The 144179-nt window shown below is 44.6% G+C and overlaps 1 long non-coding RNA gene and 1 pseudogene across 1 annotated transcript; one reads left to right on the top strand and one right to left on the bottom strand.

The window, feature by feature from the left end:
* Positions 58054–114288, bottom strand: LOC110432677 (annotated as a pseudogene).
* On the top strand, positions 81815–83705 carry LOC110433113. The gene is made up of 5 exons (XR_002450512.1): positions 81815–82048; positions 82167–82194; positions 82278–82336; positions 83156–83219; positions 83362–83705. It is a non-coding gene; the product is annotated as an uncharacterized LOC110433113 (long non-coding RNA).

Here is a 144179-nt window from a genome sequence, read left to right as displayed (position 1 = left end):
TAGGATCTGACACGTGAGATTCAGGACGGACACGTGGCCAACTCCAGTGCACCGGACGCAGGGAGTCAAGCGTCCGGTGCTTACTTAGTAGCGTCCGGTTCCCCCGTTTTCAGCCCAGTGAAAACAGCCAACGGCTAGTTTCTTTGAGGGGCTTATACTTTGAGGGTGGCCGGCTTTGGGAGGCTCACTCTTGCACATTTGATTACATGAGACATACTTTGAGCTAGAGAACACTTCACCCACTCATCTCCTTGCTTGATTGCTCATCCTAGTGAGATTGAGTGAGATTCAAGCGCATTGCTTTGAGAGTTGCATTTAGTGGCACTTGATTCTTGAGTTTGCTGCAGACTTCTTGTTACTCTTGGTTGTTTCCCGACGCCCTAGGCGGCTTGGAGCAGCGGTGGTGTTGAGCTCGTGATTGGAGATTGTTTCGAGCCTCACCAAGTGATTTGTGAGGGGTTCTTGAGCCTTCCCCGCGGGAGATCGCAATTGGCTACTCTAGTGGATTGCTCGTGGCTTGGAGGATCCCCATCTTGTGAGTGGATGTGCGGCACCCGCTGAGGGTTTGGCTTTGGATTGCCAATTAGCTCGTGATCCATCAAGTGGGTGTATCGCCACAACGAGGGCTAGCTTGCCGGGAAGCAAGTGAACCTCGGTAAAAAATCTTGTGTCATCTCTTGCCGAGGATTCTCTTGTGATTGTGAGTGATTGATTGGATATATCTCTACTCTACAACGTTGGTATAACAATCGCTCTCCACTCCTTACTTTCTTGTATACCTTGCTAGTTGTTTAGCTTGTTTAGTTTAGTCTTCTTGTTTAGGAGTGTAACTAGCCTTCTCTTGTTGTTGTGCTTTAGTGTTTAGCCTTGTACTAGTTTGTATAGGTGGCTTGCATAGCTTAGTTGAGCTAGTGCTAGATTTGCTTCGCCATTTGTTTTACTAATCAACTTGTCTAGTTGAAGTTTGTAGAAAATTTAAATAGGCTATTCACCCCCCCTCTAGCCATTTGGACCTTTCATCTCCTCAACAACTACTCAGGATCTTCAATGAAGTTTGATGGCAGTTGGAAACTGTTCACACACTGTCTAAATTTTAATGATAACAAGAAACAAGACAAGTGAGGGGTTAGTCCCTAACACTAGTTGATATCTAAGACCATAGTAAACTCTAGATTCTCTCTAATTAAAAACTCCTAGACTGATGCTTTCCCCGGCAACGGCGCCAGAAATGCTTGTTGTCAAATCTTAGCAGCACCGCTAGAATAGCAATGTCACTAGAGATGCCAGGTGTGTGATAATTCTAGACTAGTGGATTATTCCGCAAGCGCACAGAATGTACCAATGTTGCACTTCACCCGGGAGTATTCTAGGGTATCGTAATTTATATTTTCCCAAGGGAAAGCAAGCTAGGATGTGTAATAAGAGAGAGGAGATATCCTCATGTTTACTATGGCCTAGGACAAACTAGTGGACTATGGGGTAAATGATAGATAGAATAAATGATAATCAATGTAAAGCTTAAATCCTAATCTAAGGTAACTAGTAGTGATAGCTAGGTGGGAGGACAACGAGTGAGTATAGGACTCCTATGATGCTAACATAACTCTGGTGGACTTGATCCTAATAATAGGGTGGATAGATAAACTGACCCTTACTACTTGTGTGAGGGGAGGAAATGAAAGAGAAGGTGAGAGAACTCCTGCTCAAGCAAGACCAAACTTATGTACGTCCTGCACTTAGAAACTAGCCTCGACGTGGTGGGAATCCTAATGCTGAGCCTGAACTGTCACTTCAGGCCAGTGCACCCACGGACCTTCTGTAAAGACTAGTGGCTACCAATGATAAGACTAAGTATGAACACCACGTTCACACTTACTCTTACAACTCTCACTAACGATCAAATTAGCTCGAGCTCCAAGATTAACTTAGGACACTAATCTACACACAAGGAGTGGTTACAGGGACCAATTCACTATAACAACTATGCTACTAAGACTTAGCACACTACAAGACTATAAAGAGACTTGGACAAAGTAGTACTGAAAGTAATACTAAGCAAAGTAAAGAAAGACTAATATATTAAAATAAAGTACTAAAGGAAAGATACAAGAACAATACCAGACTCTCCAGAAGGCGACTCTGGAGACCCCGAGCTTGCTCAACTCAACTCTAACTCCCACTACTAGCTAACAACTACTTGATCTCTCAAGCTTATGAGTATGAAGATGCAAGAAGAGATGATTTACAAGTGAGGATCCAGTAGCTATTTATAGAGGGAGGTGGAGTAGGGGCTACTCCAGCACCATGTCAGCGATCCGTGTGATATTGCTTGATAGCCCTTGGATGCAACCGACCTTGGAACCACCTCAAATCCAATGGCTAGCATCTTTTCAGCATGTGTGAAATGTGGGGAAGTCGGTGGGAACAAACTGACCTCGGCTAGCCACCAGGGGGGATTAGCCGATCCCCCTATGATAGGTGGGGCTAGCCTAGGTCAGTTGACTGGTGTCCCCACTTGTCATAGAGTCTGGTTCTCCATCTTGTTGTGCTTTTTCATGCCGGTTCTTCTGACATGTGGACCCATGAATTCGTGTTCTCTTGATTTTAGCTGTTGAGAGAAAGCACACTCTGATCCAAAGGCTAAGAATTGCTTCTAGGGGGTTGCCTTGGATCATGCCTACGTGGCACCTTGAGGAGGTAGCATAGGGGGATCGGTCGATCCCCCATGTGGGCCCATCTTGGTTGCTTTTTGTGCCATTTCATGCTACCTACAAATCACAAGCTAAGAGTACAAGTGGAACTAGTTATTGATAACATGATAACATGTGTTCATGAATGTTTAATCTTCCTTGAAACTGAGGGCCTGTTAATGGTGTTTTGGATGTGCATTTTGATGCTATAATTACCGTCAATAGCCCCCATGTCCAGTATGACGAAATCGGCAGGGACATATTCATCTTGAATCTTGACTAGTATATCCCTTGCCAGTCCCTTAGGGAATTTGATTGTCCATCTGCAAAGGAACAAATGTGGGGTGCAAAGGCCCCCTAGTAAATTTTCATAGGTTACCTAGGCCATGATGTTGACACCCGATTCAAGGTCACAAAAGATGTTGTGGAAGATTTGTGGTCCAGCCTCACAGGTGATGGTTGGGTGGCCTGGATCATCCTTCTTGACATGAATAGTGGATCAAGGAGATAACTGTAGTTGGACCACACCAGAGGCTTACCGAACCTCATGGTTACTAATTTAACACCTTTAATTGAATCCTTAGGTTTCCCTAGGATCTTACCCTACTCGAAGGATGGGACAGCTACTACTAACTGAGCTAATTGTGTTTCTAACATTTTATTGAAGCTCAATTTATTTTTCATAGCAAAAGTAAAGCTATCCATTTTCTCACTTAGATTTTTAAGAATCTTATCATTAGCCATCATTTTCTTGTTAATACTATCATTTATTCTAGATTGACCTAATACAAGATCTCTTAAAGAAGGTTGTTACTAAAAGAATTAATGAAATTATGATTATAACCGTTACCTTGGTCTACTTGGTAAAAGGGGCACGAGTTCCATGCTTGTTGCTATTGTTGGGGCTAGTACCTATTGTTGTTGATGATGATGATGAAGCTCACCTCTTCCTTCATTTTGGGACAATTATTTCCTGAATGATCATCTCCTCCACACACACCCCTTGCACCACAAATTGACTTCAACGGCTCATGTGGTTACGTAAGGTTGAATGGCCTCTTGTTCCTTCTTGGAACCTTCTTCCATCTTTTTCATCAAGAGTTCCATTTCAGCAGAGAGAATGTCCACCTCATTGAGGGAATGGACACCTCTCTTCTTGGGCTAGAGACGTTCCTCATTCTATCCTTGGTTTGTGACCATCTTCTTTATAAGGTCCCTGGCATCCTGGACATTGTGTTGCAAAAATGCTCCTCCAACAATGGCATCAAGGTGACTTCAGACCAAACCAGTCAGACCATGGTAGAAACCTTGAATGAGGAGCCATTCCTCTATCCCATGATCAGGACAGGCGCAAATGTACTCCTGGAGATGTTCCCATGCTTTGGGAATTGTCTCATCAGCTTGCTATTGGAAGCTAAAAATCTTTCCACAAAGGGCGCTAGTTTTGCCCATTGGCAAGAACTTCTTGAGAAATGTATTGGCGCACTCTCCTAGGTGGTGACTTCACTCTTGCTGGCGTAGAACCATTGCTTCTCTTTTCTCAATAGTGAGAATGGGAAAAGGCAAAGACGAATGGCATGTAACACCCCAGTCTTATGGTTCCATCCTTTCAAATGCATGACATGAGCATAATCATCTTCCTAAGCATACCATGATCATCATTTACCTTGGGACATGTCATTTTATGTGTTGATGTTGCTTAACTTGTTTATTTATGCTTTATATGCTTGTGTTTGAGTATGAAATGCCCTTGTATGTGTTCTCGACCTTGGTAAGTGGGTTAACTTTGCTTAACTCAACCTTTGGAACAATGTTCATGTTGATCATATCCTCTCATTATGCTTCTAAGTCATGGTTTCACTTAGGGGGCTCATAAACCTCTTGCTTAGGATTTTAAAAAGTGCTTCATAGAATGTTTGCATGTCAAAACTTTCTAAAGCAAAGTTGTAGCAAATTTTATAAGGAACAAAAGTTGTTTTATGGCCATATCAAGAAAATGACCAAAACTTGCCCAAAAAGGGCTCACAAGGAAGAATTGGGGGCTGTTTTGACACTTAGCAAAATTTTACCAAGTCCTAGCGCCACCAGTTTGTCTGAAGGTTTTTGGAAGCTCTATATCTTTTCATCCAGGCTGATTTGGCTTTTGCTCCAGTTGACAAACATGTAGAACTCAGTTAGTACTCCAAGATTGTCAACTACACCATCTCCTAATTCGCCACGATTTGGGAAATAATCGCCGGCAAAGTAACTCTGCAGTCACTGAATTGAGTTCTAAATAGGAAGCTTCAGTCGCCGATGTGGCCGACCGGCGGCAGCATCTATTCGCCTTTTGGTGCCCGTACGCTGCTCTTGGCCCCGCTCGTCAGTGTTGAGGGCGTGCATGACCTCCATGGTGTCGTCCTCGATCTCCTAGACGCGCTCATTCTCTCCCTTTCTCCTTTCTCTCAGAGAAACGCGACGGCAGCGGAGTCGCCATTGTCGGGCTCACTCCTGCGAGCTCGAGCGCGCACCACACTGCACCGCCATCCACCAAAGTTCACCAGCAGCTCCGCCGTACCCTGCTCTTCAATCTCCACCACCTAGCTCGCCGCGAAACCCTCTGTCGAGGGTATCGATAAGGGGTTCCCTCACCGATGCACGTAACGAGACTATCCATACGCAGGACGAGGCCCTCAACTCGACGCTCTGGCCGTATATATACGCAGCCATCGACGTCCGCAACCTCGAAGACGGAAATAGCGTCGAGCGAATCGATCGGGGGTCGAGCGCTAGCTACCGTCGAACACGGAGACGAGCTCGAGCGAATCGGGAAGCGTCGAGCGCAAGTACACTGTCCGCCGCCTGACGCGCGCACGAGAGCCAGGGCATTTAATGCACCTGCTGTTTTCCCACCTAACACACTGACCACGGGAAGCGTGATAGGAAACAGGCACCCGTCCCATCGTTCTTTTTGCAGCCTTCCCCACCAAACAATCCAGGTCGTGTCAGGACGCAGGAAACGAGGATGGGACATCTAATCGGGACCCCCTCGAGACATCCAAGGTCAGCGCTCCGAATATCGGCACATTACACGGCGTCTGACCCTCGACCGAACAGGGTCCTATCCTGGGGACGAGTTGGGCGTCGACTGACAACACCACGACCACCCCACCGGATCTGCCGCCATATCGTACAAGCGTGCGACCGTTGAACCAACGCAAGACGGCGCGCAGAGCAGAATGCAGGGGCACGCGTAATCATCACCAGGCTATCAAGACGGGACAGCTCGAGGCCATGCCGGTACGGAAGCCTCGTGTAGGTCAGCACTCCATGCTGCTATCGACCCCTACTCTGACACTTACACATGTACCCTAGCTCTCTCCTTGGAGCTATAAAAGGAGGGACTCAGGAATAGAACGGCAGGAGACCCATACGCAGTAGAACTCCCATACTTCATACCACGCTTGTATTCACCCCTGTACAAGCACTTAGGTGCGAGATAATACAGACTCCCCTCCCCCGCTGGACATAGGGCCTTCTCTTGCCCGAACCAGGATAAATCTTTGTGTCTTCTTGCATCACCATCTGGGAAAGGGAGCACGCATACAAATTTACTCGTTGGTGTTACCCCCCGTGGGGAAAACACCGATAGTTGGCGCGCCAGGTAGGGGTGCTGCGTGTTTTTTCATCGATTTCCCACTCCTTTCCAGATGGCAGCACTTGCCTCGCCGATTCCGCGCTCCACGGTGATTTGGTTTGGGAGTCTCGAGTTCATGTCTACGGGCTCCGGCTACGACATGATCTTGCTCTCAGTCAAAGGACCGGGAGGAGCCCGCATTGCGCCAGCACGGTTGAGGGCCCCGAGACGCCCTCGCCACCACGCCTCCCCGCCCAAGAAGAGGCGCGGACAGCACCACCGCCGCCCCTCTGCCTCATCACGACCGGCGGCTCGTACGAGGCAGGAGGTGAGCCGCGAGCCGGCAACACCATGTGCCGGAACCGCAGGCACGACGGCTCAACACCACACGATGACGGGAGGGGACATGTCTCGCGCGCCCTCCCCCACCGCTGCTAAGCTACTTCCACGCGGGATGTCTACTCCAAGAAGGGCACTGCCATTCAGATTAGACAACGCCGCGGCATCGCTCGCCAGAGCAATATGCCCAAATGCCCAGACGTATGTGGAGAGACCAACGGTCCTCCCACGTGACTCTGGAGCACTACGGCCGACGTCCGAGCTGCCGGATTTCTCCCAGGTACGAGGCCTCCGCCGCCTAGGCCCCGGGCGATACACGATCACCTCACTCAAGCAGCGGCTGCTGGAGGAGGGACGAGGATGTTTCTACGCCGCCGAGTTGGACTCCGACTCCGAGACTGATAGCTACGACCCTACAAGGGAATGCTATCACGTCGACGGAAGCGGTAGAAACTACCGACGAGACGCAGGATGCTGCTGCGGGCGGTCGAGCCCCTGCAGCACGGGAAGATCCCAGGACGCCTGGGAACCACGGACAGGTTAACCCCCCTCCACAGGAAGACAGGGCTGCGCAGCTTGCACAGCTGCGGGAGCTCAAGATGAAGCTCGACGAAGACCGTGAACGCCTCGTCCTGCTCAAGCAAATCCTTGAGCAAGACCTGCCCTACCCGCCGGGCGGAAGTGTCCGCAGACGCGCTCGAGAGGTACATCGACAAATCGTCGGAGACGCAGAGCCAGAGCAGCCTGTCAGCCGTTTCCCTCGAGCGGGCCATAATGTAGTAGCGGCGACAATGCTACTGCGCAACATGCCCGAACCATCGAACTCCCAGGCTCGACGCATTCGAGACGAGGTACAGACTCTGCTCCAGGTGGCGGCAGTTCAACAAGCCGAAAGCTCAGCTTCTCGGCGACGAGGAGCAGCCACTGAAAAGCGCGACGAGCCGCCTCAAAACGAAAAGGAAGTGTCGGTCCATCAACAGCCGCCCCCTCGAGGAAGAAAGACCACCCTCGTCCTCCCCGTCGACAATCAGCGTCGACACGACGCAAGGCATGACATCAAAGAAAATCGACATCGCCGGCACGGAGACGCGGAAGAGCGCGGTTATAGCGCACATCGCGGTGGGAGGTACGATAGCGATGAGGACCGAGTGGCCCTCGAGCCGCCAGGCCCACGGGTGTTCAGCAGGGCAATCCACAGCACGCCCCTGCCCAGTCCTTTCCGACCCCCGACCAGCATCGCGAAATACAATGGTGAGACTAAACCGGAGTTGTGGCTGGCCGATTTTAGGCTGGCCTGTCAGCTAGGAGGCGCTCGAGGTGATGATCGAGCCATCATCAGACAGCTGCCGCTCTTCCTCTCCGACACCGCCCGTCGGTGCCTCGAGGAACTTCCGGCTAATCAGATCCACGACTGGGTCGATTTAGTCAGAGTCTTCGAGGGTAACTTCAAAGGGACCTACATAAGGCCTGGGAACTCGTGGGACCTCAGCAAGTGCAAACAGAAGTCAGGAGAAACTCTTCGAGAGTATGCTCGACGCTTCTCGAAGCAGCGCGCCGAGCTGCCACACATCCCCGACCACGACGTCATCCTGGCCTTTGTCTCTGGTACCACCAGTCGAGACTTGGTGCGGGAATTGGGTCGGAATCGACCTCAGACCGTCGATGAGCTCATGGACGTAGTGGAAAACTACGCGGCAGGGGAAGAAGCGGTCGGTGCCTTCTTCAGTGGAGAAGGAGGTAAAGGCAAGCAGCCTACTGATGAAGAAGGGACCCCCAGTCGAGGGCTCAAGAAGAACAAGAAAAAGCAGAAAGTGCGGCAGTACAAGCAGGAGAACTTCGACGACGATCTCGTCGCTGCCACGGAGTGGAAGAAGCCTCGAGGCCCCCCAGATGGAGGTATTTTCGATAAGATGCTCGAAGAGCCATGCCCTTACCATAAGGGAGGCGCCAACCACAAGCTCAAGGACTGTCGTATGCTGAAAAGGCATTTCGACGGTCTAGGGTTCAAAAGGGATGAGCGTGACGACTCAAAGAAGGAGAAGGGCGGCGACAAAGAGGACAACAAGGACGACGACGGCTTCCCCGCCGTCCACGACTGCTACATGATCTATGGTGGGCCTTCGACACAGTTGACCGCGAGGCAGCGCAAAAAGGAACGCTGTAAGGTCTTCGCGGCAAGAATGGCGGTGCCCCGGTACCTCAGCTGGTCGAGCACCCCCATCACCTTCGACCGAGAGGACCACCCCGACAAGGTAGTCACCCCAGGTGTCTACCCGCTCGTCGTCGACCCTATCATCATCAACACCCGGCTCTCCAAGGTGCTAATGGACGGAGGCAGCAGCCTCAACATCATCTACCTCGAGACCCTCGACCTCCTTGGCATCGATAGGGGAAGGCTCCAGCCAAGTGCCGGCGGTTTCCATGGCGTCGTGCCAGGAAGAAAGGCGCTGCCCGTAGGTCGAATCGACCTACCAGTCTGCTTTGGCACGGCGGCCAACTTCAGGAAGGAGACCCTCACCTTTGAGGTGGTCGGGTTTCGTGGCACGTACCACGCCATCATCGGGCGCCCGGGCTACGCCAAGTTCATGGCTATACCCAACTACACCTACCTGAAGCTGAAGATGCCCGGTCCCAAAGGCGTCATCACCGTTAGCTCCTCCTTTGAGCACGCTTACGAGTGCGACGTCGAGTGTGTCGAGTATGGGGAGGCGGTCGAGAACTCCACCGAGCTCGTCACGAAACTCGAAGCCCTGGCCGCTGAGGCTCCAGAGCCCAAGTGCCACGCGGGCAACTTCGAGCCAGCAGAGGGAACCAAGAAGATCCCGCTCGACCCCAACAGCTCCGACGGCAAGGTGCTGACGATCAGCGCCGACCTCGACCCCAAATAGGAAGCTGTGCTCGTCGACTTTCTCCGTGCGAACGCCGACATGTTTGCATGGAGTCCCTCGGACATGCCAGGCATACCGAGGGAAGTCGCCGAGCACTCCTTGGAGATTCGAGCCGGTTCCAAGCCAGTGAAGCAGCGGTTGCGCCGATTCGATGAGGAGAAGCGCAAGATCATTGGCGAGGAAATCCACAAGCTTTTGACGGCCGGATTCATCAAGGAGGTTCATCATCCCGACTGGTTAGCAAACCCTGTACTAGTTAAGAAAAAGAATGGGAAAATGAGGATGTGTGTCGATTATACAAGTCTAAATAAAGCATGTCCGAAAGTTCCTTTTCCATTACCACGTATTGACTAGATTGTCGAATCTACTGCGGGATGTGAAACCCTTTCTTTCCTTGATGCATATTCTGGTTACCATCAAATAAAAATGAAGTTGTCCGACCAGCTCGCGACCTCTTTCATCACACCTTTTGGAATGTATTGCTATATAACTATGCCGTTTGGGCTTCGAAACGCGGGAGCCACGTACCAACGCTGCATGCTCCACGTATTTGGCGAACACATAGGGACGACGGTCGAGGCCTACGTCGACGACATTGTTGTCAAATCAAAGCGGCGAGGGGACCTGATCCAGGATCTCGAGATCGCTTTTAGCTGCTTACGCACCAACCAGATCAAGCTCAATCTTGAGAAATGCGTCTTCGGCGTGCCTCGAGGCATGCTCTTGGGTTACATTGTTTCCCAGCGCGGCATTGAGGCCAACCCCGAGAAAGTCTCGGCCATCACGAGAATGGGGCCAATCCGAGACGTCAAGGGTGTACAAAGAGTCACGGGATGCCTGGCGGCTCTGAGCCATTTCATCTCGAGACTAGGAGAAAAGGCGCTACCGTTGTACCGACTTTTGAAGAAGGTCGAGCGTTTTTCCTGGACCCCCGAGGCCGAGGAAGCTCTCGAAAGGCTGAAGAATACACTGACCTCAGCACCAGTCCTGGTCCCACCTCAACATACAGAACCACTGCTCCTTTACGTTGCGTCGACGACCCAGGTCGTCAGTGCAGCGGTGGTGGTCGAGAGGCAGGAGGAGGGGAATGCGCTACCAGTCGAGAGGCCAGTCTATTTCGTCAGCGAGGTGCTTTCGGAGACCAAGGTACGTTACCCCCAAATCCAGAAGCTGATCTACGCCGTAATCCTCGCCCGCCGCAAGCTGCAGCACTACTTTCTCGGCCACCCCATCACGGTGGTCTCGTCTTTCCCCTTGGGCGAGATAATCCAGAACAAGGAAGCCACGGGAAGAATAGCTAAATGGTCGGTCGAGCTCATGAGTGAGACTCTCACTTACGTGCCTCGCAAGGCCATCAAATCGCAAGCTCTGGTGGACTTTATCGCGGAATGGACAGACTCCCAGCTTCCCCCAACTCAGGTCCAGTCGGAGCTGTGGACGATGTATTTCGATGGGTCACTCATGAAGACGGGGGCCGGGGCCGGCCTGCTGTTCATCTCGCCCTTGGGCGTCCATATGAGGTACGTCATCAGGATTCACTTTGCCGCATCCAACAATGTCACAGAATACGAGGCCCTCGTCAACGGTCTCAAGATCGCCATCAAGCTAGGAGTCCGACGCCTCGACGTCCGAGGTGACTCCCAACTCGTCATCGACCAAGTGATGAAGACTTCGAGCTGCCACGACCTGAAAATGGAGGCGTACTGCAAAGAAGTTCGTCGACTCGAGGACAAGTTCCATGGCCTCGAGCTCGTCCACGTCACCTGACGCTACAACGAGGCAGCCGACGAACTCGCCAAGATCGCGTCGACTAGAGGCACGGTGCCACCTGACGCATTCTCAAGAGATCTACACGAACCATCCGTCGACTTGAGCTCGGGGGCTGGTGTCGATGCCACTCCCGCCCAGCCAATCGACACCGTCGACGCACTGCTGATGGCAGCAGAGGTGATGGAGACAGTTGGTGCTGGTCGACCGTTCGACTGGCGCACACCGTTCCTCGACTGCCTAATCCGCTGCGAGCTACCAGAAGATCGATCAGAGGCCCGCCGTGTCGCTCGAGGGGCCAAGTCATACGTGATTTATGGCGAATGGCTTAGTGAGTACAATGTTAGCCATTTATTTTGGAGTGAAGCCATCAACACGGCTTGCTATTGTAGCAACCGTCTCTATTGCCATGGGAAGCTTGGGAAGACACCATATGAGCTATTGAATGGAAGAAAGCCCAACATTGCATACTTTAGAGTGTTTGGTTGTAAATGCTACATTCTCAAGAAAGGCACTAGATTGAGCAAGTTTGAGAAGAAATGTGATGAAGGGTTCTTACTTGGTTATTCCACCATAAGCAAGGCATATAGAGTTTGGAACTTAGCAAGTGGCACATTGGAAGAAGTCCATGATGTTGAGTTTGATGAAACCGAGGGATCTCAAAATGAAGCTCAAAATCTTGATGATGTGAGGGGAGATCAATTGGCAAATGCAATGAAGAACATGGATGTAGGTGACATAAGGCCAAGGCAAGTTGATGAGGATAATGACATTCACATGATCAATCAAGAAGTGCAAATTGATACAAATCAAGCAAGTACTAGTGGCTCTCATGATGATGATCAAAATCAAAATCAAGCTAGTGGAAGCAATCAACTCCCAATACTCCAACCTACAAGCATAGCAAGAGATCATCCATTGGATCAAGTCATTGGTGGTATTCAAAGTGGTGTTCAAACAAGATCAAGACTAGCATCCTTTTGTGAGCACTACTCATTTGTCTCATTTGAAGAACCAAAGAAAATAGAAGATGCATTGAAGGATTCCGATTGGGTAAATGCCATGCATGAAGAATTGAACAACTTCACAAGAAATCAAGTGTGGGAACTTGTTGAGAGGCCAAAGAACTGCAATGTGATTGGTACCAAGTGGGTCTTTAGAAACAAGCAAGATCAAGATGGTGTAGTTGTGAGAAACAAAGCAAGACTAGTAGCATAAGGCTACACTCAAGTTGAAGGTCTTGACTTTGGAGAAACATATGCACCGGTTGCAAGATTGGAGGCAATTAGAATATTATTAGCCTATGCTTGTGCCCACAACATCAAGCTCTATCAAATGGATGTGAAGAGTGCATTCCTCAATGGATACATAAATGAGTTGATTTATGTTGAACAACCTCTCGGTTTTGAAGATGACAAGAAACCTAACCATGTTTACAAGCTCAAGAAGGCATTGTATGGTTTGAAGCAAGCACCTAGAGCATGGTATGAGAGATTGAGAGATTTCCTTCTCTCTAAAGGGTTCAAGATGGGGAAGGTTGACACTACCCTCTTCACCAAGAAGCTAGGCAATGACTTGTTTGTGTTGCAAATCTATGTTGATGATATCATCTTTGGATCAACCAATCAAGACTTTTATGAAGAGTTTGGAAAAATGATGGCAATGAATTTGAGATGTCCATGATTGGAGAGCTTAGTTACTTCCTTGGTATTCAAATCAAGCAAATGAAGAATGGCACTTTGTGAGTCAAGGAAAGTACATCAAGGACATGATCAAGAAGTTTGGGTTGCAAGAAGCTAAACTAATGAGCACACCTATGGGCACAAATGATCAATTAGGTAGTGATGCAAGTGGCAACATGGTAGATCAAAAGCTATACCGGTCCATGATTGGAAGTTTGCTCTATGTCACCGCATCAAGGCCGGATGTAATGTTTAGTGTGTACAAATGTGCAAGATACCAAGCTTCACCTAGAGAGAGTCACTTGAAGGCAACCAAGAGGATATTGAGGTATCTTAAGGGCACTCATGATATTGGATTATGGTATCCCAAGGGGTCTAACTTTGAATTGATTGGATATTCGGACTCCGACTATGGTGGATGCAAGATTGATAGAATGAGCACAAGTGGCACTTGTCAATTGCTGGGAAGGTCTCTAGTTTCATGGTCATCAAAGAAACAAAATAGTGTTGCACTATCAACCGCCGAGGCCGAATACATTAGTGCCGGTAGTTGTTGTGCACAATTGCTTTGGATGAAAGCTACCTTGAATGACTTTGGAATCAAATTCAAGAATGTGCCTTTGCTATGTGACAATGAGAGTGCAATCAAGATGACACAAAATCTGGTTCAACATTCAAGAACCAAGCACATTGATATAAGGCACCATTTCATAAGAGACCATCAACAAAAGGGTGATATTAGCATTGAAAGCATTGGCACCGAAGATCAACTAGCCGACATCTTCACAAAGCCACTTGATGAGAAGAGATTTTGCAAGTTGAGGAATGAATTGAACATACTTGACTTCTCCAACTTGAGATGAGTGCACCCCCACATTTATATATGACATGCCTCTCCTCCAACAAAACAAGGTAAAGTTGGTTGACATAGCATTCATACTTTGCTAAGGACATGTTTAGAACATATAGACATGCTTGCATGACAATAGGCTCATTCATGAAAATCAAAAGGGTTTGATGTATGTATGGTACCACTATTGCGTCTATGTTTGATTGATCTAGTGGTAGCATATGACATGTTTGTGAGCTTGCAAGCCTAGTGTTGAATCTAGAATATGAGCTTATGATGTGTAATTCGACATGGTCATGATAACCCTTATACTTTATGAGGAGTGAAAAAGCTTGTCCTTGGATCAAACCGAATTACATGTTTCAGGCAAGTGATCTAGATTGAACCATAATTTGACCCTCACATTGATTGACTTAATTCTCACTAAAATTTGAACCTTTGTGGTCATTGATGACAAAGGGGGAGAGAAACAAAGATAAAGTCATAAAGGGGGACAAAAGTGCTTAAGGGGGAGAGATAACTTCTAAAAATTGAAATGGATAAATTAAAACATGAGCACACAAATAGGGGGAGCAAGCTCATGAACCATTTGTTGCATTTGTATGTGCACTAACATAATGAGGTGTTGCATTACAAGTTTAAATTCACTACTCTTGTTTGATTGATGTTAGCTAGAAATAAAACTTGAATGATGCTTTGAATTCTAGTATAGAGTTTTTATTTTCTTGTGGTTTCTAGACATATAATGTGATCTCACGAGGTATCTTGAGTTTTTGATGTATGTCTAGATACATTGGTGCTAAGGATGGTATATTGGCAACTCCGATTGGTATCACGCTTCAAAGGTCCATTCTATACACCTTAGCATCATTTTGGTAGTAATAAATCTCCCAAAATTCAAATTCATGCATATGTGCAAACTTGAACCAAACTCATGGAACCACATATGTAGGGGGAGCTAGTACTACCAAAACTGAAATTGAAATGTTTGTCCAACCTTGTCTCATGATTAAAATGCTTTGGACAAGCAATTCAAGTTCATTATGATTTCATTTCATATCTTTGTGATGGTTGTCATCAATTACCAAAAAGGGGGAGATTGAAAGCCCAAGTTTGGTTTTGGTAATTAATGACACCAAGTTGCTAATGCCTTATGTTTAAGTGATTTGAGTTAGGCATAGCAACACATGTGATGAAGGGGCATGGTGGCATGGAAAGGTGGCCACATAATCACAAAGGGATGAATCATGAAGTGAAGATCATGGTGATAGACGAGGAGCAAAGTTATCAAGGCAAAGGTATAAACATAGGGTTTTACTTTTGCCGGTCTAAGATGAGTAGAGAAGTGATTGACCGGGTTTAGGATAGATAGCCGACTATCAAGAGGGGAAATCACGGTCATCTCTCGAATCAAGTGCTACTAGGTCTACATCTTGAGCATATGCATTAGGATCTAGTAAAGTGCTAACTTAACTCCTTTGGTGAAAATGTTTGTGAAAAGCTAACACACTTGCACTTTGGTGGTGGACACTTGTTGGTGTTAGCACATTTCCAAAGGAGGTGGAGTTCCTAGGGTTGAGAGGGGTGTGGGTTCCTCTCTCCCTTGTTAGTGTTAGCATATTTCCAAAGGTGGTGCACACTTGTCGGCGCTTTTGAGAAAATTAAGTGTATATTTTCTATTGTGCCGGTGGGAAATTTGGAGAAGTCGTGGGAGTGTTTCTCAGTTGGAAACACTCACCAGACGCTCAGTGCGGAGGCACCGGACGCTGGCCCGAGCGTCCGGTGTACTGTCAGAGCTTGACTCTGCTAGGGTTGAGCACCGGACGCACTCTGGTAGCGTCCGGTGGTTAGCGTCCGGTGTGAGGGTTTTTGCAACCCTCTGTGCGCACGAGTCCGCTGAGCAATGGATCGTCCGGTGCCCAGCGTCCGGTGAGGTCGCGAGTTTGACAAACTCTCTGCGCATGAGTCCGGTGTGCACCGGACGTGTCTGGTGTGGACTTGCAGAGCGTCCGGTGTGTTGCAGGTAGCCGTTAGAAACTGACGCGCGAGATTCAAAGAGGACACGTGGCCTATCCCTGAGCACCGGACGCTGGGGGTCGAGCGTCCGGCGATCACTTAGTAGCGTCCGGTGCCTCCGATTTTAGCCCAGTGAAAGTGGCCAACGGCTAGTTTCTTTGAGGGTGGCCGGCTTTGGGAGGTTCTCTCTGGCACTTTTGAATACTTGAGGCATACTTTGAGCTAGAGAACACTCCCTCCACTCATCTCCTTGCTTGTTTGCTAATTCTAGTGAGATTGAGTGAGATTCAATTGCATTGCTTTGAGAGTTGCATTTAGTGGCACTTGATTCTTGAGTTTGCTGCGGATCTCTTGTTACTCTTGGGTGTTTCCCGACGCCCTAGACGGCTTGGAGCAGCGGTGGTGTTGAGCTCGTGATTGGAGATTGTTTCGAGCCTCACCAAGTGACTTGTGAGGGGTTCTTGAGCCTTCCCCGCGGGAGATCGCAATTGGCTACTCTAGTGGATTGCTCGTGGCTTGGAGGACCCCCATCTTGTGAGTGGATGTGCGGCACCCGCTGAGGGTTTGGCTTTGGATTGCCAATTAGCTCGTGATCCATCAAGTGGGTGTATCGCCACAACGAGGAGTAGCTTGCCGGGAAGCAAGTGAACCTCGGTAAAAAATCTTGTGTCATCTCTTGCCGAGGATTCTCTTGTGATTGTGAGTGATTGGTTGGTTATATCTCTACTCTACAACGTTGGTATAACAATCACTCTCCACTCCTTTACTTACTTGTTTACCTTGCTAGTTGTTTAGCTTGTTTAGTTTAGTCTTCTTGTTTAGGAGTGTAACTAGCCTTTCTCTTGTTGTTGTGCTTTAGTGTTTAGCCTTGTACTAGTTTGTATAGGTGGCTTGCATAGCTTAGTTGAGCTAGTGCTAGATTTGCTTCGCCATTTGTTGTACTAACTCGCTTGCTTAGTGAAGTTTGTCGAAATTTTAATTAGGCTATTCACACCCCCTCTAGCCATTTGGACCTTTCAGAAGGTATGCAAATGAGTTTGTGAGCACCGAAGCCAAGATTGTTAGCTTCAAGAGGGGTCTTGGCCCCAAACTGTTGAAGACTATGGGACACACTAAGTGTGTCACCTTCAATGAGTTTGTTAGTGATGCTCTTACTCAAGAGAATTACAATACTGTGTACACTGCGACTAAAACTCGCAAGCGAGCTTTTGAGGCCGGGGCATCTCAATCCAAGGCTCTAGTGGCAGCTAAGCCCCAGTATCGTACTCCAACTCCTAATATGCGATACCGTCCTCTACCAAAGAAGAATCAGGCGAAGACAGGATTTTGCAAGGGGTACTCTATTACTCTTCCTAGGGGGAACACTAGGCCCAGCTATGCCAAGACTCCACATGCTAATCGCCCGTGCTGGAACTGCAATCAGACAGGGCATTAGCAAAGCAACTACCCTTACCCACTGAAGAAGGCCAACCAAGGGAGCGTCTGTCAGGGTCGTGTTCACTATACTATAGTGGAAGCCTTCCCTGCTGGTGAGGTAGTCACGACTGGTAAGTTCCTGGTTAACTAATGTGATGCACTTGTGCTTTTTGATTTGGGAGCATTACATTCCTTTGTGAGTTCAGATTTTGTGTCTAAGCATAATCTCATGGCAGTTACACTTGATAAAGGCAGTTATTGTGGCAGAACCCCCTAAGTTTTTGGGCCCACCGACACCTGTCATTGTCCTAAGGACCTCTGACGGCGATGCCGGGGATCCTCCCACTTTAGGAGTCCGATGAGCATCGCTGGACGCTCATTCCACTGCTACCTGTGGCGTGCCAAGCCGGCTCGTCCTGACCACTAGTAATGGTCAATTAACGAGAACTTCTTCTTCTCGCCCTTACAGGATAGCAAGTGGCCACCTTAACACCAGGATCATTCGTTGCGAAGACAATGCAGTACCACAAACGACATACGACCAAAATAATATTTCAGAGTGAAACAGCGGAAGTATTACATAGCTTATTTTACAAAAGGAGTTCTTCCAAATAGCAGAGTGTTATTACAAACCAGGTCCAGTGGAGCAACTTAAGCTTTAGTACAGAGATTACAAATTTACAGACCCTGCCCATGGGTCACGCTCATTCCTCCTCGTCATCAACCTCGACGACGGTCACACAACAGGGTCCGAAACAAGTCGGCTCCTGAGCTTCACCTGCAACAGGGGGTTGGAAAACCCTGAGTACGGGAGTACTCAACAAGACTTACCCGATGGAAAAATAGGAGAAGGTAGGAATGCAGGCTTAGGGTAGACAAGGAGTGGCTGAGCAAGGAGCCAAAGTGTTTTGCTAAAAAGCTTACTAATAGTGCATCCTTATTTCAAGTTTTACCCGCGAATTCCTCCCCCGCAGAGGCCGAGGAGTTCGAGGACAGTCTATCTAGTTATCTCTCACAGACAAGTCTGCAAGTTCCTAGTCCTTAATCAAAGTACTTTCTCTCCGACGACCATAGCTTCATGTCGCTTTGAGTCCGGGAATTGGGATCCGAACTCCATGAGACATTTCCCCCTTCTCATTTTATCACTTAGTTGCATATTTAACTACGATGAGGGGCAGTGGATTGAGTCTCCCAATCGGGGAGCAACGACGATTCGAACCGCTTAGCAATCCAGCTGGAGTTCCTAACCACCCAACATATGTAGAACCAAAACCTGCATATGTCAACCCAAATCAAGCTCTCCCCAAATTTGACCAGGTTCGCGGCACCCGAGAGCACAGTACTCCACCATCCTACAGCCGATCTAGATGTTTTCCGGTCATCTCAGATCCGTAAGGTGGGTACATACTACTCTCGCCATCTTTCCACTCCCAGTGCGCGAGTAGCTGTTCGCGTCGAGGGATCACAAGACCGAGCTTACCAAGGGCAAGTGGCTAGTACTATAAATTCTCAACCCAGCGGGCCATCAACGGACCGGTCCTTAACCGACACAGTTGGAGACACTACTTTAAGACTCCATTCTTAAAGGAAGTCCACCGACCGGTCTCAGATTAAACATCATTGATCATAAATGTATTCCACAACAACCCTTCAAACTTTCTTATTTGAAAACCTATCTAGTAGCAGGGCTAAGCATCACTACGCAGTTTTGAAAATAAACAGGTGTCAAGGACAGGATAACAGATATCAAGGTAGTAAATGCTGCAAGTAGGTTAACCCAATTCTCAACTACCTAATGCAGCATTTTCAATTTATAAGTGATAAAAGATTTAAAACATTCAAGGAGGGGTTAATGCATCCGGGGCTTGCCTTGGTTGCAGGGCAGAGAGGGACCCTCGGAGACTTCCCAAGTCTCGGATCCGACTTCCTCGAACGGAGCACCGACCTCAGGGTTTGGTTCAACGGGCGCCCCTTCGGTCACGGATACTATACGCAAAATGATGAATGCTCATGATATGCGTATGACAAATATACAAGAAGGATCAAGTCGAGTACAATTTGCCTTCTCGGTGCAACACAGAATAAACAATAATTAAAGTTGTTTACCATTTTAGTGTTTTTACCCAAGAGGTTGCATCTGTAAATTAAGACTCTTCTTAATTCATAATTATCTTAAATTAACTAATTATTAATCCTATTTACCTTAATTAACTCTTAAGTAATCACTAATGACAGTAATTAAGCATTAAGGCTAAACAATAATTAAATGCCAAAGGTCATTAGGGTTAATGACCTCAGGTCATCACAGAATCCCAAAATCACTCAACCCTAATTATGAGGATTTAACTAATCACTATCTAATTATTTTGGAATTATTATTTAATTACTAAATAAGAGTTTATTAATATTTTATTCAAACATTATCCAAATGCCACCAAATTTTGTGTGGAGCCAGGGAATAATATTCAGAGGCATCCCACAATGTTTGGTGATTTTTGGACATACTAATAAATTATTAAAATTCTTGTAAGTTCCATTTATTAACTAAAAGGCAGAATTTGTATATATGTTTATATTATCAGAAAACGAAATTTAGTATTTTTCCTATGTTCTTCTTAATTTATGGAACATTTACAAAAATTTTCACAATTTTTGAATCAACACAGAATTTACTATTCAAAATCAAACATCAAGCACTTTTAAACAAAAAGGAAAAAGAAAAGGGCACTGTGCCACGCTGGCGGCCTGCTTGGACCTGGCCCAAGTCGGCCCGAGTGCTCGGTCCACGCGGACACTGCGCGCGCTGCCCCCTCTCTGTGTGGTCGCTGACGAGCGGGCCCTGCTCGTCAGGCTCTCTCCCCCTCCTACGAGACGCTGACAGGACGACCCCACCTGTCAGCTTCGCCCCCTTCACGCGCGACGGCACTGCCGCAGCTCCGGCGGCCGTTAGCGAGGTCCTCGCCCCCCGCGCGCGTGCGCATCAGCTCCGCCTCACTTCCGCGGACCGATCTCTACCACTCACTCGTGCTCTACCGCCTTCTTTCTATCGCAACCGCGTCACCGGCGGACGGCCGCCATGGCCGACTATCGGCCGGCCACCCGGACCCGGTAGAGTGCAAGCCGACGGCCTAGCGAGCTTCCACAGGGGTTGGGGAGGGTGGTGCTCACGCTGCAAGGCTCGGGGAAGCAGCTGAAGCCGCTGGCGACGGAAACAGTGTCGTCGGGCGAGAGCTCTGGCTCCGGCAAGCTCGTTCCGGCGATCCTGCTCACATTCAAGGAGAGGGAGCGAGCGCATGAGCAACCGGGGCACAGAAGGAACTTGAAACAGTCGCCAGCGGGGTGTGATACTCATTGGAACACCGTGGCCACGGGAAGAGCTCCGCGGCGGCGGTCTCGGCCGGAGTTGGAGAAGAGGGGGGAGCTCTGGCGTTTGAGGGGGTTAGAGAGGGAGCTTGGGGGTGCACTGGGTTCGCACGAAGGTGACGAAGACTCTGGGTTGCTCAATTTGGCTCGGGAAGAAGTGGTTATGGTGAATTTGGGAGAGAAAGGCTCGTCGGGTTCTTTGGCTCAGGACGGAGGAAACGCACGGCGTCGTGCACGCTACGCTCAAATGGAGGGGAAAGCAAGCCCGGGGCATCCACGTCACCTGGCGACCCTGGCAGCAAGCAGCTGCGTGCACGCACGCATGCGCGCGGCGCTGCTCGCGTGGCGGCTGCGCTGGACAGGGAGCCGGTGATCCATATCGGATCACTGTAGCAGACCCTTATCCCTCCTTTTCTAACTTTTGTGAAATCCACCCAAAATTTGAACTGAGCACAAGATTCCACCAAAACAAAAGTTGTGCACAATTTTATAAGCTACAAAATATATTTAGGTGTCCCAAGCTGATTCTGAATGGAAACTAGTGATTTAGCCAAAACAGTTTGCAAATCAAATCTAATTCAAAGAAATTCAAAATTTTGAATTGGGGACAAATCAGGATTTCTAAAATTACTTTTGATTTTTCATAACAACTTGAAAAACTCCCAACATGAAAGTTGTTCAAATTTTCGTGCTCTACAACTTTCATGTTGACAACTTTTCAAAGTTCCAAATGGATTTTGGATTGGAGGTTTAAATTGGAAAAGGGGACACTTTCTGGAAATCTGCATTTTCAAAATTACTTTGAATTTTGTATTGAAACTTCAAAAACTCAAAACACCAAAGTTGTACATATTGACAAGATCTACAACTTTGATTTTGAACTCAACCCCAAATTTTGCTTAGTTTTCAAAGTGTGTGAAAGGGGGCAAAATCTAGGGTTCCAAAAATCAGAGTTCCCCCCCCCCCTAGTCTGTCGGAAAATTCCCACCCTAGGGTTTTAGCAACCAAGCCAAGCATTACTGCACAACATAAACACACTTTAATTCCCTAAGCACAACTAATCAAAATAAACTTGTTTTAGGTTGATGCATCAGGGTGTGATTACCAAACATGCCATGCAATGCTTATGATGACATGATCCGATTTTAGTAACCGTAACATCGGAGATGTTACAGTTATTGCATTAGTGCTGCCGGAAATAATATTTCTACAAATCAAGTGGTTTTGGGGGCAACTCTAGAAATAGGAGACCGTCAGTTCCTCGCTGATCTGGTTGTTTTGCCTCGTGTGGGCATAGATGTGATTCTGGGAATGAAGTGGATGAGTGGTAACGGGGTTCTTATCGACACCACTACTCGCGTGGTGATGTTGAGAGAACCTGGTACTAAGGAGGCGTTCTTAGTGCAACTTCCTCATGATATACATATCCATAGCATGATGAACATAGTTACATCTAGGGCCATCAAGGATATTCTGATGGTGTGATTTGCTCGAGCTTCCTCCAGACCGGGATGTGGAGTCACTACAAGAAAATTGAATTGCTTCTAGGTACTGCTCCTATCTCTAGAAGGCCATATAGAATGCCACCGAATGAGCTAGCTGAGCTTAAGACCCAGTTGAACGAATTGTTGAAGAAGGGTCTTATTTGTCCTAGTTCTTCTCCTTGGGGTTGTCCGGCTATCTTTGTGAAGAATAAAGATCAATCCTTGTGCATGTGTGTGGACTATGGCTCACTGAATGCGGTGACTATCAAGAATAAGTATCCTCTTCCTCGCATTGATATCTTGTTTGATAAGTTGTCTAAAGTTAAGGTATTCTCCAAGATTGATTTGCGGTCTGGGTACCATCAGATCAAGATCCGTCCTGAAGATATACCCAAGATGGCTTTCTCGATGAGATATGGGTTGTATGACTATCTCGTCATGTCCTTTGGTCTTACGAATGCACCTGCACACTTCATGTATCTCATGAATTCAGTCTTCATGCCCGAATTGGACAACTTTGTGGTGGTCTTCATTGATGATATCATAGTATATTCTTGCAATGAAGAAGAACATGCAGAGCACCTGCGTGTAGTGTTAACTCATTTCTGTGAGCATCAGCTTTATGCTAAGTTTAGCAAATGCGAGTTCTGGCTAAAGAAAGTACCTTTCTTGGGCCATGTCTTGTCTGAAGAAGGAATATCAGTTGATCCAGCCAAAGTGCAAGAAGTGTTGGATTGGAAGGTCCCAACTTCAGTGCACGAGGTTCAGAGTTTTTTTGGGTTTGGCTGGGTATTATCGTTGTTTCATTCCGGAGTTCTCGAAAATATCCAAGCCTATGACTTGATTGCTTTAGAAAGATGAGAAGTTCGTGTGGACGCCTGACTCTGAGGAAGCATTCCACAAGTTCAGGACATTGCTGACATCAGCTCCTGTCCTAGCTCAACCCGATATCGAGAAGCCTTTCGATGTCTTTTGTGATGCATTTGCTATTAGTCTGGGCTGTGCGCTGATGTAAGAAGGTCGCGTTATCGCTTATGCATCATGCCAACTTTGAAAACATGAGGTCAAGTACCCTACTCATGATTTAGAATTGGTCGTAGTTGTCCATGCTTTGAAGATCTGGAGGCACTATTTACTGGGCAATCTGTGCAATATCTACACCGATCATAAGAGTCTCAAGTACATGTTCACCCAACCTGAATTGAACATGTGACAACAAAGGTGGCTTGAGTTGATTAAAGATTATAATCTTCAAGTGCACTACCATCTGGGCAAGGCAAACGTGGTTGCGGATGCCTTGAGTCAGAAATCGCACTGCAATTCTGTTTAGATTAAAGATTCACCCTTGTCACATCTTATGCATCCACTAGTGCTCGCAATATTGCCTTAGCAAGCTCTCTTCGTAATCGAGTCATTGAGTTGCAGCAAACTGATGTAGGCATCCACCATATAAAGAGGAAGATGAAAGAAGAAGAAACAAAGCACTTTCGGGTCGATGAGAACGGAATTCTATGGTTCAAAGATCGGCTTGTTGTACCAAAGAACCGTGAGCTCCAAAATCAGATCTTATTTGAAGCTCATTCATCCAAGTTGTCTGTTCATCCTGATAGTAGTTGTCGATGAAAGCTAGTCAGCAGTCTATCTTGGGGTATGCCCACGGTAGTAGTTTATCGGTAGACGGTGCGCAAACTACGAACTCGATGGTGACGCAAGACACGGACAAGCTTTTTATCCAGGTTCGGCCGCCGTGTGGGCGTAACACCTACGTCCTGCGTCTGATTGTATTGGATTGAGAGAATAATGTGTCCTAGGGGGGTCCCTTGCCCCTCCTTATATAGTCCGGAGGGTAGGGTTACAGATCTGGAAACTAATCCTAGTCGGTTACAACTGCCATAGATAATTCGATATCAATTCCTATTCTAACCGACTAGAATCCTGCTTGATCTCCTCGTCTTGTTTCCTTGCGCGAATCTCCGAGTGGTCGGATCAAGCTTCAAACTTGTCTCATAATGGGCCAAGCCTCCTGGCCCAAGTCTAGCCGTAAGGGTATAGGGGTTTATACCCCCACAGCTAGTCCCCGAACACCATGTATTGTGATGTAGCACGCCGTCTTGAGCTTCTTCGATCAATCAAGCTTGACGCCTTCAATAAGTAGGAAAATCACCCAAACAGTTGCAACGGTGTTTTGACCAACTCAAAAGACAGTCGACCAACACTGACGTCGAAGAAGCAGGTTGTTCGAAGAATGCATGGTGTTCTAGATCAAAGAAGATTTCTTTCCTGGTGAAGTGTGCCCACTTTACTTTTCTGAAAAGTATAGACCTCATAAAAGCAAGCATATTCACCACAAGGTGAAGTGTGCCCACTTAGTCCCCGAGCCTAGTAGTAGGTGGCGTAGACACGTGGTGCCAGGGTCAGAAGAAAAGTCCTTAGAGAAATTCTGAAACTAAGATGCATTGCCAGATGCATCGTACCGATGTAGTCCCCGAGCTTGCTGGAAGGCGAAATATAAGCCTTGTAGCAAGGTCTAAAAAAATTAAAATTATCCAGTCCCCGAGCGTCTCATGCTCGTTTGCCATCGGGTAGACTTATCAACCAGTCCCGAGCAGATAATGCCTTGGTGATTGGTATAGTCCCTAATTCTTCCAAACTGGCGGGCCGGTCGACCAGTCCCCGAGTGTACAGTACTCGGTGGTCGGTGCAGGCCCCAGATCTCCAATCTGGTGGACTGGGCGACCAGTCCTCGAGCATACAGTGCTCGGTGGTCGGTGCAGGCCCCAGATCTCCAATCTGGCGGACTGGGCAACCAGTCCCCGAGCATACAGTGCTCGGTGGTCGGTGCAGTCCCCAAATCTCCTAACTGGCAGACTGGGTGACCAGTCCCCGAGCATACAGTGCTCCGTGGTTGGTGCAGTCCCCAGGAACGTTGATCCTCCACCAATTTTTGTCTGTTATTTTGAAAAAAAGCATCTTACCACATAAATGAGTGACGTGACGAGAGCTCCTGACGCATTGTCAGATGGTTACGTGAAAAGGTGCGCCTGGTAACTGTGCAGCCGCTCTTTGTACGGTTCGAGAAAAGGAAACCATCAATTATACGAAAAAGCCGCCGTATTAACTGCCGGTAATTGTTGAAAACCGAAACGCCGCGTCCGCCGTTGGGCCCGCCCACTTCCCAAGAATACGGGAAGTGGGAGGGGTGGAGTTGTTGCTTATAAAAGCTTGACATTGCCCCCCGTATTGCTTACCCTGCCATTGCCTTCAAGCTTTCCACTCTTGCCTTCTGCAACCACCATCAGTCCGCCTAGCTCGCATCCATTTCCGCAGCGTCAATGGCGAAGAGCGACTCCAAGAAGAGGGCCGAACTGATGGCTAAGGAGTGGAAGAAGTCCCGGAGCAGCGTGAGGTCCCTCAACGACCTCGTCGGCATGGGGCTACTGCACAGCCAAGAGCTCGGCGGGTGGAGGGCGCCAGAGGGGGAGAGCTACCCCGACCCCCGTGCCGGTGAGATCATGGTTTTCGAAGATTTTTTCAAGAGGGGTTTTGGGGTTCCTGTCCATCCTTTTCTCCAAGGGCTTCTTCTTTACTATGAGATCGGGATCTGCAATCTGCACCCGAACTCGATTCTTCTTATTTCCACTTTTATCCATCTGTGCGAGGCCTATGTTGGGATAGAGCCGCACTTCGGTCTTTTCCGCTACCTTTTCTGCTTGAGGAAGAAGGGAGCGGTTGGAGGCTCCAAGATTGCAGGTGGAGTATACCTCAATCTTCGTGACGGGATGAAGAACCGGTATCTTAACTGCCCGTGGAACACTTCTCTCACCGAATGGTACAAGAAGTGGTTCTACGTCAGGGAAGAGCCGGGCAGCTCCACGTTCTGCGACGTGGGGTACATTCCCGAGAAGAGGGTCAGTTGGACGGACCGCCCAGAGTTGGCCGGTCAGGTAGAAGACCTGATGAAGCTGATCGACTGGTCGCATTTAGACGGGCTAGGAGTTGTCGGCAACTTCATCTGTCGTCGGGTGATGCCCTGCCCGAAGAGGGTACATTCGGCGTACGAGTACGCAGGGAGTCAGGACCCGACCAGGATGAGTCCTGAAGTTCTAGAGAAGACAGAAGTGCAACATCTGTTGAACGAGTTGTTCAACTTTGCAGATAACAGCTTCGTTCGAGGCGGTGATCGGGTGCAGGCCTTCAAGCTGGGGCGACCAGCTCCTAAGGTGATGTTACTGACTGAAGTTACCTCCTTAGTTCTTGTTCTTCCTAGTTGTTGACTTGTCTTTGTTACTGTTGCAGATTGGAGACGTTGACCAGTGCACAGTGTACGTATCACTGGCACCTGGCATGGAGAATCCCGCGGGGGAAGACCCGCCAGAGGACGACGCTGCTCGGTGTACTCGGTACACCAGCAGTGAGGAGGAGCAGAACCACCCCGCCCCAACCACCGAGGACAGAGTGGCAGGGAAAAGGCCACTGGCAGCGGACCCCTCCCCTGCGGCAACGCTGCCGGCAGAGAGCAGCCAGGCGCCAAAGCGCCATCGGCTCATCCGGATCACCGATGACGACGACGAGCAGGAAGAGGCCGCGCCGTCGTTGGTCCGGAGGCCTCGCAGTCGTCCGGACGTTGCGCCGGCCACCACTGGTCGGGTGACCAGTGACCCGCCTGCACCGCACGTCGAGCCGACGCGCGTCGTAGAGACGGGGGCGCAGGCACCGACCGGTAGGACCAGGAGGAGGTTCACCGCAACGCACCGGCACTCTGACCTGTAAGTTTGCATTCTTACTTTCGCGCTACGATGTTTTGCGTTTTGTTGCTGCGTTTTGACATTGTTTAAATGTCGTCTTATTGTTAGCGCGGCGTCGAACGTCGATCCTGACCACGTTGCTAGCCAGAGGGTGGCCGAGCCCGTTGCTGCCGCTGGGGACGCCGCGCCGCAGACCACGGAGAAGCCCGCGGCAACAACCGTGGCCGAGAGCGCCGAGGAGCATCCGGCCTCAGTAAAGACCGCGGCGAGCACCCCGACGAGGGATGAGGAGGCTACGAGGACCCCTCCCCCGAGTAACATCGTGGAGGAGGAAGACAGAGTCCCGACACCTCCCCCAGCCGAAGAGAGGGGAGTGCCAACACCGCCCCGGGCAGGGGCCTCTTCGCCTGCAGGCTCCCCTAGCCTGGACCAGGGGCCTGTGATGCCTGCGACCACAGCCGGTGGCAGTGCAGCGAGCGAGGAGACCCAGGTGGCCTCTGACGATGACATGGAGGAGATTGAAGGTCATCCCCGTGACGGCCGCCAGGACGTCTACGTGTGGCGCCAACGCGGGGACCACTTCATCGGACACGAGGAGCTCGCGGAGACGAAAGAGGCCGCGAGGGTGGAGCGCGCGGCCAAGCTTCTCTTGGACGAGGTTAAGGTAAGTGGTCCTTTGTGCTGCTCGACACTTATGTGCTGTGTTCCTGGGTTCGACATGTGTTCTTCTTGCAGGGCGCGATGAAAACGGCGAAGTACCGGAAGAGGTGCTTCGACCAAATTGAGGGCATTGTGGCTGAGAACAAGGCCCTGTCCGCGGAGGTGGACCGGCTTCGGTCAGAAGTTGGGGAGAAGGTGGCCGAGATGAGTGCTCAGGAAGAGCGCCGTCTCGAGCTTACTCGGTGTTTAGCCGACCAGTATCGGCAAAGGACAGGTCAGTCGCGCACTCTGAGCAGCTATATATAGCCGCGTGGTTAGTTTTGTTGACCAGGGGATTGTTCCTGTAGACTTGGAGGAGGAGGTTGCGCGCCTCCGGCAAGAGAAGGAGCAGCTTGGCCAAGAGCTTGCCGGGGCGCTAGAGGCCGGGCGCCGAGCAGGCGAGGAGCTAAGCCACAGGAATTGGGAGCTGTCTGGTAATAACCGTGCCACCCCCTTTTTTTATTTGGTTGCTCAACGTTCCTTTCCTTGTTCTTGAACTGACCTCCTGCTTGGTTTGTAGTGCTCAAGGTGAATGCTAAAAAGCATTTAGACGAGCTGGTCAAGGATCGGGACTCCTGGAAGACTAACTGCATTAGGCTTTGGAAAGGAGTAGCCCCGGTTCTGGACTTGATCAGCCCCGAGCTTCCTGAAGACCAGCCCCGCGCGCCGAGGCTGACGCCAGTCGAGAAGGCGCAATGGGCGTGGGACTGGCTCCAGCAGTTCGTCAAGGACGCCGGGGAGTTTGCCGGCGCACATGTCCTCAGCATGGTGCACGCCCACTATCCCCTGGTCGACCTGTCCAGGCTGGAGAGGGGGTACCCCAAGGAAGTTGGCCAGTAGGAGGCAGACGACCTTCGAGCTGGTCTGCTAGACTTGTCGTCGACGGTGATCGGCGACATCAACCTATGCGGGACAGCCACTCCCCCCGACCAGTCGGGGTCAGACAGATCGGCCAGGGAGTTGTCGGGGGCGTCCATTGCCGGAGATGGGCGGTCGACGCCTGCGGTCTCGAACATCCAGGCGCCGGTGGCCCCGACCCCTTCGTCTGGGCAACAAGGCCAAGAGGGTGATCAGCCCGAGCAGTAGGCTTGTAGGATAGTTTGTAGGAGTAGACTAGTAACCGCCCGGCGGGGTGTTTATTGTAAACTCTGTATGTAAAGTTTGTAATAAAGTTTGATTTTGTCATGACCATGATTTTGAGCGCTGTAATGTTATCTGAGTGATGTATCACTGTGTTTGATTGATAGTCGTTAAGGATCTTCACCGCAGAGGAAGATTGTTGTGCTCGTCGAAAGCTCTGCGTGTAAACAATGTATAGCGAAAAAGGAAAACTTTTAATATTGCTAATTATAAGAAACTTACAAGCAAAAGGTACTGGAACTTATGGATAAAAACGGTGCAGTTTGTCTATGTGCCAAGAATTAGGCACGCGTGTTCCATCTGGATACGCCAATCTGTAGGATGTAGGACGTGTGACTTCGGCGACCACAAAGGGTCCTTCCCAAGGCGTGGATAGCTTGTGCGTTCCTTCCTGGCTTGTTTTCCACTTGAGTACTAGATCATCGACCACAAAAGAACAGTCTTTGACGTTCCTGTTGCGGTACCGTCTGATGGCTGCGAGATACTTTGCTGTTCGAAGACATGAAATTAGACGCTTTTCCTCCATGCAGTTGATTTCGAGCTCCCTAGCGTTGTCAGCCGTTGATTGGTTGAAGTTTTCAACTCTTGGAGATCTGAAGGTTACATCAGATGGGAGCACTGCCTCGGAGCCATAAACCATGAAGTAGGGTGATACGCCTGTATTGCAACTGGCCTATGTTCGGAGACCCCAGACCACGGCCGGTAACTCTTTCATCCATCGACCAGGCGCTCGGTCGTTCTCGGTGTACAACCTTTTCTTTAGGGCATCAATAATCATTCTGTTCGCGCGTTCTACTTGACCATTTGCCCTTGGGTGAGCTACTGACACGTATTTTATGACTATGCCTCTGTCATCGCAGAAGTCCCAGAACGTAGTGCCAGTGAACTGAGTGCCCAGGTCGGTGATTACACTGTTGGGGATCCCGAATCTGTGTATGATTTGATTAAGGAATTCCACAACTTTCTCGGAGGTTGCTTTGACCAGTGGCATGTATTCGATCCACTTCGAGAATTTGTCGATTAACACGAAGACGAACTTGAAGTTGTCGGGAGCCGATTTAAATGGCCCGATCATGTCGAGGCCCCAGCAGGCGAAAGGCCAGGATGACAGAATAGTTTGAATCTCGTGAGCAGGTACGTTGGTCCTCTTGGTGAAAAACTGGCATCCTTCACAATGTCGGACTAGTTTTTCTGCATCGGCGACCACGGTTGGCCAGTAAAAACCTTCTCGGAAAGCCTTCCCGACCAGTGTTCTGGAGGCCGCGTGGTTGCCGCAGGATCCGGCGTGTATGTCGTCCAAGAGCTTGATGCCATCATCTTGGGATATGCATTTGAGCAGCACTTTAGAACTTGCATTTTTTCACATAAGTTTGCCATCCACCAGTATGTAATTCTTTGATCGCCGAATGAGGTGCTCGTTCTCCGTTTTATCCTGGAAGCCCGACCCGTTCGATATATACCTGATGAACGGGGTGCGCTAATCACGGCTGCTGGTTGTTGGAGTAGCGTCGTCTATGAGCATTGCCTCATTAGGTTGCTTTTCGACCAGGTCTGTGCCCACACTTGGCTCATGGATGTCCTGGACGAAAAAGCCTCGCGGGATCTGGGCCCGAGATGACCCTAACTTTGACAGTGCATCCGCTGCCTGGTTCTTATCCCGGACCACGTGGATGTACTCTATGCCATAGAAGTTGGATTCCCATTTGCGGATTTCTTTGCAGTAGAGATCCATCTTCTCGTGGGTTGCGTCCCATTCCTTGTTGAGCTGGTTGATAACTAAAGCGGAGTCGCCATGGATGTAGAGGCGTTTGACTCCCAGCTCAACGGCTAGTCGTATGCCATGCAGGCATGCTTCGTACTCAGCGACGTTGTTTGACGCCGGAAAGAGGATGCTAAGGACATAGCGCAGTTTGTCCTTGTTAGGCGACACGAAAAGTATCCCAGCGCTGGCGCCGTTGATGTTCAAGGACCCGTCGAAGAACTTTGACCAGTGGTCGGAGACGTCGGAAACGGGCGGCTCGTTGAGATTCGTCCACTCTGCGATGAAATCGACCAGGGCCTGAGACTTGACTGTGGTGCGGCTCTTGAAATCTAGGGAGAATGGTCATAATTCCATTGCCCATTTTACAATTCTGCCGTTGGCGTCTTTATTGCGCAGAATATCCCCGAGAGGGAAACTGGTGGTTACCAAGACCCGATGGCCGTCGAAGTAGTGCTTTAGCTTCCTCGACGTTATTAGAATGGCGTATATGACCTTCTGTATTTGTGGGTATCTGGCCTTGGACTCGTTTAAGACTTCGCTTATGAAATAAACGGGTCTCTGGACCTTGTAGACGTGACCTGACTCATCTCGCTCGACCACTATTGCCGTGGAGACAACCCTGTCGGTTGCTGCAATATAAAGGAGTAGGTCTTCATTGGGCTGAGGCGCTGTGAGAACAGGCGGTGAGGTGAGGAAGGTCTTGAGCTGGGTGAACGCAGCGTCAGCTTCCTCTGTCTAGGAGAATTTTTCTGACGCCTTCAAGAGTTTGAAGAAAGGGAGGCCTTTTTCTTCTAGTCTTGAGATGAAGCGGCTGAGAGCGGCCATACATCCGGTGAGCTTCTAAATATCCTTGACATTCTTAGGTGGTCGCATGTCGAGCACTGCTTTTACTTTTGAAGGATTCGGTCGTATGCCGTCGCGGCTGACGACGTTGCCGAGTTGTAGACCAGAGGGGACCCCAAAGATGCACTTTTTGGGGTTAAGCTTCCATTTGTACTTGTTTAGTGCCTTAAAGGTTCGGTCTAAGTTGTCGATTAGGGTGCTTGCATCCCTTGTTTTGATGACGACGTCGGCTACAAAAGCCTCGACGAGGTCATCACGAATCTCGTCATGGAGGCATTGCTGGATGGCCCGTTGATAGGTGGCTCCGGCTTTTTTGAGTCCAAAGGACATGGTCGTGTAGCAGTATGCACCGAAAGGAGTAATGAAAGACGTTTTGATCTGATCGTCTTCCTCTAGCGAGATCTGGTGATAACCAGAGTAGCAGTCTAGAAAAGAGAGGAGTTCGCATCCGGCCGTTGAATCGACCACCTCATCTATGCGAGGGAGACCAAAAGGATCTTTAGGACAGTGTTTATTGAGATCAGTGTAGTCAACGCACATTCTCCATTCATTATTCTTTTTGCGTACAAGAACCGGATTGGCGAGCTAATCGGGATGATACACTTCTTTTATAAATCTGGCTGCTAGAAGCCGTGTTATTTCTGTCCTAATAGCCTCCTTTTTGTCACGAGTGAACCGTTGCAGCTTTTGCTTGATGGGTCTTGCGATCTTCGAGACGTTTAAGGAGTGCTCGATCAGGTTTCGTGGGACGCCGGGCATGTCTGCGGGTTTCCATGCGAAAACGCTCACGTTCTCCCTTAGAAACCTGATGAGCGTGTCTTCCTATTTAGGATCCAGGTTGGCCCCGATGAGGGCCGTCTTCTTGAGGCTGCCTTCGACCAGCTGTACTTCCTTGTATTCCCTGGACTTTGAATTCTTCCTGGTGGTCTCCTGCTCGGGTAGTCGGAGCTGGTCGGGAGGGAGCTGTGCAGCTTGAGCTGTTGTTTCTGCCATGCGGATTGAAAGGTCAATTGCTTCGGTGATCTTGAAGCTTTCCTCCTTGCAAGTGTATGCAGTGTAGACATTGCCCCTGACAGTTAGGACGCCCTTCTCTGTAGGCATTTTGAGGACCAGGTATGAGTAATGTGGAACTGCCATGAACTTTGTGAGCGATGGTCGGCCCAGTATAGCATGGTAAGTTCCATCGAAGTCGGCGACCACAAAGTTGACGAACTGTGTTCGAAAGTGGTCGGATGTGCCGAATTGGACAGGCAGTGTTATCTGTCCGAGGGGCACTGAACTTTGACCTGGCAAGACTCCCCAGAATTGAGCATCGTATGACTTTAACTGTGCTGGGGTTATCTTGAGGGCAGGTAAGCTATTGCGAAAGAGGATGTCGATGGAGCTTCCCCCGTCGTCGAGCACGCGCTCGAATCTGATGCTGTTGATGCAAGGATCCAAGATTAGAGGGAAACGTCCTGGCTCTGGGATAGCGGCCCACTGATCCTTCCTGCTGAAGGAGATTTCCCTATGCGACCAGGGAGGAAATTTCGAATCGGCTATCAGGCCGTCCGTGCTGTCTATGTTTAGGCAGGCCCTTTTTAAGGGCTTTCTTTCTCGCTTAGACTCGATGGAGACCTTGCCCCCGAAGATGGAGTGGACCACGTCTGTGGGACGGACATACTGGTGTCGTGGGTCCCTATCCTGGTCGTCGTCCTCGTCTTCATGATCGCGCCCGTCCTGTTTCCCGTTTTTCTTAGCGGGGTCGTCTTGAGCAGCCCGCCGCGTGTAGATGCTTTTTAGGACGCGACATTCCTGCATCGTGTGGTTGGATTTTGGATGCAGTTGGCATGGTCCCTTCAACGTCTTATTGTAGTCTTCCTGGTAGTCTCGCCGCCCATTGGGACGCTTGACCGTATTCACCTCGTGGTCGTGGTCGCGAGGGCGCTTGCCTCTAAAATCATCGCGATTGTCACGCCGCCTGTCCCAGCCTTCTCTGTGGTCCTGGTTGTCGGGGCGGCAATGGTTCCTGTTGTCGAAACGGCCTCGACTATCGTCTCGCCGAGGAGGCTGGTCGGGACCTCTTGCATCGTCCCGGATGAGTTTTTCTACGTCGTCGGCGTCGGCGTAATTTTTAGCCTTGGCAAGGAGCTCGGCCATCGTTGTTGGCCTTTTGCGCAGCAGCTTGTTCCTCAGTGCTTCGTGGAAGCGCAGCCCCTTGATGAAAGCAGATATGGCCTCGTCGTGGGAAATTTTCGGGATCTTAAGGCGCATATCCGAGAATCGTCGGATGTAATCGCGTAGAGGCTCATTTTTCCTGTCCCGTATCCTTTCGAGGTCGTATTTGTTCCCAGACTATTCGTAGGTAGCAATGAAATTGTCGATGAATGCTTGGCGTAATTCTTCCCAGGAGTCGAAAGAGTCCTCGGGCAGGCCTAGGAGCCACTGGTGACCAGCCTGGTCGAGGACGACTGGGAAGTAGTTGGCCATGACGTGCTCATCTCCTGCTGCTAACCGAACGGTGATCTCGTATAGAGTGATCCAGTTTTCTAGGTTTTCCTTGCCGTCGTATTTTTTGAGTTTCTCAAGCTTGAAATTGCGGGGCCACACGACCTGGCAGAGGTGTGAGGAGAACTGTCTCAGGCCCGGGGGGCCGTGCGTTGCATCGTACTCAATACGACGTAGGTTTTCGTGAACTGCTCTCTCCGTAGCGCGCCTGTTGATGCGGTCCGGGGCGTCTTTGGGAGGGATGTTGTATCGAAGATCCCTGTGCTGGTTTACTTCCTGACCACACCCGCGATTCTGCTCGCGGTAGCCGCCAGCATCCCGACCGCCATCGTAACGCCGTGAATCTTTTCGATGATTGTTGGGGGAACGGCTGCGGTGGTGCCCGCTGGGTTGTGTTGAGGTCCGGCTACGATGGGTCTGGTTGGAGGAGACCTCTGCATAGGAGATAGCTTGGACTCTTTTGAGCAGAGTGGTTGTCTGTCCCATCACGGCGATCAGGTGTGCGCGTACGCAGGATCGGATGCCCTGGCATTCGGGAGTATCAGGGAGTCGATCTAAGTTGGCCATGGCAACAGCCACGTTAGCGCTTGGCGTTTTGTAGACTTGCTGATCCCCGACCATGTCGAAAGCATCAGTGAGATTATGCGGCGGGAGTTCGCGCTCCTTGTCCGCGCGTCGTCGGGCGCGGTCGGCATTGCGCTGCTCGCGGAGCTGCCTCTGTTCGTTTGTTTCTCCATCAACGACCGACTCATCGCCGCTGACATTGAAAACGAGGTCTCCTCACCAGGGTGGAAAGACCGGGAAGCGAGAGAAACCCAGAGGATATGGTGGTAAATCCCGGTCGTAGTCCTCGTCTTCGGAGTTTATGACTTCAGTGGGAACGGACCCAGTGCTGGAGTTTGTGCTGGAAGCCTGGCCGTCTCGTAGTTCTCAGATCGTCACCATGTTGACGTAGTGACGAGCTGGTCGACCGCTCCATTTTGGCAACCAACCAGCCTCGTTGAAAAGGGATTGGATGTGCCGTGAATAGAGAACGGCCGAACCGTTCAGCCCGTAAGGATAACCTTGATCTGGATCAGCCTCGAGTTTGAAGGACTGTCCTGAGGGGGTGGAGGTTATCGTCAGAGACGTTCCCAGTCGTTCGTGTGTGACGACACAAGTTGGCCGGTAGGAGTTGAAAAAATCCGTTTGCACGGCTTGATCAGGCTGACGCGAGATCCCATCTACTAGTCGGGAAGCTTCGAGAAGCTTGAGATCGGCGCGATCAAGAGCTCAGAGAAGGTCCGAGCCATCGATCTTCTTTCCCTTGTAGCGCAGAAGCGGTGGTTGGGTGCTCGGTGCCAGTGTCTGCGTGGTCAGAGCCGATGCCGCCGTCATCCCAGATTGAATCTGGGTTTCTTCCGAAACCGTGGCCGTGAGGCCACCGCCGCGAGTTGTCCACGTAATCTGGCCGACGGTGAACGTGAGGCCTTCAGGCACGGCTGCAGAAGCTGGAACGATGACCATCTTGTTCGCCGGAAAAGCTGTACGCACACCCCCTACCTAGCGCGCCACTGTCGACGAAAGCTAGTCGGCAGTCTATCTTGGGGTATGCCCACGGTAGTAGTTTATCGGTAGACGGTGCGCAAACTACGAACTAGATGGTGACGCAAGACACGGACAAGCTTTTTATCCAGGTTCGGCCGCCGTGTGGGCGTAACACCTATGTCCTGCGTCTGATTGTATTGGATTGAGAGAATAATGTGTCCTAGGGGGTCCCTTGCCCCTCCTTATATAGTCCGGAGGGCAGGGTTACAGATCTGGAAACTAATCCTAGTCGGTTACAACTTCCATAGATAATTCGATATCAATTCCTATTCGAACCGACTAGAATCCTGCTTGATCTCCTCGTCTTGTTTCCTTGCGCGAATCTCTGAGTGGTCGGATCAAGCTTCGAACTTGTCTCGTAATGGGCCAAGCCTCCTGGCCCAAGTCTAGCCGTAAGGGTATAGGGGTTTATACCCCCACAGTTGTAGTAAGATGTATCAGGATCTGAAACCTCTGTTTGTTGGACAAAGATGAAAAAGGAGATTGCTGCTTTTGTTGCTCGTTGTGATAACTGTTATCGCGTGAAGGCAGTTCACATGAAAGCAAGTTTACTTCAACCCTTGCCAATCCCGGGTTGGAAATGGGAAGAAGTAAGTATGGACTTTATCTCTAGACTCCCCACTTCTGTTAAGGGTTATGACTCTATCTGGGTGATTGTGGATCGTTTGACCAATGTCGCTCGCTTTATTCCAGTTAGAACTGAGTATCGTCTGCATCAGTATGCGGAGTTGTACTTCGAGCACATTGTCCATCAGTATGGTGTGCCTCGTACTATCATATCAGACCGTGGACCGCAGTTCACTGCCCGTATTTGGGAGTGTCTTCACGAGCAGATTGGTACTCACTTGGTTCGAAGTTCTGCATATCATCCACAAACGGCCGACCAAACTGAGCGTGTTAACCAAATCCTAGAAGACATGTTGAGAGCATGTGCTCTCTCTTCAAAAGGGTCTTGGGTAAAGTGGTTACCGTTAGCTGAGTTCTCTTATAACAATAGTTACTAAGAGAGCATCAAGATGGCTCCTTTTGAAGCCCTGTATGGCCGAAAGTGTCGTACCCCATTGAACTAGGTGGAACCCAAGGAGCGAAGGTATTACGACATTGATTTCATGAATGAAGTGGAGCAGCAAGTCCGTACAATCCAGCAACATCTGGAAGCTGCTCAAGCTCGTCAAAAGAGTTATGCCGACAAGAGAAGAAAACCGATTGACTTTGTAGTCGGGGATCATGTGTATCTCAAGGTGTCTCCGATGAAGGGTGTACAAAGGTTTGGAGTCAAGCGAAAGCTTGCACCCCGTTATGTGGGACCTTATCGGATTCTTGAGAGGAAAGGGAAAGTGGCTTACAAGGTTCAACTACCGTTCGAGCTACGAGCTATTTTTCTTGTTTTTCACGTATCTCAGTTAAAGAAATGCCTTCGTGTTCTGGAAGAAAGAATGGAGGTTCAGGATATCAAGTTAAAGTCAGACTGGTGTATGAAGAAAAGCCTGTGGCGGTCATTGAGCACAAGGAACGGGTAACTCGTAATCGCGTGGTTAAGTTCTACAAAGTTTTGTGGAGTAACCACGGGGAGGAAGATGCTACTTGGGAAATAGAGGACTATTTAAAAGAAGTTTATAAAACCTTCTTTGAATATCTGTAAGCTTTCAAATCTTGGGACTAGATTTTTGTAAGGGGGAGGCCTGTAACACCGTTGTGTTATGGTTGCATCCTTTCACATGCATGACATGAGCATAATCATCTTCATAAGCATACCATGATTATCATTTACCTTGGGACATGTCATTTTATGTGTAGATGTTGCTTAACTTGTTTATTTATGCTTTATATGCTTGTGTTTGATTATTACATGCCCTTGTATGTGTTTTAGACCTTGGTAAGTGGTTTAAATTTGTTTAACTCAACCTTTGGAACAATGTTCCTGTTGATCATATCCTCTAATTATGCTTCTAAGTCATGGTTTCGCTAAGGGGGCTCATAAACCTCTTTTGCTTAGGCTTTTAAAAAGTGGTTCATAAAATGTTTGCATGTCAAAACTTTCTAAAACAACATTGTAGCAAATTTCATAAGGAGCAAAAGTTGTTTTATAGCCATCTCATGAAAATGATCACAACTTGCTCAAAAGGGGCTGACAAGGCAGAATTGGGGGTTGTTTTGACACTTAGCAAAATTTTGCTAAGTCCTGGCGCCAAAAGTTTGTGTGAAGGTTTTTGGAAGCTCTATATCTTTTCATCCAGGCCAATTTGGCTTTTGCTCCAGTTGACAAACTTGTAGAACTCAGTTAGTACTCCAAGATTGTAAACTACACCATCTCCTAATTTGCCACGGTTTGGGAGTTAATTGCCGGCAAAGTAGCTCTGTCACACACTAAATCGAGTTCTGAATGGGAGGCTTCAGTCGCCGACGTGGCCGACCGGCGGCAGCATCTGTTCGCCATTTGGTGCCCGTACACCGCTCCTAGCCCCACTCATCAGCGTTGAGGGCGTGCATGACCTCCACGACGTCATCCTCGAGCTCCTGGACACGCTCATTCTCTCCCTTTCTCCTTTCTCTCGCAGAAACGCGACGGCAGCGGAGTCACCATTGTCGGGCTCACTCCTACGAGCTCGAGCGTGCTCCACGCTGCACCACCATCCACTAGAGTTTACCAGCAGCTCCGCCGAGCCCTGCTCTTCCATCTCCACCACCTAGCTCGCCGTGAAACCCTCCGGTGAGCCCACATTTCCGCTTTCCCCAAATCGGGTCGCCGGAACAGTTTTCTCCGGCGAACTCAATGCTGAGCTCCTCGGAGCCTCTTTTCTTCTCTGGTTAGTATCTCTGGGTAGCTTAGGTTCTTAGCTAACTAGTGAGCCAACCGTCGAGCTCTCTATCGCACTCACCGACGATGAAAACGGCAGCGCAGCGCCGCCGTGCTCTCGCCGGAGCACCACCCGCACGTGGCCAGGCTCGCCTGAGCCCTCTCCGGCCTAGCTCTCCATATGGGAAGCTCCACCGTGACTCACCGTAGCTGTAGGACTCCTTAGTTCATGCTCTACTAACCTGAGAGCTACGGCGTACCGTCGGACACCTCGGCCGAGCCGCCATGATCGACGGCGAGTCCACTCCGATGGCTCCGCCATGGGATAAGTAGGTCCATTCGATGCGCCTTGGTCTGGGGAACACTCCAGTGCCCTTGGTTTGGCCGGGAACCTCACCGTCGGCGAGAAATCGCCGGTGGAAGCTTTTCCTGCGCGAGGAAGACAACACTGACGCATGGCTCCCGCTGTCAGTGACTCAACGTTTCCCTCCTTTCTTTTATTCAAATTCTAGATTTTGTACAATCTTGCAAAAATCATATCTCCTGTTCTTGAGCTCCAAAAATTGTGAAACAATTTTTTGTGGCATTCTTTGAGATGACTAGTTTTTAATAAAAAAATAAAATGTGTCATGTTTTCTGTGAAAAATAATTGTTATGAATTAATCTTGTTATTTCAAAGTAAATTCATATCTCTTGATATACTGCTCCAAATGCTGTGAAATTTTTATGCTATGCTTTGTTTGGTACTAGTATGCTCTGGTAAACATTTCATGATTTTTGAAGCAATGTATCTCTGATATGTAATTAATGTTAGTGTTATTGCTTAAATCCTTGTTTAAATCATATTAAAAGTTGTATGCTTGTGCTGGTGTTCTTCTTTGGTGTCAAGTAGGGTTATGGTAGTAATAGCATGTAAATAATCTGAAATCTGTTGTTTGACACTATTTAGCCCAAGTTTCTTAATTTATATAATAAGCACCTTGTTACATGCTAATTAAATATCCTAAGTTTGGCATGTGCATTTGCTCTGAAAATTTTATGGTGATGTCTAGGTGTCTTGCTTGAGCTTCTGTAATTTTTGTAGATTTTTCTGAGCACTCTTACTGGTATCTCTTAATTATGCTCTTAAATGGAATTAAATTCATAAAGGCTTTATAATTGAGGGTTTATTAGTTAACATGTGGTTTTCTGGTAATCTTACGTCATGTTTGTTCTTATGAGTCACTTGGTTGGCACTAAATATGTCGTTGCTATGTCAACAAATAATTAATTAAAGGCTTTATAACTGTTCTAGACAGCCAGGGACTAATCTGATTATTGCCTGATGTTAGTTTCATTTTCTGGAAGACTTGTCTATACCAAAGTTGTTCTAAACTTTGTATTCTTGCTGTAGTTAAAATTTGGGGTGATTTGGCCCAGTAGTTTAAGAGTTATAGCTTTTCCAAGTGAAGTTCCAGAACTAGGTGCTCTCTGTTTTTCTGGGACAGAACCTGGAACTTTGTTTAATTGACTTGTTTAACTTACGAATCTTGTTGAGATGTTTAAAGATGAAATGTAAACAATTTCATAAGCTTTCCAGAATGTCTTAATTCATGTCTTTTGGAGTTATGTATCTCCAGTTATGAGTTGTTCTTCGGACTGCCCTGCTGTTGGTAGTTGCTGATTAATTGTGTAAGTTAGTGTGTCTTTGTTAGTTGTGGTGGTACTCTTGTGTAAACTTACTCCGTAAATTAGTGTCTAGTGACGTGTGTAACCATGTTTGTGTCAAGAATTCATCATTTTCCTCGTATGCATACATTCCTCACTCATAGCGTGCATGCAATAGGTGTACCGGAGATCGCAGCCTCGTTCGAGCTCGAGAGGGTGAATCCAGAAGGTCCGGAAGTCACCCAGGAGAGGGAGGTCTAGCCAGCAGGACCCGAGGAGCCCAAAGAGGAAGTCGACTGCCCTAGTCACGAGCCCACTTCTTTCATGAAAGGCAAGCCCTGGAGCATCTTAAGTCTCCCACTTAATTTCAAAGCATGATTGAATATGTTATATCTATTGTTGCATTACATATAGGAGTTGTGATGGAACCTTTTCTGCATTATACCTTCCCTTGTCTAGATATCTTACCCTACCTTGGTATAGAGTCAGGATCGAGTAGTAGCTTAGCCATGCTTTAATCGGTAGAAGTCGGGTGATATCCTGTCACCTACGCGAAATAGGGTCTGTTGTTGGATCACGGTTGGCTATATTTGCTATCATGGGAAAAGAACCTGATTAATATGACTTAAGTGGGGCAGAGTTTTGCAAGGTGATAGTAACTCCGCCTGTGGCAGCTAAGGACCGATCGTTGTATGTCCTCTTGTCATGTTGAACGCATGTCTGACACTTAGTTGGCCGGATAACTCGTTCCGACCACGAAGCCTAGTAGTATGACTCAGGCCAGAAGACCGGTAAGTATAAAGTGCGCACTACCAGAGGAAGTGCGGTGTGCGGGAGCCATTGGCATAAGACCAAGGGCAGGTGATTTAAAAGTCCTAATCTTTCTGACAGAGTGGCAGCCCTGGGATTGCGGCACTGATCGGAGCCGCGATTCCTGAGTTGTACCAAAGGTGACCCGCTTGCTCTCCGATGGGGGATGCATGGGTGAGTGCTAGGAATAACCCTCCAGCTGGATAGGAATCGATTCGAATCGCCGACTGTTGGGTATTCTTAACATCATTACTAAAAGTAGACTAAGTTCTCTAAATCTAGTAACGGTGCCAAAAATGCCAAACCTATCCCTCACACCACTTAAGCCAAGTTGTCATCCCCAGCATGATATAAGAGACGCGGTATTGAAATATGCAATTGCTCTTCTAAATAAATAATGAATGGGATCTGCAAGCGCACAGATTAATACCGATGCAGCATTTTAACCGGGAAGTATTCCAGGTATCGTTATTTATATTTTTACCACTGGGAAGGGATTAGCAATCATCACTATTGATTACAGAATAGAATATGAGATTGAGCATCTATCATTGCATGTATAATTGAGAACATTATATCTAACTCTTCATACAGGGATAAGTGTCACATAAAAGATATATGAAATAATAATAGTGACAAGGATAACTAATCTGATCTAGCCACATAATAAATATGATAAGCACCTCAATTAGATACTCTAGAAAGTCATTAGCATGGTATTAGAATGAACTACAAGAATATTCCCTAAGTTATTCTCAACTATATAGTCTAGCATTATCATAATTAGTGCAAGCATACTTAGCAATCATTGCGAGACAAGACTACGCCCATGCATAGTGATATTAGCAAGGAATATGAGAAACATAGCAATCACACCCCTGTAATAATGTTGCTCTGCCAGCCCAATACACGAGAGGGGGACTATATAAGAATCAATGAAGCTGTCACTATCACGAACCACCCCACGATCTGGCATATTGGGTACAATCGCAGATAAATATGGTATAAGCACCACGCCTACACAATATCTATCATTTACCCATGGATCCGATGGATAAACGCTATACGATCCTAAGCATGTATATAGATCGTATCTAACTAAGCCAAGTACATAACTATGATAAACTAAGAACAATATAATCTTGAATATAAACAAGTAGAGCAAAGTCATAAGCAATATATTGAAGTAGAACAAAGTCATATTCATAATATTGAAGAACAAAGATAATTAGAAAGCAATTAGAAGCACAATTAGAGAATTACCAAGAATCCTCCTGACAGATCCGGAAACCAATCGAAGATTGACTCCTTCTAGTTCTAATCCTATGTAGCTATGCTAATCTAGATATCTAATTGATGTGGTGGCTCTAATCTTGATGAGAGGCTTCTTCTCCCTTGATGGAACAATGAATTAGGGTTGAGAGGCTCTCTCCTCTAGGGGCCAGGGGGTCTGGTTTTATAGTCCCTTCAAGTGAATATGGGCCCTTGGATCAAACCGACATAGATTGTATGGTTTAGATTCATCCTTTAGGTCGGTGGAGATCTCCCGCAAAGCAGAGTCCTGATTGGACACAGGGGCAGGGCGGGCGCCCTGTCTCTAGCCCCGTTTCGCCTCCGCTTCGGTCTCGTGGCTTCTGGAGTCTTCTAGATGTAAGATAATTGCGCAACACGTTAATATCTTTACGTAATCCCGACATGTGGGCCTTTCTTCCATATTTCCTGATAACCCCCTGCAGATATAGACAAACACCAAAACTCGTGGAATTCTGTCAGATAAAACCCTAAGTCTAGATGTTGATTTCATTTGGATCCTTTTCTTTATTTATTTGATAATTAAATTTGATACTTAAGGACAGTCAACACCGTCTCTCCCAGATAGTGAGAACTTGATAGAGCAGCGGCAAACGTAGCATTTACTAAGTACTTAATGGTTCTTTAATGATGATGTTGAGGATAGCAAGAAAGAACATATGTTGAAATTTGATATGGTTATTATTGTTTGGTAATAATCAAGTGAAGTGCTTAGTCTAGATGCTAATCTAGTGATAGGCTAATGATAATCAATATGATGCTAATAAGAATGATTTACTATCCAATTTAAGCTCTTTGGCAAATAACATGAGTCAAGCCAGCTCCACTTTATACTCAGCCTTGTATAATCCTTGGTGTCTTTTATGTGTCGTTAGACGGGTAAGTCTAGTTGAGTACATCCTCGTACTCAGGGTTTATTCCTACTTGTTGCAGATGACATCTTCTATGACAGTTTCTACAAGACCTGTCTTCACCCTGCAGGGATGAGGACTAAACCGTTGGGTACGGTTCTCTAATGACTTCGTATTTATGATGCTTTTGGTGGATATGATGAGACTCTGGCTGTAACAAGAACCAGTAATATGTGTGTGAAAACTATGTTGCTTTTGCTACTTTAAACTTGTGTTGTAATAACTTAAGTAACTCCGATGTGGTGTCGCTTCGTCGACCGTGAATGAACTATGTAATAATCGTTGTGTTGTGCTGAACTATTAAGATCTTGGTTTGTTGCGAAGTTTGTTGGAAATCCTTCGTGATTTCAGTTGACTACCAGGATTATATGGGCTCAAGTTTGGAAACTTGATTGTCTATGCGATCATTTCTACCCTTGATCTCTTATAATTTGGTCGATTCTGTGACACGGCGTCTATGGAGACATTCTTGATGGTGAAGGTACCACACAGAACGGGTTGGAGATGGGTATTGGTGTCCTCGTGTGGCTTCCCACAGAACGGGTTGGCTTGCACCATATTTGTGAGTGTCGACTTAAGCTAAAAGTCGCAACCCCCATGTTAAGCTGCGGACCCATGGCGACATAGTCAGCTGATGGTGCAGAGTACTCAGAGATGGTCTTTTGGGCCATAGCTTCCTTAATGATTGCTGTGGAGCCTCCTTCCTCAAGCGGATTCAGATCTGAGATGAACCTATGAGGTGGAACTTGACGACGTCTAGTTCTCCTTAACAACTGCTCAGGATCTACAACAAAGTTTGACGACAATTGGAAACCACTCATGTACCTTCTAGTTTCACGATAACAAAAAACAAGACACGTGAGGGGTAAGCCCCTAACACTAATTGATAACTAGACCAAGAGTAGACTCTGGATTCACTTTTATTAAAATTCCTACAGTTTCCCCGGCAACGGCACCAAAAATGCTTGTTGACAATTCTTAGCGTCACTACTAAGAATAGAGTTTTAGATCTATCCTTAGCAACAGCGCCAGAAATGCTTGTTGATAATTCTTAGCGTCGCTACTAAGAATAGAGTTTAAAATCCATCCCCGACAATGGCGCTAGAAATATTTGTTGGTAATTATTAACGTCGCTACTAAAGATTGGCAACAGTGCTACAAAGGCATGTGGGGTATTTCTTATGTCTATTAAATTATTGTGCAAGTGCATAGAATGTACAGATTTAGCACTTCACCGAGGATGAGTATTCCAAGGTATTGTTATTTGTTTTTATCCCAAGGGAAAGTAGTAGGTAGTAATATTTAATAAAAGGGGAGAGAGATCCTTATATCTACTACAATCTAGTATCAACTAGTGAAGAAGGAGGGTAAATGAATTATAGGAAGGATAGGTAAATGAGATAGCAAAGAGTCTGATATAAAGATAACTAGTAAAGTGTTAGCTTGGTGGGAGGACAATGAGTGAGTAAAGGACTCCTATGTATCTAACTTTACTTCTATGAACTTAATCTTAACACATAGATGACATAACTAGACTGGTGCCTTACTACTTGCGTAAGAGGGATAGCTGAGATAGCAGAAGACAGAACCACTACTAAAGCGACTACTTGGCTTATGGATGCCTTGCCTTTTAAGAACTTGCTTGAACATCATGAGAAAACTATAAAGTTGGGTAAGATCTGTCACCTGTTGCCAACACCCACGCACTGCCTATGTAGACCAGCGACAACCAAAGGTAAGACTAAGTCTGAGCACCAAGCTCACAATTACTATCACAACTCTAGCCAACGCGTAGATAACTAAAGCTTCTATGCAGAGATAGGGCGATGATGCACACATAAGGAGTTGTTATAGGAAACCAATCTAACTAGGACAACTATATTGCTAAGACAGTGCACAACAAGACTATAATGAATATAGACTTGCACTAAGTAAATACTAAGTAAACACTGAGTAAAGTAAAGTAAGTAATATATTAATAAAGGAAAAGTCTTACAACAAAGAAAAGGTACGAGCTATACCAGACTCTCCAAAAGACGACTCCAGAGACCTCAAGCTTCACTGGACTTGACTCTAACTCTCACTCTAGACTAACTACTACTACTCTTGCTTCTTGATCTCCTAAGATATGAAGATTAGAGACTTGAGGACTTGGTGATATTGGGGATGCTTCTCAAGGATGGAGGCAGCCTCTATTTATAGGGGAAGGTGAAGTAGAGGCTACGCCACCACCACATCATTGATCCATGTGCTTCTCCACCTTGGCCCTTGGACAAACCGACCTTGCGAACCACCTTAAATGGACGACAGTGGTGAAACCATCACATGAGAGACATGCTTAAGTCAATGGGGAGCCAACCGACCTAGCTGGGCACCAAGGGGGTCGACCGACCCCACTTATAGTAGGTGGGCCTAGCTAGGGTCTTCTAGAAGGTGTCCCGATCTATCCAGGAAGTGGCTCCACCAATTGTTAAGTGTTTGTCATGTTGCTTGCTTTCTTGTGAGCCCATAGATCCATATGCAATGATCTTTCACCATTAAATGAAAACATAGGTTGATCTGAGGGTAAAAATGGACTTTGGGGACCTTGACACAGATTGTGCTCAAAAGCTCAAGCCAAGGTGGGCCCATAGGGGGGTCGAGCGGCCCCCTATGTGGGACCTCCTGAGCTTGGTTTTGTGTTACCTACAATTAGAAGCTAGGAGTACAAGTGGAATTAGTTATTAATAAAATATGTTCATGTTATGTTTATTCTTCCTTAAATCAAGGCATGTTGACGGTGTTTTGAGTGTGGATTTCTATGGTATATCCACCATCAATAGCTAGTACTACCAAAACCAAAATTGAAATGTTTGTCCAATCTTGTTTCATGATCAAAATGCTTTGGACAAGCAATTCAAGTTCATTATGATTTCATTTCATATCTTTATGATGGTTGTCATCAATTACAAAAAAGGGAGAGATTGAAAGCTCAAGTTTGGTTTTGGTAATTAATGACACCAAGTTGCTAATGCTATTGTGTTAAGTAGTTTAATTTAGGCATAGCAACACATGTGATGAAGGAGCCAGGTGACATAGAGTGGTGGACACATGATCACAAAGAGATGAAACATGAGGTGGAGATCATGGTGATGGACAATAAGCAAAGTGAACAAGGCAAAGGTATAAACATATGATTTTTTCTTTTTTTGATCTAAGTTGAGTAGAGAAGTGGTTGACTAAATTTAGGGTAGATAGCCAACTATCAAGAGGGGAAATCACAGTCATCTCTCGAATCAAGTGCTACTAGGTTCTTACCTTGAGCATATACATTAGAATCTAGTAAAGGGCTAACTTAACCCTTGAAAACATTTGTGAAAACTTGCTAACATATGTGCATGAGGTGAAACACTTGGTGGTTAGCTTGCTTGAGCAAGGGTTAGAGAAAGAGCAAAGTCGCACGAGTATTTCTCACTAACAAACACTCATCGAACATCGTGTTAGACAAAGTCAAATGTTGGACCCACGTCCGATGCGTATAGGCCAGTGAGGGCGAAAACAGTTTCGCACATCAGAGCATCTAACGCTTAGGCGTCGGAGCATCCGACATCGACAACTGTAGTAGGTGACATCAGCATGGGCAAACGTGAGCTTTCGGTAGTATTCACTGGATGTGTGGGGGATAAACCCCTATACCCTCATGGGTCGACATGGGCCGCACCATTAGAGGTGGCTCGGCCCATAAGATGAAGTCGTGCGACGCACGACGCTGATCGGCGTGCACCGCAAAGCTACAAGATATCGTACCTAATAGGATACTTTGCTTGTAACTCTGTCCCTTCACAGTATATAAGGAGGGGCAGGGGTCCCCTAGAGGACAGGTCAACACAACACAACGCAATTCAATCCAACACACAGCAATACAATCAGTCGCAGGACGTAGGTATTACGCCCACACGGTGGTCGAACCTGGATAAAAACCTTGTCCGTGTCTTGTGTCACCATCGAGTTCGTAGTTTGCGCACCTGTCTGCCGATAAACTACTACCGTGGGTATACCCCAAGGTACACTGCCGACCAGCTTTCGTCGACAGTGGCGCGCTAGGTAGGGGGTGTGCGTACAGCTCACCTAGATTAACAAGATGGCCATCATCTCCGACTTCGCGGCCATGGCGGGCGGCTTCACGTTCACCGTCAGTTTCAACAGCTTCACCACCACGACCATGGAGGAGGCGTATATCCAATCTGCGATAGTGACTTCTTCATCGACGTCGGCCGTGGTTCCAACCAAGCTGGCTACGACTCCGACTACTCCAGCAATGTCTCCGACCACGCCGACAACGCGTCATCCGCTTCCCTGCTACAAAAGGAGGCAGATCGACGACACCGACCTGCTCGGGTTATCCACCAAGTTATTTAGCCTACTTTCTCAAACCACCAGTCACAATAATAATCGCCGCGAAGAACGGCGCTACGACAAGCGCGACCACCGTCATGACAACAAGTCAAAAAGCTCGAGGGCCAGACAATTTTGTCATCGCCGACCAGACTTTCATCCAAAGATAACTACTCCTCTAATATTTTATTTATTTTTGGCATAACATTTTTTATTATCCTTTAAAAACAACTTTTTGGTTAGCCGACTAGTTTTTTCTCCTACACGAGTTTTCTAGAGCCAGCACTGTCTCCGACTTCTCCCTCCACGTGCATGAGATCCGTCCTCTACGTTCCGGGTGGTCAGCAGTAGCTCTCTGGCAAGGCTGGCAATCCTACGCGTGCCTAGGTTCCGCACCTCATGCTGATTGTTGGCTAGACCAGATCTGGTACAAGCTCTAGGATGAATTAATTACTCGTGCTAATTTTATAACAAAAAATCTAAACCTTATCTCAGTGCTGATTTTTTATCTAGAGTTTATTTATACATCATGTACTACCTATTCTCTATATTTATTTTTCAAGAGTTTGGCCCAGTCAACAAGCTAGGCTCGGAGACTCGTCGACTATTCCCTACACTGTGCTCAGGGACTGCTCCGACCACCGAGCACGTTTACGTTCCCAACCACGCTCGGGGACTTGTCGACTAGTCTCTACGCTTTGCTCGAAGACTGTGCTGACCATCGAGCACGTTTACTTTCTCAACCACGCTCGAGGACTTGTCCACCAGTCCCAACACCATGCTCGGGGACTATGCTGACCACAAAGCACGTTTACGTTCCCAACCATGCTCGGGGACTGGCCGACCAGTCTCTATGCCGTGCTCGGGGACTGTGCTGACCACCGAGCATGATTACATTTCCAACCATGCTCGAGGACTCATCAATCACTCTCTAAGTTGTACTCAGGACTTGCTTCGATTACTCTCCGACCACACCTTTGGGACTGCTTTTCTCAGTTACATATGCATTGGACTGGATAATTTTAATTTTTTAGACCTTGCTACAAGGCTCATACTTCGCCTTCCAGCAAGCTCGGGGACTACATCGTTATGATGCACCTAGCGATGCATCTCAGCATCAAAATTTCTACGTGGATTTTTTTAGACCCTAGCACCACGTGACTACGCCACCTACTACCAGGCTTGGGGATTAAGTGGGCACACTTGACCTTACGGTGAATATGCTTGCTTTTTTAAGTCTATACTTTTCAAAAAAGTAAAGTGGGCACACTTCACCAGGAAAGAAATCTTTTTTCTCAAGAGCACCATGCATTCGAACAGCCTGCTTCTTCGGTGTCGACGTTGATCAGGTGTCAACTGTTCGGGCGTATTTCCTACTGGTCAGAGACGTCAAGCCTCACTGGTCGAAGATGCTCAAGACGACGTGTTACATCATAATACATGGAGCTCGGGGACAAGCTATGGGGGTATAAACCCCTATGCCCTCATGGGTCGACATGGGCTGCACCATCAGAGGTGGCTCGACCCATAAGATGAAGACGTGCGACGCACGACGCTGATCGGCGTGCACTGCAAAGCTACAAGATATTGTACCAAATAGGATACTTTGCTTGTAACTCTGTCCCTTCACAGTATATAAGGAGGGGCAGAGGTCCTCTAGAGGACAGGTCAACACAACACAACGCAATTCAATGCAACACATAGCAATACAATCAGATGCAGGACGTAGGTATTACGCCCACACGACGGCCGAACCTGGATAAAAACATTGTCTGTGTCTTGCGTCACCATCAAGTTCGTAGCTTGCGCACCTGTCTGCCAATAAACTACTACCGTGGGTATACCCCAAGGTAGACTGCCGACTAGGTTTCGTCGACAGGATGCTGACGGTGCATTCGATGACCCTTCGTCGGACATGTCCGACAATTGTGCAAGTTTGCAGACCTCTTTGAGTAGCGTCCGGTGGGCGGATGCCACATCCGGTGCATAGCAACTGCATGTCCAACACTCTGTTTCTCCAAAGCATTAACGTTCTAGTAGCCATTAGTGATTAACGGTCCACATTTAAAGAGAGACATGTGGCAATGATCGAGCAGATGAGGCAGGCGAGCGTTGGACGCTCTACCATGCTAGCTGTTGGGCTGACTATTGACGGTCCTTAAGTACCAAATATAATCATCAAATAAATAAAGAAAAGGATCCAAATGCAACAAACACCTAGACTTAGGGTTTTATCTGACAGAATTCCACAAATTTTGGTGTTTGTCTATTTCTGCAGGGGGTTATCAGGAAATATGGAGGAAAGGCCCACATGTCGGGTTTACATAGAGATATTAACGTGCCGCGCAATTTTCTGTCATCTAGGAGACTCCAGAAGCCACGGGAACGAACGGGAGGCCGAGCGGGCCTAGGGGCAGGGCGTCCGCCCTCCCCCCTTGGGCGCCCGCCCTGCTATAGAGACCAATCAGGTCCCGTCTCCCGGATTATGCTCCACTGACCTAAAGGATTAAGAAAAACCATGCGATTAATGTCGGTTTGATCCGACGGCCCACGTTCACTTGAGGGGACTATATAAGCAGGCCCCCTGGCCCCTGGAGGAGGGCAATCCCATTATTCATTAACATATTTTCCAGACAGGATTCAGAGAGAGAGAGAGGTCCCTCTAGGGATCCAACCTCATAGGGCTTAGCATCCAATGTGAGAGTAGAATTAGTTCTACTAAATTGAGAGAGATAGAGTGGAGGTGTAGATCGGAGGAAGCCCGGCCTGTCAGTGTCTACCTGCGGGATCAAGTCTCCTAACCCGAGGCTTGCTCCTAGGATTCTTCAGTATTTCGACTTCTAAACTCTAGTAAGTTCTTTGTTCTTATTGTTCTTTGGTTTATGAGTTTACGTTAATCTCTTCCAGATGAGTTTAGAGTAATCATTGCTAGCGTAAACGTGGTGTTTGGGCTAGGGTACTCATAGATATACCCTGTCTAGCCGGACCGTGGTAGTAGCAAGGAACGTGACATTTTCGAGCTACCTTTGTAGCCCACATCCCGTTAGCAGGATCGGTAGGGTTTATAGGTGCAGATCGAACATCCTTTGTGGTCTCTAGATTCCATGAGCCTCCCCAATAGAACAGTAGATCATCCTTACCAAGGTTAGAACGAGAGTGCCGTTGTAGTCTTCTCTATACATCGCTCACATCAAATCACATTGTTTGTAGCCTAAAGGGTAGTAGCAATAGATTTGGTTAGTTAGATGCACGCTTTCTCCCAGTGGTAAAAATATAAATTCGATACTCTGGATAACCTCCCGGGTGAAGTGCTCACCGATATCCGTGCGCTTGCGGATTATTTCCTGATGGCGTTAACAAATATCAACAAGCATTTCTGGCGCCGTTGCCGAGGAGAAAGACGGATTGCTAGGATAACTTTGAGTCTTGCTATTATCTTGTATTATACTTTTATACTTTTATTCTTTTATCTTTTTATTTTTTTCCATCCTTATGGATAACTCAAATTCCACACCTATTATTGAATTTTTTGCACCTTCGGAGAGCAGCCATAGACCATGGGAGTCAACAAGTCCTTTCTTTGCCCTAATTATGATCTATGTCCGGAGTTGATTGCAATAGGTCAAAAACCAACCCTTTTCTATAGCCGAGGTCCTATCTTTTAATCAAGAAGATAAACTTTTAGCTACACCTAGGGAATCTTTTAATCTTTCTATAAATTTTGGTTTAAACCTAGCCCTACAAGACCATGTTTTTCCTCGATATTTTCACATTGGTCTTAATCATATAACCTTTGGTAGAGTTTTTCTTTCCTTATCTGTTAGTAAAGCAAGGTATGTCTTCATTCGTAGACATCCTTCTTGCACTAGTCTTCATAAAAAATCCTAGAGATAGAGAAGGAATCATCTCCCAGACGAGGAAAGGAAGTTTCAATAGCCGATTTCCAAACATTTCAATCCCTTGATTCGGCTATCCAACCCAAACTAGTAGTGCTCCAAAATCATCTAAGGGAAGAAGTTAATTCTACCTTTGGAAATTCATTTTGGGATGAGCTTAAACTTCCTGCTTCATAAGAGACCTTTGAGTGCATATAGTTTGAACCTTCCTAAGAAGGGATCTCTTAGAAAGCATCTCAAATCCAATCCCTTTGATGGACATCTAGAAAGACTCAAGGATGGCATCTTAAGTGATGCAATAGAAGGAGAGCGAAGCCATTTAGAAGACAATCTCATCTTCTCCCCTTCTACGCCCACTTTTGATGACTCATTCAAACCTATCTTTAAACACATCCTTGAGCCTAATAATTTCTACTATGCTCTTTCTCTTAAACCCCCCGATGATCCTATGAATCTCTCTAGACATCCCATGCATAAGAGTCACCAAGACCACAAGGAGGATCGAGAAGAGCAACATCAATGGCTAGAGGGCATTAAAAATCCATGTGCTATCACTATTGAGTGGATAGATAAAACAAACTTGAGAGACAATCCTAGATGAATTTTAAGCATTCATGAAGAATCATCCTTGGAGTTTGAGAATGAGAGAAACAACAGTGAGCATGGAAGTTATTTCATAAATACCTCACCAAGTCCTTGCTCATATAAAACATCTCCCCAATCATTTGGTCTCTCCAACCTTACCACATTTGAGATATCCAACCCCCTCTTCCTTTCTATTTATAAAAACTTTAAAGGGGTGGTTATCGATGCATATGTCTATAATAAATATTGCAGATATCGTTGAGTCAATCTTGATATAGGCACTCTTAGGTTGGTGTTGGAGGGGAAACCACTTCACCAACATAATTTGATGGTTTCCCAATGACAAGCCTAGTGTCCTAAAACAAGCACTTATCAGATCGTAACATGAACTTTTAATTATTTGCAACATTGCCTTGTGTATTGAGCATATAAAGATAATTGTAGAAATATTCCTTCGGGCATTCGTGTCACTAACCTTTCTACGATTGGAGCAAGAAGATCCGAGGAATGACAAGCGCAAGGTATGCCCAACCAATCATCATGCAACATTGAATTAAATTCATCCAATCTTGAACTTTGCAAAATTCAAGCTTGGGGAAAATACCTTACATTAGAACATCCTTTGCCATGTTGCTATGTTGGTTGTCCCTACTTTTGAGGCATGCTCAATTTTTCTAAACACTAACTTATTTTTCATCTCCACCTGAGTAGATCTCTATAAATGCTGTCATGCTACCTTTGTCTATTCGCAAGCAAGTGTTGGTTTGGAAGTACTCAACATACTTCCATTGGCATTTAAATTAAGCATGGTGCTTAGGTTAAATAGCCTTCCTTAATCTGATTAGACATGGAGTCTAGTTTGGTTACTGAACCAAAAACTGCTTGAGTAGACATTGGTATATTTTGTTGGACTAACCCCTGCAGGAAAACTTTCAATATCAACCTGGGAAGTCCTGAGATACAAACTCACATTGGAGACAAAGGAGACACATGAAGTTTAACGATTTGCACAAGGAAGACATAGCTCATTCATCATAGAGAGATGATCCATGGAACGAGACAAAGAGTGCCACAAATACGGTGCACAACCGCTAAGAAAGGAAAGCTTCCACAAGGTGATACTGTACCATCACTCTTCAAGTAAGGTAATATCTTAAGGTACTTGACTATCACTTTTATAAGCTTCTCCTTGGTTCTGGCGTTCACGTGAATAAAGAGACAAACATGTTAACTAACCCAATTAATTTAACATGTTTAGTCCTTTAATCTTTGTTCTTAGTGTTGATATTTGGGAACGCAATAAGGAATTGATCCGCAAGCGCACGGATATCGGTGAGCACTTCACCCGGGAAATTATCCAGAGTATCGTATTTATTTTTTTACCACTAGGAGAAAGAGTGCATCTGACTAACCGGTCTATTACTACTAACCTTTAGGCACAAAGAATGTCTTTCGATGTGAGTGATAAATAGAGAAGACTGCAACCGTAGTCTCCTTCTAACCTTGGTAAGGATGATCTATTGTTCTAATGGGGAGGCTAACGGAATCTAGACAACACAAAGGATGTTCGACCCGCACCTATAAACCCTATCCTTCCTGCTAACGAGATGTGATCTACAAAGGTAGCTCGGAAATGTCACGTTCCTCACTACTACCACGGTCCAGCTAGTCAGGGAATATCTATGAGTACCCCAGCCTAAACACCACGTTTACGCCAGCAATGATTACTCTAAACTCTACGCGAAGAGATTAAAGTAAACTCATAAACCATAAGAACAATAAAACAAGAACTTACTAGAATTTAGAAGTCGAATTACTGAAGAATCCTAGGAGCAAGCTTCGGGTTAGGAGAACTTGATCCCGCAGGTACAAGCTTGGAGTAGACACCGACAAGCCGGGCTTCCTCCACTCTACACCTCCACTCTATCTCTCTCAATCTAGTAGAAACTAGAAGATCTATTTCTACCTTACATTGATTGCTAAGCCTAAAAAGAAATATTAATTAGAGAAGAGGTTTTCCTTCGAGGGCACCCCTCAGTCTCTATGATAATTTCTTCCTGTCCTCCAGGGGCCAGGGGGGCCTTGCTTATATAGTCCTCCCCTTCTATGCGTTTTTGGGTCGATAGGCGAGGTGGTACTATGTTTTTCTTGATCCAATAGGTCGGTGGAATATCCCGAGCGAAGGAGTCCTGAATTGGCTCCAACAGGGGGGCGGGCGCCCAGGCTACCAGGGCGGGCGCCCTGGGCCTGGCCCAGCTTCGCCTCCGCTTCGGTCTCGTGGCTTCTGGAGTCTTCTAGATGATGTAAAATTGCGCGGTGCGTTGATATCTCTATGTAATCCCGACATGTGGGCCTTTCTTCCTTATTTCCTGATAACCCCCTGCAGAAACAGATAAACAACAAAACTCGTGGAATTCTGTTAGATCAAACCCTAATTCTAGGTGATGGTTGCATATTGGTCCTTTCCCTTGTTTATTTGATAATTAAAATTGATACTTAAGAACCGTCAACAAATACCCCCATACTTAGGCTTTTACTCGTCCTCGAGAAAAGGATGGTTGAGAATAATATCTGGGGTAAACATTTAAAACATTCTCTTTATAATTGCAGGGTGTTAAAAATTCCACTGTGTACCATAGTCAGGGAAGTATATGGTTAAGAGTAAAGATCCTTTCTTCTCAATCCTGTCACTTGGAGTTTTTGTATATTTTTGAAAGAAAATTAGCATACCTTTTTATCCTCATAGGTTCTCTCAGATCACTCATTATCTTTTATATATATATCTCACTGAGGCTGTTTTAATTTTTGCAAAAATTCTCAAGCATACTTACTTTGCATTTATTGCCTGATCAAAACGGGATCCGAGGAGGGGAATGTCATACTCTTAGATCAAAGACTTTAGAAATTAAAAACTTTGTCAACTCTTGCTGGCATATTGCTTATTAGAGGGACCATGGGCTATCATTTTTTTTCTCTCTTTTTTTTAAGTGGATACCGAGGTACCCCTAATTCTACTGCCGGACACTTGTCCATTTTTTTTTCTGCGAGGTTGTCGAGCACTTGCTCCTTTTTATTTCCTCGAAATATCTTCTATTTTTGCATAGCCCATGCCTCTAATGCAATAATACTTCGGAAGAGTGAATCTTACTGAAATAATGTCTTGATCTTGGGAGCATGATAAATCTCTCAACAAGGGTCTAACTCATTTTGAACAAACTCAATACAGAGCAGATAGCTTTTATAATCATAATTAATATTTCAGTCTTATCAGGCATATAAAACACTGAGGATGGTAGCTAGAAATTTGAATATTTTGAAATAAGTTCTCCAAGTAACAATGATATCAAGAATAAGAAACTCATACTCTACCATCACATATTCCATATTGACTTAAGTAACACAGGGTTTTAAAATGATTCCCAATAATTGCAAGTTTTCAGGAAATATCACAGATTGAGATTAATCATGATTAGAAATATTTTAATCTTTTTAATTTATCATGTCGGAAACAATATTCTGCATAATCCAAAATAAATGTATGTGTAAAGTAAAGTGTGCAGAGTGTGTACCTGAGTGGTGGAGTGGTGTAATCGGAGTGTGGTTGGCATGTCGAGGGATCTCCCCCATACTTGTTTTCTGCTTTCTTGCACAAAAATAAAGTAGAGACACACAAGACATAATAATAATAGTAATACTCTTTATTGATCTTGAGGCATTTATTACAAAAAACTGATAACAAACTGATAGCAAACTGATAATAATAGTAAACTGATGATAATAGTAAACCTAAACCGAATTTAAAGATAAATGACTAAGATGCATTGCCTTAAGGTCTAATCTAGATAACTTAGCGGCGCTCTAATTCCTTGATCTTCTTGTTGGCACTGGCAAGATCCTGCCTCAGGCCTAGTATAATGGTGTTGTGGTTAGAGAGCTGCCTAGTGAGGGAATTAATCGAGGACTAGAGATCTATAATAATTCTATCTAGCCTGCGAACTTCCTCATCAATATCCATTATAGTCTTGCGACGCTTGGGAGGTGTCTCAAAAGCATTGAGAGAGTGCTTCGGGGCTGCCTTTGGAGGGATGAAACGGACTTTGGCTGCTCTAATCCCTTCAAAGTAAGGCCTTTCCTCCTCCGTAGTGTAGCGAACGCTGCTGATCTCGCCGCTCCGGTTGGTCTTGACTCCAACGACCCTCTCATTGGGTCTAGGTGGAAGGATCCTTGTGCCGACTGGCACCTTGATAGTGGTCTTCGTTTTGGATGATGATCCTTTGAGGAGTAGGGGTTGTGGTGGTGCGGTGAGAACTGGTTGAGCATGGTAAGATTGGGCAGAGCTACGTTGACGTAATGGCATGGCTTCTAGCTGACGCTCTGTGTTGGCTGGGACGAGAGCACGGGCATCGAGGTCTTCCACTGGCTCCATGTTGAGGTTGAAGGGGACGACTTCCCAATCGTCGTGGTACTTGTCGGCCATTGGAGTAGCAAGGAACTAATAAAATTTTAATTGAAGGAGAGCTAATCAAGCTCTAATTGAAGGAGAGAAAGCTTGGTGGCTTGGTGTTTGAAAACTGAGGTCAGGGGTCTGTTTATATAGGGGTCAAAAGGATGCCTCTATGGGTTGTTCGGGTTACTCCCGTCGATGTGCGTGAGAAACTTTCCGTCCGAGGGATTATTCGAATTACCATAAGTGCATTTTCCATAACAGAGAAAGTCGGGACCGAGGGGGAACAGGGGCAGGGCGCCCGCCCACTTGACCTGGGCGCCCGCCCTCTCTCTGGCCCCTCTGTGGGCCCACTTCTCCGAGCGTGTTTCTAGATGCGAAATTATTTAGAAAAATATATATATGACCCAAAACCATCAGACCAAAAGTGTCGGGCTCTAATTCTCCATGGGAAGGTAAAAATGGACTACGTCTATTTCTTCAAATTCTTCATTGGGCTCTAAAAATAATTTAAGACGTTGACCATTTACCTTGAATAACGTACCTTCGCTATTTTGAAGTGTGATAGCTCCGTGGGATGATGAATTGATTACCTTGAATGGTCCTTCCCATTTGCTCCGGAGTTTTCCATGCCCGAAAAGCTTTACCCTGGAATTAAAAAGTAATACCTTATCTCCGGGTGTGAACTCGTTCTTCTTGATTCTCTTGTCATGCCACCTTTTGACTCTTTCTTTGTAGATCTTTGAATTGTGATATGCCTTCTCTCGCCATTCTTCCAATTCTGATAGTTGCATTTTTCTATAATCTCCAGCAACATCTAGGTCCATATTCCATCTCTTTATGGCCCAGTGTGCTTTGAACTCTAGTTCAACAGGTAGATGGCAAGTCTTCCCGTATACCAATTGGTATGGAGACATTCCGATTGGGGTCTTGTATGCTGTCCGGTATGCCCAGAGTGCATCGGGTAACTTGTCTTTCCACGCCGTTCCCATTTCATTTACTGTCTTCTGAAGAATATTCTTGATTTGTTTGTTGGAAGTCTCTGCTTGGCCACTTGTCTGAGGATGATAAGGAGTAGCGACGTTGTGACGGATTCCATGTCTTGATAGGTATTGCTTGAAGCGTTTGTCGATGAAGTGTGCTCCTCCATCGCTTATCACTACTCTGGGAACTCCAAACCTTGGAAATATGATTTCTTCAAACATCCTCTTTGAACTGACGTTGTCGGCATGCTTGCACGGTAATGCTTCTACCCACTTGGAGACATAATAAACTGCCACCAAAATGTACTCACACTTCTTTGATGGAGGAAATGGACCCATGTAGTCTATTCCCCAGACATCAAAGAGCTCAATCTGAAGGTTGTTGGTGAGTGGCATTGCATCCCTTGTATTTATGTTTCCGTGTCTTTGACATGGCCCACATCTTCTGATATATTGCTTCGTGTCTTCATACATTGTAGGCCAATAGAATCCACACTGCCAGATCTTTGAATGTGTACGGAATGCTCCATAGTGACCTCCATATGGTGATGAATGACATCTGTCGATGATCTTCCATCCTTCCTCAGTGGTCACACATCTCCTGAGTAAGCCATCAGAGCACACTCGGAAGAGGTATGGCTCATCCCATATATGTGAACGACTTTCTTGAATAAGCTTCTTCTTGTTTGCTCCTGGTGGTACATACCCTGAAACTATAAAATTAACAATATCTGCATACCAGGGGTCAGACCTGTTAATCCCGTAGAGCATGTCGTCCCGGAGTGAATCATTGATGGGGGTTTCCTGTGGACTCTTAAAATACATTCTAGACAAGTGATCAGCAACAGAATTTTCTACTCCTTTTTTATCTTTTATTTCTAAGTCAAATTCTTGGAGTAATAAAATCCATCTAATCAGGCGAGGTTTAGCATCTTTTTTAGTGAGCAAATATTTTAATGCAGCATGATCAGTGTAAACAATTATTTTAGCTCCAACTAAATAAGATCTAAATTTATCTATGGCAAAGACAACAGCCAGAAGCTCTTTTTCAGTGGTTGCATAATTAAGTTGAGCTCCTGTCAAAGTTTTACTGGCATAAGCAATTGCATGATGCTTCTTATCTTTAGTTTGTCCCAATACTGCCCCCACAGCGTAATCACTAGCATCACACATAATTTCAAAAGGCAACGACCAATCAGGGGGTTGAATGATTGGTGCAGAGATGAGTGCTTTCTTTAATAAATTGAAAGATGTTAGACATGCATCATCAAATTCGAAAGGAGCATCCTTGGCTAGCAAAAGAGTAAGTGGTCTAGCAATAAATGAAAAATCTTTTATGAATCTATGATAAAAACCAGCATGGCCAAGAAAGCTTCGAATTCCTTTTATATTCACAGGTGGAGGTAGTTGTTCAATTACTTCAATTTTAGCTTTGTCTACCTCAATACCTCTTTCAGACACTAAGTGTCCTAGCACTATTCCTTCTCTAACCATAAAATGACATTTTTCCCAATTAAGGATTAAGTGCTTTTCTTCACATCTTTGCAAAACCTTGTCTAAGTTTTCAAGACAACTATCAAAAGTTTTTCCATAAACAGAGAAATCATCCATGAAAACTTCCATAATCTCTTCAATCATATCAGAAAATATAGACATCATGCATCTTTGAAAAGAAGCTGGTGCATTACATAACCCAAAAGACATTCTACGGTAAGCATAAGTTCCATAAGGGCATGTAAAAGTGGTTTTGCTTTGATCATCGGGATGGATCGGGATTTGATGATACCCTGAATATCCATCTAAGAAACAGAAGAACGAATGGTTTGCTAACCGCTCTAGCATCTCATCTATGAAAGGTAAAGGAAAGTGATCCTTTCTTGTGGCTTTGTTTAGTTTTATATAGTCTATGCACATCCGCCATCCTGTGACGGTGCGTTGCGGAATTAGCTCGTTCTTTTCATTCATAATAACTGTCATGCCTCCCTTTTTAGGCACAACTTGTACTGGGCTTACCCACTCACTGTGCGGCACAGGATATATAATCCCTGCATGCAGCAACTTTATAACTTCCTTTTTAACTACCTCTCTCATAGTGTTGTTAAGTCTACGTTGGGGTTCTCGAGAGGGTGTAACAGAAGGATCTGTTGGAATACGATGGGTACAAATCATAGGACTGATTCCTGTAAGATCTTGAAGTGAGTAGCCGAAAACTGATTGATGTTTCTCAAGAATGGTCATTAATCGTAGAGTTTGATCCTGAGTGAGTTTATCGCTAATGATCACAGGGAACTCTGGATTATTGTTTAGGAAAGCATAGGTAAGACCGGGTGGTAAGGTTTTAAGTTCTATGGGGGGTCTAGGTGTTTCTGCGAACTCGTCTAAGGGTTCAGGCTCAGAAGGTTCGTCTTCTTCTTCTGTGAAGAAAGGAGTTTCGTCTTCTAAGTCTGGTTCATCTAAAAGCTCTAGAGATGCAACCTTTACTTCCTCCATAGGATCAGGCAAAAGATATGACTCGGCCTTATTGTTTAAGGAGTGTGAAATTATCATTGGGAATTGAAAAATTTTTCCAAAAGAAATGTGTAGCTTTCCAGTATGACCTTCATAAAGGAGTCTTCTAAAAGGTTGTCCTATCAATAGGTCGACGTCCCATGTATCAAAGATATAGAAGTTCAAATGAACCATGGAGCCTTCTACCGTAAGAGGCAGGACATTAATAATTCCAAGACTGGGGACTAATCGTCCCGAAGATTCCTTTATGACCTTTGTTGTGGGGGTTAAGACAAGATTTTTAAATAGTTTAAGTGCAAAGGATTCAGACATAATGTTGATCCCCACAACAGGATTATAGAGAGCATTAAATCGATCAGAATTATAAGCACAGCGTATAGTTATAGAGGGTGTGTCCAATCGGATCACATCAGAGGAAAGCTCTGATTCCTCCAACCATTCGCTACTCATTACTGAGATAAGCTCTCTCAATTGATATTCACTTGGTAAATAAATGCTAAACTGGCCGTTTTGGGGTTTGTCAATAGAATGGTAGTTTGTAATATTTCCAAAATCAGCAAAAAGATCGGATTCTATATCCAGCATGAAGTCCGGTAGTGGAATTTCTTCCTCTTGTGGCTCAGAACTTGGGATAGCTAAAGTAGATGAAGAATTTGGCAGAGTGTCTACTTCGGCTTCGTAGGTTTCATCATGAAGGGTATTATCCATCTCAGCTTCTAGGATTCTATCTAGGATCACTCTTGCTTCATCAGCAGGGATGCGAAAGAAAGAACCTCTAGACATTGTGTGTAGCATTTGTTTGTGATTTTTATGAAGACCTCGGAAAAAATGAAATAAAAGAACAGGGTCTTCAAGATTAAGGTTTGGACCAGATTCTAAAAGATCAGAAAAACGTTTCCAGGATTTTCCCAAAGTTTCATTATCTTTTTGTTTAAAAGATAGGACTTCGAGTCTAAGGTCAGCTATACGGTCAAGGGAATAAAAATCTAGACACAAGTTGGCTCGTAAAACTCCCCATTCACCTTGTTGTTGACTTACCTTCTGACTGTACCATTGTCTAGCTTCTCCCCTTAAAGGAAAAGGAAAAAGCTTCCAACGTAAAGTCTTATCAGAAATGCCTTCAATGCGAAGACAATCACATGTTTGCTCAAAATCTCTAATATGAAGGTAAGGGTTTTCGTCTTCCTTTCCTGAAAAAGATAGGTTTTGAATCATGGCAATCAACCTAGAACTTAACTTATACTGGGGTGTTTGGATAGGCTGTGATGATTCCCATGGTAAAAGGTCAGTTGCTAAAGGGATTGCAGACTCATGGATCGATTTAGAATTTTGGTTTTCCATAAGGTAAGAGTGAAGAAAAATAAATAAAGAATATAAAAGATAAGAAAAGATAAAAGTATAGATACAAGCTAATAGCAAGACACAGGTTATCTCACAAACCGTCTTTCTCCCCGGCAACGGCGCCAGAAATGCTTGTTGATATTTGGGAATGCAATAAGGAATTGATCCGCAAGCGCAAGGATATCGGTGAGCACTTCACCCAGGAAATTATCCAGAGTATCGTATTTATTTTTTTACCACTAGGAGAAAGAGTGCATCTGACTAACCGGTCTATTACTACTAACCTTTAGGCACAAAGAATGTCTTTCGATGTGAGTGATAAATAGAGAAGACTGCAACCGTAGTCTCCTTCTAACCTTGGTAAGGATGATCTATTGTTCTAATGGGGAGGCTAACGGAATCTAGACAACACAAAGGATGTTCGACCCACACCTATAAACCCTATCCTTCCTGCTAACGAGATGTGATCTACAAAGGTAGCTCGGAAATGTCACGTTCCTCACTACTACCACGGTCCAGCTAGTCAGGGAATATCTATGAGTACCCCAGCCTAAACACCACGTTTACGCCAGCAATGATTACTCTAAACTCTACGCGAAGAGATTAAAGTAAACTCATAAACCATAAGAACAATAAAACAAGAACTTACTAGAATTTAGAAGTCGAATTACTGAAGAATCCTAGGAGCAAGCTTCGGGTTAGGAGAACTTGATCCCGCAGGTACAAGCTTGGAGTAGACACCGACAAGCCGGGCTTCCTCCACTCTACACCTCCACTCTATCTCTCTCAATCTAGTAGAAACTAGAAGATCTATTTCTACCTTACATTGATTGCTAAGCCTAAAAAGAAATATTAATTAGAGAAGAGGTTTTCCTTCGAGGGCACCCCTCAGTCTCTATGATAATTTCTTCTTGTCCTCCAGGGACCAGGGGGGCCTTGCTTATATAGTCCTCCCCTTCTATGCGTTTTTGGGTCGATAGGCGAGGTGGTACTATGTTTTTCTTGATCCAATAGGTCGGTGGAATATCCCGAGCGAAGGAGTCCTGAATTGGCTCCAACAGGGGGGCGGGCGCCCAGGCTACCAGGGCGGGCGCCCTGGGCCTGGCCCAGCTTCGCCTCCGCTTCGGTCTCGTGGCTTCTGGAGTCTTCTAGATGATATAAAATTGCGCGGTGCGTTGATATCTCTATGTAATCCCGACATGTGGGCCTTTCTTCCTTATTTCCTGATAACCCCCTGCAGAAACAGATAAACAACAAAACTCGTGGAATTCTGTTAGATCAAACCCTAATTCTAGGTGATGGTTGCATATTGGTCCTTTCTCTTGTTTATTTGATAATTAAAATTGATACTTAAGAACCGTCAACACTTAGTACTACCTTCGTGATCCCACAGTCCTAATCATATAAGCTAAAATGTTGCACATTCAATCTTTGGAAGATATAAAAAATATAAATATAGATAGATTATCTTTCCATTAGGTCGAGCGATCTGATCTGACAAATGTTTTAAATGCCACACTCATGATCTTATTATCCATCAACTTTGTCTTGCTCACTATGCTTAAGGTTAGAGAAGAACAAATACACTTTTGGTTCTGTTGGTGTTTTTCACCAACAAGGGCCGTGCACTTGATCTCTACCTTGTCTCTATGAGCAGGACACATTTTGAGAAACATGGAGGATTTTTTAACTCCCAGATTCCACCAAGTGAAGGACTTGGATCTACGAGCACAAACACACTGAGCAAGATACTGCCAATGCCGCACCTCGAACTGCTAGACAAACGAAGATCATGGGTGACACCGTATCAAGAGGTGCAGATGTCAAGGCCCACACCTAATCAAATGATGCACCTAAAGGATGAACACGGTGAGAAGTCTTGTCCAGAAGACTTAAAACATTAGATCCTTGCCTGAGGTAAAATCGGTATTTATCCATATTTATCTTTTCCGCATTCCTTTTCCTTTTTTTATTCCATCACTTGCATTAGCATATTTACTTTTCCACATTAGCATTAGAAAAGAAAACAAAAATATTTATTTGTTGCACTGCATCATAAAATTAAAGCCCCATGTGAGTATACTTGTGGTTTAAAACCCATAGGTATATTGACTGTGGTGGCATAAAATAAATATGTTTGCATCTTACAATAAAAATATAAAAATAATAAGTGCATGATCCTGCTAAATAAAATTTATAACGAGGAATCTCAATATGATAAAGGGTAAGGGATTTTATGCTTACACTTAACCAGTTCCACAAAGCTTTGTTGTCTATTTGACCTCCACAGAATTCAAGGATCAAAGAAGACTAGCCGACGGAGGACATAATAATCGCTGTCAGGGTGCTGCTGACATTCAAATACACCTCCGTCACCTGCTAGCTACATCAGAAGAAATTACGTCAAAATCCAGCTTGGGGGGAGAGCACCCCATTTATCCAGCTAAGTGTTTCTACTCGCGTTTATACTTTACTCAAATGATAAAAAGATGCATAATCATGAAAACCCAAATAAAAATTTTGTGCTTATATATATCTTTGCTTAGTTTGCTAAATAAATAAATAAAGTGTCTAGGCCAAACTGAACATAAATGATAAACTCTTACATGGATATGATAAATAGTTGCTCTACCATGTACCTAGTTTTCAAGTTTGAGCTCTCTCTCAAGTTTAGGCATGACTGTTATAATTTAAACCTGCTCTAAACCTGAACTTGTGGGAAGAGTACTTGATCTAAAGTCTAAGTTGTTAACGGATATGATATGGGAAGGTTGAGCTGTTGTTTATCTGTTTCTTGAGATGCTAGAATTCTGGAGAATTTTATCTTTGAAAATCTTTAAAATAACACATGATGAGTTCTTGTATGATGAGAGTTTAAATTCCTACCACACTCATATATACATGCTTGCTAGACTTTGAGCCACACATTTACTTTTTACTGCTTATGAGCATTGAGTGTGGTCAAGCTGTGTAGACCCTTAGGAGCTTGTCATGCGGTTAAAATCAAGATTCACTTGCACATTCACTCATACATGCTACTTCTACTCTGGAAGTACGCATCCACATACATCCACTCAATTCCATCTCTAGATTCACCTAAAATTATTCTACTCCTATTCGGGAGAGAATAGCCAAAAATATTCTCCTATTTCTGTTTTTCCCTGTGAAATAAATGCTCGAGTTATCTTGGTTACTACCACTTGCTACATTTTAGGAGATGAGTGTTCTTAAAAAAAGAGAAAGGATACAAGGAAATAAAAAGGGGCAAGTGCCCGGAACCTCGAAGAAAAGAAAAAGTGAGACGAGATGTAAAAATGGACAAGTGTCCGACAGTAGGATTAGGGGTACAAGATACCCACCTGAGAGGAAAGAAAAAGAAAATGTAGAGCATTTCATTCTCCTCAAAGAGCTTCAAAGTGCAAGAAAGGTATGTATCCCCTCAAAAGAGCACAAGTAGAATTAGACTTTCACCATTGTTATCACCATCATCACCATACACCATTCACTCGCCACACATGCACATCTTGATTTGACTTATTGACTTGTTCTTCTGGATCCATGGTTTGACTATGCAATAAATGTCTTGTAAGCATGTATGCTTTATCTCTCACCTATGAGCTCCATATATCAAAACCTTATTAGAGTAGGGTGAGAGAGAAGGCAGTATCACTATGCCTCATACCAAAAATACCATATACTTTGAGAGAAGGCATATACCATTACTGCCTTGGTAAGGATCCAAAAATACCACAAAAGAGAGATTTGAGAGAGTCATACAAAGGAATCTCTGAGTTTTATTTGAAAATATGCAAAAACTCTAGAGCTATAGTTAATCAAAGAACAAGAGACATGGCGCTTGACTTGACCGTTCTATCTTTTAACTGCTCAAGACACAAGTGACGGTTGCAAGCCCCATGGTGAAAGGTAAAATGAGTAAGTTTTAAATCTTAACAGTTTACTCTAACTCAGAGATGAGATCTTGCTTGAACGCATGTGTACTTTTAAGGCATGAAACCACTGTAGAAACTCTCGAGTCCATCCTTGCTCAGGGACGAGCAAGAGGTAAGCTTGGGGGAGTTGTTGACGGTCCTTAAGTACCAAATATAATCATCAAATAAATAAAGACAAGGATCCAAATGCAACCAACACCTAGACTTAGGGTTTTATCTCACAGAATTCCATGAGTTTTGGTGTTTGTCTATTTCTGCATGGGGTTATTAGGAAATATGGAAGAAAGGCCCACATGTCGGGTTTACATAGAGATATTAACGTGCCGCGCAATTTTCTATCATCTAGAAGACTCCAAAAGCCACGGGAACGAACGGAAGGCCGAGCGGGCCAGGGGGCAGGGCGCCCGCTCTCCCCCCTTGGGCGCCCGCCCTGCTACAGAGACCAATCAGGTCCCGTCTCGCGGATTATGCTCCACCGACCTAAAGGATTAAGGAAAATCGTGCGATTAATGTCAGTTTGATCCGACGGCCCACGTTCACTTGAGGGGACTATATAAGCAGGCCCCTGGCCCCTAGAGGAGGGAAATCCCATTATTTATTAGCATATTTTCTAGAGAGGATTCAGAGAGAGAGGTCCCTCTAGGGATCCAACCTCATAGGGCTTAGCATCCAATGTGAGAGTAGAATTAGTTCTACTAGATTGAGAGAGATAGAGTGGAGGTGTAGATTGGAGGAAGCCCGGCCTATTGGTGTCTACTCCGAGGTTGTACCTGCGGGATCAAGTCTCCTAACATGAGGCTTGCTCCTAGGATTCTTCAGTATTTCAACTTCTAAATTCTAGTAAGTTCTTTGTTCTTATTGTTCTTTGGTTTATGAGTTGACTTTAATCTCTTCCGGTTGAGTTTAGAGTAATCATTGCTAGCGTAAACGTGGGGTTTGGGCTAGGGTACTCATAGATATCCCCTATCTAGCCGGACCGTGGTAGTAGTGAGGAACGTGACATTTCCGAGCTACCTTGTAGGCGCACATCCCGTTAGCAGGATGGGTAGGGTTTACAGGTGCGGGTCGAACATCCTTGGTGGTGTCTAGATTCCGTGAGCCTCCCCAATAGAACAATAGATCATCCTTACCAAGGTTAGAACGAGAGTGCGGTTGTAGTCTTCTCTATACATCGCTCACATCGAATCACATTGTTTGTAGCCTAAAGGGTAGTAGCAATAGATTTGGTTAGTTAGATGCACGCTTTCTCCCAGTGGTAAAAATATAAATACGATACTCTGGATAACCTCCCGGGTAAAGTGCTCACCGATATCCGTGCGCTTGCGGATCATTTTCTGATGGCGTTAACAAATATCAACACTGACCTTTTTAAACAGAAGGTGGCCAGCTTTAGGGGCTTCTCTCTTACACTTTTGAACACTTGAGACATACTTTGAGCTAGCGAATACATCCTCCACTTATATTCTTGCTTGATTGCTATTCCTAGTGAGATTAAGTGAGGTTCAAGTGCATTGCATTGAGAGTTGCATTTAGTGGCACTTGATCTTTGATTTTGCTATGGATTTCTTGCTATTCTTGGGTGTTTCTCGATATCCTAGATGGCGTGGAGTAGCGGATGTGTTGAGCCATGATTGGAGATTGTTTCGAGCCTCACTGAGTGATTTATAAGGGGTTCTTGAGCCTTCTCCACAGGAGATCGCAATTGGCTACTCTAGTGAATTGCTCGTGGCTTAGAGGATCCCCACTTTGTGAGTGGATGTGCGGCACCCACTGAGGGTTTGGATTTGCATTGTTAATTAGCTCGTGATCCATTAAGTGGGTGTATCGCCATAACGAGGACTAGCTTGCCGAGAAGCAAGTGAACCTCAGTAAAAAATATTGTGTCATCTCTTGCCAAGGCTTCTCTCTTGTGATTGTGATTGTGAGTAATTGATTGGATATATCTCTACTCTACAACATCGGTATAATAATCACTCCCCACTCCTTACTCACTTGCATACCTTGCTAGTTGTTTAGCTTATGTAGCTTAGTCTTCTTGTTTAGGAGTGTAGCTTACCCTTAGTTGTAGTTGTTGTGACTTAGTGTTTAGCTTTATTGCTGGACTTGTGTAGGTAGCTTGCATAGCGTAGTCGTGCTAGTGCTAGAATAGCTTCACCTTGTGTTTTACTAACACACTTGCTTAGTGAAGTTTGTAGAATTTCAAATAGACTATTCACCCCCTCCCCCTCTAGCCTTTTAGACCTTTCAACGCGGTGGGTGACGATGACGATGGTGACGGTGGAGACCTGGGCGTGGTTGTCCTCCTGCTCAAGCAGCACGACTAGAAGCAACAATAGCCATCTAGCTGGCTTCCATGGGGCTCTTCTCAACTTAGTGGTGTCCTAGGAAGCATTGAGAGACAGGGATCGGGAGGTGATGGCAATAAGTGACAACGGCATTATAGGATTGGTGGGTGGCTTGGGGGAGATGTTTTTTATGGAGAGAAAAAACTTTATAGAAGGGAGAGATCACAGGCAACAGGCGGGCACGACCACCAGCGGGCGCGCGATGGTGCGACCAAGCCGGCACAGGCAGCAGGCAAATGTGGCCACCGGCAATGTTGGGGATCGCAAGGATCATGAGCAGGGAGGAAAGGAATTTTTGTTTCCTAATACGGGTCACGTAGAAGATCACACATCGCAAGCAGGTGTTGGTACCCCTTATCTTATAATTGTAAACATCATTTTAACAAATAAAATAAATATATGGTAGGGCTTTGAACTAAACTTTCCACAAGTTTTGTTGCAATATCAATTTTAGGTATGACACACGGAAAGGCGCAAAAGACACGAGAAAGCGCACTTCAAGAAAGCGTATTCAGAAAAGGCGCAAATCAAAGATAAATGGAAAAGCCCACCAAAACACCGAACTGGATCCATACGTAACCACGGGAAGGATCAGGGCCCAGAGACGAACCGACCACTCGAAGGTGGTGGCCAGGAGGGCCCACCAGTGGTGCGGCCGCACCCTGGTGCGGGCACAGCCCCCATGGCGGCAACTCGGTCCCACCTTTTTCAGGCGGTTGCATGGTGGAATGCATAGGACGGTTTCACCTCCTACCAAATTTAGATCGCCATGAACCGTCTTTGTTGGGCTATAAATAGATGGCTCCACACCATTCAACACACACACCATCATTTGGAGCAATAGACCTCACATCTCAACACTTGTTCTTTAGTTTAGATTCAGTAGTAGAGCAAGGCAAAGCTGGCAAGGAGAGCTTCTCTCCTTGGAGGATCTTAGAGCTTCTTGGTATGAATACAATTCAGTTCTCCTCCATGAGCAAGTTCTTATCTTATTTATATGATTATGCAATTGAATTAGAGTATAGTTGTGTTCATATCTTGTTCATAGTATATAAACTAGTTCTTAGTTCTTATGCTATGTTCTTGATGTGTTCATCCTTGTTCTTCATCGTTCATCGAATTAGTATGAATAGACAAAGGATTAAGATTGGGGTAATGGTTCGTTGGGCTGTGATGGCCACTCTTAGCCGAGCCTGTCAATCCGAAGGGTTGGGGTCCCAGGAGGCTAGGAGGCGTTTCCAATTACACGGGCGAGGTGCTCGGGTATGCAGAGATCAGCGGATGTGTGGGCATCTTTCGGGTAGAGGGGTAGGTAGCAGGGTAGTGACAGCCTTGTCATCTGTGGTATTCCCCCACGATCAGGTATTCCGGTAGGAGTTCTGTAAAGTCCCTATCGGCTGGATGTCCAGCCGCGGGAATCTCCCCAGAGCCTTAGACTTAGTTCTAACTCTAGTTATATTGATTAGATGTTCGACTAACAATTCTTTGCATAGTTATATAAGATCAATGCCGGCTCAAGTAGTTGTTCTTTATTTCTTTTATTTCCTTATTTTCTCTTTATTCCCTGAGGTTGTGTCCATTATCCATATTTTAAGAGCCTGCCATGACCCCTGATTAGACTATGTCTACCTATGCATCTCCATAAGTGATCATGCTACAAACCAAGCTAGATGCATTTGTTACGCCCTCCTACGAGATTAAATACGATAACCCTTGAATACTCATAGGTTGAAATGCTACAATGGTAGTTCTGTTCAATTGTAGTTTTATTCTTTATATTCATGAACTATTGATTGGCGTACCTAAGTATTGTTACTTAAGATTGTAAACTCTGTGCATTTATCTGGCGCCTGTTGACGGTCCTTAAGTATCAAATTTAATTATCAAATAAACAAAGAAAAGGATCCAAATGAAATCAACATCTAGACTTAGGGTTTTATCTGACAGAATTCCACGAGTTTTGGTGTTCGTCTATTTCTGCAGGGGGTTATCAGGAAATACGGAAGAAAGGCCCACACGTCGGGATTACATAGAGATATTAACGTGTCGCGCAATTATCTTACATCTAGAAGACTCTAGAAGACACGGGAACGAAGCGGAGTCAAAACGGAGCCTGGCCCAGGGCGCCCTCCCTAGGGACCAGGGCGCCCGCCCCCTGTTGGAGTCCAATCAGGACTCTCTTTCGGGATTATGCTCCACCGACCTAAAGGATCAAGGATAACCGTTCAATCAATGTCGGTTTGATCTGACGGCCGATATTCACTTGGAAGGACTATAAAACCAGACCCCCTAGCCCCTGGAGGAGAGGACCTCTCAACCCTAATTCATTATTCATCAAGGGAGAAGAAGCCTCTAATCAAGCCTAGAGCCACCACATCAATTAGATATCTAGATTAGCATAGCTACATAGGATTAGAACTAGAATGAGTCAATCTTCGATTGGTTTCTGGATCTGTCAAGAGGATTCTTGGTAATTCTCTATTTTTCTTCAATTGTTCATCTTTGTTCTTCATATTATGAATATGACTTTGTTCTACTTCAATATATTGATTATGACTTTGCTCTACTTGTTTATATTCACAATTATATTGTCCTTAGTTTATCATAGTTATATACTTGGCTTAGTTAGATTGGAATTATATACATTTTTAGGATCGTATAGCGTTTATCCATCGGATCCATGGGTAAATGATAGATATTGTGTAAGCGTGGTGCTTATACCGTATTTTTCTGTTGTACCCAATATGCCAGATCGTGGGGTAGTTCGTGGTAGTGACAGCTCCATTGATTCTTATATAGTCCCCCTCTCGTGTATAGGGCTGGCAAAGCAACATTATTACAGGAGAGTGATTGCGATGTTTCTCATATTCCTTGATAATATCACTATGCATGGGCGTAGTCCTGTCTTACAATGATTGCTAAGTACAATTGCACTAACTATGATAATGCTAGACTGTATAGTTGAGAATAACTTAGGAAATATTCTTGTAGTTCGCCCTAATACCATGCTAATGACTTGCTAGAATATCTAATTGAGGTGCTTATCAAATTTATATGTGGCTAAGTTATGCTGATCAGATTAATTATCTTTGTCACTATTCATTACTTTATATATCCTTTATGTGACACTTATCCCTGTATGAAAGATATAGATAAATGTTCTCAATTATATATATAATGATAGATACTCGATCTTATATTCCATTCTATAATCAACATTGATGATTACTAATCCCTTTCCGGTGGTAAAAATATAAATAACGATACCTGTAATACTTCCCGGTTAAAATGCTACATCGGTATTAATCTATGCGCTTGCAGATCCCATTTATTATTTATTTAGATGAGCAATTGCATATTTCTATACCGTGTCTCTCATGTCATGCTGGGGATGACAACTTGGCTTAAGTGGTATGAGGGATAGGTTTGGCATTTTTGGCGTCATTATCAGAATTAGAAAACTAAGTCTACTTTTGGTAATGACGTTAAGAATACCCAACAGCGCCGTGCTACAACTTTGCATATCGTAAGTAAGGATGGTTAGGATGGCCAATCTGACATTCCTAATTATTGTTACCATACTGCACTGCTAAGGCCGGCGCCATTAAAGGCCTTGGGTTATATCTCTGACGTAACGATAGTTATGGTATACCAACACCCGACATTTTTGGTGCCATTGCTAATGATGGATTTATAGTCTATCTTTAGTAGTGACGCTAAGAAATGCCAACAGCAGGCAGATGGACAAAAGAATTGTTGCACCAAAAAATGTCCATTTTTTATTCTTTTTACTTGTAGGAGATATAATGTATGTGTGTATATATATACATATATTATATAATGTATGTGACGCTAATATATGTGACGCTAAGAAATGCCAACAAGCATTTCTGGCGTCGTTGCCGGGGAGGGCAAAGAACAATGCAAACATCTAGCTTTGGCATTTAGCATTGATTACAAAATAAGCATTGGTAGCCATAGTTTAAGCAGGCCAATCTTTGCTGTTTTCTTCCTATTTTTATTGGAATGAAAACAGGATAGTGTATGAGCGGTTTCAACTTGCCGGCAAACTTCAACAGCAATCCGGAGGCACTCCTAAGGAAGAAAAGGACTCGTGCCGTTTCTTCCTCTGCCACACCGCCGACAGTCGAACCAATCACCCCCGCACCATCCGTTTCAACCACCATGGCCAGGTCACTCCGCGACTATTCCACCCCCGTTGTTGCCAACGTACCCGTTGGGCCCACAGTCAACACTAGGAATGGAAACTTCGAGCTTCGCACTGGCCTACTCACGATGGTGCAGGCAAACCAGTTCTGTGGTTTGCCAAGTGAGGACGCAAACGCACATCTACAGAACTTCCTTGAGCTGTGCGAAACCATCATCATCAAGGATGTCGCACCTGAAAGCGTCAAGCTCCGCTTGTCTTCCTTTTCCCTCTCAGGGAAGGCGAACCAATGGTTCTACCAGAGCAAGGAAGTTGTCAACACATGGGACAAATATGTCGTGGTGTTCCTCGTGAAATTTTTCCCCATGAGCAAAACAATTTCTTTGAGGGGAAAGATATCAAACTTCCAGCAGACTTCACTCGAATCCATTCTTGACGCTTGGGAAAGGCTCTAGGAGTACATCCGGGCCTGCCCCCACCACAGGATGGAAGATTGGCTCATGCTTCAGAATTTCTACGAGGGGCTCACGCCCATGTCTAAGGGGCACGTCGATGCCACTGTTGGAGGCGCATTCCTCTCCCTGACCATCGAGAATGCTGCAGCACTAATTGAGAAGATGGTAGCCAACCAGAGTTGGGGAGAGGGACGCAAAACACAAAAAGGCATGCATACCGTGAAGGAGACGGATCTGCTTGCCGCAAAAATAGACCTACTAATGAAGAGATTGGACACATAGGCCACTGATCCTACCACCAGCACTGTCCAAGCCATCGACTCACGCATGACGTGCGAGGAATATGGGAATGTTGGCTACATGGGGATCAATTGCCCTGGAACCCAGGAGGACGCATCGTTCATCAACAACGGGTTCCGCCAACAACACCAAGGTAATGGGTGGAACAACCAGAACCGCTCCCAAGGTAATTACTCCAATTTTAATTCCTCCCAGCCTTCGCTGAAAGATCTTGTGCTAGGTCAGGCCAAAATCAATGAAAATATTGTTAAAAAGCTTTCCAAAAACGATCAAATGTTTGTCAACATAAATACAAAGGTTGATAGCTTGACCCTTTCTGTTAGAGATCAGCTAGCTTTTAATAAGAAGATCGAGTTAAAAGTAGCTCAGCTTGCTTCTACCGCTAAAGCTGTTGTTTCTCCTGATTCTGTGGAAAATGTAAATGCGGTGAGCACGAGAGGGGGTAAGACCACTTGTGATCCTCGTTATCCTAACCAAAAGACAGGAAGGGCGCCACGGCAACAGGAGGAAACATAGGCAGAAGGGCCGGCTCAACCATCACAAGAATCCATGGAAGACGAGCCGACCCCAAACAACTATGGGGACACCATGATGCTACCCTTTCCTACAAGAGAAAGGAGGAAGAAGAAGGACAGAAATGAATAGTTCCTCCGCTTCGTGGAAATGGTCAAAAAGACGCATGTCAGTGTACCGTTGATGGATGTCTAGCATATTCCGTCCTACTCCAAGTTCATCAAGGACATCATCAACAAGAAGCGACCATTGCCGTCCACTGAAGTTGTCAAGCAGACAGAAGAATGTAGCACAGCTATACACAATGAGCTGCCCGAGAAAAAACAGGATCCTGGGTGCCCCACAATCTCTTGCTCAATTGGGGCCCAGCAATTCGACCATGCCCTATGTGATTTGGGGGCGAGTGTGAGCGTCATGCCGAAATCAGTCTTTGACAGGATGAATTTCACCAACTTGGAGCCAACCACCATGACACTCCAGTTGGCAGACTTGTCAGTCCGGTACTAGGCAAGGATTGCTCAAGATATCCCTGTCAAGATCAGAGCATACTATGTTCTAGTGGATTTTTTGGTGCTCAACATGGAGCTCACTAAAGAAACACCACTAATCCTAGGAAGACCATTCTTGAGTACAACAGGAGCACAGATTGATGTTGGGGCTAGAGAAATCCACTTCAACATTAATGGCCAAGAAGAGAAGTTCGAGTTCAGGCCATGCCGTCAACAAGAGTGTAACATGATACGCATCCTCTATGGGCCAAACCCCTAAGGCATCAGGCAGGTTGAGATCCAGCCTCAACTTATTAAAAATACAAAAATATCTAAGAAAAATCTGGAGCCAAAAGAAAAGGCGGCTCGTAAGAAAAATAATAAGGAACATAAAAAGAAAATAGCTCCTAAAAAGAATGAAAAGAGGGATGAAGTCCCCAAGCCTTCACAACAGAAGTAGGTGTGGAAACCAAAGCAGAAGGTTGAACAAACTTCCACACCTCCAAAGGTGATACTACTAAAGTGGACGCCCAAGCAGGTGCAACCGTCTACTCCTCCCAAGACGGATGTGCCATCATCAAGCAAGAAGTAATGGCAGAAGAATCTCGCTCAACGGACTATAAAGATGAGCCCTCGCCGAAGGTAAATCGGTAAGTTATCCCTATGTAAGTTTTTACTTATAAATATATATATATATATATATATTCTTTTTACTTATTTATTTATTTTGAACAAATTCTTTCTATTTATGTTTTGAATAAATGGTGCATTTGTTGTATTTATGAGTAGTCCTTTATTGCCCCTATGATCTTTTCTTCATTTTTTGAATCTTTGTGATCATGGGTATCAATCACTCATAAATGCATGATAGTGTGATAGCTTTTAGAAAGTTTTCAAAATTCAAAACTCTATCCCACACACTATCACTCTGATTCCACTGCGCATCACGATTGATCGTAACCAGGATCGTGAAATACTCAGATAGGGAAAGAAATACCCGAAAGACTAAGGCCGACTGGTGGACCCAGTGATGCGGCCGCACCCTGGTGCGGGCGCACCCCCAGGACCACCAATCGGCCCCAATCTTTTCCCTTCCTCTTCTGCACTGATTAGCATCACGTCCATGGTTACGATCAAGTTGTTTCCAGATCAGAGACTGGGTTAGCACCTATAAAATCCTCCATAGGCCTCTTCTCTTCTCACACCAACCATTTCTCATCTCCCTCTTGTGAAGATTGCTAAGTTCTCCCATTCTTCAGTAGTGACCATGTCTAGCTATGCCCTCTCACTGATCAATGCTCCCAAGACCATAGCCAATCTAGACATAGCACCTTACCAAGAGAGTTCTAGCAAGGAGGTCCATGTTGAGAAGAGAAAGTCGTTAGCGTTGTTACTAGCAAACCACAAAGCACCCACCAATAGCGCCGCCAACATACCCGCTACTGCCCGTTCATCCACTAGCAACATATGACTTAAGAGAAAAGCCCCTAGTGGTGATAGGCAAGGCAATCATGCTGGTAGCAAGATGGGTGGCAAGGCCAAGAAGACGGAATCGTCCAGTACTCTCCCTAGGATCAGGAGGCACTTGCCACAGCCATCAATCAAGCATTGTGCAGGACAGTATGAGAGCAGCGATGAAGAAGATGATCCCAATATCATAGCCGAGCTTTTAGCTAAGCAGGCTAGCCTACGTGCTGAGTTACGGGTTTTAGAAGACGACCTAGAGGAAAAGAACACTGAGATTAGGAACCTCAGTGATGATGTTAATAGGTTTCGCTTCAAGTTTAATACTAAACTTAGAAAGGTCGCTGAAGCCTTAGGTGTTGGTCGCCTTGTTGAAGATCTTTAGACCACACCTCCCGCATGAATCTTTGTTTAGGCACATTTTTCCTTTTCACAATATTTATGTTTCAAATATTTTTCCCTTCCAATGTAATGTGCCTATTCAAAGTTATCAATAAAAAAAAGTTTGTTTATCTTGTGCACTTGTTTTCTATATATATTGTGACTAACCATGACAGGAAAGAAAACAAGTGTGGGGGAAGGACTATTCAATCAAAAATCTCGGTTTGTGCAAACCCTCTTCCCCCAAAAAGATTTTCAAATGAAATGTTTAAAATGATGTTAACTTCGTACTCCATCAAACATGTCTCCTATGTTCAAATATGCTTTTTCATACTTTTTATTCTTAGCTAATATCCCTAGAGATTGATAAACACTTGTTATAGGGACCCCATTTTATCTAAGTAATTGACGTATGTGATATAGTAGGATGACATGATGCTTGCTGGTTCTTGCAAAGTACTTGGGTTTTCTTTTATAAAAAGCAAAATTCAATAGCAAGTTTCTTGAATGATCAAGCTTTATTCCAACCATGGCCAAATATTTATTCACGATTAAACCTTCTACATATGCTGCTTGCTCTGTGTTGAGTTTGGTCAAATTTTTGGACCGCTGTCGAGAGATGTTTCATGCCTCTAAGATCAGAATTCACTTGCACCCACCATATAAAAGCCGACTCTCACACTGAGAAGTCGCGCACAACATGCTTTCTCCATCCACCCAAAATTTCGCCAACTCTTACACTGAGGGTTGCGCACATATATCCACCAAATAAAAATTCCAATATCTCACCCTGAGAATTGTGCATTCATATACATTCCTTGCATTTGTTATTATAAAGCTCTCTTTCGTTTCAACAGAATCATAGGAATGGGCTATATATATAAAAAAATTTACTATGAGAAAAAGCCAAAGGGGCAAAACGGGGAAAATTCATACCCGTCCAAAAAACAAAATAAAATTTGTGTTATAGCCCATATCCTCTCAAGTTTTTCATCTCATTTCAAAAAGAGTTTCTTGATGCAAGGAATGTTGCAATAAAAGTAGTGATAGGATTCCACCAAAAATTCCACACACTTGCACATTCTGATCTAAGGGTATGGCGCACTCCCTCTGGTATGGTCCTGGGTTTGACTCGACAATATATGCAGGGTAAGTAAGTTCCACCATCATACCTACCCAAAACTCCAGATAAGCCTTTTAGAAGTAGGATGATCAAAAAGAAGGCATCAACTCTTTATGCCTTGGTAAGGAACCACTCACATATTAGGAGGGACTTGAGAGCATCATTCAAGAAACATATGCTATCTTTATTTTTCAAAATCTTACAAAATCCCAAGTTTCTGCGCAGGGACTATGTAAGAGGATTTGAATCTAGGCTGTTCCATGTTTCAATTACCCAAGATAGCTTGGTAGACACTTTGAAGTTCATAAATCCAGGTGAAGCTGGGAATAACTTGTATGCAGATTCTTTTGAAAAGGAAGATGAACCCATTTGGTCTTTAGTGCCTTCACTTGAGGACGAGCAAAGGGCCAAGTGTGGGGGAGTTGTTGGTACCCCTTATCTTATAATTGTAAACATCATTTTAATAAATAAAATAAATAGATGGTAGGGCTTTGAATTAACCTTTCCACCAGTTTTGTTGCAAATATAAATTTTAGGTATGACACGTGAAAAGGTACAAAAGACACGAGAAAGCGCACTTCAAGAAAGCGTATTCAGAAAAGGCGCGAATCAAAGATAAATGGAGAAGCCCACCAAAACACCGAACTGGATCCATCCGTAACCACTAGAAGGATCAGGGCCTAGAGACGAACCGACCACGCGAAGGCGGTGGCCAGGGGGGCCCACCAGTGGTGCGTCCGTACCCTGTGCGGGCGCACCCCCCGTGGCGGCAACTCGGTCCAACCTTTTTCACGCGGTTGCATGGCGGCATGCATAGGACGGTTTCACCTCCTATCAGATTTAGATCGCCATGAACCGTCCTTGTTGGGCCATAAATAGATGGCTCCACACCATTCAACACACACACCATCATTTGGAGCAATACACCTCACATCTCTACACTTGTTCTTTAGTTTAGATTCAGTAGCAGAGCAAGGCAAAGCTAGCAAGGAGAGCTTGTCTCCTTGGAGTATCTTAGAGCTTCTTAGTATGAATACAATTCAGTTCTCCTCCATGAGCAAGTTCTTATCTTATTTATATGATTATGCAATTGAATTAGAGTATAGTTGTGTTCATATCTTGTTCATAGTATATGAACTAGTTCTTAGTTCTTGTGCTATGTTCTTGATGTGTTCATCCTTGTTCTTCATGGTTCATCGAATTAGTATGAATAGACAAAGGATTAAGATTGGGGTAACGGTTCGTTGGGTTGTGATGGCTACTCTTAGCCGAGCCTGTCAATCTGAAGGGTTGGGGTCCCGGGAGGCTAGGAGGCGTTTCCAATTACACGGGCAAGGTGCTCAGGTATGCGGAGATCAGCGGACGCGTGGGTATCTTTCGGGTAGAGGGGTAGGTGGCAGGGTAGTGACAGCCCTGTCATTCCTGGTATTCCCCCACGATCAGGTATTCCGGTAGGAGTTCTGTAAAGTCCCTATCGGCTGGATGTCCAGCTGCGGGGATCTCCCTAGAGCCTCAGACTTAGTTCTAACTCTAGTTATATTGATTAGATGTTCTACTAACAATTCTTTGCATAGGTATATAAGATCAATGCCGGCTCAAGTAGTTGTTCTTTATTTCTTTTATTTCCTTATTTTCTCTTTATTCCTTGAGGCCGCCCCGATGAGTGTGTCCACTATCCATATTTTAAGAGCCTGCCGTTACCGCTGATTAGACTATGTCTACCTATGCATCTCAATAAGTGATCATGCTACAAACCAAGCTAGATGCATTTGTTATGCCCTCCTATGGGATTAAATACGATAACCCTTGAATACTCACAGGTTGAAATGCTACAATGATAGTTCTGTTCGCTTGCAGTTTTATTCTTTATATTCATGAACTATTGATTGGCGTACCTAAGTATCGTTACTTAAGATTGTAAACTCTGTGCATTTATCTAGCGCCGTGCTACAGCTTTGCATATTGTAAGTAGGGATGTTTAGGATGGCCAATCCGGCATTCCTAATTATTGTTACCAGACTGCACGGCTAAGGCCCGCGCCGTTAAAGGCCTTGGGTTATCTCTCTGACATAACGATAGTTATGGTATACCAACACCCGACATTTCTGGTGCCATTGCTAATGATGGATTTATAGTCTATCTTTAGTAGTGACGCTAAGAAATGCCAACAGCAAGCAGATGGACAAAAGAATTGTTGCACCAAAAAATGTCCATTTTTTATTTTTTTAGTTGTAAGAGATATAATGTATGTGTGTATAGATATACATATATTATATAATAGGGTGCATTTTTCATACTCTCTTGAGTAATTACTCCAATCTTCAATAAACCACATTACGTATGTGTTCATACATGTTTATCAGTTTGAGTATGTTTATATACTCATATCAAAATACTTTATATCTTACCACTCAAAAAATTTAATAAATATTTTAATATATTACTAAAATACCACTATTGTAGTATATATAATAAATATAACCACGTACTCCATGTATGCATGCATACTTAACATACATATCACCTTAGATGGTCTAGTATGATCATATACTTCGTCTACATATATTTTGTTCAGTCATATACACCATAAATCTAGAGATATAGATATAAGAGTAATTACTCCTAGGAATACGAAGTAATTTTCATATATATACTATATATATAGTATAAGGACTGGTTTATATCTAAAAATTTTTTGGATTTTCACACTATAGCACTTATGTTTGTATTTGGTAATTATTGTCTAACCAGGCAAACTGTACAATTAGTTACATTTATCTATATTTAATGCTCCATACATGTGTTGTAGGAATCGACGTGATGAGGAATCTTGAAAAGTTTTTGGATTTCGGAGGTAAAGTATATATATCTACACCTAATAATAAAGAGACAAAATTTCTCACCCCCTATTTTTTGGTTTATTTTTCTTAACTATCATGTATTGGATATATTAAATTAATTAAATTGATATCGAGATATCTCAGACCGACCGAGACACTGCCATCTGTTAGAATCCTAGCCGAACATGCGCCGTCGAGTACCATATTGCATATTGCTATAATTCAATGTTCTAAATCTTGGAGTGTAAACCTCCTACATATATTAATTAAATTGATATTGAGATATCTCAAACTGACTAGGATATGGTTGTGGCTAGGATACCTCAAGTGCCTACCGCAGTGCATGGGTCCTCCTTTACTTCACTTTTCATCCCTTGTAGTGTAAATTCTAGCACATAATTAATTACTTGAATGCATACATCTGCCCATTAAGGGCACTCATAATGCATGACTCTATCACAGAGTCCAAGACAATCAATTATATATTATCTATGGTATTTTGCTAATGTGGCATCACATTTACTGAAGAAAGAGGTAGAAAAAATAAGACTCTAAGTCTTATTTAGACTCTAAGTCCACATTGTTCGAGGTAATAAATAACTTTAGACTCTATGATAGAGTCTGCATTGTGAGTGCCTTAATCTGATCCTTGCATGTGCTAAAAGCTTTCAAGACGAGTCATGTCATCGTCTAACATATGTTCTCTGCAAGTATTTTAGCCCGTTCCTCTGTGCTTTTTTTAACTGTTTCCTTTTATATACCTCCTATTGTGTTTCTATTCTTTTTGTTTTTCTTGTAGACATACAAATAAATATATAATATAACCTGTGGGCCTTTCAACCATTAAACCTTCTGTAATTTTTATGAAACAAAGATTTTAAGCACTAGGTTGTGTTGTAGTTTAATCACCGCACGTGGCAGGCGTGGAGAGCACTACCTCTCAGAAAAACTTAATCAAATTAAAACCTAGATTAGCTAATTAAATCATAAATGAAAATTTTAAACAACTTGTTCTTCAATCCATTATAAATAAATATAACTCTGCAATTACTAATAAGGACTAAACTCCATATTAACTATAGCAACATATCTTTTTCTTATAGATAGTATGAATAATAAAGGTATGATATATTTAGGTGTAAATATTTCTAACCTTTGAAATAGTAAAATATATCAAGGTTGTATTTCAAATTAATACATGCTTAACAGAGAATTTTACATATTATTGTTTTAAAGAAAAAAAAATGTGGGAAGAACCACTTCATTTTATAGTTTTTAGAAATTAATACTAAGGCCAAAGTTTTTAGAACTCCATATGGTATTTTCATATTATTGCCACATTAACTTATATTATGGATGCTGTGGTTATTATAAATTAAGTTATAGCTTTTAAATATTAAAGAAATGGTACAACATAAATGTGTTGGGAATATGCTCTAGAGGTAATCATAGAAATGATGATATTACAATTGTATCCATGACATATATTATGAGTTCAATGAATATCTATTATAGACAAACTTGTAACGATTGACAATTATATGAATTGTTTGTGAAACTTACTTGTATGGTTATTCTAGAGTTGTCCCTAATCACAGTTCCTATGAGGACACACATGAATATTAGTTTAGCACATGTATTAGTTGATGACTATATTTCACAAGTCATAGACATAAAGATGTCAAACTAATAATGTGAGCACATGTATGACATGGGCTAGACAGACCCAATATGAGATGTTCTTATTATCTCTTTATACATCATGTATGTTATGTCCTTAGACCTGAGATTGTCGTATGTTCTCAAGATGTGAAACGACCTACTTAGGGACTATTAAACGCTATTCCATAGCAGGGTAGTTATAAAGGTGGTCTATGGGGTTGTCAGGAAATATGCTGTGAGACATAGATAATCAAGATAGAACTTGCCCCTCTTTATGTGAGAGAGATATCACTAGATCACTTAAGTGATTGGGTCAACAAATGCATGGTCGTGCTTGGGTTAAATGTTAACCCATGAGTTGGACCAAATATCATGTGGTAAGGGAATAACACCTATGTGTTTTGCAGTGGTTCGTCTGATATGATCTTTGCGTGCGTATAGGTGTTGTCACGTCTAGCCAGAGGCCACTGTCAACTATTGGGCGAGTAAGGAGTACTTGGCCCATGTCTATATATATGTGAATCCATAGGCACTACACCACAACACTTTTATAGCGTCAGACATCTGACGCAAAATCTTTTTTTTAGTTAGATGATCTGACGCTAAACATCGCCCAGAGACCATCTGACGCTAAATCTGAATTTAGCGTGCTATTGTCTGACGCTATTTATATTCAGAGTCTAACTATCTGACGCGAAAACAAGGTACACCGTCCACCTCTCTGACGCGAAAAATAATGGGCCCCACCCTCGCTTGCCTGCCCGTGCTCAGTTTTCTTTAGAAACACTAGTACAAAGAAGCTCTAAGCTGGCGCTGAAATTTAATTTTTACAGGTGTAAAAATAAATTGGCGGGCCCAACTCAAAAACTGCCCGTAGAAATCATGTATTTCTACGGGTGGTTCTCCTAAGTAACCGCCTGTAAAAATCATATTTCTATAAGTTGGACTTGATGCGAATTTCTACTCAATCAATCATCATAACTTTAACGCAGCATAATGCATGCCATCACTTTATGCCTTTCTTTTTTTTTGAAAAAAGTAACAACACTACCCTGAACAAGGCACTGCGATTAATCACGATCGTTGAGGTAACGTGACAGGGCTGAGATAAAACCCAAAGCACATGAATCAAAAAAAAATAAAACCCAAAGCACAGGACGCAGGTAGACCACTGCAGCAAAAACCGCGTCCGCGTACAATAGCGAGCGTCCAACTCCAACCCACCACCGCTTCCCCCGTTCCCCACCCCGACCGACTGCTCCTCCTCCCCCGCGCCATCCTCAAGGCATCGTCGGTGCCGCAACTTCGCCGAGGAGGAAGCCCGCACCCCGGCCCCGATCCGATGGCCAACAGCAACCTCCCGCGGCGGATCATCAAGGTGCGCGCCCGATCTAACCACCCCGGAGCAGATCTCTCGCCCGCATCCGATCCGATTCGTTGTGCCCTCGCTTGTTTTGTCTGACCTCTTTTTGGTTGCCATGGTTGGATCTATGCAGGAGACACAGCGGCTGCTCAGCGAGCCAGGTTGGCGTGCTCTCTTGTCTCGCGGTTTCGGTGGATTATCCAGTGGGCCTTTTTGATTAAATCTTTGATCTACGCCGCCGCAGGAGGAGGGAGGCGGCGCTGTGGCCGTTCCTTGCCCGCGAGCGCCCAGATCCGTCCCGCGGTGAGTCAGTACCCAGTCCCCACGCCAGCTCCTCGGCCTGTCTGTGATGAATGTCATTCAACGGGGGCTGCACGCTGCCTGCGGTGGGCGGTGCTAGTCCGGGCTCGCTAAATTTCCGGATTTTGCGGAGGCGTTCGGTCGGAATGAGCGCCTGGGATTGCCGCTGATGATTCTGATGAGATTTAGTCAGTCCACTTGTACTAAAACAGGTGGAAATGGTCCCAGTTTCCGTCTTCAAGTGGTTATTTTTCCTTAAGAGGAGGTGATTATTATTTTTACAGATTTTAGTGAGGAATAAAACATGGGCATGCTTACATGTGTGATGTTATTAACTCCACTCAATTGATTATACTTTCTGCCTGAGATTGAGATCTAAGTTTACTTACATTTCTAGTTATAATGTTCTTCTCCTTATTATTGTCGCCAAAATATTAAATTTGTTCTTGTCACCACTGGTTTTTAAATGCAGTCAGAAACTTGCAACACAATATAATCTTCTACTTATTCCGGTCAACAGTTGTGAATAGGTTTATATCAGGCATAAATTTATAAAACCATGCTACCTCACTCTGACAAAGGACTGTAACTTAGTGCTTGCAAGGGAATGAGCATAGAAATGATCCAAAGAATATTGTTTATGGAAGTAACTTGATAGGTTCTGTTAGTATGTTACATGCTAGCTAATCCGTTTGTATCGGACATTTATAACGACTCCACATTTATTTGTATTTCCTAGCTTTGTCTAGAATCTTACGTTTATCATTGCTTTGATGCTTGTTTTGTACTATATAGTATTAATTTCTCTTTTCCTCCTTACAGGATATATATATACCAATCAATGGTCCTGTGATATCGAGCTTCAGTTGATGCCCAGTGCTGCTAGGTAGAGGCCTTTGCACTCGACTGATCTGCTAGCAAGCAGATTTCAGCTAGCAAGTAGAAGAGATATTCTTTTGAACAGATGATCGTACTCACACATTTACATTATTTTCTCTACTTGCCTAATTACATATTATATTTTTTAGGAAGTGTGGGGCACAAGTGTTTGGCTTAAGTTCATGGAAAATGGTTCTCCACAACCTGGTGGATGTGCTTTTGGGTTTTTATTTCCTATTGTATGCACCAACCTTAGTATTATATATCAAACACAAACTACTATATAAATCTTGCTGGTGTGCATTCATGTAAGCTTTTGTTGGATAATGTAATATGCAAGACAAGATTGTATGTGTGACTTTTTGGATAATGTAGTGTGATGTAATGTGCAAGATAAGATATTGTGTGGTACAATATATATGTATCGACCTCCATATCATGTGTGACCTTATATCTTTGTGTGTAATGAAATTGAGCTTGAACGTGGGTTTGATGTGCTAAATATTTTTATTTTTTATTTTTTTGATATTCAAATTGTGCCATTGAACAATCTGACGCTATATATATGTAGATCATTGGATGATCTGACGGTATATGTTTGGCCAGTGAGTGTCTGACACTAAACATTGCCATGAGACTATCTGACGCTAAAAAATTACACAGCAACAGACTATCTGACGCTAAAAGTCTGGTCTGACGCTATATGTTTTTAGCGTCAGCACTTACTGCGTCTGCAGAAGTCTGACGCTATATGTTTTTAGCATCAGACCGCATGACGTTGTAGCGGCTTTCAGCGTCAGATCATCCGACGCCAAATCTGGTGTTGTGGTGTAGTGAGGGTCACACGCTTGAGTGGCTAGAAGCCTAATTCGGGTTAGACCCGAATTAGACAAGGCTTAGGGTTTTCTAATTGGGCCTCCAGCTCAGGGTAGATTGGAGGACGCTGTTGGTATAAATTAACTTCACCCTAATAATGATTATAATCAGATTATCCGCAACCGCACAGATAGATGTTGATCAGCACTTCACTAAGATCAACCCGGTTTTAATATCGAACCCAAAGGAATAGTAGGTGATTTATGACCTAGCCTATAATTATTAATCTAAGGGGGGTACAATCAATCTAGAAAACTATTGAGAATGAGGAAATAACTAATGTACTCTGGTTCCAATAACCGGTAAACTTTGTATAGTATCATCTTATCCGGCAAGTAACCCGAATAGGGGAAGAAATAGAGTAATCCCCTATCAGGCACCTATAAGCCTATCAATCCTATCAATGGGAAGTGGACTATAGAGGAATCAACGCAGCTATAAAGTCACTACGCGAACTACCACTGTCCGGCTGATCAGGGGACATTCACAAGCAACCATAGCCTAGACACCACATCTACGCTACGAATCACTACTCCGACCTAGGAGCTACCCAAATCGTAGTACTCAATATAATATGAGTTGCAAACTAAAGAACAAATACAAACAAGTTGCTTACTTGAATCAAAATGGTAAATACAAAAGTACCTTAGAACGCAGCTCTGGGCGAGGGAGCAGAATCTAGACGAATACAGCTCCTGAGGAAGCTCCGATAGGCCGGGACTCCTCTGAATCTCTACTCCTCTACTCTATATCTCTAATCTCTATCTTGATTGCTAGCCTAGATCTAATGGATCTCTATCTAATGCTCTAACTCTTCATCTCTTGATCTAGCCTCCTCTAGAGGGGTCTAGCCTTCTATTTATAGCCTGGTGGGATGAACACGCGTCGTTGGATCAAACCGACTTAACAAGCGGCTAAGATGGCTCCTTCGGGGTGGTGGAGGAAGCTTCTAGAAGGGGGGCCAAAACCCTAGCCATAGGAGGCCAGACGACGCCAGGGTGGGGCCGGCTGGCCCCACCTGGTGGCCTCTGCCGGTCCCGTTGCTTCTGGTGTCTTCTGGAGTGTTCCTGATCCCTCTAGTGTCATCCTTCCGTCGTGGATAAGTTTTGTGGTTGATTAGCACTTTAATCCCTCTTTTTAGCTCTTTCTGAATTAATCTCTAGAAAACACAGAATATGCAAAACTCGTGGAAATTGTCAGTGATAACCCTATTCTAGTATATATTTATATCTAGTGAAGAAATAAATACTAACAAATTTTGTAAGTTAACAGGTGTCAACAATTACCCCTACACTTAGGCTTTTACTCGTCTTGAGAAAAAAGTTGGTTCTATCGTAATGAGTAAACATTTAATGCATAACTTGGAAATTAAATTATATAAAACTAGTCTAGCCATCATGCATTGAGGAAATTTAAAGTGTTTATCATGAATTCTATAGTGATTGCAGAGTAGGATAGCTTAAAATAGATCACTCTCTTTCTTAAATTTTGTCTACTAGAAAGTAAGTGGAGTTTGCAAATAAAACATATCTTCAACCTTCTCTTAATTGTAGTGGCATCAAGGTTGCGATATTAATTTGATATTCATAACTAGGGAGGGAAATATCATATTTCTGGATCAGACAAATTATCCACTCCTTGGCATATTATGTTGGAGCGACCACGAGCTCTCTCTCTCTCTCTCTTTTTGCAACCCTCCAAGACAATTTTTTTCTCTTCTCTTTTTTTCGAATATTTGTCCCTTTTTTATTTCCTCGTGATCTATCTCTTTTTGAGGTTTCGGACACTTGTCTCTTTTTATTTCTTCGGATTTCTTTATGAATAGCTCATGCCTCCTTCATAATAATGCTTCAAGAGAGTGTATTATGTTTTTATTTATGATATTGGGAATATGATAAATCTCTCAACCAAAGTCATAATAATAATATGATTATTATTTGATTCCAATATAAAGAGAGGTGGAACTAATTATTTTTACCTTTTTTGAAAGAAAATCTCTAAAGACAAATTATGAGGAATTGAGTACTCATTATTTTGCTATATTTCTTTCCACAATAACTTAAGCAAACATGAAGTACTTTAAATTTCACAATCATCATGACTCTAGGAAAGTGTTATATAATTTATTTTTAAGTCATAGATTAAATTGAGTTTATTATTTCTTAAAAATATTTAATATAAAGATTTATGATTCGGATGACAATTCAAAGATGAAATATATGCAATTATACTATAAATAACTCAAACCTGACCGTGATCAAAGTGACAGCGGAGACGAGCGAGCAGGGCGCCGGCCGTCCCCACCTAGGCACCGGCCGGCCCCACCTTTGGGCAGTGTGGGCCTCGCTTTGCTATGCGCGATCTTGGTTCGATTGTGTTTCGAATTACGCTATTTTTCTGATTGAATTTCCGTTTTGTGATTGCGATGTGCCTCGCCCACACTTATTTTCCTGTATACTTTTCTACACAATATGTGGAGACAAACACATACAAAAAAATGAAGAATAGAGTAGATAAAAGATAAGACACTTTATTTATTCATGGCGGTGATATAATTTAACACACGCTTTAACGACTGAGCTAACGACTGCCCTAGCTCAATAGGCTTCGTCCTAAGAAAATTTTATGACTCGACTGACCGAACTAACTAACCAAACCTAGTGGAATTGTGCCTTATTAATAGGTAACTAGGCAACTATGGCTGCCCTTTATTAATGAGGCCCTGAATTTCCTCTTGGAGGGTTGCAACCTCTGCTTCAAGCTTGTCTTTATCGTGCCTGAGGCTGCGGATCAATTTGAAGCTAATCCCTAACTGCTTGTCTATGCCTTCTATGAGCTTGTCCCTTAGATTATTGGACTTCTCCATTCCCTTGACAATGTCAGAGAGGCCTTCAAGCTTCTCGTTGAGGATGCCTAGGGTAGGAGCTGGCTGCTTGGGAACTTTTTCCAATGCTAATGCTGATGTTGCTCTCTTCCTCTTGGGCTTGCACGCACTCCTTGGATAACAGGATCAGCAATGGTGTACTTGGCACATATCAACTTCTCGTTCTTGTCGGTTTGGACGGACAAGAGCCGTTCATTGGCTCTAGGTGGAAGAAGCGCAGTACCCTTTGGGATAGCAATTTGCTTCCCCTTAGCACCTCCTTCAAGCAGTAGTCTTGTAGGCGGTGGAGGAAGAGCAGATGTGTTGGGTACCATAAAAAGGGACACCCAAATCAGAGAAATAAAAATCGCAAAAAAGGAAATGAGGCAAATCACCCAAGATCACCAGGGCTCGGGCGCAGGTTCCGTCTCGCCTGACCCCTTGGCCTCGGGCACAAGTTCCACCTCGCCCGACCCCCATTGGGCTCAGGCGCAAGTTCTGCCTCACCTGACCCCCCTTGGGCTTGGGCACAAGTTCCGCCTCACCCGAGTCCCCATCTCGGTGCCAGGCTTCCAACGCACGATGACCGTATCCTCGACATGACGTCCGCTGTGATCCCCATACTACGACAGGGCATGGCACCAACTGTTCCAACCACCCCGGTCACTGTAGCCTTACCTCTTTCACTATGCAGCCTTACCGCTTTTACTGTGAAGTACCGCCTCACAGTAAAAGAGGTATGGAAGAGATTAACCTGTGCCACTGTTGGTTGTCTTCTCCTACTATTACAGGACACGCAGCAGTAGCACCGATCCGACCCCAACGATCTCAACAGGGCTCGGCAACCCTCCACAGGAGCAACCATGCTGTCAGCCATACCCCAAGGACGGGATGGGCAAGCCTCTACAGGGTCAGGACTGCGGCTTCACCATTCACCAGAAGAAGATCACCGGTCACACATGTAAAAACCCTGTGTCCCCTTGAGACTATAAAAGGGGAACCAGGGCACACATCCAAGGTAGACTCACCACGCTCACAACACTAGAACTCCAAGCAAGTTCACGCACACACCAGAGTAGCGAGTAGCGCTCTGTCCACCACACAAAGTCGAGACCTGGGACTTAGCCCTCTCTCGCAACCCGCTTGTATACCCCTACTACAAGCACTCTTGGGTGCAAGGCAATACAGACCCCCGATCTCACACTAGACATAGGGCATCCTTAGCTCGAACTAGTATAAATTCTCTGTGTTCCACGTGCATCACCATCCGGGTTTAGGTAGACACGCAGACTTATACTCGTTAGTGCCTAGACGACGAGTCTAGACGCCGACAGTTGGCGCGCTAGGTAGGGGACTTTCTGTGTTGTATTTTCCTCTCCCTACTAGGGAAAGCCCGGATGGCAGACAGATTCCGCCCACTCCGCCTCGTCATTGTCATGATGTTTGGGAGTCTGGAGTTCATGTCGCTTGGCTCCAGCTATGACATGGCCTCCTCCCACCACATGACGACACCGAGCCTCGCCCCGAGCCGATCCCACCGCAGCAAGTGCGCGGGAGGCGCTCGGGGCACCATGCAGGGGGTGCCTGGCGAGGGCGTCAGATGTCCAGGATCTCTGACCCGACCACCGAGGCAAGGGCCCGTCCGGCCCTCCCCCGCATATCCCTCACCAGATCGCCCATTCTTCTGGCCCGCCAGACGCTAGAGGAAGGGCCCGTGGAGCGTCGAGCTCCACTCCACGGACCAACAGGGGGGCTTCGCGACCTCCTGTTTCGCCCCGGCCAAAGAGCAAAGCACGGCTCCCACCTCCTCCTCAGAAGAGGAACCAGAGGGCCTCGACTTCTCGTCACCCTCCACCCATGGATGGAGGAAAGACAGCGGCATCTTCTGAGCTCCCTTTTGGGTTCAGGAGCACAGCTGTAACACCCTAGGTGTTAAGCATGCACTTAGTCTCATCAAAGTCATGCATAAGCATTCCCATCAAGCATAAGCCTCATGAGCATGACACTCTTTTCAAATTATGATTTTATGTGCTTCACTTCATGAGTTATAAATATGTCAAAAATATGATGCTTGCTCCTAAAATTGTGAAATATTCAAACTAGGTTGATTTATGTGTAAGAAGAATTTAGAATATTTTTGTGTAATTTTTGGAGCTATGGAATTTGAGAAATGGAATTTATACAAAATATCCAAAAAGAATTTATTTAAAAACCTAGAACTAAGTTCTAATTTGTAGTTCAAATTCTATTTGGAATTTGGTTTTGCTTATTAAAGCAAAGTTGTAGAGTTTTTAGTTTGGAACAACTTTGCCTTTGGGAGAAAGTGGTGAAAATGATTTGAAAATGGCCAAAATGAATTTATAAGAGAATTTGAGAAAAGAAATTCAAAAAAAAATAGGAAAGGAAAAAGGGGGCGCTAGTAGGCCGCAGCCTCACTTCTGGCCCGCTGGCCGAAGCCGGCCCGGCCCGCCCGCGCCTTCCCCTTCCCCCTCCCCGCGCTCGCGCCCGCGTCCGCGTGCGCGGACGGCCTCGCCGTGCCGCCGTGGCGCGCCGGCAGAGCCTGGCCGCGTGGCGGGCATGCGACGGCGAGGAGAAGCCCTCGTCGGCCACCAGGAGCCCCTGGTCGCGTCCGCCGAAGCTCCCGCTCCCATTTGCGCCCTCCACCGCTCGCTCTCGCCTCTCTGCTCGCTCTCGCGCAGCGCTCGCCGCTCCGCCGCATGCCATAGCCGCCGACGGCTCGGAGCTCCTCTCCCGGCTAGCTCCGGCCCTCTCCTACCTCTTCGCTACCACCACCGGCTCCGCCTCGTCCTTCCGCGTCGCGTGCTTGCGCTCTTCCACGCTCGGTAAGCCCTGCGTGCCCGCTAGAGCTCACCGGAGTGAGTCGGAGCTCCGGCGACCTCTCGGCTCGCACGGTTCTCCCTCTCCTCTCTGTCTCTGCTTGCGTTCGTAGGTGCTTTGGATCCGCCTTGGCCTCGCGCACCTTTTCCCGTCGCTAGCTTACGCTCTACCGCCGTGAAACGGCCGGACCACGGCGAGCAGCGCCGCCGCGTCCGCCATTCACGACGGCGAGGTAGTTCCGGTGCTCGTCCGGTGCCAAAGAGGGTACGGTTGGACTCGTCTCGTTCTCGCGCAGCCGTAGGTGCTCACGGTGTCACCGGAAACCTCACCGGCGGCGAGATTCCGGCCGATCTTTGGCCGCGGGGTCACGGGGTGGATGACAGGTGGGGTCCCCTGACTCGCATGTCCCGCCTGTCAGTGACTCCGAGGGTGTGAATCCGGGTGCGCTTAGCGTTTTAGGTGGCTTTCCGTTTTAAAAGTTTTTCCAGGAAATGATTTAAATGTTCAAAAATCCATATCTTGATGAATATAGCTCCAAAAATTGTAAAATAAATTTTGGTGTGTTCCCTGTTTCCATATCTATAGCCTAGTATGTTTGCATGTCATGATTAAGTAACTTTTCTGTGTGAATATATTTAATCCATGATTTTGTTAAATTTGGAAAATGCATAGTAAATAGAATATGGCTCTGAAAAATGTGAAACTTGTTTTGTTAGCTTTGCATGAGTGTTTACTCACTGGAAAAATATTACTACATATTATTTGGTGTATAAATGAATTTATGGTAATTTAAATGCTTGCATGGCAGTGATTTATGATTTTTAATAATTAATTAGATCATGCAATAAATCTGGAAAATTTTGTGGGTGTTTCTTATGATATTAGACAAATTGTGAAAATATGAAATCTGTTGTTTGACACTTATATCATAGTAAGGTGATTATACTTACCTTATTAATTAATCTTGTGATTTTTGTGGCTCAAAGTAAGTAACCAAAAATTATGAAAAATTTACAGTAGACTTTATGCTTAGCTGGTAGTCTCCTGTAATGTTTGTGGAATTTATTGATGAACAGAATTGCATGTGATTTTTAATGGGCCTAGAAATGAATAAAGAAAATTATGAATGGTTGTGTATGTAGGTTGAATGGAATAAGTTGGGTTTGGTGTATCTTTGAAACATCATGGGGGTTGCTGGTTGCATTTGAAAAATATTTGTAGAAGAGAATGCAATAGATGCTTGATTCAGTTAATTGTTCTTGGATGATGTTGACTACCTTGTAATAAGCATGACCAAGTACATCACCTATGCATCATGTCATGATTCCTTTACGACTTTCTCATACAAGCATCCCTCGGGCATCTCGCACTCCACTCATGAGCACACATGCATCATACAGGCTCGCAGGAGAACGAGGTGGGACCCGAGGAGCCAGAGGAGATTCAGGAGCAGGAACCTCCGGAAGTACCGGAACCCGGAGAGGAACTGCAGGAGTGTCCAGATCACCGACCCAGCACCTTTGAGAAAGGCAAGCCCCGGAGCATTCTAAGTCTCCCTATCCTCGCTAACTTATATGAAGTACTATACTTGTTCTACTGTATTGCATATTAAGTGATAGGAGTTGCCTGATACCGTTGCTGCATGTGTACTCCTTGTTATCCCTACTTGTACACCCACCTTGTCCTATGTAGATAGGCACGGAGTCTGTGCTTAGCTTGCTTAGTCCAGTAGAAGTCGGGTGATTTCCTGTCACCTGCGAGATATAGGTGGAGACCTGCTTGATTAAGCATTGGTTGCTCGGGAAAAGAATGACCAAGTGTGGAATGAATTTGGAGACCGGGCAGGGTCTTATGGTGGGTTGACCATAGTGCCCCTGCCTGTGTCGCTTAAGGACCGATCGTTGACGGCCCTCTTGTCATGTTGAACGCATGCCCCACATTTAGCTGGAAGGATAAGTCGTTCCGACCGCGAAGCCTGAGCACTATCCGGGCCGGGAATCGGCCCGATGTACGCGCTGTATTGGTGATGGTTGAGGAGAACAACGAGGGCGCGGCGCGCAACCTTGGTATACCTTGGATACCTCGGTCGACGGAACAGTCCTCGGGTACGGGCGGTGCCTGTCGAACCCGCGAATTGGTCCTGGATAGTGCAGCACGGTGACCTGTAGCTCACTTGATCAGTGAGTGTGGTTTGTGTGGGGAATAAATTCGCCAGCTGGTTAGAAATCGATTCGAATCGCCATCGCTCCTGGATAGTGAGCACTTGACATGAGCCCTGTCCTCGTAGTAAGGACTATGGAACACTTGGGTTATAATGATGAATGGTTTTAAGAAATGCTATGATGAGGTACTATCATAGTCTCATACTTGCTTGTAATAGTGCAGGTGCAAACCTAGATAATAGGTAATGATACTTTCAACTTGAGCAGACTAAAAGAAGAGATACTTATGTAGGTTATGATAGTGAAATACTGCGGTTTTGGCAAATGGTTGTCAGCTACCCCACTATATAGCCTCCATGATCCTTGATGAGTCTTTATTTTAAGTTTATGACGGGTAAGTCTAGCTGAGTACCTTCTCGTACTCAGGGTTCTACTCCCATGTTGTTTTGCAGATGGTCAAATGTAGTATGGTTATTGCATCCTCTGTCTATACCCAGCCATGGGTGATGACTAGATCAAGGGCGATGGTCACTCCGTCTCTTCTTTTGCTTTTGTGGGAATGACCGAACTATGGCACTGTATCAGACTAAGCGTGTGTGTCGTATTTTCGAACTATGAAGCTTCCGCTACTTGAAGAACTTGGTTTGTAATAACTTTGAGCACTCTGATGTATTTTATGAATGTTGTAATCTAGATGTACTTGTGGATGGCGACCGCTAAACTTATTACGATCTTGGCTGTTATGCGATGTGTGGTTTGAAATCCTTCAAGATTTCACGGACTACCGGGATTATATGGGCTTAAGCCTGATGGTTTGACTATGCAAATGGTCGCTGTTAGGCTTAATCTCTTATAATTTGGTCGGTTCTGTTACAACAGCCGCCACCTATGCTTCTTCTGCGAGCACTTCATTATGTGCATACGCGGACCTTCCAGGGCATCACCTGAGGTCTACTCTGGACCTTATTGCTACGCCACCCGTTTTGTCATACCCCGAGGATCCCACCTCAAGAGAAGACGAATGGGCTGGCGCTGATTTTTCCGGTTGTGGCGACCCGGAAACTTTCATGCGCTTTCTTGAGGCTAGCAACTACTGCCTCGGCTACTCCGACAATGGCGGCTATGATCCGTCGCGAGAGTGTTTCAACCTCGAGGTTGGAGGGGCATCCCCTAACGCCCAAGGGGGTGCAGGGCCCTCTGAGCGGAGGCACGCAACTCCACCTCCCAACACGACTCCCGGGATCCACCCTGGAGCACACGGGGCCGCATCAGCCCCCGTAGAAGGGTGGTGCCCTGACCTCGAGCAGCTCGACGAGCTAGAGGCCAGGCTCGAAGAAGAGCGCGCACGCCTCCACCAACTACGCGAGACCCTGGTGCAAGACCAGTCTATCCGCGGGGACGGAGGCGAGGCTAGACGCCGCGCTCGGGACATCAACCGTCGCATCATCGAGGACGAAGGGGGAGACAATCCCCCAGTCTTCAGCACGGCCAGCCAGAACGTGATGGCTACCACACTCCTCCTCAGAGCGATGCCCGAGCTGTCGACCCCTGAGGGGAGAAGGGTGCGCCAGGGGCTACGTGGCCTCCTGGAGCAAGCCGTGGTACAAAACGCAGAGAGTTCTGCGTCACAGTCCCATGGTACAAGACGCCAAGGGGATCAACCCCCTCCTAACAAGACACCAATAGTGCAGGGTCCACCACCCCCTAATCCGCAAGGGGGCAACAAGGCCCCGTCTGTCCATGAACACGTAGGGACCAACGTGGACGCCCGGGCCACTCTCAAGGCCAGACGGCGTGACAGGGACGAGGCCGAGTCTCGGTGCTACCGACCGCGCCGAGGCGGGAGGTACAACCCCGACCACGACCGCAGCACATCGCCGGAGCCTCCGGGTCCCCGCGTCTTCAGCGAGGCCATCCGCAGGGCCAAGTTCCCTGCCCGGTTCTGACAACCCGCTAACCTCACCAAGTACTCGGGGGAAACTAACCCTGAGCTCTGGCTGGCGGACTACCGCCTAGTGTGTCAGCTAGGTGGAGCGGACGATGACCTGCTCATCATCCGCAACTTGCCACTCCACTTGGCCGATTTGGCCAGAGCGTGGCTCGAGCACCTTCCTGAGCGTATGATCTATGGCTGGGCGGACCTAGTCAGGATCTTCGTTGGGAATTTCTAGGGCACATACGTGCGTCTTGGAAATTCCTGGGACCTCAGGAGCTGTCGGCAGAAGCCTGATGAGTCCCTCCGAGATTTCATCAGGTGATTCTCCAAGCAGTGCACCGAGCTCTCCAACATCACGGACTCCGATGTCATCGGGGCCTTCATTGCCGGCACCACCTACAAGGAGCTAGTACACGAGCTCGGTCGCAAGACCCCCACGAGCACAAGTCAGTTGCTCGACATCGCCACCAACTTTGCCTCGGGTGAGGAGGCAGTTGGTGAAATTTTCTCCGATGGCACTGCCAAGGGGAAACAGAAGGTTGAGACCACCGAGGCAGATCGCAAGAACCCCAAGTGGGCTCCTGCTGGCCCTGGCCTCTTCGACGAGATGTTGCAGAAGCCATGTCCCTATCACAGGGGACCAACCAAGCACACCCTTGAGGAGTGCACTGTCCTACGTCGGTACTACACCGACATCATAGCAAAGGAGGGCGCTGAAGAGCCTCCCAAAGACGACGACGCCCAGGGAGAAGGCTTCCCCAAGGTCAAGAACTACCTCTTGATCTTTGGGGGACGTGCGGCTCGCCTCACCACGAGTCAAAGGAAGCGCAAGCTCCGAGAAGTTTGCGCAGTTAGCACAGCCGCGCCCTCGTACCTCAAATGGTCCGAGAGTGCAATCACGTTCGATCGGCAAGATCACCCGGATCGGATCCCCAACCCCGGAGCTATCCACTGATCGTCGATCCCATCATCGCCGAGACTCGTCTCTCCAAGGTATTGATGGATGGAGGCAGCAGCCTCAACATCCTTTACGCCGAGACTTTGGCCCTCATGGCAATCAACAAGTCTCGGCTGAGGAATGATGCATCACCATTCCATGGAGTGGTGCTAGGACATCGCGCCCATCCCCTCGGGCAGATCGACCTGCCCGTCTACTTCGGGACCCCGACAACTTCAGACGGGAGGTCCTCACTTTCGACGTGGTGGGGTTCCCAGGAACCTACCACGCAATTCTAGGGCGACCATGTTACGCTAAGTTCATGGCCGTCCCCAACTACACCTACCTCAAGCTCAAGATGTCGGGTCTGAACGGCATCATCACCATCAGCACAACGAGCCAGCACGGCTACCAATGCGACGTCGACTGCATCGAGCAGGCCGAGGCTCTTGCTGAGACCCTGTCCATCATCACCAGCCTCGGTGATGGCAACCAGGACATCCCCAACCCCAAGCGTCACACTGGGAGCTTCGAGCCGGCGGAGGAGACCAAGCTCATCTTCCTCGACCCCGAGGCATCTGAGAGCAGGGCGTTGAGGATCAGCTCGAACCTCGACCCCAAATAGGAAGCAGTGCTCGTCGACTTTCTCCGTGCAAACGCCGACGTATTTGCGTGGAGTCCCTCGGACATGCCGGGCATACCGAGGGAAGTCGCCGAGCACTCCTTGGACATCCGAACCGGCTCCAAGCCCGTGAAGCAGCGCCTACGCCGATTAGACGAGGAGAAGCGTCGGGCCATCGGGGAGGAGATCCACAAGCTGCTAGCGGCCGGATTCATCAAGGAGGTATTCCATCCCGAGTGGTTAGCCAACCCTATACTAGTCAAAAAGAAAAATGGGAAGTGCAGGATGTGTGTAGACTATACTAGTTTAAATAAAGCATGTCCTAAGAACCCTTTTCCATTACCTCGTATTGACCAGATAGTTGACTCTACTACGGGGTGTAAGACTTTGTCTTTCCTTGATGCTTATTCCGGATACCACCAAATCAAGATGAAAGAGCCCGACCAGCTCGCGACTTCTTTCATCACCCCTTTCGGAATGTTTTGTTACGTAACCATGCCTTTTGGCCTTAAGAACATGGGGGCTACATATCAGCGATGTATGCTCCAGGTCTTCGGAAATCTCATAGGCAGAACGGTAGAGGCTTATGTAGATGACATTGTAGTCAAATCCAGGAAGGCAAACGGCCTCGTGGCCGACCTGGATGAGACATTCCGATGCCTCAGGGCTAAGAGGATCAGACTGAACCCCTAAAAATGCGTTTTGGGGTCCCCCGAGGCATGCTCCTCGGGTTCATAGTGTCTGAGCGAGGGATCGAGGCCAACCCCAAAAAGGTCTTGGCCATCGCGAATATGGGCCCAATCCGTAACCTAAAGGGAGTACAGAAAGTCATGGGATGCCTAGCTTCCCTCAGTCGTTTCATCTCCCGGCTTGGGGAAAAAGGACTACCTCTGTATAGGTTACTTAGAAAATCCAAGCATTTTTCCTGGACCCCCGAGGCCCAGGAAGCCCTTGACAAGCTCAAGGCTCTGCTCACTAACCCTCCCATCTTGGTACCCTCCGCCGAGGGGGAACCATTGCTCCAGTATGTCGCAGCCACCGATCAGGTGGCCAGCGCAGCTATCGTGGTCGAAAGAAAGGAAGAAGGGCATGCCCTACCGGTCCAAAGACTGGTGTACTTCGTTAGTGAGGTACTGTCCGACACAAAAACCCGATACCCCCAAATCCAAAAACTACTATACGCGGTAGTCTTAGCCTGATGCAAGCTCCGCCATTACTTTGAATCCCATCCGGTCTCAGTCGTATCACCTTTCCCTCTAGGAGAGGTGATTCAAAACCGAGAGGCTAATGGTAGGATTGCAAAGTGGGCAATAGAACTCATGGGTGTTAGGATTACCTATGAGCCTCAAAAAGCTATAAAATCCCAAGTTTTAGCAGATTTCGTAGCTGAGTGGACGGGAACCCAACTCCCTCCACCGCAGATCCAGTCCGAGTGCTGGACCTTGTACTTTGACGGGTCCCTGATGAAAACTGGGGCCAGCGCGGGCCTCATATTCATCTCGCCCCTCAGGGTAAGGATGCGATATGCAATCCAACTCCACTTCAATGCCTCAAACAATGCGGCAGAGTACGAGGCCCTTGTTAACGGTCTCCATATCGCGATCGAGCTTGGGATCAAGCGGCTCGACGTTCGAGGCAACTCCAGACTCATCATCGACCAAGTCATGAAAGAGTCCAGCTACCACGACCCCAAGATGGATGCGTATTGCAATGCAGTCCAGCGCCTGGAGGAAAAGTTCGACGGCCTCAAGCTTAACCACGTGTTAAGAAAGTACAAAGAGGCCGCCGACGCGCTTGCCAAAATGGCATCCGAGCGGGCCACGGTCCCTCCGGATGTCTTCGTCAGCGACCTCTACAGGCCTTCCATCAACTACAAAGACGACGTGGGCTCGGATCCACCCCCAGGCGGCTCGGGTCTTGATCTCGAGGCCTCCACCGCTCATGAGCCGGAGGCCATGGACATTGAGCCCGAGCCCCCTGCACCCGACGACTTGTCGGATTGGCGCTATCCACTACTGCAACGCCTCGTCGACGGCACTCTGCCCTCAGACCAAGCTAAGGCACGGCGTGTAGCTCGTCGCGCCAAGTCTTTCTTACTTCTCGACGGAGAGATGTACAAGCGCAGCCCCTCGGGCATTCTTATGCGTTGCATCACCCGTCAGGAAGGAATCAAGCTCCTTGAGGACATACACTCGGGGGCTTGTGGCCACCACGCTGCGCCATGGACGCTGGTAGGAAATGCCTTCCGGCAAGGCTTCTACTGGCCCACCGCTGTGGCCGATGCCACATAGATCATAAGGACCTATGAGGGATGCCAATTTTACGCTCGGTAGATTCACCTCCCTGCTCAGGCTCTACAAACGATCCCCATTACTTGGCCTTTTGCCGTCTGGGGCCTCGACCTCGTCGGGCCTCTGCAAAAGGCGCTCGGGGGTTTCACCCACTTACTTGTCGCAATCGACAAATTTTCCAAGTGGATTGAGGTCCGACCCATCATAAGGATCAAGGCCGAACAAGTAGTGCTGTTTTTCATGGATATCATCCACCGATTTGAAGTGCCCAACTCCATAATCACTGACAACGGCACGCAGGTCACCGGGAGAAAATTCCTGAAGTTCTGCGACAGGCACCACATACGTGTGGACTAGGCAGCAGTCGCTCACCCAAAGCCCAATGGTCAGGTGGAACGTGCCAATGGCATGATCCTCCAGGGTCTGAAGCCCAGAATCTTCAACCGGTTGGACAAGTTTGGAAAAAGGTGGCTCAAGGAGTTACCGGCCGTGATGTGGAGTCTAAGGACTTCCCGAAGCCGAGCCACAGGCTTCACCCCGTTCTTCATGGTCTATGGGTCGGAAGCCGTCCTCCCCACGGACCTAGAGTACAGGTCTCCAAGGGTACAAGCCTACGACGAAAATAGCTGCAAGACGTTCCAAGAAGACGCGCTGGACCAGCTGGATGAAGCTAGAGATGTAGCCCTCCTACATTCCGCCAAGTACCAGCAGGCCCTCCGACGTTACCATGCTCGACGAGTCCGAGGACGAGCCTTTCAAGTCAGCGACTTGGTGCTGAGGCTCAGGCAAAGCAACAAGGGTCGTCATAAGTTCACGCCTCTCTGGAAAGGACCCTTCGTCATCGCCAAAGTCCTCGGACCCGGCACATACAAGCTCGCCAACGAAGCAGGAGAAGTCTTCAAGAACGCGTGGAACATAGAACAGCTACGTCGCTTCTACCCTTAGAATTTTGTAAAGATATCCATTTGTTCATTTCCTCGAAAGAATAATGGAAATTCGAATTATATGATTGTTTCTTTTTAAAGAGTAAGCCTCGGCTCTGCCTTGCAGAATCCGAGCCTCCCTCGGGGGCTACTCGGGGGGAACCCCCTGTGGCAACTCCGAAAGTTCTTTTTTTCATGCAAGATAAAATGCCCCGACCCAAGGTCTTTCTTTTGTTTCCTAAAAGAATTTAAAAGGCCGCAGATCCATCCCCTAAATCTTAAGAAGGCGTGAGCCCGAGGAAAGATCCTCGACCACGGGCTAGGACGACCTCCACTCACCCGCTAGGATCGGGAGACGGATCTGAACTTCTAAATTACTAAGGAAAGAGAAAAAGACTTAGGCTTGGGATGCTTTGACTAATGCAGACCCTAAGAGGCTCGCCCGACCCCACGCTGCCGAGGTCGGGATGGTACAGGGAAAAAGATAACAAAAAACATAAAGGAAATCCTAAAAAGAACAATCATATTAACATTCATATTAACATTCGATATCAAGTTTCATAAAAAACAAGGCCTATCGTCCCTTGATGATCTTAAACAAAAAGAAAAAAATTAACTAGAAGGGCCTCACTGCCCTGATTCTCCAGGCCCCTGCGCGCTGAGGGGGGGAAGCTCCACTTCGGCGTCGAAGAAGGCGGCCAGGGCATCTCCCGGGGCGTCCGCGGCGTCACCAAGCTTCTGCAGCTCCTCCTGGGCCTCCGCCTCGTCGTCAGGGAGGACATAGCCCTCACAAACCGCCGGCAAATTGATGCCGACGTAGTGAAAGCTCACCACCGCTAGGGCTTTCTTCACCGCGGCGTGGAGTGCCTCCCTCATCCTCTCCTTGGCCCGGGAGTACAGAGCCTCGACACGGCTCCGCAAAGACGACCCCGACGCGCCCGCCGTTACCCCGAGCCCCTCACATGCCGAGGCAACCACGACCCCCAGAGCCGAACGGTCCGCCACCTCAGCATCAAGGGACTTCTACAGGGCGTCAGCGGCAGAGGCTACCTCTGCCACCTTCTTCTCCAGCTCTGTTGAAAAACAGAACGAGAAGACAAAAGTTAGGAAAACAAATCCAAATACTAAAGAGCTAAGGTAAAAGACTCAGTTCTTACCCTCGGCCCGCTTCCCATTCTCCGTCGAGCTCCGATGCCACTGGGCCACCTTGCCCTGAGCCGTAGAGAGGTCCACCTGAGCTTGGTTAAGGATGAGGACTTTCTCGGCGAGCAAAGCTTCCAACTAAGTGACCTCGCCCCTGTACCTCTCCACGGCAGCTCTCTGCTCTTGGGACTCCAGGGTGAGGTTGCTAACACTTTTTTCTAAGGGATCAACCCTTTCCTGGGCTTCCTGAGCCTCAGTCGCGAGAGCCGAGCACTTCTGCTGAAGCTCGGCAGAAACCTCGCACTCCTTCACGAGCTCCCCCTCGGCCGCCTCCCGCGCAGTCCTCTCGTCGTCGCAGGCCGCCCAGGCGTCTCGCTCCCCGCAGAGGAACGTCGATTTCTCCAAGGATGCGGCTTAGAGCGCCTGCAAAATTAGGTGTTATGTGAGGAATCAGTCCAAAGACATAAAACAGCACTTCACCAAAAGGGACGGAGACCTTACCTAGGCGAGCTTAAACATGTCTTGGCTCACGAGCTCGGACGCCCGGTTAATCACCTTGACGCTGGCGTGCCCGCACTCCTCAAGGCCCCGCTAGAGATATGCCTCTGACGGGTCGTCCAGCACAAACCTGGCCCTCCCCTCTGGATCGTCAGGGTTGGGCCAGATCACGGGACTCTGGCCCCAGGCCATGCACCCTCCTCCCTCCCTTGCGGGGGCCTCAGGTCGGGCCGGCCCCTTCCCGTGAGACCTCTTGGGAGGCACCACGCTCAGCGCCACCTCGGCCCGGCCCTCCTCGGCGTGTCCGGGTTGACCCTGACCCTCTTGGCTAGCGTCCCCCAAAGGGGGAATAGCCCCGAGGTCCAGGACCGTCCCCTCCGGCTCTTGGGGCCTCGGCGTCCCTACCTCCTTCGCCGGGGGATCTGGCGTCTTCCGCCTCGTCTCCTGCCCCCTTCCTCATGGGAGAGCTCGCCCTCTTCACGGCTCAAGGGGGGCGGCGACCTGGGCCTCGCCGACCTAGGTGTCGACTGCGCCCCCCTCTCCACAGCCTTTAGGGGTGCAAGCCCCACTAAAGCCACATTATGCTTCTGGCTGATGAGGAGATGACGCGAATTAGAAGAAAGAGAAAAACAAAAAATTCAAAGAAAAACCGAAAACCAGTACTTACCTTGCTCGGGGGGCAACACCCTTCTGAGAGCTTGGAGCTCCCTGGGCACCCCCTCGAGCGCCGAGGGTCGTCGGGTGGACCCCCGTCTGTCCAGCGGTTGGCACGGGGGCTTCAACGGTGGCCTCGGCACGCGGCGCCTCTGCCGAGCCTTCCACCTCCGCCCCTACCGATGGGCGGGGCTCAGTTGGGCCCTCCGGCGCTACCAGCTGTGGGGGCATCTCGGACAGAGCCCTCTCCACCTCTTGGGGACCCGGGGGGACAGAGCCCTCTCGTGGGGCGCCATCCTCTTCATCGTCCACAATAATATAGGGGGCGATTCTCTCGCCCCCCTGTGCTTGAGACCCCTCGGGGGCCTCCGATCCCCCTCGAGCCTTCGACCCCTCTGGGGCCTCGATCCCCCCACCAAGAGGGGGGATCACTTCATCCTCGTCCTCCTCGTCCACCAGCTCGTTGAGCCAGTGCGTATCTCCCCCGCCCTCTACCTCCGAGACCGAAGTCTCGGGAGACTCAGACGCGGGGAGCCCTGACTTCTCAGCCTCACGGCGGTTCTTGTCGGCGGTCTCGCGGCGCTGCGCCTTCCTCACGCTCTTCGCCTTCTTCGCCTCCTTGGCCTTCTTCTGCTCCTCGTTCTGGGCCCGATTCTTAGCCCGGAGCTCCTTGTCCTCCGGGACTAGGGGCAGGGAGTCCTTGACGATCCCCATTCCCTGCAAACGAGCGGCAATCAAGGCTAAGGCAAGGAAGAAGGGAAACGGGCGCAAAATCAAAGACAAAAACACTGTCTTACTAGATAAATGTAGCCCTTCTCAGGGCGCATCGGCACCACCCGGGAATCCTTCAGATTCGGGTGCGTGGTCCTCGAGACTCGGGTGGTTATCTCTGTCGCCGACACTGGCGCCTCCAGCATCCACGTCCCGACCCAGGGGACCTCCTGGGTCATCTCCCACATGAACGCCCTCCGCTGCGCCAACGGTAGCAGGCTCCGCTTATGGAACGCCATCGCCACCGTGGCCGCAGTAACCCTGGCTTGACGAAACTTCTCGAGACCCGCGAGAAGGGGACCGAGCCTCTTCTGGTCCTCCGCAGGGGTGCCCCACCCCCACTTATTGGGGCACTCGACCACCATCTTCCCGGTGTACTCTGGGAGCAGCCCACCGTCATTCCGGAGGTAGAACCACCCGTTCTGCCACCCCCGATTGGACGTTGGCATGTTGCTCCGGATGTACAGGTGGGAGCGCAACTGGCGGAGCTACAACATGCAACCGCCAGCCCACAGGGTGAAAGGTCCTAATATGGCTAGAGGGGGGTGAATAGCCTATTTCAAATTCTACAAAACTCACTAGAGCAAGTGGTTAGTAAATAACAAAGCGAAGCTTTTTGCTCTAGCTCTAATGAGGTGTTTGCAAGCCACCTATCCAACAATTCTAGTTGATATGATCACTAGGCACACAAGAGCTATGTCACTACTTACACTAGAGAGCTATCTAAAGTTTCTATACAAGTAAGTAAGCTACTCTAGTTTGCGAGAAAGTAAGAGAGATGGTTTGATCTTTATACCGCCGCGTAGAGGGGATGAACCAATCAATAATATGAAGTCCAATCACCGGGAGAAATCCAATGAACAATCACAATGGAGACACACAATTTTCTCCTGAGGTTCACGTGCTTGCCGGCACGCTACATCCCCGTTGTGTCGACCAACACTTGGTGGTTCGGTGGCTAAGAGGTGTAGCACGAACCTCGTCCTCACTAGGACACCACAAGAACCTACCCACAAGTGAGGTAGCTCAATGACACGAGCAATCCACTAATGTTGCCTTTGGCTCTCCGCCGAGGTAGGCACAAACCTCTCACAATCACCGGGAGATGGCCACGAACAATCACCCACTCGTGCCAAAACTCCTTCGCAGCTCCAAGCCGTCTAGGTGGCGGCAACCACCAAGAGTAACAAGCAAACCCGCTGCTCAACAATCACTAGTGCCACTAGATGCTCAAACTCTAAGCAAATGCAACTAGGATCTCTCCCAATCTAACTTTGGATGAACAAATCTTGAACAAGGTGAGTGGGATGTGTAGGAGTATGCTCACAAGGTGTATCAACAAGTTAGAGAGTCAAGAGAGTGAGCATGAACCAGCCAAGGCCTATAAATAGAAGTCCCAAGCTTCAACTAGCCGTTGGCAGTTTACCCCACAGTCTGCGTCCACACCGGACGCGTCCTAGTTCACACCGGACGCGTCCGGTATGAGCCAGACCAGCGTCCGGTGCTCTTTGACCGTTAGAAAGTAGCCATTGCCTCTGACTCTGACAGGGCACCGGACTCTCGCTTTTGAAATACCGGACGCGTCCGGTGTGCATCGGATCCAAACTTAGGGAGCGTCGCAAACTTGAACCAACACCGGTCGCCACACCGGCGCACACACCGGACGCGTCCGGTGTGCACCGAACCAAAACTCAGGGAGCTTCGCACGAAGGACTTGCACCGGACGCTAACTCGGACGCATCTCATGTCACACCGGACGCGTCCGGTGTGCACCTGACGCAAACTTAGAGAGTTTCACCAAGAAAGCGACCTCACCGGATGAAGCACACCGGACTCCAGGAGGTTACTGTTCCTGAGTCCGGTGCCTCAACTCGGACACGTCTGACCTCATACCGGACGCGTCCGGCCTGAACGCGCTGCACGAAAAGATCCTCAACTTCTTCCCTTGCTTCCATGTGCCAACACCAAAGTGTCTCCACACTTGTGCATGAGTGTTAGCATATTTCAAAACATTTTTCAAGGGTTACTTAGTTAGCTCACTAGGTCCTAATGCATATGCAAGGAATCCAAACACCTAGTGGCACTTAGACAACCGTTTTCACAAAGAGATTACCCCTCTTAATAGTACGGCTATCTATCCTAAATGTGATCACAACCTCTATGGTGTCTTGATCACCAAAACCAAAACCCTAAGCAATACCTTTACCTTGATCTCCATAGGGTTTTGTTTTTCTCTTTCTTCTTTTCAAAGTTGAGCACTTGATCATCTCGTGGTCATCACCATCATCACCATGATCATCATTTGCTCCATCACTTAGCATGTACCAACCTCATTAAGTCTACACACACTTAGCATAGAGGTTAGTATTAGGGTTTCATCAATTATCCAAAACCAAACTAGGGCTTTCAATCTCCCCCTTTTTGGTAATTGATGACAACCCTTTTTACAAAGATTTTCAATAAAATTTTCTTGGATTCATGTTACTTGCCCAAGCATTTTACCATGTGCAAAGGTTATGGACAAGTTTCATAAACCCAAATTGGTAGCAATTGCTCCCCCTACATATGTGCTAAGAGTTTGGATTTGAAAGCTTGCACATATGCTTGAATAGGAAAAATAGGAGACAATTTCTACCAAATGATGCTAAGGTGTAAAGAATGGACCTTTGAAGCGTGATACCAATCGGAGTTGCCAATATACACCATCCTTAGCACCATTAGTAACTAGACATTCACAAAGCTAGAACACCCCATGAGATCAACATTAAAAACAAGGTTCTAGTACCACTTGTGAAATAACTAAAAGTCTAGTTACACTACCTATGCATGCTAGTTCTTCATTTCATCAATCAAACTTACAACTAGCATACACCACACAAGCAAGGCATCGGAGAGAAAGTTTTTGAAGCTAATGCTAATGCAAGCAAACATATGTGATGCACATTCAAATGAAACATACAAGTTTATGAGCTTGCTCCCCCTACTTGTGTGCTTCAAAATTTTAATTGATCCCCTTCTTTTATCATGTTACTCCCCTATCTTAAAACTTTGGGAAATTTTCTCCCCCTTTGTCATCAATGACCACAAAAGGTGAGCTCAAATTTTAGATAGGTTAGTGTGAAACCATGTGAAGTGAGATCATTTTCCCAAATTGGTCCAATCTAGATTACTTGCCTAAGATATTTAACTCGGTTTGATCCAAGGACAAGCTTCTTCACACCTCTAAAAAAAGGTTATCTTGTACCATGTTGAGTTAAACACTTATAGCTCATATTCTAGATCAAACACTAGGATTGCAAGCCCACAAACATGTCATATGCTACCACTAGATCAAGTCAAGCATAAAAGCAATAGTGGTACCATACAAGCATCAAAAACATTTGATTTTCATGAATGAGCCTAAGACATGTAAAGAATGACTAGATGCACTAAGCAAGTCCTTAGCATAGGATGAATGACATGTCAATCAATGTTACCTTGCTTTGCTCGAAGGAGAGGCATGTCATATAGTGGGGGTGCATCAACACATATTTGAAAAGTCAAGTATGTTCAATTCATTTCTTAGCTTGCAAAACCTCTTCTCATCAAGTGGCTTGGTGAATATATCAGCAAGTTGATCATCGGTGCCTATACTCTCAATGCAAATGTCCCCTTTTTGTTGGTGATCTCTTATGAAGTGATGGCGGACATCTATGTGCTTTATTCTTGAGTGTTGAACCGGATTGTTGGTGAGCTTCACGGCACTTTCATTGTCACATAGCAATGGCACTTCTTTGAAATTGATTCCAAAATCCTTCAATGTTGCCTTCATCCATAAGATTTGTGCACAACAACTACCGGCCGCAATGTACTCCGCTTCGGCGGTTGATAGTGCAACACTATTTTGCTTCTTGGATGACCATGAGACAAGTGATCTACCCAATAGTTGACATGTGCCTGATGTGCTTTTTCTTTCAACTTTGCATCCCGTATAGTCCAAATTGGAATATCCAACAAGTTCAAACTTTGCACCTTTGGGATACCACAAACCAACATTTTGTGTATGCTTCAAGTACCTCAATATTCTTTGTTGCTTTCAAATGACTTTCTCTTGGTGAGGCTTGGAATCTTGCACACATGCATACACTAAACATGACATCCGGTCTTGATGCGGTCACTGTTGATATTTGGGAACGCAATAAGGAATTGATCTGCAAGCACATGGATATCGGTGAGCACTTCACCCGGGATGTTATCCAGAGTATCGTATTTATTTTTTTACCACTAGGAGAAAGAGTGCATCTGACTAACTGGTCTATTACTACTAACCCTTTAGGCAACAAAGAATGTCTCTCGATGTGAGTGATAAATAGAGAACACTGCAACCGTAGTCTCCTTCTAACCTTGGTAAGGATGATCTACTATTCTATTTGGGAGGCTAACGGAATCTAGACACCACAAAGGATGTTCAACCCGCACCTATAAACCCTATCCTTCCTACTAACGAGATATGGTCTGCAAAGGTAACTCGGAATTGTCACGTTCCTCACTACTACCACAGTCCAGCTAGTCAGGGAATATCTATGAGTACCCCAGCCTAAACACCACGTTTATGCCAGTAATGATTACTCTAAACTCTACGCGAAGAGATTAAAGTAAACTCATAAACCAGAAGAACAATAAAACAAGAACTTACTAGAATTTAGAAGTCGAAATACTGAAGAATCCTAGGAGCAAGCTTCGGGTTAGGAGAACTTGATCCCGCAGGTACAAGCTTGGAGTAGACACCGACAGGCCGGGCTTCCTCCAATCTACACCTCCACTCTATCTCTCTCAATCTAGTAGAAACTAGAATATCTATTTGTACTTTACATTGGTTGCTAAGCCTAAAAAGAAATATTAATTAGAGAAGAGGTTTTCCTTCGAGGGCACCCCTCAATCTCTATGATAACTTCTTGTCTCCTCCAGGGGCCAGGGGGTCTCCTTATATAGTCCTCCTCCTCTATGCGTTTTTGGGTCGGTAGGCGAGGTGGTACTACGTTATCCTTGATCCAATAGGTCGGTGGAACATCGTGTGCGAAGAGAGTCCTGATTGACATCCAGAGGGGGGCGGGCGCCCAGGTCCTCAGGGCGGGCGCCCTGGGCCTGGCCCCTTTCAGCCTCTGCTTTCTTTCCGTGGCTTCTGGAGTCTTCTAGATGGTAGAAAATCGCGCGGTACGTTGATATCTCTATGTAATCCCAACATGTGGGCCTTTCTTCCTTATTTACTGATAACCCCCTGCAGAAACAGATAAACAACAAAACTCGTGGAATTCTGTCAGATCAAACCCTAATTCTAGGTGTTGGTTGCATATTGGTCCTTTCTCTTGTTTATTTGATAATTAAAATTGATACTTAAGAACCGTCAACAAATACCCCCATACTTAGGCTTTTACTCGTCCTTGAGAAAAGGATGGTTAAGAACAATATTTGGGGTAAAACAATTTAAAACATTCTTTTCATAACTGCGGGGTGTTAAAATTCCACTGTGTACTATAGTCAGGGAAGTATATGGTTAAGAGTAAAGATCCTTTCTTCTCAATCCTGTCACTTGGAGTTTTTGTATATTTTTGAAAGAAAAATAGCATACCTTTTATCCTCATAGGTTCTCTCAGATCACTCATTATCTTCTATATATCTTACTGAGGCTGTTTTAATTTGCAAGCATACTTACTTTGCATTTATTGCCTGATCAAAACGGGATCCGAGGAGGGGAATGTCATACTCTTAGATCAAAGACTTTAGGAATTAAAAACTTTGTCAACTCTTGCTGGCATATTGCTTATTAGAGGAACCATGGGCTATCATTTTCTTTCTTTTCTCTCTTTTTTTAAGTGGATACCAAGGTATCCCTAATTCTACTGCCGGACACTTGTCCATTTTTTCTGCGAGGTTGTCGAGCACTTGCTCCTTTTTATTTCCTCGAAATATCTTTATTTTTGCATAGCCCATGCCTCTAATGCAATAATACTTCGGAAGAGTGAATCTTTTTGAATAAATGTCTTGATCTTAGGAGCATGATAAATCTCTCAACAAGGGTCTAACTCATTTTGAACAAACTCAATACAGAGTAGATAGCTTTTATAATCATAATTAATATTTCCAGTTTTATCAGGCATATAAAACACTGAGGATGGTAGCTAGATTTTGAAGATTTTGAAATAAATTCTCCAAGCAACAATGATATCAAGAATAAGAAACTCATACTCTACCATCTCACATTCCATACTGTCTTAAGTAACACAGGGTTTTAAGATGATTTTATAATAATTGCAAGTTTCAGGAAATATAACAGAGTGAGATTAATCATGATTAGAAATGTTTTAATCTTTTTAATTTATCATGTCGGAAACAGTATTCTGCATAATCTAAGATATGTGTATGTGTAAGGTAAAGTGTGCAGAGTGTGTACCTGACTCGTGGAGTGGTGTAGTCGGAGTGTGTTTGGCATGTTGAGGGATCTCCCCCATACTTGTTTTCTGCTTTCTTGCACAAAAATAAAGTAGAGACACACAAGACATAATAATAATAATAATAATAATAATAATAATAATAATAATAATAATAATAATAATAATAATAATAATAATAATAATAATAATAATAATAATAATAATAATAATAATAATAATAATAATAATAATACTCTTTATTAATCTTGAGGCATTTATTACAAATAACTAGTAGCAAACTGACGATAATAGTAACAAACTGATGATAATAGTAAACCTAAACCGAATTTAAAGATAAATAACTAAGATGCATTGCCTCAAGGTCTAATCTAGATAACTTAGCGGCGCTCTAATTCCTTAATCTTCTTGTTGGCACTGGCAAGATCCTGCCTAAGGCCTAGTATGATGGTGTTGTGGTTAGAGAGCAGCCTAGTGAGGGAATTAATCGAGGACTGGAGGTCTATGATAATTCTGTCTAGTCTGCGAACGTCATCATTAATATCCATTATAGTCTTACGACGCTTGGGAGGTGTCTCAAAAGCATTGAGAGCGTGCTTCGGGGCTGCCTTTGGAGGGATGAAACGGACTTTGGCTGCTCTAATCCCTTCAAAGTAAGGTCTTTCCTCCTCCGTAGTGTAGCGAACGCTGCTGATCTCGCCGCTCCAGTTGGTCTTGACTCCAACGACCCTCTCATTGGGTCTAGGTGGAAGGATCCTTGTGCCGGTTGGCACCTTGATGGTGGTCTTCGTCTTGGATGATGATCCCTTGAGGAGTAGGGGTTGTGGCGGTGCGGTGAGAACTGGTTGAGCATGGTAGGATCGGGCGGAGCTGCGTTGGCATAATGGCATGGCTTCTAGCTGTCGCTCTGTGTTGGCCGGGACGAGAGCACGGGCATCGGGGTCTTCCACAGGCTCCATGTTGAGGTTGAAGGGGACGACTTCCCAATCATCGTGGTACTTCTCGGCCATTGGAGGAGCAAGGAACTAATCAAGCTCTAATTGAAGAAGAAGAGAAGGCTTGGTGGTTTGGTGTTTGAAAACTGATGTCAGGGGTCTGTTTATATAGGGGTCAAAAAGTGCCTCTATGGATTGTTCGGGTTGCTCCCGTCGTGTGCGTGCGAAACTTTCCATCTGAGGGGTTATTCGGATTACCATAAGTGCATTTTCCATAACAGAGAAAATCGGGACCGAGGGGGAACAGGATCTGGGCGCCCGCCCTCTCTCTGGCCCCTCTGTGGGCCCACTTTCTCGAGCGCGTTTCTAGATGCAAAACTATTTAGAAAAATATATATATGACCTAAAAACATCAGACTAAAAAGGTCGGGCTCTAATTCTCCATGGGAAGGTAAAAATGGACTACGTCTATTTCTTCTGATTTCTTTATTGGGCTCTAAAAATCATTTAAGACGTTGACCTTTACCTTGAATAACGTACCTTCGTCATTTTGAAGTGTGATAGCTCCGTGGGATGATGAATTAATTACCTTGAATGGTCCTTCCCATTTGCTCCGGAGTTTTCCATGCCCGAAAAGCTTTACACTGGAATTAAAAAGTAATACCTTATCTCCGGGTGTGAAGTCCTTTTTCTTGATTCTCTTGTCATGCCACCTTTTGACTCTTTCTTTGTAGATCTTTGAGTTGTGATATGCTTTCTCTAGCCATTCTTCCAATTCTGATAGTTGCATTCTTCTATAATCTCCAACAACATCTAGGTCCATGTTCCATCTCTTTATGGCCCAGTGTGCTTTGAACTCTAGTTCAACAGGTAGATGGCAAGCCTTCCCATACACCAATTGGTATGGAGACATTCCAATTGGGGTCTTGTATGTTGTCCGGTATGCCCAGAGTGCATCGGGTAACTTGTCTTTCCACGCCGTTCCCATTTCATTTACTGTCTTCTGAAGAATATTCTTGATTTGCTTGTTGGAAGTCTCTGCTTGGCCACTTGTCTGAGGATGATAGGGGGTAGCGACGTTGTGACGGATTCCATGTTTTGATAGATATTGCTTGAAGCGTTTGTCGATGAAGTGTGCTCCTCCATCACTTATCACTACTCTGGGGACTCCAAATCTTGGAAATATAATTTCTTCAAACATCCTCTTTGAACTGATGTTGTCGGCATGCTTGCAAGGTAATGCCTCTACCCACTTGGAGACATAGTCAACCGCCACTAAGATGTACTCACACTTCTTTGATGGAGGAAATGGACCCATATAGTCTATTCCCCAGACATCAAAGAGCTCAATCTGAAGGTTGTTGGTGAGTGGCATTGCATCCCTTGTATTTATGTTCCCGTGCCTTTGACATGGCCCACATCTTCTGATATATTGCTTCGTGTCTTCATACATTGTAGGCCATTAGAATCTAGACTGCTAGATCTTTGAATGTGTACGGAATGGTCCATAGTGACCTCCATATGGTGATGAATGACATCTGTCGATGATCTTCCATCCTTCCTCAGTGGTCACACATCTCCTGAGTAAGCCATCAGAGCATACTCGGAAGAGGTATGGCTCATCCCATATATGTGAACGACTTTCTTGAATAAGCTTCTTCTTGTTTGCTCCTGGTGGTACATACCCTGAAACCATAAAATTAACAATATCTGCATACCAGGGGTCAGACCTGTTAATCCCGTAGAGCATGTTGTCCCGGAGTGAATCATTGATGGGGGTTTCCTGTGGACTCCTAAAATACATTCTAGACAAGTGATCAGCAACAGAATTTTCTACTCTCTTTTTATCTTTTATTTCTAAGTCAAATTCTTGGAGTAATAAGATCCATCTAATCAGGCAAGGTTTAGCATCTTTTTTAGTGAGCAAATATTTTAGTGCAGCATGATCAGTGTAAACAATTATTTTAGCTCCAACTAAATAAGATCTAAATTTATCAATGGCAAAGACAACAGCCAGAAGCTCTTTTTCAGTGGTTGCATAATTAAGTTGAGCTCCTATCAAAGTTTTACTGGCATAAGCAATTGCATGATGCTTCTTATCTTTAGTTTGTCCCAAAACTGCCCCCACAGCATAATCACTAGCATCACACAAAATTTCAAAAGGCAACGACCAATCAGGGGGTTGAATGATTGGTGCAGAGATGAGTGCTTTCTTTAATAAATTGAAAGATGTTAGACATGCATCATCAAATTCGAAAGGAGCATCCTTGGCTAGCAAAAGAGTAAGTGGTCTAGCAATAAATGAAAAATCTTTTATAAATCTACGATAAAAACTAGCATGGCCAAGAAAGCTTCGAATTCCTTTTATATTCACAGGTGGAGGTAGTTGTTCAATTACTTCAATTTTAGCTTTATCTACCTCAATACCTCTTTCAGACACTAGGTGTCCCAACACTATTCCTTCTCTAACCATAAAATGACATTTTTCCCAATTAAGGACTAAGTGCTTTTCTTCACATCTTTGCAAAACCTTGTCTAAGTTTTCAAGACAACTATCAAAAGTTTTTCCATAAACAGAGAAATCATCCATGAAAACTTCCATAATCTCTTCAATCATATCAGAAAATATAGACATCATGCATCTTTGAAAAGAAGCTGGTGCACTACATAACCCAAAAGACATTCTACGGTAAGCATAAGTTCCATATGGGCATGTAAAAGTGGTTTTGCTTTGATCATCAGGATGGATCGGGATCTGATGATACCCTGAATATCCATCTAAGAAACAGAAGAACGAATGGTTTGCTAATCGCTCTAGCATCTCATCTATGAAAGGTAAAGGAAAGTGATCCTTTCTTGTGGCTTTGTTTAGTTTTCTATAGTCTATGCACATCCGCCATCCTGTAACGGTGCGTTGCGGAATTAGCTCGTTCTTTTCATTCATAATAACAGTCATGCCTCCCTTTTTAGGCACAACTTGCACTGGGCTCACCCACTCACTATGCGGCACAGGATATATAATCCCTGCATGCAGCAACTTTATAACTTCCTTTTTAACTACCTCTCTCATAGTGTTATTAAGTCTACGTTGGGGTTCTCGAGAAGGTGAAACAGAAGGATCTGTTGGAATACGATGGGTACAAATCATAGGACTGATTCCTGTAAGATCTTGGAGTGAGTAGCCAAAAACTGAGTGATGTACCATTCACCAGAAGAAGATCACCGGTCACACATGTAAAAACCATGTGTCCCCTTGAGACTATAAAAGGGGAACCAGGGCACACATCCAAGGCAGACTCACCACGCTCACAACACTAGAACTCCAAGCAAGTTCACGCACACACCAGAGTAGCGAGTAGCGCTCTGTCCACCACACAAAGTCAAGACCTGGGACTTAGCCCTCTCTCGCAACCCGCTTGTATACCCCTACTACAAGCACTCTTGGGTGCAAGGCAATACAGACCCCCGATCTCACACTGGACATAGGGCATCCTTAGCTTGAACCAGTATAAATTCTCTGTGTTACACTTGCATCACCATTCGGGTTTAGGTAGACACGCAGACTTATACTCGTTAGTGCCTAGACGACGAGTCTAGATGCCGACAAGATGGATCTTTTACGTAGTAGGCTTGCTCATAACGATGGGGCACTGTAGCGACTTGCTTTGGCGGCACAACAGCGAGAGGCTTCGGTGGCACAACGGCGAGAGGCTTCGGCTACGTGAGGACGAGGGCCTTTGAGTCATTGTTGGGGATGTTGTCGAAGTCCACGCCGTAGGAGACGACTGCCTTGTCCGCCATTGCTAATAGATCTAGACTGGAGAGCTTCTCTGGGGAAAGAGGTGGCTGGTTATGGGATACTATTGAGGAGGGTCTAGGTACGTATTTATATGGGTTTTCAGGAGACAGGATGAGGACGGATCCTAGGCTCTACAGAATCCATACGAAAAAATATCTGAAATATGATTAGATTATGCACGAATATCCGTAGGAAGGGTATAGAAGGATAGGGAATGAAAGTCAGGACGAGAGGCGACAAGGGGGCACCGACCGGCCCCCACATAGGCGCCGGCCAGCCCCACCAGGGGCCCACTTTGGGTGCCCTTCTACGTGGTGCCTTTAGACTCTTCCTATTTTCTATTAGACGTGTTTTTAGATAAATTTTCGTACAAGAATAAATAGAACTTAATATGTTGGTAATTCGATAAATTCTATTTCATCAACTACTCCTGAATCAAATGGTTCTAAATAAAGTTTAAGTCAATGTCCATTTACCTTGAATAGCATACCTTCGCTTGATTATAGAGTTACTGCTCCGTGTGGTGATGAATTCACGACGGTGAAGGGTCCTTCCCATTTGCTCCTCAATTTTCCAAGCCCAAATAACTTGAACCTAGAATTAAAAAGTAATACCTTATCTCCTGGTGCAAATTCCTTCTTCTTGATCCTCTTGTCATGTCATCTCTTTGTTTGTTCATTGTAGATCTTTGAATTGTGATACGCCTTTTCTCTCCATTCTTCTAGTTCTGGTAATTGTATTTTTCTTTTCTCTCCAGCTGCTTCGAAATCCATATTCCATCTTTTGATAGCCCAGTGAGCTTTATGTTCTAGTTCAACTAGCAAGTGGCAGGTCTTTCCATATACCAGTTGATATGGTGACATACCCAAAGGTGTTTTATAAGCTATCAGGTATGCCCATAGTGCATCTGGTAACTGATCCTTCCATAAAGTTCCCATCTCATTTACTATTTTTTGGAGAATGTTTTTTATTTGTTTATTTGATGTTTCTACCTGGCCACTTGTCTGAGGATGATATGGAGTAGCGACATTATGTCGTATTCCATGAGCTGGTAGGTATGAGTGAAACTTCTTATCAATGAAATGCGTTCCTCCACTTATAACCATCCTAGGTGTTCCAAACCTCGAAAATATAACCTTTTCAAATATCCTCTTTGAGTGTCTTGAATTAGTCTTCTTGAATGGCATGGCTTCTACCCACTTGGATACATAGTCAACTGCCACCAAAATATACTCATAATTCTATGATTTCATAAATGGTCCCATGTAATCGATTCCCCAGACATCAAAAAGTTCTATCTGAAGATTATTGGTGAGTGGCATAGCATCTCTAGTATTGATATTTTTGTGCCTCTCACATGACCCATATCTTCGGATGAAATCTTTGGTGTCTTCGTACATGGTTGGTCAGAAGAAACCACTCTGCCAAATTTTTGCATGAGTATGGAATACCCCATAATGACCTCCATATGGTGATGAATGATATTTTTGAATGATCTGCATGCCCTCCTCCACTGGTACACATCTTCTAAGCATCCCATCTGAGCATACCCGAAAGAGGTAGGGTGGATTCCATATGTGGAGACGACTTTCATAAATGAGCTTCTTCTTATTTTCTCCCGGTGGTACGTATCCTGCAACCATAAACTTGACAATATTCGCGTACCAAGGATCTGTCTTGGTCAGTCATTAATAGGTAACTCCTGAGGTTCTTTAAAATACATCCTAGACAAATGATCAGCAACATGCTTTTCTATTCCTTTTCTATCTTTAGTTTCCAAATCAAATTCTTGAAGTAATAAAATCAATCTTATTAATCATGGTTTAGCATCTTTCTTAGTGAGCAAATATTTAATAGCAGCATGGTCAGAATAAACAATTATTTTGGCACTAAATAAGTAAGACCTAAATTTATCAATAGCAAAAACAACAGCTAAAAGTTCTTTTTTAGTGGTTGTATAATTTAATTGTGCTTCTGTCATTGTTTTGCTAGCATAAGCAATTGCATGATGCATTTTATCTTTTGTTTGTCCTAAGACTATGCCTACAGCATAATCACTAGCATCACACATAATTTCAAAAGGTAAAGACTAGTCAGGGGGTTGAATGATTGGTGCTGATATAAGTGCTTTCTTAAGAATATTAAATGTTTCTAAGCATTCATCATCAAATTCAAAAGGTACATCCTTAGCTAATAATCTAGTCATTGGCCTAGCGATTTGTGAGAAATTTCTTATAAATCTATGATAAAAGCCATAATGACCAAGAAAGCTTCAGATTCCTTTTATATTAACAGGTGGAGGTAGTTGTTTGATCACTTCAATTTTAGCTTTATATACCTCTATACCTCTTTCTGACACTAAATGTCCTAACACTATTCCTTCTCTAACCATAAAATGACATTTCTCCCAATTGAGGACTAAGTGTTTTTCTTCACAAAACCTTATCTAAATTTTCTAAACAATCATTAAAGGTTTTTCCATAGACTGAAAAGTCATCCATAAAAACTTCCATGATTTCTTTTATCATATCAGAAAATATAGACATCATGCATCTTTAAAAAGAAGCGGGTGCATTACATAATCCAAAAGACATTCTACGATAAGCATAAGTTCCATAGGGACATGTAAATGTGGTTTTGCTTTGATCATCAGGGTGGATAGGGATTTGGTGATATCCTGAATAACCATCAAGGAATCAAAAGAAAGAATGATTGGCAAAATGCTCTAGCATCTCATCAATGAAAGGTAGAGGAAAATGATCTTTCTTTGTTGCCTTGTTGAGTTTTCTATAATCTATGCACATTCGCCATCCAGTGATAGTTCTTTGAGGTATTAATTCATTTTTATCATTTTGGACAACTATCATTCCTCCCTTTTTAGGTACAACTTGCACAGGACTTACCCACTCACTATGCGATACAGGATATATAATCCCCGCATGCAAAAGCTTTAAGACCTCTTTCTTTACTACTTCTCTCATTGTATTCTGGAGTCTACGCTAAGGCTCTCTCGAAGGTGTAATTTCTGGATTGGTTGGTATGCGATGAGTGCAAAGAACAGGGATAATCTCTTTTAGGTCTTGGAGTGAATAACCAAAAGCAGTATGGTATTTTTCTAGAACAGTTATTAGTTTATAAGTCTCTTCATCTGAGAGTTTATCACTTATAATCATAGGATATTTTTTATCATTATTGAGAAAAACATAGTTAAGTCCAGAAGGTAGTGTTTAACCTCAATAGGAGGCTTAAGTGGCTCTAATAATTCATCCGCATCAATAGGATCATCTTCCTCTTCATCGATGAAGAAGTGGGTATCATCTTCTAAATCAAGTTGACTAAAATTATCGAATTCAGATGTTTTAACCTCTTTTATTGGATCTAATTCAGAAAGGAGTATTGCTTTAACTTTTACTGCATGAGTTATAGGTATTGTCACACCCCAAAAATTTTTTAAATTTTGGGTTGTGCATAGAAAACACTAATTAAAATAAATGTTTTGATAATTGGATAAAATTTCCAAAGTTAGTTGAAAATAGCATCAATTAGTTATAGGAAATATGTGAATCCAAAAATTTTTCCAATTTAATTTGACGGGTTTTTGTGATGTGATGTGATGCTTGCTTGTTGCTTGACTCTGTGTTTTGAGTGGGTAAAGTTTTAGAGTGCGTTTAGTAAGTTGTTTATCTTTTTGCGACGTCTCTGTCATCAATCAAATCCCTACGTTCCCAGTCTTAATCTTTTCATATGGAGTTGCTCCGGATCCTATTCTTCTACTCTAAATCATTCTTTTGAGTACATCTTCCATCAACCGACCTATTGAAACTTATCATGAATTATTTCAGCATTTTCCTGAAATTTATTTCCTCTTGAATCTGAGTGTAATCTAATTTTAAGATACTCTTAGATATCTTTTTATGAGCTCTAAATAATTTATTTGGGTTCTTCAAATTTCAATCTATCTATGAGCCTCTATGCTTTGGACAAATCTTATTTTTACTCTATATACATGAGTCAGCTATCCAACGTTTTGTGTCCCACTTGAACTCTCCACGACATCCTAGCCAATGATCTGCTTGCCTATAAATAGCAAGTTTGGGCAAGCGTTTCTTTTCTATCACTTAAATCTAAATCTAGGCCAATCAATCATGATGCAAGCCGCCGTTTCCAATCTCGCCGACGCGAGGTCAAAGCTGCCATCATCGTATCTGCTGTGGGGAGCCCCTGTGCTGTCGTCCATCCCTCGCCGATCTTTGGATCAAGGGCGCCGCCGTCGTTTTGCCGAACTCCGTACTGCAGAAGCTGCCGTCCACCTCCTGATCCACACGCCGTCGCTGTTCCACTCCGCCTCCGATCCCTCGCTATTTGCATAAAGTATGGTGAGTTCATGGACCTTCTACATCCTTGTTTTTTTTTCTCACGTCAAACCGAGACCCAAATCCCTACTCCGTCGAACTCCATGCGAACAAGCAGTGTAGATTAGCCCGGCCGTGCAGGCTGTGCCTATTCCAAATAGCTTGATGACATCATCATGATGTCAAGCAAGCATGATTGCCGTTTTTTCTTTAGAAAAATAAATCCAAAAATACAAAGAAAATACACTAAGTTTGTTTTAGCCATAAAATATTTATTTTAACTCCGATTTAATCCGTTCAAGTTGTGTTAGACTCATAGCAATGTAATCTACGTGTTAGTGCTAGTGTTTTTCATGTCACATGTTTTCCGTATATTGCTAAATATTTAATTGCTTAATATGCTTTTAGTTAGTTTTATAATTAAAAATAATATAGGTTTCCTTTGTAATTATATGAGCATGAATTTAGCTAATAGCAACTTGAATATGCTTTAGTTATATCTTGCTTAGACAATTATGATATATACCATAAAACTTATTTTAGTGCTCACATGTTACATTATTTTACAAGTTAAAGTTCAACCGGTATAAACAATATAAAATTATGTACAAATAAAATATGATTAGTTTTAACTTGACTTTTGAAAATAAATATGTTAACATTAATTTGAATTCATAACTTTTACATTATTTTATTTACTTAAATAAATCAAATATGTAAACTTCTCTTTTATAATATAAAACTATCGTTAATCATTTCTTTTAGCGATAAGCTATGTTCCGGTGCTTCTTGCGATCTTGTAGCTTTGATTCTCTTTTAGTACGCTCTTTTATCTTATACGGTGTATTGTTCTTAGTTGTTCTATTTGTTGTTTATATGTTTGCCTTTGTGTGGTGCTTGCTACGAGTAGACGAGATCCGTTTATGGGTGATGATGATCAGAAGATGATGACCGAAGGCTCATGGTGTGAGAATTTGAGCAAGTTTAAGGCAAGTATAACTTGGGATCATCCTTGTTACCTATTCACTATTAACTACACATATATGTCATATGCATGCTATCACCTTGTCGACCTTAGCAAAATCATAGATGATTGTTACCTGGATTCCTTGCTACCTACTTGATATGCATTTGTTGTAGATGTGCTAGTGCTTGATATAATCCATGATCTTGTAAGATGATTAATAGCTATGCAATGAACATAAAAGAATGACAAATAATTGTATGAGATCTTGTCTGTAAGTGATCACCGGGACAACAGTGCAACCATGAGGGCTATAATGGCTCTGGCTTTAGCTCAGTATGGAGACCTTTTCTAGCTTGTTAGAGGTTACCCGAAAGGGCGGAGGGGCTGAACCGACACGGGTATAGTGCGAGCCCCTGTCCCTATGTGTATAGGCTGCGCGTCATTGTGTCATTCGGAAGGGGGGTATCTATATCTGCTCGCGAAGGAAACCTTGCGGCCCTATCATGTTAGACGAACTTTTGAAAGGCTTCATAGTGATCCCTGCCGACCTCCCTAGAAAGGGGGTTAAGAGATTAGCTACCTCGGGCGAAAGGGTAAATCATGACTCGTGGGTAAAGATGTACAACCTCTGCAGAGTGTAAAACTAGTATACTAGCCGTGCTCACGGTTAAGAGCGGCCTTGGGGGTTCTTGCTGCGACGACGATGAGCTTGTTAAGTTGTTATGTTCATTTGATTATCGTTTATGCTATGAGATTAATTATGCTTACACTTGATCATGTGATTAATGGATTACTTCTACTACCTTGACATTTGCTATTTAATTATGAATATGCTATCCACTATTGAAAGATAAATGCAGTCAAACCAGTGTCAGCTATTTGAGCCTCATGAACCCCTGGTTATACTTGTTGAGTACGATATGTGCTCACTCTTGCTATTTCCCACCACTCCAGTTTATGAGTAAGAGTTGATCAGAAGGGCGATGGAATCACGAAGGATGTTCTCAGAATACAAGAAGTACTAGGCATATGTTACCCCCAGTCAGCCGTCCCTGTGAAGATTGAGCCTGAAGTTTAGTTACCGTTAATTTCGCGATACTATGATGTAAGTGTTAATTATAAGTATGTTTTCGTTATGTAACATTGTTTCTGATACTGTTCCTTTCTGTTGTTGTATGTGTGGACTTCCTGGGCACACATATAGCTAGCCTGGTTTTGTTCTTTAAAACCGGGTGTGACAGGTATTGAAAAACTAAATTCTTTCCCAAATTTAATGTCTAATTTGCCATTATGACCTTCTTGAAGAAGTTTATTATGGGTACTCCAATCATTACATTAAAATCCCACACATCAAATATATAGAAATTTAGAAAAATGCAGTAATCATTAATAACAATATGAAGAGCACTCAAAACTCCTAAGCTAGGAATAATGTGTCCTGAACAATTCTTTAATAATTTATTTGTAGGAATTAAGGGTATGTCTCTCAAAAATTCTTTAGCAAAAGTATATGACATAATGTTGACTCCTACAACTGGGTTGTATAAAGCTTCAAAAGGATATGAATAGCGAATTACTTCAGGGGATTGCTCAGATTCTATTAACCAATCATCACCCAAAATGAAAATTAATTCTCTTATAATTTCTCTAAGAAATTTTAAATCATCATGATGTGAGAATTTAGGATTAAAATTTCTAGATTGTTGGGGTTGAATAATCTTATGATAAAATGTAGTATTACCAAAATCATCAAAGAAATGATCCTCAATTTCAAACATCCATTCAACTATAGATTGAGATGAATCAGGTAAAAGTTTATTTTCAGCTAACCAAGACTCTTCTTCTAACAACTCTACTTTTTCTTCGGGGAGATCATTTAAAATATTAGTAAGAATAGTTTTAGCATGATCAACAGTAATATGCATAAATGCTCCTCCCGAGGCCAAATTAAGGTATTCTTAATTTCTATCATTAAGGCCTAAAAAGAAATGTTGTAAAAGCATGGGTTCTAGTAAAACAAGATTAGGTCCAGAATTTACAAAGCCATCAAAATGATCCCAAGCTTGCCTAGTGATTCATTGTCTAATTGTTTGAATCCTATAATTTCAAACCGAAGTTTAGCGACCTTTTCTACTGGGAAGAATTTAAGACAAAAGTCTTTTCGTAATATATTCCAGTCTCCTTAACTGTTCCCAACATGACAATTATACCATTTCTTAGCTCGACCCGTTAATGAAAATAGAAAGAGTTTCCATCTTAAAGTTTCATTGGCCATGCCCTTAATTTTTAGACATGAACATGTCTGCTCAAAATAAACTAAGTGGGAATAGGCGTTTTCGCTAGAATTATTAGAAAAAATATGTTCTTGAACTAATTTGATTAGTCCCGGGCGTAGTTCATAGCCAGATGATGTGATAGGTTTAGAAGATTCCTTTGGCTGGAGGTACGATCCCGATGGTGCTCCATATTGATATAAAATTTAAGATTCCATTTCCATATTTTTATATTATATATGTATGTATTCTTTTTTTATAAAAGGATAACTATAGACTAAGATAGACTAATGTCAAAATCAGCAAACCATTCCCCGACAATGGCGCCAGAAATGCTTGTTGGTATAAATTAACTGCACCCTAATAATGATTACAATCAGATTATCCGCAAGCTCACAGATATGTATTGATCAGCACTTCACCAAGATCAACCCAGTTTTAATATCGAACATAAAGGAACAGTAGGTGATTTATGACCAAGCCTATAATTCTTAATCTAAGGGGGGGGTACAATCAATCTAGAAAACTATTGAGAATGAGGAAATAACTAATGTACTCTAGTTCCAATAGCCGGTAAACTTTGTATAGTATCATCTTATCAGGCAAGTAACCCGAATAGGGGAAGAAACAGAGTAATCCCCTATCAGGCACATATAAGCCTATCAATCCTATCAACGGGAAGTGGACTATAGAGGAATCAACGTAGCTATAAAATCACCTATGTGAACTACCACTGTCTGGCTGATCAGGGGACATTCACAAGCAACCATAGCCTAGACACCACGTCTACGCTACGAATCACTACTCCAACCTAGGACCTACCCAAATTGTAGTACTCAATATAATATGAGTTGCAAACCAAAGAACGAATACAAACAAGTTGCTTACTTGAATCAGAACGGTAAATACAAAAGTTCCTCAGAACGTAGCTCCGGGTGAGGGAGCCGAATCCAGACTAATACACCTCCTGAGGAAGCTCCGACACGCCGGGACTCCTCCAAATCTCTACTCCTCTACTCTATCTCTCTAATCTCTATCTTGATTGCTAGCCTAGATCTAGTGGATCTCTATCTAATGCTCTGACTCTTCATCTCTTGATCTGGCCTCCTCTAGGGTGGGGGTCTAGCCTTCTATTTACAGCCCGGTGGGATGAACACGCGCCGTTAGATCAAACCAACTTAACAATTGGCCAAGATGGCTCCTCCGAGGTGGTGGAGTAAGCTCCCAGAAGGGGGGGGCAAAACCCTAGCCATAGGGGGCCAGGCGGCGCCAGGGTGGGGCCGACCGGCCCCACCTAGTGGCCTCTACCGGTCCCATTGCTTCTGGTGTCATCTGGAGTGTTCCTGATCCCTCTAGTGTCATCCTTCCGTCGCGGATAAGTTTCATGGTTGATTAGCACTTTAATCCCTCTTTTTAGCTCTTTCAGAATTAATCCCTAGAAAACATAGAATATGCAAAACTCGTAGAAATTGTCAGTGATAACCCTATACTAGTAGATATTCGTATCTGGTGGAGAAATAAATGCTAACAAATTTTGTAAGTTAATAGGTGGGGTCAGGCCCGATCTTCTGAGAGGTAATTGGTAAATTTGATTGTGGAGAACTCGACATTGGCGATTGTTGACGGTCCTTAAGTATCAAATTTAATTATCAAATAAACAAAGAAAAGGATCCAAATAAAATCAACATCTAGACTTAGGGTTTTATCTGACAGAATTCCACGAGTTTTGGTGTTTGTCTATTTATGCAGGGGGTTATCAGGAAATACGGAAGCAAGGCCCACACGTCGGGATTACATAGAGATATTAACGTGTCGCGCAATTATCTTACATCTAGAAGACTCCAGAAGCCACGGGAAGAAAGCGGAGGCCGAACGGGGCTAGAGGCAGGGCGCCCGCCCTCCTTCCCTGGGGACCCACCCTGACATGGAGCCCAATCAGGACTCTGTTTCGTGGGAGATCTCCACCGACCTAAAGGATCAAGGATAACCGATCAATCTATGTCGGTTTGATCCAACAGCCCATATTCACTAGAAGGGACTATAAAACCAGACCCCCTGGCCCCTGGAGGAGAGAGCCTCTCAACCCTAATTCATTATTCCTCAAGGGAGAAGAAGCCTCTGATCAAGATTAGAGCCACCACATCAATTAGATATCTAGATTAGCATAGCTACATAGGATTAGAGCTAGAAGGAGTCAATCTTCGTTTGGTTTCCGGATCTGTCAAGAGGATTCTTGGTAATTCTCTAGTTGTGCTTCTAATTGTTCTTCTAATTATCTTTGTTCTTCAATATTATGAATATGACTTTGTTCTACTTCAATATATTGCTTATGACTTTGCTCTACTTGTTTATATTCAAGATTATATTGTTCTTAGTTTATCATAGTTATATACTTGGCTTAGTTAGATTGGATCTATATACATGCTTAGGATCGTATAGCGTTTATCCATCGGATCCATGGGTAAATGATAGATATTGTGTAGGCGTGGTGCTTATACCGTATTTATCTGCGATTGTACCCAATATGCCAGATCGTGGGGTAGTTCGTGATAGTGACAGCTTCATTGATTCTTATATAGTCCCCCTCTCGTGTATTGGGCTGGCAGAGCAATATTATTACAGGGGAGTGATTGCTATGTTTCTCATTTACCTTGCTAATATCACTATGCATGGGTGTAGTCTTGTCTCGCAATGATTGCTAAGTATGCTTGCACTAATTATGATAATGCTAGACTATATAGTTGAGAATAACTTAGAAAATATTCTTGTAGTTCGTTCTAATACCATGCTAATGACTTTCTAGAGTATCTAATTGAGGTGCTTATCATATTTATTATGTGGCTAAGTTATGATCAGATTAATTATCTTTGTCACTATTCATTATTTCATATATCCTTTATGTGACACTTATCCTTGTATGAAAGAGTTAGATAAATATTCTCAATTATACATGCAATGATAGATACTCAATCTCATATTCTAGTCTGTAATCAATATTGATGATTGTTAATCCCTTCCCAGTAGTAAAAATATAAATAACGATACCTGGAATACTTTCCGGTTAAAATGCTACATCGGTATTAATCTGTGCGCTTGCAGATCCCATTCATTATTTATTTAGAAGAGCAATTGCATATTTCAATACCGCGTCTCTCATGTCATGCTGGGGATGACAACTTGGCTTAAGTGGTATGAGAGATAGGTTTGGCATTTTTGGTACCGTTACTAGAATTAGAAAACTAAGTCTACTTTTGGTAATGATGTTAAGAATACCCAACAAGCATTTTTGGCGCCGTTGCCGGAGAAGGTTGATTACTAATCAGGAATGGAATAAAGGATTTTGAGTTATCATTCGCATTACTAATATGATTGAGCTTATCTATTCTCTCATACAGTTTTACCCCGATATTTTTCCATTTTATCTTATGCAGGGGAATGTATGAATAGAAGACATCTTCCAGGAAATTTTGTTGACAATCCCGAAGCATTATTTAGAAAAACAAGAGCCAAGCTCAAGAAGAGATCATCAACACTTCAGCAAGAAGCTTCATCCAATCAAGAAGATCACCGGAACTTGTCTTCAGAGTTCGAAGCCATGGCGAACAAATCAATCCGCGAGTTCTCAGCTCCCACTACGGACAACATCCGCACTGGACCTGCTGAAGAGATCGATGGCAACTTTGAGCTCAAGCCTAGACTTATCAACATGGTGCAATCCAATCAGTTCTGTGGGAAGGCACACGAAGATGCTAGTGCTCATCTCCAACACTTCCTGGAGATTTGCAACACATTTACCATATCAGGAGTTTCCAGAGATGCTACACTACTTCACCTCTTCCCATTCTCACTGTTAGGAAGAGCGAAGCAGTGGTTCTACGCTACAAAGGAGAAGAATACTACGTGGGCACTCTGCTCAACAAACTTCCTGGGTAAGTTCTTTCCCATGGGCAAGACCAATGCTCCCCGTGGGAAGATTACAAGTTTTCAGCAACAAAATGACGAATCCGTTCCAGAAGCATGGGAGCGCTTTCAAGACTACATCCTAGAATGTCCCCATCATGGAATGGAGAGGTGGCTACTAATGCAGACGTTTTATCATGAGCTCGGCAACAGTGCCCGAGAGACCATGGATGCTGCAGCTAGAGGAGCATTCTTATCACTTACCTTATCACACGCCACAGCTCTTGTGGAGAAGATGGCGTCCAACCAAGGCTGGAATGAAGAGAGGACCCAGACACGCAAGAGAGGTGGAGGTATGCATCAGCTCAAGGAGGTAGACATGTTGTCTGCAAAGCTAGACCTGCTCATGAAGAAGCTCGATGATAGAGCTGGAGACAAGAAAGAAGTTATGCACATCTACGACTCTCACATGACTTGTGAGGAGTGTGGAGATACTGGACACTCAGGCAATCACTGCCCTGAGATGCTTGAGGATGTGAACTACATCAACAATAACAACAACTACTACTATAACCGTCCTCAACAAAATCAAGGTTGGAATCAACAGAGGCCTAACTACTCAGGTAATTATCAAGGTAACAATTCTTACAACAATAATAATAATTTTCCACCTTTGAGAGAGTTAGTGTCTAATCAAGGAAAGCTAATTGATAACCTATCTAAGAAATTGGCATCTAATGATAAAATGCTAGAAAAGAAAAATAATAGAATGGATAATTTCTCTACTGCCATCAAGAATCAAATTAGCTTTAATAAAATGATTGAATCTCAGTTAAATCAAATAGCTACTGCTGTTCCTGCTACTAACCCCGGTATACCATCACAACCGGAAGGATTAGAATCTGCAAATCTTGTAGACATGTTTGGTGTAGGTAATAATTGGAGTAACCCCGTCACGGAATTCACTACTGACCTTCTGCCGGTCAAGAGAGGCGATCCAGGACGTCCCGTCATCCCGATCTCCATCAGCATGGTGGACTTTCCAGAAGCACTCTTGACTTTGGCTCCAGTGTCAACATTATGCCAAGGGTACTCTATGAAAAATTCTTTACATATCCTTTATTAGAAACAACCATGTGTTTGCAGTTTGCAGATCAGGTAATAAGTTTTCCAAAGGGAATATTGAAGAACCTTTGTGTCCGAGTTGGTACCTTGTACGCCCCAGCAGACTTCGTAGTGATAGAGACCGCTAATGATGAGAGAGCACCCATCATCTTAGGGAGGCCATTCTTAAACACCTCGGGAGCTGTCATCTACGCTAGTGCTGCCAAGATCAGTTTCTACATCAAAGGGAGGAAGGAGACATTTTTCTTCAAGAACAAGACTATACAAAATCCCAGATCAATCTAGAAGTGAATCAAGGAAGAGGACCAACAGGAGGAACAGGAACAAGCAAGTGTGGACCGAGTCAGCTAAGCTGGTCACTGCAGTTCATGGAGGCCAAGATCACCAACTAAAGTCACCGTTTTTGACCAAGAAGGACGACCCAGGAATGCCAAGCATCTACTGCTCCATAAATGGATACAGCTTCTACAAGACGTTTTGCGTCACCGGATCGGGTGTCAACATAATGGCCGCAGTCACCTATCGGCACTTGTTCGGAACCATGCCCCTGAAACCAACATACATTCAGCTCCAGATGGCAGATCAGACATTTCGAGAGGTCAAAGGAACAGTAACTGATGTCCCAGTCAAAATAGACAATCATTTTGTCTACACAGACTTTCAGGTTATTGACATGGGAGAAGACGAGTACGATCCATCCATCATCCTTGGAAGACCGTTCCTCAGCACCGTTAAAGCAATTATCTACATTGGAATCGGAGAAGTCCATATGCACTTCCCCTCAGAGAAGGTACGCTGCTATTTTACTGACCCTACCTATATCGTTGAAGAATCTAAGCAAGTAAGAAAACGACGCAACCGCAACCAGAGGAGGCAAATCATCAAGGACGGATGGGCAGACTATGAAGGAGAAGTGATAAGGTCAGAAGACGTACAGTTTAAACAGAATTATCCAGAGGAGACCGAAGCACCGAGTCAGGTATGGAAAGAGAAGATAACTATACATGAAGAGGAGGCGCCACCGGAAGTACCGACTACGCCACCCAACGAATCCCAGGACAATTGAGAAAATGGAGAGTCCTGTTCGAAGGACTTAAAAACACCGAACGCCTTGCCAAGAGGTAAACTTGGTAGTTATCATTTCCCATTCAATTATTTCAAATAGTCTACTTAGTTAATCATGTTCATACTATCCTAAAAAGAAAATAAAAATGTGAAAAACAGTAAGCCTCATGTGAGTATACGAGTGGCATAAAACCCATAAGTACATTCACTGTGGTGGCATAAAAATAAAATAAATATTTCATTTCTGCTTTATAAAACGAAAATATAAAAATAGGGAGTAACATTTATTAAGGAGTCTCAACATGATGAAGGCTAGATATTTATGCTAACACTTAATCAGTTCCACAAAGCTTTGTTGTCTATTTGAGCTCCACAGAATTTAAGAATCAAGAAGACTAGCAGACGGAGGACATTCTAATCGCTGTCAGAATGCTGCTGACTTTCAAATACACCTCTGCCACCTACTAGCTACATCAAGAGAAATTACGTCAAAATTCAGCTTGGGGGAGAGCACCCCCATTTATTCCGATAAGTATTTCTATCTATCTATCTTTTTACTTATACTATATAACTATGGAAAACCAAATAAAGATTTTATGCTTATATATATATATATATATATATCTTTTGCTTAGTGTGTTTAATAAATAAATAAAGTGGCTATGCTAATCTGTATCTAAATAAAACTCTAGCATGGATATGATGAATAGTTGCTCTGCCTAATTTGCACATTTGAAGTTCTCTATCAAGTTTAGATATAACTGTTATAATTTAAATCTTGCTCTAGACCTAAATTTGTGGGATGAAAACTTGATCTAAAGTCTAAGTTGTTAACGGATACGATATGGGAAGGTTGAGTTGTTGTTTATCTGTTCCTAGAGATGCTAGAATTCTGGAGAATTTTATCTTTGAACACCTTTAAAATATTGCATGATGAGTTCCTGTATGATGAGAGTTTAAATTCCTACCACAGCCATATATACATGCTTGCTAGACTTTGAGCCACACATTTACTATTTACTGCTTATGAGCATTGAGTGTGGTCAAGCTGTGTAGACCCTTAGGAGCTTATCATGTAGTTAAAATCAAGATTCACTTGCACGTTCACTCATATATGCTACTTCTACTCTAGAAAGTACCATCCACATATATCCACTCATTTCCATCTCCAGAACCACCTAAAAATATTCTACTCCTAATCCGGGAGAGAATAGCCAAAAATATTTCTGTTTTTCCTTGTGAAAAAAATGCTCAAGATATCTTGTTACTACCACTTGCTATATTATCTCATGAGATGAGTGCTCTAAAAAAAGAGATACGAGGAAATAAAAAGGGGCAAGTGCCCGGAACCTCGAAAGAAAAGAAAAAGTGAGACGAGAGGTAAAAATGGACAAGTGTCCGACAGTAGAATTAGGGGTACAAGATACCCACCAGAGAAAAAAGAAAAAAAAGAGCATCTCATTCTCCTCAAAAGTTTCAAAAAAGCAAGAAAGGTATATATCCCCTCAAAAGAGCAAAAGTAGAATTAGACTTTCACCATTGTTATCACCATCATCACCATACACCATTCATTCGCCACACATGCACATCTTGATTTGACTTATTGATTTGTTTCTTTGGATCCATGGTTTGACTATACAATACATGTCTTGTAAGTATGTATACTTTATCTCCCACCTAGGAGCTCCAGATATTAAAGCCTTATTAGAGTAGGATGAGAGAGAAGGCAATGTCACTATGCCTTATACCACAAATACCACATATATTGAGAGAAGGCATATACCATCACTGCCTTGGTAAGGATCCAAAAATACCACAAAAGAGAGATTTGAGAGAGCCATACAAGGAATCTCTGAGTTTTATTTGAAAATCTGCTAAAACTTCAGAGCTATAGCTGATCAAGAATAAGAGACATGACACTTGACTAGACTGTTCTATCTTTTAACTACTCAAGTCAGAAGTGACGGTTACAAGTCCCATGGTGAAAGGTAAAGTAAGTAAGTTTTAAGTCTTGATAGTTTACTCTAACTCAGAGATGAGATCTTATTTAAAAGCATGTGTACCGTCAATTTTTAAAGATATTGCAACAACTTCTAATCCATCGTTGAGTCTATCCTTGCTCAGGGATGAGCAAGAGGTAAGCTTGGGGGAGTTTGTTGACGGTCCTTAAGTATCAAATTTAATTATCAAATAAACAAAGAAAAGGATCCAAATGAAATCAACATCTAGACTTAGGGTTTTATCTAACAGAATTCGACGAGTTTTGGTGTTTGTCTATTTCTGCAGGGGGTTATCAGGAAATACGAAAGAAAGGCCCACACGTCGGGATTACATAGAGATATTAACGTGCCGCGCAATTATCTTACATCTAGAAGACTCTAGAAGCCACGGGAAGAAAGCGGAGGCCGAACGGGGCTAGAGGCAGGGCGCCCGCCCTCCTTCCCTGGGCGCCCGCCCTGACTTGGAGCCCAATCAGGACTCTGTTTCGTGGGAGATCTCCACCGCCCTAAAGGATCAAGGATGACCGTTCAATCTATGTCGGTTTGATCCAACGGCCCATATTCACTTGAAGAGACTATAAAACCAGACCCCCTGGCCCCTAGAGGAGAGAGCCTCTCAACCCTAATTCATTATTCCTCAAGGGAGAAGAAGCCTCTGATCAAGATTAGAGCCACCACATCAATTAGACATGTAGATTAGCATAGCTACATAGGATTAGAGCTAGAAGGAGTCAATCTTCGATTGGTTTCTGGATCTATCAAGAGGATTCTTGGCAATTCTCTAGTTGTGCTTCTAATTGTTCTTTTAATTATCTTTGTTCTTCAATATTATGAATATGACTTTGTTCTACTTCAATATATTGCTTATGACTTTGCTCTACTTGTTTATATTCAAGATTATATTGTTCTTAGTTTATCATAGTTTTATACTTGGCTTAGTTAGATTGGATCTATATACATGCTTAGGATCGTATAGTGTTTATCCATCGGATCCATGGGTAAATGATAGATATTGTGTAGGCGTGGTGCTTATACCGTATTTATCTGCGATTGTACCCAATATGCCAGATCGTGAGGTAGTTCGTGATAGTGACAGCTTCATTGATTCTTATATAGTCCCCCTCTCGTGTATTGGGCTGGCAGAGCAATATTATTACAGGGGAGTGATTGCTATGTTTCTCATTTACCTTGCTAATATCACTATGCATGGGCGTAGTCTTGTCTCGCAATGATTGCTAAGTATGTTTACACTAATTATGATAATGCTAGACTATATAGTTGAGAATAACTTAGGAAATATTCTTGTAGTTCGTTCTAATACCATGCTAATAACTTTCTAGAGTATCTAATTGAGGTGCTTATCATATTTATTATGTGGCTAAGTTATGATCAGATTAATTGTCTTTGTCACTATTCATTCTTTCATATATCCTTTATGTGACACTTATCCCTATATGAAAGAGTTAGATAAATGTTCTCAATTATACATTCAATGATAGATACTCAATCTCATATTCTAGTCTGTAATCAATATTGATGATTGTTGATCCCTTCCTAGTGGTAAAAATATAAAAAACGATACCCGGAATACTTCCCGGTTAAAATGCTACATCGGTATTAATCTGTGCGCTTGCAGATCCCATTCATTATTTATTTAGAAGAGCAATTGCATATTTCAATACCGCGTCTCTCATGTCATGCTCGGGATGACAACTTGGCTTAAGTGGTATGAGAGATAGGTTTGGCATTTTTGGCACCATTACTAGAATTAGAAAACTAAGTCTACTTTTGGTAATGATGTTAAGAATACCCAACAGCGATCCGGCTTCAAATCAGCATGATTCAAACCCTGCAACCGTTACACCACTGCTCCGTTGGTTATCAACCAAGCACAACTTGATTGACCTCGCCAAGAAGGCTTTTCCTACAAGCGAATCGAAGAACACGAGCAAGAAAGTACAAACACGCAATCTGAAATTGCAGATATGAATGACACGAATATTCAAATGAGGGTTCAAGAACTCAGTTCTAAAGGACTAATCGACACAGTGGAGGAGATCAAGAACGGGGGCCCTGGATTTCTGTAAAAGGATTTGTCACCACAGTTACAATGAACGATTCAGTTTCTCGATGAAAAACTGAACTCTAAACAAAACCCAAGTCTAAACAGCAGCAGCTACGTGTAATATAAAGGAGAAATGACCTAGGGTTGGAGGCGACCTAGGGGAGGCGCCCACAATATGGGCTTAAGGCCCGAATTCGATACATGACCAAGTTGGCCCAGAATAGGTGATGCAGCATCTTGTCGTGAACATAACGATTAATCCACGAAGGATCTGGAGCTAGAACCAGATCCAAAATGACGGCATCGTTGTCCCCTTTCCAATGAGTCTAAGATCACCCCGTTTCGATGTTGTATGAAGAAGTTACGATCAAAACACTAATGACATGTTTGCTGAATCCGAAAGTGACATGGTAGCTGAGTTGGAGATGAATTGCAACTTAGAAAAGACGATGGTGTCAACGTATCCAGTGTGGCGATGTCCTCATCATCCCCTCCTTCTCGAATTGGAGTCATCCTCGACTCTTCCCCATCAACAAACTCTTGCAAAAGGTTAGTGACAGTAGGTAATGCAGAAGACATAATAGGTTGACAAAGCATAGTATAACATAGTGCATCGGGATTATCACATAACATAGCAGTAGTAGAAGTTGTAGCAAGTAAAGCACCTCCATGTAACTTATTTTCATTATTTTTATCAATGTTTGTGGAAGGTTTATTGTTAATCTCTTTAGCATGTTTAACAATATCCATTGGTGACAAAGGCAGCAAAGCAATGTTCTTGTTCTTATATATAAAAGTATATGTATTAGTTCTACCATGGTGTAAAGCATCAGTATCAAATTCCCATGGACGTCCTAACAAAATTGAACAAGCTTGCATAGGCACAACATCAAAATCAGCAGTATCATGATAACAACCTGTGAAGAAACTAATGCGGGCTGATTTAGTTACCTTAGTCTTACCACTATTATTGAACCATTTAAGTTTATATGGATATGAATGTTGTCGTGTGGTTAAGCCAAGCTTCTCAACCAAATCTGAACTCACCAAGTTGTTGCAACTCCCGCTATCAATGATGGTGAGAACACGACAACCCTGCACAATAAGATATATGTGGAACAAATTGTGGCGCTGGATCTGCTTATCTTCTTCTTGTACCACACGTGAACTCAACACACGCTGTACAATAAGGCTAGGATAGCCTGCGGAGGCAGTAATGGAGTCAATGGCGATGGTCTCCGTGTCGTGATCACCCTCGGTGGGATTTGCAGCAATGTTAGCAGCAAGAGCTAAATCATCTTCAACATCACTAGCACTTACATATCCATCCTCGGTAGCAATGAAAGCGCGACGACTGGGGCAATCCTTCATGATATGTCCCATGCCTTTGCATCGATGGCAAATGATTTTAGCGCTGGGTGAGGAGGAACTAGTGGAAGCACCCAGAGTGGCACCTTTCTTCAGCTGTGTGGGCTGCACATTAGACAATTTACTTACCCTAGAAGAAAATGCCGGTGTGAGCGTCTCTGGCTCGGAACGCTGCTGAAAACTTCTCATATTATTTGACCTGAAAGTCTGGTGTTGCTTGCGTCCGTGTACTTCACGTTCTGCCTTTATAGCAAGATAAACAATTGAGAAAAATTACGCCATTCTTTGTAATCAAGAATGTTCTAGATATCATAATTTAAACCACCAAAGAATCTAGCACTAGCATCAGCATCATCTTCATGTACACCACAACGTGCTAAACCAATAAGCAATTCTTGATAGTATGCTTCTACACTTTTATCTCCTTGTTTTTAAAGGTTGCAGTTTAAGACGTAAATCACGTTAATAATAAGGAGGAACAAAACGAGATTTCATACATTGTTTTAAAGCATTCCAAGTTTGAGGCACAGCAGCAGCATTATTAGTATTGCAAAGATCACTCCACCAAAACAAAGCAAAATTAGTACACTCAGTAGTAGCAAGTCTAACTCTATGCTCAGCAGGCACATTATGAGAAACAAATTTTTTTGAACAGCAAGCTCCCAATCTAAATATGCATTAGGATCAACATTACCGGGAAAAAGAGGTAGGCTAAATTTAATTTTAGCAAAGGGATCATTATTACCATGGTTATTACCTCCCATACCACGACGATTGAAGTTGTAGCGGCGACGGTTACGTGCATCACCGTCATCATCCACATCTTCATGATTAGATAGATCTCCATCTACATCTTCATCATCACCATGATGAGATTGAGCGTTGCTCAATATGTTCAATGCGGGTGACCAGATTGTTCACATTGCGTGTCAGCTCGTTCATAAGATTGCGTTGTTCAGGGATGAACGCTGTAAGTTCACCCTTGGACACACAACCATTAAAATCTGTTAGAGATTCCGCCATAGTTAGAAAATAAAGAAAAGCAACAACAAAGGATTATCCCTATCAACTAAAAGGAACCAAGTGGTGGTGGTGGTGGTGGTAAAAGTGGAATACAAAACCAGAAGCGGCTTACCACCGTCTTACAAGTATTCTTACCAAAGCCAAACAAAAGCAAAACCAAATTGGCAAAGTAATTTGTTGTTGAGCATGGGTAAACAGTTGCAAGATGAACCTGTGCTAATAGAAGTATATGTGGAGCTTTGGACAAGCACAATTTAAGTAGCAAGGATTAGCAATATTCGAATGTAGAGATAGCTAAGTTCAATAAGTATCCAAAGGACCAATCACAATTGCTGGCTAAGACGTGTCTAGACGTAGCGCAACAAGGTGAAACAAAGTATGATGGAAAGAACTCAGTGAACAAGCAATAGAGCAGATTTTTTTATCTTGATTTTTCCTGGATTTTCCCAAAAGGCACTAGCAGGAATTAAGATTTTTTATTTTTTCACTATTTTTTTATATTTTTCTCTGAACAAGGATCACAAAAGATGTAACCACAAAAATTAGCAACTACAACTGAGGTGAGATGTGGTCTACAGAAATTCAGCAAGTTCTCTGAAAGTGTACAAAACCCCTATCAATTGTTTTCTTTATTTTCCTGATTTTTTTTGGCAATTTTGCTGAGACCAAACAGGGAAAAGCCCAGTTTGGGTCGGGTCCAAATGATGTCAAGAAGCTGCTGTAAAAATTTTAGATTTTTCTGATAAACGAGCGAAAAGTTATGTTTGTTTTACCGAAGGTATCTCAAGTAATGTTTTTCAGAAGGCACAACACGGCATCGGCGGCGGCGGTGGCAGTTAGGGCAAAGCATCCCTAAACTCCAACACCAATCACAAGATGAATCGTCCTTATGACTAACAGCAGTAGGTATTCACCTGATGATGTAAGGAGGGCTGCGACATAGGTAAAATAACATCGGGTGGCAACCTATCTAGGGTTAGCGCGGCGACAAGAGATCACACAAGGTGGCTAGCGGGGCAAGTCGAGTAATGTGGTGGCTTCAACTTGTTGTTTGGAAACTATGGATGGGATAGCGGCGGAAACTAAGAACAGCAACAGTGCAATGAACTACGACGACGAACACAATCAAAACCAGCAACTAGACTCAACCACGGACACAAACTCAACAAAGCAAATCTAAAAACAAAATCGTAAGACACAATGAGTGATAGGACAACGAAAAATTAAACTATTTTTTTGGGCTTTTTGTGGACTGTAGATAATGAACAAGTACCTCGCGGTAAACCTGAGAGCTCTAATACCAATTGATGAGGGTTAGGCCCGATCTTCCGAGAGATAATTGGTAAATTCGATTATGGAGAACTCGACGTTGGCGATCTGGCTTCAAATCAGCATGATTTAAACCCTGCAACCGTTACATCACTGCTCCGTTGGTTATCAACCAAGCACAACTTGATTGACCTCTCCAAGAAGGCTTTTCCTGCAAGCGAATCGAAGAACACGAGTAAGAAAGTATAAACACGCAATCTAAAATTGCAGATATGAATGACGTGAATATTTAATTGAGGGTTCAAGAACTTGATTCCAAAGGACTAATCAACACAGTGGAGGAGATCAAGAACGGGGGCCCTGGATCACTGTAAAAGAATTTGTCACCACAGTTACAATGAACGATTCAGTTTCTCGATGAAAAACTAAACTCTAAACAAAACCCAAGTCTAAACAGCAGTGGCTGCGTGGAATATATAGGAGAAACGACCTAGGGTTGGAGGCGACCTGGGGGAGGCGCCCATAACATGGGCTTAAGGCCCGAATTCGATACATGACCAAGTTGGCCCAAAATAGGTGACGCATCAACTTGTTGTGAACAAACGATTAATCCATGAAGGATCTGGAGCTGGGACCAGATCCACAACGACGGCGTCATTGTCCCCTTTTCAACGAGTCCAAGATCACCCTGTTTTGATGTCGTATGAAGAAATTATGATCAAAACACTGACGACATGTTTGCTGAATTCGAGAGTGACGTGGTAGCTGAGTTGGAGATGAATTGCAACTTGAAAAAGACGATGGTGTCAACGTATCCAGCGTGGCGATGTCCTCATCAAACAGACGCCTATATAAGAGAGGGAGGGGGTGCGACCAGGGTTAACTCAAGCCATTAGGCAGCTGCCGCCGCTCACCCACGCTCGTGCCTATTGCTCCTCACAGACCTAGCAGTCTGGAGGAACAACGCTTCTTCCCCGCACGTGTGGGATACCTTGGATGTGCTGCATCTGGAGCATAAGGACGAACTGCGCGAGAGGGATTGACGTGTTGGACGACCACACAACTGCACGACGCTGCTACTACACACACGACTACACCGAGTCGCTTCCACTGCATCTGCGCGTCTAGTGGTAACCCCGTGATCTATAACTATCAATTGATCCTATTTTATGGGATCAAAATTTTTATTTTCTCACTAGCGTAGCGTCCTCATAATCCATCAAAATGAATATATATCATGTCATTTTTTTTCATCAATCTTTTGTTGTTCTTCAAAAAAGGCACAACCCTTGATCTCCATAACGTGAACTCCTAGCACGGAGAGAGTCCACCACCCCTACCATGCCTAGTTTTGTTACTGTCACCATCACATAACTGTCCATCACCATGTGTAACAACACTGTTGCTCCCTTAGGGCGTGATTGGTTGTCCCATGGTTGGCCATCCGAGATGGAGGGGTCATCCATGCCTGGTTTAGTAGTGGTGGGATGATACAAGTGCTTGTGTTTAGTTTCATTTTTGTTGTTCATACAAGATGCCATGTTTGTGATTGGTTGCCCAACCGAATGGTTTTTAAGGATGATGTTGTGCCACATCCTGTGTTTTGCTACCTACACAAAGAGAGGTGTCAACACCACTACATGGTTGTGGTGTGGTTACCCCCAATTTCAGAAGAACATGAAACATAGTAGGATAACAACCATGATTTGCCTCAGTTCAGTTCAGCCTTTTCAAGCACAATGATCTTGGAGCTTCTAATGACATCATTAACCCTTACAACATAAGATAGAACTCTAACGGACGAACAAAATGATCATAGTTCCTCAACAAGGTCATTGTGCTTACATCAAGTGTTTCTTAGCATTGTGAAAACCATCACAGGCAAATTTAAACCATCAAAGGCACCTTCAATTTGATCACAGGCATTTGTAACAGTGAGAAAGAACAAACCAAGTAAGAACTAGCAAGACAACAGGCTACAGGATTAAGGCAACAAATAGATGGCCTTCTCATCCAAAGGAGATTAACACAGTGGACATCATCTGAATTGTAGATGTAGTTAAGTTTGTTAATCCTCTATTGGTCTCTCTCTGTTAGAGGCCTATAAGTAGCTAACTGGGTGTCTACAACTCTTCTCCTAAACCACATGAAAAACCAACATGTCACAGCTACAATCATAGCAGCGCCCACTCGACATCTAGCTTGGAAGTCCATTTCTAGGAATAGAAAGTAGATATGTATGTGCTAATTAGCAAGGGAATGAACCATTTGTGTTGTGAACTAAAAAGTAATTGCAAAGAATCATTAAAAAGGATTCAAACAAAGATGTGGTTGCCACACCAAAAGGTACTCCTCTAGCGCCTAATCAGCCATATGTACTATATAATCATTGACCTATGCACTAAGCTCAGTTTCATAATCAAAATAAGCATCATCATCAATACTATGTACACAGTACCATTGAAGATGCACAACTTTACAAACGAAACCACTAGAGCTATTAGCACAAATACCATGAAGAACCCTAACAAAAATTTTGCAACCAAAACAAAATCATGGTACGAAACAGAGGGAGAGAAGAGGGGTACGCCAGTGACAAACCGTTGCCGAGAAGGAAGAAGGAAGGGCGCACTAGAGCAATTCAAAGCCCTAGTTTGGTTTTGGATAATTGATGAAACCCTAGTACTAACCTCTATACTAAATTTGTGTAGACTTAATGAGGTTGGTACATGCCAAGTGATGGAGCAAGTGATGATCATGGTGATAATTGTGATAACCACAAGATGATCAAGTGCTCAACATGGAAAAGAAGAAAGAGAAAAACAAAACCCTATGGAGATCAAGGCAAAGGTATTGCTTAGGGTTTTGGTGTTGGTGATCAAGATACCATAGAGGGTGTGATCACATTTAGGATAGATAACCGTACTATAAAGAGGGGAATTCTTTGGCTAAAGCGGTTATCAAGTGCCACTAGGTGTCATTATTCATGTGCATGCATTTAGAACCTAGTGAGCTAACTTAACTCCTTCGAAGAAAATGATTATGAAAATTCTAACACACTTGCACATGTTGGTACACACATGGTGGTGTTGGCATACTTTAAGAAGGAGGTGGAGTTTGAAGGGTAGAGAGGGGTTTGGGTTTCTCTTCCCTCCGCCGAGCTTGTGAGGCGGGATTCAGCGCTTTTGAGAAAATGAAATGCATATTTTCTATTGCATCGATGGAAAGTTTGGAGAAGTCACCGAAGTATTTATCTCTGAAAACACTCATTGGACGCTCTGACCACAGGCACCGGACGCTGAGGTTGCGCGTCCGATGTGCTTTCAGTTTCTGGCGTTGTTAGGGTTGAGCACTAGACGCCAAGCACCGGACACAGGTTAGACCCTGTGTGTGCATCTGGTGTGGCTTGACTTTAGCAATGAGTTTGACTAAGAGCACCGGACGCTCGGAGTGAGTTCGGTGGTGCGAGTCCGGTGATCCCACGCTTTTGCAAACCTCTCTACGTACGTATCCGGTGTGTACCGAACACGTCCGATGTCTACTTGACCGCGTCCAGTGGTTCGAATATGACCGTTAGAGATCAACGCGCGAGGATCAACTAGCTGACATGTAGCTTCTTCTGGTGCACTGGACGTAGAGTTTGAGCGTCCGGACCTCGTGGTTTGTCTAGTAAAAGAGCCAACGACTCTATTTATTTGAGGGGCTTATAAATAGTTGTTGGCCGGCTTGGGGCTCACTCTCTTGGCATTCTAGCATGCTTGACATCCTTGTGAGCCTAAGCAAACACCTCCCACTCATCTCTTCAAAGATTAACCATCTTTGTGAGATTGGGAGTGATTCCAAGTGCATTTGCTTGAGTGAATGTATCTAGTGGCACTTGGAGATCGATTTGGCTGTGGTTTTCTTGTTACTCTTGGTGGTTGCCGCCACCTAGACGGCTTGAAGCAGCGGAGGAGCATTGGCACGAGTTGGTGATTGTTGGTGGCCATCTCCTGGTGATTGTGAGGGGTTTTATGCCTATCCCGGCGGAGAGCTAAAGGCAACTTTAGTGGATTGCTTGTGTCATTGAGTTACCTCACTTGTGGGTAGGTTCTTGCGGTGTCCTAGTGATGACGAGGTTCGTGCTACACCTCTTAGCCGCTGAACCACCAAGTGTTGGTCGACACAATAGGGATGTAGCATGCCGGCAAGCACGTGAACCTCAGGAGAAAAATCAGTGTCTCAATTACGTTTGATTGACATTCTCCTGGTGATTAATTGTTCATATATTGGTGATTGGTTCATCCCCTACATGGCGGTATAAATATCTCATCCTCTTCATTTACTTACCGCAAAGTAGTATAATTAGTTTAGTTGCTTACTTTGTCTTGTGTAGCATAGTTCACTAGTGTAGTTTGCAGTGACATAGCTCTTGTGTGCCTAGTGTTTATTTCAACTAGAATTATTGGATAGGTGGCTTGCAAACACCCCATTAGAGCTAGAGCAAAAAGCTTCGCTTTGTTATTTACTAACCTCTTGCTCTAGCAAGTTTGTAGATTTTTTAAATAGGCTATTCACCCCCCTCTAGCCATATTAGGACCTTTCACTAGTGGAGGCAGGAGAGTGGCGGAATGAAGACGGTAACCCTAACTCCAACCCCCATGCGCTTTTATCGTCGGATGGAGCCGTCTCCCGCTAAGCACGCCTAGGGTTCACACCAAGCGCCACACCATTCTGGTTCATGAGCGAAGGTCGTGGTGACAAGACGAAGACAACTAAAATGAAAAACAAACCATGCGACACGGGCAACAAACACATGGCCTGATTGTATCAAGGTCTTGTTTAGATCTAAAAAGTTTTTGGATTATAATACTGTAGCACTTTCGTTTTTATTTGACAAACATTGTCCAATCATGGACTACCTAGGCTTCAAAGATTCGTCTCACGATTTACAGCTCAACTATGCAATTAGTTTCATCTATATTTAATGCTTCATGCATGTGCCGCAAGATTTGATGTGACGAGGAATCTTAAAAAGTTTTTGGTTTTTGGGTGAACTAAGGCCTTATTTAGTTCCTGATGAGGACATCGCCACGCTGGATACGTTGACACCATCGTCTTTTCCAAGTTGCAATTCATCTCCAATTAAGCTACCACGTCACTCTCGGATTCCGCAAATACGTCGTCAGTGTTTTGATCATAACTTCTTCATACGACATCGAAACGGGGTGATCTTGGATTCGTTGGAAAGGGGACAACGACGCTGTCATTTTGGATCTGGTCTCAGCTCCAGATCTTTCATGGATTAATCTTTATGTCAACAACAAGGTGCTGCGTCACCTATTTTGTGCCAACTTGGTCATGTATCGAATTCGGGCCTTAAGCCCATGTTGTGGGTGCCTCCCCCTGGTCGCCTCCAACCCTAATTCGCTTCTCCTTTATATTCCATGTAGCCGCCATTGTTTAGACTTGGATTTTATTTAGAGTTTAGTTTTCTATTAAGAAATTGAATCGTTCATTGTAACTGTAGTGACAAATCCTTTTATAGTGATCTAGGGCCTCCGTTTCTTGATCTCCTCCACTGTGTCGATTAGTCCTTTGGAACCGAGTTCTTGAACCCTCATTTGAATATTCACGTCATTTAAATCTGCAATTTTAGATTGCATGTTTATATTTTCTTTCTTGTGTTCTTCGATTCGCTTGCAGAAACAGCCTTCTTGGCGAGGTCAATCAAATTGTGCTTGGTTGATAACCAACTGAGCAGTGGTGTAATGGTTGCAGGGTTCGAATCGTGCTGATTTGAAGCCAGATCGCCAACGTTGAGTTCTCCACAATTGAATTTTCCAATTACCTCTCGGAAGATCGGTCCTGACCCTCATCAATTGGTATCAGAGCTCTCAGGTTTACCGCGAGGTATAATCTCGTTTGCCCTAGATTCATATTTGTTCATTACCTACAGTCCACAAAAAGTTCAAAAATATTTAATTTTTCGCTGTCCTATCACCCATTGTGCCTTGTAATTTCGTTATCAGATTTGCTTTGTTGAGTTTGTGTCCGTGGTTGAGTCTGCTTTGTTGAATTTGTGTCCGTGGTTGAGTCTAGTTGCTGGTTTTGATTGTGTTCGTCGTCCACCGTTCATGTTCTTAGTTTCCGCCGTTATCTTATCCACGGTTTCTAAACAACAAGTCGAAGCTACCACATTACTCGAATTGCCCCGCTAGCTGCCTTGTGTGATCTCTCGCCGTTGCGCTAACCCTAGATAGATTGCCAGCCGCTGTTTATTTTGTCTGCCTCGCAGCCCTCCTTACATCATCAGGCAAATACCTACTGCTGTTAGTCACAGGGACGATTCATCCTGTGATCGGTATTGGAGTTTAGGGACGCTTTGCCCTAACTGCCGCCGCCGCCGACGCCGTGTTGTGCCTTCTGAAAAACATAACTTGAGATACCTTCGGTAAAACAGGCATAACTTTTCGCTCGTTTATTAGAAAAATCTAAAATTTTTACAGTAGCTTCTTGACATCATTTGGACCCGACCAAAACTAGGTTTTGCCCTGTTTGGTATCAGCAAAATTGCCAAAAAAAATCAGGAAAATAAAGAAAAAAATCGATAAGTGTTTTGCACACTTTTTAGAGAACTTGCTGAATTTCTGTAGACCACATCTCACCTCAGTTGTAGTTGCTAATTTTTATGGTTACATCTTTTGTGATCCTTGGTTAGAGAAAAATATAAAAAAATAGTGAAAAAATAAAAAATCTTGATTCCTGCTAGTGCCTTTTGGGAAAATCCAAAAAAAATTAGGATAAAAGAAAAATCTGCTCTATTGCTTGTTCGCTGAGTTCTTTCCATCATACTTTGTTTTACCTTGTTGCGCTACGTCTAGACACGTCTTAGCCAGCAATTGTGATTTGTCCTTTGGATACTTATTAAACTTAGCTAACTCTGCATTCGAATATTGCTAATCCTTACTACTTAAATTGTGCCTGTCCAAAGCTCCACATATACTTCTATCAGCATAGGTTCATCTTGCAACTGTTTACCCACGCTCAACAATAGATTACTTTGCTAATTTAGTTTTGCTCTTGTTTGGCTTTGGTAAGAACACTTGTAAGACAGTGGTAAGCCGCTTCTGATTTTGTATTTTATTTTTACCACCACCACCACTTGGTTCCTTAGTTGATAGGGATAATCTTTTGATGTTGTTTTTCCCTATTTTCTAACTATGGCGGGATCTCCAATGGATTTTAATGATTGTGTGCACAAGGGTAAACTTACAGCGTTCATCACTGAACAATGCAATCTTATGAACGAGCTGACACGCAATGTGAACAATCTGGTCACCCGCATTGAACAGATTGAGCAACGCCCTCAATCTCATCATGGTGATGATGAAGATGCAGATGGAGATCTATCTAATCACGAAGATGTGAATGATGACGGTGATGCACGCAACCGTCACCGCTACAACTTCAATCGTCGCGGTATGGGAGGTAATAACCATGGTAATAATGATCTTTTTGCTAAAATTAAATTTAGCCTACCTCCTTTTGCTGGTAATGTTGATCCTGAGGCATATTTAGATTGGGAGCTTGCTGTTCAACAAAAAATTGATTCTCATAATGTGCCTACTGAGCATAGAGTTAGACTTGTACTAGTGAGTTTACTAATTTTGCTTTGTTTTGGTGAAGTGATCTTTACAATACTAATAATGCTGTTGTTGTGCCTCAAACTTAGAATGCTTTAAAACAACATATAAAATCTCGTTTTGTTCCTCCTTATTATTAACGTGATTTACGTCTTAAACTGCAAACTTTAAAACAAGGAGATAAAAGCGTAGAAGCATACTATCAAGAATTGCTTATTGGTTTAGCACGTTGTGGTGTACATGAAGATGATGCTGATGCTAGTGCTAGATTCTTTGGTGGTTTAAATCATGCTATCCAGAACATTCTTGATTACAAAGAATGGCGTAATTTTTCTCAATTGTATCATCTTGCTATAAAGGCAGAACGTGAAGTGCAGGGACGCAAACAACACCAGACTTTCAGATCTAATAATGGGAGAAATTTTTAGCAGCGTTCCGAGCCAGAGACGCTCAACCTGCATTTTCTTCTAGGGTAAGTAAATTGTCTAATGTGCAGCCCCTACAGCTGAAGAAATGTGCCACTCCGGGTGCTTCCACTAGTTCCTCCTCGGCCAGCGCTAAAATCATTTACCATCGATGCAAAGGCATGTGACATGTCATGAAGGATTGCCCCAATCGTCGCGCTTTCACTGCTACCAAGGATTGATATGTAAGTGCTAGTGATGTTGAAGATGATTTAGCCTTTGCTGCTAACATTGTTACAGATCCCACCGAGGGCGATTACGACATGAAGACCATCGCCATTGACTCTGTTGCTGCCTCCGCAGGCTATCATAGCCTTCTTGTGCAGCATGTGTTGAGTTCACATGTGGTACATGAAGAAGATAAGCAGATCCAACGCCACAATTTGTTCCACATATATCTTATTGTGCAGGGTTATCGTGTTCTCACCATCATTGATAGCGGGAGTTGCAACAACTTGGTGAGTTTAGATTTGGTTGAGAAGCTTGGCTTAACCACACGACAACATTCGTATCCATATAAACTTCAACGGTTCAATAATAGTGGTAAGACTAAGGTAACTAAATCAGTCCGCATTAGTTTCTTCACAGGTTGTTATCATGATACTGCTGATTTTGATGTTGTGCCTATGCAAACTTGTTCAATTTTGTTAGGACGTTCATAGAAATTTTGATACTGATGCTTTACACCATGGTAGAACTAATACATACACTTTCATACATAAGAACAAGAATATTACTTTGCTGCCTTTGTCACCAATGGATATTGTTAAACATGCTAAAGAGATTAACAATAAACCTTCCACAGACATTGATAAAAATAATGAAAATAAGTTACATAGAGGTGCTTTACTTGCTACAACTTCTACTACTGCTGCGTTATGTGATAATCCAGATGCACCATGTTATACTATGCTTTGTCAACCTATTATGTCCTGTGCGTTGCCTGCTGTCAGTAACCTTTTTGCAGGAGTTTGTTGATGGGGAAGAGTCGAGGACGACTCTAGTTCTAGAAAGAGAGGATGATGAGGACATCGCCAAGATGGAGTCGAGGACGACTCCAATTCAAAAAAGAGAGGATGATGAGGACGTCGCCACGCTGGATATGTTGACACCATTGTCTTTTCCAAGTTGCAATTCATATACAACTCAGCTACCACGTCACTCTCGGATTCAGCAAATACGTCGTCAGTGTTTTGATCATAACTTCTTCATACGACATCGAAACAGGGTGATCTTAGACTCGTTGGAAAGGGGACAACGACGCCGTCATTTTGGATCTGGTCTCAGCTCTAGATCTTTTATGGATTAATTTTTATGTCCACGACAAGATGCTGCGTCACCTATTTTAGGCCAATTTGGTCATATATCGAATTCGGGCCTTAAGCTCATATTGTGGGCGCCTCCCCCTGGTCGTCTCGAACCCTAATTCGCTTCACCTTTATATTCCATGCAACCACCGCTGTTTAGACTTGGATTTTGTTTAGAGTTTAGTTTTTTATTGAGAATCTGAATCGTTCATTGTAACTGTGGTGACAAATCCTTTTACAGTGATCCAGAGCCCCGTTCTTGATCTCCTCCACTGTGTCGATTAGTCCTTTGAAACCGAGTTCTTGAACCCTCATTTGAATATTCACGTCATTCATATCTACAATTTTAGATTGCGTGTTTATACTTTCTAATAGCCTTCTTGGCGAGGTCAGTCAAGTTGTGCTTGGTTGATAACCAACGGAGCAGTGGTGTAACGGTTGTAGGGTTGGATCACCAACGTTGAGTTCTCCACAATCGAATTTACCAA

Source organism: Sorghum bicolor, chromosome 2 (genome assembly GCF_000003195.3).
Source record: "Sorghum bicolor cultivar BTx623 chromosome 2, Sorghum_bicolor_NCBIv3, whole genome shotgun sequence".
Classification (NCBI taxonomy): domain Eukaryota; kingdom Viridiplantae; phylum Streptophyta; class Magnoliopsida; order Poales; family Poaceae; genus Sorghum; species Sorghum bicolor.
The sequence above is the reverse complement of the archived record's forward strand: the minus strand, read 5'-3'. Positions and strand labels throughout refer to the sequence as shown.